The following is a 144,179-nucleotide window of genomic DNA, read 5'->3' as shown; positions in this document are numbered from 1 at the left end:
CCAGTTTCACCAGAGTGTGAGGAGTGGCCTACTAGATAGAACCACTCCCCCTGGTGGCCGGAGTGTGAAGTGTAGTGTGAGTGTTACCTGGTCAGGTGAACTCCTTTAGTGCAATCAGACGTAACATCACTCCCCTTAGTGGCAGAGCGACATTACTGCAACGACCAGGACTCTGGGGCGCTGCACTGCCACCTTTTGCTTTGATGACTGCTTTGCGCACTCTTGGCATTCTCTTGATGAGCTTCAAGAGGTAGTCACCGGGAATGGTCTTCCAACAATCTTGAAGGAGTTCCCAGAGATGCTTAGCACTTGTTGGCCATTTTGCCTTCACTCTGCGGTCCAGCTCACCCCAAACCATCTTGATTGGGTTCAGGTCTGGTGACTGTGGAGGCCAGGTCATCTGGCGTAGCACCCCATCACTCTCCTTCTTGGTCAAATAGCCCTTACACAGCCTGGAGGTGTGTTTGGGGTCATTGTTCTGTTGAAAAGTAAATAATGGTCCAACTAAATGCAAACCGGATGGAATAGCATGCCGCTGCAAGATGCTGTGGTAGCCATGCTGGTTCAGTATGCCTTCAATTTTGAATAAATCCCCAACAGTGTCACCAGCAAAGCACCCCCACACCATCACACCTCCTCCTCCATGCTTCACAGTGGGAACCAGGCATGTAGAGTCCATCCGTTCACCTTCACCAAAGCACAGATTTCCACTGGTCTAATTTCCATTCCTTGTGTTCTTTAGCCCAAACAAGTCTCTTCTGCTTGTTGCCTGTTCTTAGCAGTGGTTTCCTAGCAGCTTTTTTACCATGAAGGCCTGCTGCACACAGTCTCCTCTTAACAGGTGTTGTAGAGAGGTGTCTGCTGCTAGAACTCTGTGTGGCATTGACCTGGTCTGTAATCTGAGCTGCTGTTAACCTGTGATTTCTGAGACTGGTGACTCGGATAAACTTATCCTCAGTAGTAGGGTTGAGCGAAACGGGTCGGCAATTTTCAGAAGTCGCCGACTTTTGGCAAAGTCGGGTTTCATGAAACCCGACCCGACCCCTGTGTGGGGTCGGCCATGAAGTCGGCGATCTTCTGAATCTGGAATCGGAATTCCGATACCGATTCCCGATATGTTTAAGATATCGGGAATTGGTATCGGAATTCAGATTTAAGTGTAAAATAAAGAATTAAAATAAAAAATATCGCTATACTTACCCTCTGACGGGCCCTGGTACTAACCGGGAACCTTCCTTCCTTAGAATCAGCCTTCCAGGACCTTGCGGTGATGTCGCGGCTTGTGATTGGTCGCGCGGCCGCCCATGTGACCGCTGCGCGACCAATCACAAGCCGCGACGTCACCGTGACGTCACCGTAGGTCCTGGAAGGGCTGATTCTTAGGAAGGAAGGCTGCCGGAACGAAGGGTGAGTAGTAGCGATGTTTTTTATTTTAATTCTTTATTTTACACTTAAATATGGATCCCAGGGCCTGAAGGAGAGTTTCCGCTCCTTCAGACCCTGGGAACCATTGGAAACCCAATGCACTGCATTGGGTTTCGAGTTTCGGCCGACCCCGACTTTTTTATAGGATCGGCCGATTTCACTCGACCCGACTTTTGAAAAAGTCGGGTTTCGTGAAACCCGACCCGATCTTATAAAAGTAAAGGTCGCTCAACCCTACTCAGAAGCAGAGGTGACTCTTGGTCTTCCTTTCCTGGGGTGGTCCTCATGTGAGCCAGTTTCTTTGTAGAGCTTGATAGTTTTTGCAACTGCACTTGGGGACACTTTCAAAGTTTTCCCAATTTTTCAGACTGGCTGACCTTCATTTCCTGTTCCAGGCCCGCAAACAGTTCTAAATCATTCTCTGAATGCAGACTTACGGCCACAGCATAATATCCGCGAGGGCCATCCTCCTTGTAAAAATTGACCGAATCTCCCCCCTGCAATGGTCTGCCAAGTTTCACAGAGGCGGCATTTACATAGACTTTTGCTTTGGTCTCCATCTCAGGAATTAAACCGTAGCCCCGGTCCACGTCCATGTACACCAACTTCCCACTGGTGCAACGTCCAGCCATAGCGCCCCCTCCTGGTTGGCGCAGTTCTGCCCACACCTTTTTCCTGTTGTTTTTTGTATTCAATGACCCTCACAATCTAAGCGGCCTGCCCTGGGGATGAAAAAAGGCCCTCTGTGTAAGGTTCTCAGTTTCTTTGCTATATCTGCTGTGATTTTCTGTTATTGTAACCTGGTTTTTCCGTTGGCCATTTTTGCTTTGTCCTGCTGCAGCTTCTTTGCCCTGAGTCAGTATGGAGTTTGTAGCTTCTATGTTTCCGCCCTGTTCTCTGCCTCTTGCCTTTTTAAGCAGCCTCAGCTGTTCAATTAGTGCTTCTGAATCATGTCTGCAGTCAGCCTGTGACCTGCTCCTAAAAGTCTTGGTCTTAGTATTCCTTCCATCTCCTACTGAGGATCTCTGGGACACTTGTGGACACTGGAACTCTGCTGCATGCTAATCTACATTTGCAAGGGAAGTAACAGAGAGAGAAACTCGGAACCAGTTTGTGCTTAATGTTGAACTTAATGTTTACTCTGACCTGCCGTGTCACCTGCCGTGTCTCCTGCCTGTGTACCTGCAATTGTGTAAAGCGTTTTTCCCTGTGGCATACTTGTATGCAGTAATACAAGCAAGTTATAACTAAACCTCTGTCTACTGTGTCTTCCTCGCACCCAAGCACAAGACTCTAAATAGACTGTGTACAATACATTACACTCTGCCTCCTGGTGAAAATGCGACTGGCTGAGGGACGGAATCCCACTACACATGGGCCTGCTCTCCGGGGTTAGGGCCCGAGGCACAGTCCAGCCTTCCTGGGTCAGGGGCCGATGACCACTCACCGCCATCCGCTCCAACATCCTGGCCGCGTCCATACTGTGACTGTCGGATCTGCGCACTTCAACTCGGGCTCCATTTTTGGTGCGGGCTCCTCCATGACAGTCGCTGCTTCCGGTTCACCGGCCTCCAGCTTCCAACATCGATGTTCCGGCTCCTGCAGCCACTGGTCCTGCTCCACTACAGGTAAGGGGAATCGGTGGGTCCAGAACTCATCCGCAACTTCCCTCAGCCTTCCGGGTTTGGTCTCTTCTTCCTCCTGTTGCCACGTCCACTCGAAGCGGCCTATGCCACCGTGGCAATGGGTACAGGAGTGGTCCATCGCAGCTGGTGCCGTGTCTCGCAATGACACCATGCAGCTGCACCAGGGGTTTTCTTCTGGGCCCCATCCATACCAAGGTGGGATCGCTTCTGGCCTCTCCACCCATTTCTCTGTAATCCGTGGGATGGGGCGAAGTCTTCTTTTCAAACACGCTCACCATAGGCGGGCCAGGGGATTCTGCCACATGGATTTTCGTGCCATCTCTTAGTCAATACACCCATGAGGGTCAGGAACAAAGTTGCCATGCTCCATTCTCGGAGCCATCAGGGTCACCTCTGGTCTGTTGCAGGCTCACTTCCGACGATTGCACACAAATAGAGGCAGAATCCAGTACCAACTTTAAACGAGTAACTTTACTGGTTTCCTTCCTAAGCATGTCCAAATCAATTACAGCATCGACAAAGGGTTCCACATAGCTTATATCCTTCACTTTCACTGTGCTCTCCCTCAAGTCCTTAAGCATGTTCCCGGGTCATGTCATCTTGTCCGGGACCACAGCGTCCTCCCTGTCCAGTTTCACGACTTTTAGGTGTTCCCTTGTCCGTTTTGACCCAGACATAAAGGCATCTGCCCACGTAGTAAGCGGCCACATGATAGAGCCACCTGCACTCCTGTACTGCTGCAATTTCTGACCTGCTGGCCTTGGACGTCTGGGCTTCTAGCTTAAATGTTGCGGAGCTGACCACCCTGTCCGGGCTCTAAGGCCTTTCTGCTCTAAGGCTGAATGCTCACCAAAAAATACCAGCAAAGAGGCAGAGATGCTTACCTACCTAGGCCTCCAAACAAATGCACTATCAGGATGCAGTAGACCCATATAGTTAAGATGGCAGCAACACAGGTGCAGAAATACCGTTGAGGCAACCACTCACAACCTACCAATCCCAATGGAGGGAGTGTGTTGTGAATTTGGATTTTGGGCTCCCCCGGTGGCCGCTTGTGGAATTGGACTTGTCATCCTCTTTCCTGTTTCACCTGGTTCCATCAGTAGTGGGTGTCGCTATTTAAGCTCATTTCTCTGGTGGTTTCTTGCCGGTCAACAATGTTATCTGATGCCTCTCAGTGCTTGTTCCTGCTTCTAGACTACTACTAGATAAGTTGGACTTTTGTCCATGTTTTGTTTTGCCTATTTGTTCCAGTTCACAGCTGAAGTTTTGTTACTGTGTCTGGAAAGCTCTCGTTGATCAGGGATTGCTACTCTGGCGTTATGAGTTAATGCCAGAGTTTAAGGTAATCTCTGGATCAACGAGAGCTTTCCAGACACAGTAACAAAACTTCAGCTGTGAACTGGAACAAATAGGCAAAACAAAACATGGACAAAAGTCCAACTTATCTAGTAGTAGTCTAGAAGCAGGAACAAGCACTGAGAGGCATCAGATAACATTGTTGACCGGCAAGAAACCACCAGAGAAATGAGCTTAAATAGCGACACCCACTACTGATGGAACCAGGTGAAACAGGAAAGAGGATGACAAGTCCAATTCCACAAGCGGCCACCGGGGGAGCCCAAAATCCAAATTCACAACAGGAGTGGCTGCTTGGCATATTACTGCACATAAAAGACTTGTATGTGGCACTGTTCACACAATACAATTTCCTCATTCTGCAAATGTTTGATCAAAACAAAGTGGTCTGTTTCAGATATATCTTCAGCTCTTATAAAACTACAATTCCCAAAATGTTGAGACTAGCAGGTTATTAACATTCGAAAGGCCTCTGGTTCTTGTGCATGACTGTCATGATCACATATGTGCCATAGTCTAAAAATATAGAAGTGTAAGGGAAGAGGCAACATTTTTAGAGCAGCTTAGATTCAGTGCACCCTAATATGTGCAGCTCCAAAGGTAACAATTGTAACAGCAACCTAATTGTTTTCCATCCACCTTCAACCTTCTCTGGCTTTATAAAACCTGAGCTGTCAACCAAAATAGAAGGGGACAGAGATAGAGGGAAAATAATTAGTTGGGATGGTGAACTGACCGGTTTGGCCACGCCATGATGCACTGAGCGGCTGTACAGTCATTCTGCGCTGACAGAGTCCCTATAAATTGAAGAATTCCTTAGAATGAAGCAGTAAAGTCATTAAATTTTTGTCTGTCAATTTATTTTATTCTGCAATATCTGTTCCTTCTTTTCAGTAGAAACAAAATAATCACAATCTCCTCAGCGCCTGTCAGCTGTCTAAAATCTGTTTGCACAACTTGACAGCGGTTTAAATTACCAAAAAAGTTGACTAAATTGCTTTTTTTCCAAGGACTCAGGAGAGATGCTCTGAGTTACATCTGACAGTTTTCTACACTTACACCTCAACCCACACAACGATCGGCAAATCTCTACTGATCAAAAAACTAAACCACAAATTTTTTAAGTTTTGGCACAAAACTTGAAATCCTCGCCTCTAATGTAAAGTGTTAAATTTAATATACTACTACTAACTCTTATATACAGAAGAAAATACAGGATATATAAGAAATTATGATGTTGGGAATCGCAAGCTTCTCGCTGTCAAATTAGCTTTTGAAGAATTTTAGACATTTTTGAAGGGAGACGTTCATCAACTCACGGTGGTGACAGATCATAAAAATGTAGGTTGTACTGAATCAGCTGAACGATTAACCCAACGCCAGGCTAGATGGTCCTTATTTTTTCTAGATTCAATTTTTCTATCATGTTCAGGCCAGGGTCCAAAAATGTGAGAGCTGATGCTTTATCACAAAGCCTTGATTCAGATTCTCCTCCAAAAACCTCCATCCTCCATTCTTAATCAGGGCATTGTGGTGTTCATGGTATCCTCACAGTTGGAAGAGGAGATATATAGAGTCCAGTCTTTGGCCTCTTCCACTACTACAGACCCGAGAACAGATCTAAGGTTCCGGCTCGTTCCGTGAAAGCCAATTGTCTGGTTAGGGCCTTCAATCTTAGGTTTCCTGGGAAATGTGGTGGTCCAGTGGCCCCCATTAGAGTTGAGCGACTTTCATTTTTTTAAGATCGAGTCGGGTTTTGTGAAACCCGATTTTGTCCAGAGTCGAGTCGAGTGCAGTCGGCCGATTATCGCTAAAAGTCGGGGATCGACCGAAACACGAAACCCAATGCAAGTCAATGGGGAAGCATAGTCGGCAGTGAGTGGAGGCCAGGAAAACACCTACAGTGCCCATTTTAATGCCAAAAACATCCATTCTTGTTTCTGAAGCTTGTCAATCTTAATTAACTTTATAATAATAGTTGGGCATAGGGAATTGGGGGTCATTTGGCAAAAGTTGTGGGGGGAGTAGGGCCGGCTCAAGTTTTTCGTGGGCCCAGGAAATGCGGACTACGTCACGGCGGTGTTGCAGGGAAAGGTAAGTACTTCAACGTTGCAAGTGCTGTGATCCTGAGCAAGCAGGGGGGGCCCACTCGTTCGCATTGGCACTGGCACAGGGCCCCTCAAAGTACAGCGATGTGTGTTTGCATGGCGGGGGCGCCTCCCACCAGCAGCGACACTTTTGCGTACTCTGAGGGGCCCTGTGCCAGTGACGTCGCCAACGAGTATGCCCCCCCACCTGATGAAGGAACCTGCACTTTCATCTGCACCTTCCTCTCTGTCCCTGTGTAAGGTGGTATAACATGCGGGAAGGGGAACCTTACTTTCAGCAGGGTCAGATTCTGGCTGTGTAGAGTATAAGAGGAATGTAGTGGTCTAGGTCAATGTACCAGCAGACTCATCTAGCAGTGGCTGGGCAATGGGCAGGATGAGGAGGAAACAGATATAGGGCCAAAGAATAAAGTAGGCTAAATGCAGTTCAAAATTGGTAACAGGACTAAACAGGCGGCATTGCTTTGTTCAGTGGAGTAGCAAACCCAAGAGCAGCAGACACTGTTTCAAGGGCATAACCACACTAGTAGGCCAAATGCAGTTTAATATCTGATAGTATAGGGCGAAAGCCAGAATGTGGAAGCTCAGCTTTGTTCAGTTGAGGACAACACCAGGCAGGGGCAGACAGACACCTTTAGTAGGCCGGAACAGCCAATTGCATTTTTAAAAATGGTAATTTGGAACTGAAGGTTGAAGCTCAGCTTTATTCAGTTGAGGACAACACCAGGCAGGGGCAGACAGACACCTTTAGTAGGCCGGAACAGCCAATTGCATTTTTAAAAATGGTAATTTGGAACAGAAGGTAGAAGCTCAGCTTTATTCAGTTGAGGACAACACCAGGCAGGGGCAGACAGACACCTTTAGTAGGCCGGAACAGCCAATTGCATTTTTAAAAATGGTAATTTGGAACAGAAGGTTGAAGCTCAGCTTTATTCAGTTGAGGACAACACCAGGCAGGGGCAGACAGACACCTTTAGTAGGCCGGAACAGCCAATTGCATTTTTAAAAATGGTAATTTGGAACAGAAGGTAGAAGCTCAGCTTTATTCAGTTGAGGACAACACCAGGCAGGGGCAGACAGACACCTTTAGTAGGCCGGAACAGCCAATTTTTTTAAAAAAACAGCAGTTAGTAAGAGGCAGAAGGTAGAAGCTCAGCTTTATTCAGTTGAGGACAACACCAGGCAGGGGCAGACAGACACCTTTAGTAGGCCGGAACAGCCAATTGCATTTTTAAAAATGGTAATTTGGAACAGAAGGTTGAAGCTCAGCTTTATTCAGTTGAGGACAACACCAGGCAGGGGCAGACAGACACCTTTAGTAGGCCGGAACAGCCAATTGCATTTTTAAAAATGGTAATTTGGAACAGAAGGTAGAAGCTCAGCTTTATTCAGTTGAGGACAACACCAGGCAGGGGCAGACAGACACCTTTAGTAGGCCAGAACAGCCAATTTTTTTTAAAAAACAGCAGTTAGTAAGAGGCAGAAGGTAGAAGCTCAGCTTTATTCAGTTGAGGACAACACCAGGCAGGGGCAGACAGACACCTTTAGTAGGCCGGAACAGCCAATTGCATTTTTAAAAATGGTAATTTGGAACAGAAGGTTGAAGCTCAGCTTTATTCAGTTGAGGACAACACCAGGCAGGGGCAGACAGACACCTTTAGTAGGCCGGAACAGCCAATTTTTTAAAAAAACAGCAGTTAGTAAGAGGCAGAAGGTAGAAGCTCAGCTTTATTCAGTTGAGGACAACACCAGGCAGGGGCAGACATTCACCTTTAGTAGGCCGGAACAGCCAATTGCATTTTTAAAAATGGTAATTTGGAACAGAAGGTTGAAGCTCAGCTTTATTCAGTTGAGGACAACACCAGGCAGGGGCAGACAGACACCTTTAGTAGGCCGGAACAGCCAATTGCATTTTTAAAAATGGTAATTTGGAACAGAAGGTAGAAGCTCAGCTTTATTCAGTTGAGGACAACACCAGGCAGGGGCAGACAGACACCTTTAGTAGGCCGGAACAGCCAATTTTTAAAAAAAACAGCAGTTAGTAAGAGGCAGAAGGTAGAAGCTCAGCTTTATTCAGTTGAGGACAACACCAGGCAGGGGCAGACAGACACCTTTAGTAGGCCGGAACAGCCAATTGCATTTTTAAAAATGGTAATTTGGAACAGAAGGTTGAAGCTCAGCTTTATTCAGTTGAGGACAACACCAGGCAGGGGCAGACAGACACCTTTAGTAGGCCGGAACAGCCAATTGCATTTTTAAAAATGGTAATTTGGAACAGAAGGTAGAAGCTCAGCTTTATTCAGTTGAGGACAACACCAGGCAGGGGCAGACAGACACCTTTAGTAGGCCGGAACAGCCAATTGCATTTTTAAAAATGGTAATTTGGAACAGAAGGTTGAAGCTCAGCTTTATTCAGTTGAGGACAACACCAGGCAGGGGCAGACAGACACCTTTAGTAGGCCGGAACAGCCGATTTTTTAAAAAAACAGCAGTTAGTAAGAGGCAGAAGGTAGAAGCTCAGCTTTATTCAGTTGAGGACAACACCAGGCAGGGGCAGACATTCACCTTTAGTAGGCCGGAACAGCCAATTGCATTTTTAAAAATGGTAATTTGGAACAGAAGGTTGAAGCTCAGCTTTATTCAGTTGAGGACAACACCAGGCAGGGGCAGACAGACACCTTTAGTAGGCCGGAACAGCCAATTGCATTTTTAAAAATGGTAATTTGGAACAGAAGGTAGAAGCTCAGCTTTATTCAGTTGAGGACAACACCAGGCAGGGGCAGACAGACACCTTTAGTAGGCCGGAACAGCCAATTTTTTAAAAAAACAGCAGTTAGTAAGAGGCAGAAGGTAGAAGCTCAGCTTTATTCAGTTGAGGACAACACCAGGCAGGGGCAGACAGACACCTTTAGTAGGCCGGAACAGCCAATTGCATTTTTAAAAATGGTAATTTGGAACAGAAGGTTGAAGCTCAGCTTTATTCAGTTGAGGACAACACCAGGCAGGGGCAGACAGACACCTTTAGTAGGCCGGAACAGCCAATTGCATTTTTAAAAATGGTAATTTGGAACAGAAGGTAGAAGCTCAGCTTTATTCAGTTGAGGACAACACCAGGCAGGGGCAGACAGACACCTTTAGTAGGCCGGAACAGCCAATTTTTAAAAAAAACAGCAGTTAGTAAGAGGCAGAAGGTAGAAGCTCAGCTTTATTCAGTTGAGGACAACACCAGGCAGGGGCAGACAGACACCTTTAGTAGGCCGGAACAGCCAATTGCATTTTTAAAAATGGTAATTTGGAACAGAAGGTTGAAGCTCAGCTTTATTCAGTTGAGGACAACACCAGGCAGGGGCAGACAGACACCTTTAGTAGGCCGGAACAGCCAATTTTTAAAAAAAACAGCAGTTAGTAAGAGGCAGAAGGTAGAAGCTCAGCTTTATTCAGTTGAGGACAACACCAGGCAGGGGCAGACATTCACCTTTAGTAGGCCGGAACAGCCAATTGCATTTTTAAAAATGGTAATTTGGAACAGAAGGTTGAAGCTCAGCTTTATTCAGTTGAGGACAACACCAGGCAGGGGCAGACAGACACCTTTAGTAGGCCGGAACAGCCAATTGCATTTTTAAAAATGGTAATTTGGAACTGAAGGTTGAAGCTCAGCTTTATTCAGTTGAGGACAACACCAGGCAGGGGCAGACAGACACCTTTAGTAGGCCGGAACAGCCAATTGCATTTTTAAAAATGGTAATTTGGAACAGAAGGTAGAAGCTCAGCTTTATTCAGTTGAGGACAACACCAGGCAGGGGCAGACAGACACCTTTAGTAGGCCGGAACAGCCAATTTTTTAAAAAAACAGCAGTTAGTAAGAGGCAGAAGGTAGAAGCTCAGCTTTATTCAGTTGAGGACAACACCAGGCAGGGGCAGACAGACACCTTTAGTAGGCCGGAACAGCCAATTGCATTTTTCAAAATGGTAATTTGGAACAGAAGGTAGAAGCTCAGCTTTATTCAGTTGAGGACAACACCAGGCAGGGGCAGACATTCACCTTTAGTAGGCCGGAACAGCCAATGGCATTTTTAAAAATGGTAATTTGGAACAGAAGGTAGAAGCTCAGCTTTATTCAGTTGAGGACAACACCAGGCAGGGGCAGACAGACACCTTTAGTAGGCCGGAACAGCCAATTTTATAAAAAAAAAGCAGTTAATAAGAGGCAGAAGGTAGAAGCTCAGCTTTATTCAGTTGCAGCTTCTTGGCAATAATATAAAGAAGACGCGACAGGACAACACTCGGTGGATGCCATATCTGTGTTTTCAATGGAAAAAAACCTTTCAGTTAACTACTTGCAGGAGCAAGTTTTTGTAGCTGGTGGACAATTTTTTTTAAAAAAAGCAGTTAATAAGAGGCAGAAGGTAGAAGCTCAGCTTTATTCAGTTGCAGCTTCTTGGCAATAATATAAAGAAGACGCGACAGGACAACACTCGGTGGATGCCATATCTGTGTTTTCAATGGAAAAAAACCTTTCAGTTAACTACTTGCAGGAGAAAGTTTTTGTAGCTGGTGGCCAATTTTTGTACTGTACCAGTTTTTTGTTGTATGTGTTTTTGTTTTTAATGTTAAAATGTCTGCATTTGATATCTCTCCAGTATTTTCTTTTTTATAAGCAAAATACTGCAGTTTTACATCGGTTACATGGATACACAGGCAGCTTGGTGGTGAGTGGAGGAGTATTTAAAGTAGGGACCGCAGACAGGCTATCAAAGGCCTAAAATAACAAACAATAGGCTCATGGCAGCTTTACAGCGGTTACATGGATACACGGGCAGGCAGCTTGGTGGTCAGTGGAGGAGTATTTAAAGTAGGGACCGCAGACAGGCTATCAAAGGCCTAAAATAACAAACAATAGGCTCATGGCAGCTTTACAGCGGTTACATGGATACACAGGCAGCTTGGTGGTGAGTGGAGGAGTATTTAAAGTAGGGACCGCAGACAGGCTATCAAAGGCCTAAAATAACAAACAATAGGCTTATGGCAGTTTTACAGCGGTTACATGGATACACGGGCAGGCAGCTTGGTGGTCAGTGGAGGAGTATTTAAAGTAGGGACCGCAGACAGGCTATCAAAGGCCTAAAATAACAAACAATAGGCTCATGGCAGCTTTACAGCGGTTACATGGATACACAGGCAGCTTGGTGGTGAGTGGAGGAGTAGTGCAAGGAGTGTCTGTCCCAGTACTCCCAAAATATAAATAGATGTTAATGTCTCGCAAAACAACCAAAACAAAAAAAAAGGTGGCATACTTAGGTACAGGGGTGGGCTCATCTACTGAGTTTCTGACATAGTAATTTGGCAGTAACTATTTAATGGTGCCAATATAGGACACAGACACAGACTACTTTAAGTTGCATCATAGATGTCTACAAATTTGTATTGTCAGTGCCAGACATTGAATGATGTCAGCGAATAGACTAAAGATTGGTGGAGCTGTGCGACATAATTTTGCACGTGGTAGAGCACATTTTGAGCTGGGGTAGGGGGGAACTCTCTTGAGGCCGGCGGGACCGCCCCAGGGCCCCTCATGTTACAACGGTGTGTCTGACGTTGGGTGCGCACCACCACCGCCAGAGACACTACATTGTACTATGAGGGACCCAGTAGCAATGCCGTCAACCAAAAGCGAGCACACCCACCTCTTCAGACAAACAGCAGTCTCACGGGTGCTTGCGCCAAGTCGCGATACCACGGCCCCGTGTGGGGAGTTTTGCCATTTAGGGAGGTGTAAACATGTCGTATGCTGTACAATCAGCTGCAGCAAATTAGACATTAGAAAAGTAATTCACAGGCAAGAGCTTTTCATAGGAAAGCTAGGTGTCGGCCGGGCAAGGTGGGGCAAAAGATTTCGAAATCCAGTTGTGGTTCATTTTAATGAATGTTAGATCGTCAACATTTTGGGTAGCCAGACGAGTCCTTTTTTCGGTTAATATTGAACCTGCAGCACTGAATACTCTTTCTGATAGGACACTTGCTGCCGGGCAAGCAAGCTCCTGCAATGCATATTCTGCCAATTCTGGCCAGGTGTCTAATTTGGAGGCCCAGTAATCAAATGGGAATGACGGTTGAGGGAGAACATCGATAAGGGATGAAAAATAGTTAGTAACCATACTGGACAAATGTTGTCTCCTGTCACTTTCAATTGATGCAGCAGTACCTGTCCTGTCTGCGGTCATAGCAAAATCACTCCACAACCTGGTCAGAAAACCCCTCTGTCCAACGCCACTTCTGATGTGTGCACCCCTAACACTCCTAGTCTGCTGCCCCCTGGAGCTCGTGTGAGAACGATCACGTGCGCTGTGTGCTGGGAATGCCTGAAGCAAACGGGCAACAAGAGTTGATTGTTTGGTTGCTAATATTAGTTCCAAGTTCTCATGTGGCATAATATTTTGCAATTTGCCTTTATAGCGTGGATCAAGGAGGCAGGCCAACCAGTAATCGTCATCGTTCATCATTTTCGTAATGCGTGTGTCCCTTTTTAGGATACGTAAGGCATAATCCGCCATGTGGGCCAAAGTTCCAGTTGTCAAATCTCCGGTTGTGATTGGTTGAGGGGCAGTTGCAGGCAAATCTACGTCACTTGTGTCCCTCAAAAAACCAGAACCCGGCCGTGACACGCAACCAATTTCCTGTGCCCCCGGGAAAGGTTCGGCATTAAAAATATACTCATCCCCATCATCCTCCTCGTCCTCCACCTCCTCTTCGCCCGCTACCTCGTCCTGTACACTGCCCTGACCAGACAATGGCTGACTGTCATCAAGGCTTTCCTCTTCCTCTGGTGCAGACGCCTGCTCCTTTATGTGCGTCAAACTTTGCATCAGCAGACGCATTAGGGGGATGCTCATGCTTATTACGGCGTTGTCTGCACTAACCAGCCGTGTGCATTCCTCAAAACACTGAAGGACTTGACACATGTCTTGTATCTTAGACCACTGCACACCTGACAGCTCCATGTCTGCCATCCTACTGCCTGCCCGTGTATCCTCCCACAAATAAATAACAGCACGCCTCTGTTCGCACAGTCTCTGAAGCATGTGCAGTGTTGAGTTCCACATTGTTGCAACGTCTATGATTAGGCGATGCTGGGGAAGGTTCAAAGACCGCTGATAGGTCTGCATACGGCTGGCGTGTACAGGCGAACGTCGGATATGTGAGCAAAGTGCACGCACTTTGAGGAGCAGGTCGGAGAACCCAGGATAAGTTTTCAATAAGCACTGCACCACCAGGTTTAAGGTGTGAGCCAGGCAAGGAATGTGTTTCAGTTGGGAAAGGGAGATGGCAGCCATGAAATTCCTTCCGTTATCACTCACTACCTTGCCTGCCTCAAGATCTACTGTGCCCAGCCACGACTGCGTTTCTTGTTGCAAGAACTCGGATAGAACTTCCGCGGTGTGTCTGTTGTCGCCCAAACACTTCATAGCCAATACAGCCTGCTGACGCTTGGCAGTAGCTGGCCCATAATGGGACAACTGGTGTGCAACAGTGTCATCTGCCGATGGAGTGGTTGGCAGACTGCGTTCTGTGGAAGAGCTGTAGCTTCTGCAGGAGGACGAGGAGGAGGAGGAGGAGGGGGTGCGAACGCCTACAGCCAACTGTTTCCTAGACCGTGGGCTAGGCACAACTGTCCCTAAATTGATGTCGCCTGTGGACCCTGCATCCACCACATTCACCCAGTGTGCCGTGATGGACACATAACGTCCCTGGCCATGCCTACTGGTCCATGCATCTGTAGTCAGGTGCACCTTTGTACTCACAGATTGCCTGAGTGCATGGACGATGCGCTGTTTAACATGCTGGTGCAGGGCTGGGATGGCTTTTCTGGAAAAAAAGTGTCGACTGGGTAGCTCGTATCGTGGTTCAGCGTACTCCATCAGGGCTTTGAAAGCTTCGCTTTCAACTAACCGGTAGGGCATCATCTCTAACGAGATTAGTCTAGCTATGTGGGCGTTAAAACCCTGTGTACGCGGATGCGAGGATAAGTACTTCCTTTTTCTAACCAGAGTCTCATGTAGGGTGAGCTGGACTGGAGAGCTGGAGATCGTGGAACTTTCGGGTGTGCCGGTGTACATGGCAGACTGAGAGACGGTTGGAGACGGTATTGTTTCCGCCGGTGCCCTAGATGCAATATTTCCTCCTACAAAACTGGTGGTTCCCTGACCCTGACTGCTTTTGGCTGGCAAAGAAACCTGCACAGATACTGCCGGTGGTGCGGAAAATGGTGGCCTTACAGTGACGGAAGGGATGTTGCGTTGCTGACTAGCTTCATTGGCCGAGGGTGCTACAACCTTAAGGGACGTTTGGTAGTTAGTCCAGGCTTGAAAATGCATGGTGGTTAAGTGTCTATGCATGCAACTAGTATTTAGACTTTTCAGATTCTGACCTCTGCTTAAGCTAGTTGAACATTTTTGACAGATGACTTTGCGCTGATCAGTTGGATGTTGTTTAAAAAAATGCCAGACTGCACTCTTCCTAGACTCGGATCCCTTTTCAGGGATTGCAGACTGAGCTTTAACCGGATGGCCACGCTGTCCTCCAACAGGTTTTGGCTTTGACACGCGTTTTGGGCCAGATACGGGCCCGGCAGATGGAACCTGTTGCGATGTTGATGCCTGCTGCGGCCCCTCCTCCACCTCCGCTTCTGAACTACTGCCGCCTGCACCCTGTTCCCCCAATGGCTGCCAATCGGGGTCAATAACTGGGTCATCTATTACCTCCTCTTCGAGCTCGTGTGCAACTTCGTCTGTGTCACTGTGTCGGTCGGTGGTATAGCGTTCGTGGCGGGGCAACATAGTCTCATCAGGGTCTGATTGTGGATCTGTACCCTGAGAGGGCAATGTGGTGGTCTGAGTCAAAGGAGCAGCATAGTACTCTGGCTGTGGCTGTGCATCAGTGCACTCCATGTCAGAATATACTTGTAATGGGCATGGCCTGTTAAATGTTTCACTTTCTAAGCCAGGGACGGTATGTGTAAAGAGCTCCATGGAGTGACCCGTTGTGTCGCCTGCTGCATCCTTCTCTCTTGTTGTAGTTTTTGCTGAGGAGGACAAGGAAGCGACTTGTCCCTGACCGTGAACATCCACAAGCGACGCGCTGCTTTTACATTTACCAGTTTCGGAAGAGGAGGCAAAAGAGCTAGAGGCTGAGTCTGCAATGTAAGCCAAAACTTGCTGTTGCTGCTCCGCCTTTAAAAGCGGTTTTCCTACTCCCAGAAAAGAGAGCGTTCGAGGCCTTGTGTAGCCTGACGACGAAACTGGCTCCACAGCTCCAGACTTAGGTGGAATATATTTTTATCCCCACGACCACCTGATGCTCCACTACCACTACCATCATTACCAGCTGACAATGAACGCCCACGACGACCTCTTGCACCAGACTTCCTCATTGTTTTAAAATCTTAACCAAAGTAACTTTATTTGTTGCTGTCAAACAACTTACACGGTGAGCTATAACTTCAGTATGATTTCAATATCCCTTAACAGGTTGGTGAGACCACAAGGAAAATCAGGCACAATGTTACACACTCTGTTTTCTGTGGCACAAAATCACAGAGATGACACACACGCAGGACTGTCACTCAAGCACTAATGTCAATATTAATCTCCCACCTAATTTATTTTTTTTTTTTTTTCAGGGAGACTTTAGAAACCAAATAATATTAAAAAAACCAAAAAAATAAATAGCCTTTCTATGGCTCACTGAATGAGAGAGAGGTGGCACACCCAGGAGTCAAGACTGGCACACAAGCTGAAAGGGCAATATTACTCTCCCACTGTTTTTTTTTTTTTTTTTTTCAGGGAGACTTTAGAAACCAAATAATAAGAAAAAAAATAAATAAATAAATAGGCTTTCTATAGCCCACTGAATGAGAGATAGCACACACAGCAGTGGCACACAAGCCCTGACTGAGGCCAATATTTTTCTACCACTGATTGATGTAGTGTTTTTGTGTTGAGGTAGATTTTAGAACACAAATCAAGGAAAAAAAAAAAATGCTTTCTATGGCCCACTGAATGAGAGAGGTGGCACACCCAGGAGTCAAGACTGGCACACAAGCTGAAAGGGCAATATTACTCTCCCACTGTTTTTTTATGTTTTTTTTTTTTTTCAGGGAGACTTTAGAAACCAAATAATATTAAAAAAACCAAAAAAATAAATAGGCTTTCTATGGCCCACTGAATGAAAGAGGTGGCACACCCAGGAGTCAAGACTGGCACACAAGCTGAAAGGGCAATATTACTCTCCCACTGTTTTTTTATGTTTTTTTTTTTTTCAGGGAGACTTTAGAAACCAAATAATATTAAAAAAACCAAAAAAATAAATAGGCTTTCTATGGCCCACTGAATGAGAGAGAGGTGGCACACCCAGGAGTCAAGACTGGCACACAAGCTGAAAGGGCAATATTACTCTCCCACTGTTTTTTTATTTTATTTTTTTTTTCAGGGAGACTTTAGAAACCAAATAATAAGCAAAAAAATAAATAAATAAATAAATAAATAGGCTTTCTATAGCCCACTGAATGAGAGATAGCACACACAGCAGTGGCACACAAGCCCTGACTGAGGCCAATATTTTTCTACCACTGATTGATGTAGTGTTTTTGTGTTGAGGTAGAATTTAGAACACAAATCACGGAAAAAATAAATAGGCTTTCTATGGCCCACTCAGTGAGAGATGGCACACACAGGGATGGCACTGTAGCAGAAATGCCAATCTTAATCTCCCCCCCCCAAAAAAAACAAAAAAAAAACAGGGACTGTCCTACAATTACTATCTCCCTGCAGTAATCTAAGCCAGGTATGGCAGGCAGCAATAGGAGTGGACTGATGCACAAATTAAATAAAAAGTGTGGACAAACAAAAAAGATAGCTGTGCAGAAAGGAACAAGAGGATATGTGCTTTGAAAAAAGCAGTTGGTTTCCACAGTGGCGTACACACAGCAATACAGCTATCACGGAGCCTTCTAGGGCAGCCCAATGAGCTACAGCGCTGAGGAAAAAAAAAAAAAAAAATAGCTTCCACTGTTCCTGCACACCGAAGGTGGTGTTGGACAGTGGAAATCGCTACAGCACAAGCGGTTTGGTGGTTAGTGGACCCTGCCTAATGCTCTCCCTGCTTCTGACGAAGCGGCAGCAACCTCTCCCTAAGCTCAGATCAGCAGCAGTAAGATGGCGGTCGGCGGGAACGCCCCTTTATAGCCCCTGTGACGCCGCAGACAGCAAGCCAATCACTGCAATGCCCTTCTCTAAGATGGTGGGGACCAGGATCTATGTCATCACGCTGCCCACACTCTGCGTTCACCTTCATTGGCTGAGAAATGGCGCTTTTCGCGTCATTGAAACGCGACTTTGGCGCGAAAGTCGCGTACCGCATGGCCGACAAGCACAGGGGTCGGATCGGGTTTCATGAGACGCCGACTTAGCCAAAAGTCGGCGACTTTTGAAAATGATCGACCCGTTTCGCTCAACCCTAGCCCCCATAAAAGAAGGGGTAGTGTCACAATTTCACTACTTATTGTGTATTTGATGCAGTAACTGACAGTTCAGTCATCCAATCAGGGGCAGGGGTGTGCTGAGCTGTCAAAATTGTGATTAATGGCTCAGCTGTCCAATCTGAGGCTGAGGCAATCTGAGCTGTCAGTGTTGTGAGTAAAAGTCCAGCCATCCAATCAGGCCTGGGGCATGCTGGGTTTCCTCCAGGTATCTCCCGTCCTTGGTTATTACCTTGTAAGGCTACAGTTGTAGCCTTAGCTCGATGCAGTTTGTATGCCTTGTTTCTGTGCTCTGATGTATTGCTGCCTGACCTTGGACCTTCCATTTGCCTAGCCCCTTTGTCTTCATCCACTACCTTTCTGGAAATCTGACCTTGGATCGTAACCTGGCTACGACTTTCTCTCACCCCTTAGTTTATGGTTCTTGGTATCTCTCTTGGTATCTGACCCTGGACTTCTTGACTACCCAGCCTCTCGGCTTGTCCGTGAGTAGTGACTAGTGTTACAGTAAATAGAGGGCCTGTCATTTGTGGTGCAGTATATAGAGGATGTGCCCAGCATGGTGCAGTATATAGAAGATGCATCCCGTGTGGTGTAGTATATAGAGGATGTGTCCCAAGTGGTGTAGTATATAGAGGATGTGTCCCGTGTGGTGCAGTATATAGAGGATGTGTCCCGTGTGGTGTCCCGTGAGGTGTAGTATATAGAGGATGTGTCCCAAGTGGTGTAGTATATAGAGGATGTGTCCCGTGTGGTGCAGTATATAGAGGATGTGTCCCGTGTGGTGTAGTATATAGAGGATGTGTCCCGTGTGGTGTAATATATATAGAGGATGTGTCCCGTGTGGTGTAGTATATAGAGGATGTGTCCCGTGTGGTGCAGTATATAGAGGATGTGTCCCGTGTGGTGCAGTATATAGAGGATGTGTCCCGTGTGGTGCAGTATATAGAGGTTGTGTCCAGTGTGGTGTAATATATATAGAGGATGTGTCCCGTGTGGTGTAGTATATAGAGGATGTGTCCAGTGTGGTGTAGTATATAGAGGATGTGTGCCATGTGGTGTAGTATATAGAGGATGTGTCCCGTGTGGTGTAGTATATAGAGGTTGTGTCCCGTGTGATGTAGTATATAGAGGATGTGTCCCGTGTGGTGTAGTATATAGAGGATGTGTCCCGTGTGGTGTAGTATATAGAGGATGTGTCCCGTGTGGTGTAGTATATAGAGGATGTGTCCCGTGTGGTGTAGTATATAGAGGTTGTGTCCCGTGTGGTGTAGTATATAGAGGATGTGTCCCGTGTGGTGTAGTATATAGAGGATGTGTCCCGTGTGGTGTAGTATATAGAGGATGTGTCCCGTGTGGTGTAGTATATAGAGGATGTGTCCAGTGTGGTGTAGTATATAGAGGATATGTCCTGTTATGCTCTGGTGGCCTAAGAGCAGCATGAGACGTACTCTGGAGAAGGTGGTACCTGTACTGACCGCAGACCCTGAACTTAACACCGCAACTAGAAGTAGCCGTGGAATGTACCTAGCACTCCCTGGACATCTCGACACAGCCGGAGGACTAATTACCCCTAGAGATAGAAAAGGGAAAACTATCTTGCCTCAGAGAGTATTCCCAAAGGATAGGAAGCCCACCACAAATATTGACTGTGAGAGGAGAGGGAAATAACATACACAGACTGAAATCAGAATTTAGCAAAGGAGGCCACTTCTAGCTAAATAGAAAGGATAGGACAGAGTACTATGCGGTCAGGATTAAAACACTAGAAAATATCCACCACAGAAAATACAAAAACTCCACAGCTAACTAAAGATATGGAGGGTATATCTGCATCTCCAGAGATACCAGCTTGGCTAAACAAATCCTTAAACAGACCAAGCTGGACAAGACAAAAAAAACATGGGAAAGAACTGAACAATAAGGCCACAGCATGTGGACAGCAAAAAATCAAGGCCAGAACTTATCTTTGATGAAAAGAACTGCAAAGCAGGAGAGACCAGGCAGAGATGTGAATCCTCCAGGAACAATGGACAACTGGCACTGACTAAAGGGTGAAGCAAGACTAAATAGCCCAGTCAGATTTGCAAAAAGTGAACACACCTGACAAATGCTGCGACTTAGAGACAGCAGCGCTACCACTTACAACCACCGGAGGGAGCCCAAGAGCAGAATTCACAACAGTACCCCCCCCCCCTTGAGGAGGGGGTCACCGAACCCTCACCAGAGCCCCCAGGCCGATCCGGATGAGCCAAATGAAAGGCACGAACCAAATCATCAGCATGAACATCGGGGGCAACAACCCAAGAATTATCCTCCTGGCCATAACCCTTCCATTTGACAAGATACTGAAGCTTGAGCCTCGAAAAACGAGAATCCAAAATCTTCTCAACCACATACTCCAACTCCCCATCAATCAACACTGGGGCAGGAGGATCAACAGAGGGAACAACGGGCACCACATATTTCCGCAACAAAGATCTATGAAAAACATTATGGATGAAAAAAGAGTCTGGAAGGGCCAAACGAAAAGACACTGGATTGATAATCTCAGAAATCCTATAAGGGCCAATAAACCGAGGCTTAAACTTAGGGGAAGAAACCTTCATAGGGACATGACGGGAAGACAACCAGACCAAATCCCCAACCCGAAGCCGGGAACCAACACACCGACGACGGTTAGCAAAACGCTGAGCCCCCTCCTGAGACAACACCAAATTGTCAACAACATGAGCCCAAATTTGCTGCAGCCTGTAAACCAGAGTCCAACCCAGGACAATCAGAAGGCTCAACCTGCCCCGAAGAAAAACGAGGATGAAAACCAGGGTTACAAAAGAAGGGTGAAACCAAGGTAGCAGAACTAGCCCGATTATTAAGGGCAAACTCGGCCAATGGCAAGAAAGCCACCCAATCATCCTGATCAGCAGACACAAAGCATCTCAAATAAGTTTCCAAAGTCTGATTAGTTCGCTCAGTTTGGCCATTTGTCTGAGGATGAAATGTGGAAGAAAAAGACAAATCAATGCCCAGCCTAGCACAAAAGGCCCGCCAAAACCTAGAAACAAACTGGGAACCTCTATCGGACACAATATTCTCCGGAATGCCATGCAAACGAACCACATGCTGAAAAAACAACGGAACCAAATCAGAAGAGGAAGGCAACTTAGGTAAAGGTACCAAATGAACCATCTTAGAAAACCGGTCACAAACCACCCAGATAACTGACATCCTCTGGGAAACCGGAAGATCCTAAATAAAATCCATAGAAATATGCGTCCAAGGCCTCTCAGGGACCGGCAAAGGCAAAAGCAACCCACTAGCACGGGAACAGCAAGGCTTGGCCCACGCACAAGTCCCACAGGACTGCACAAAAGAACGCACATCCCGTGACAAAGAAGGCCACCAAAAGGACCTACCAACCAAATCTCTGGTACCAAAAATCCCCGGATGACCAGCTAACACAGAACAATGAACCTCCGAAATCACTTTACTAGTCCATCTGTCAGGAACAAACAATTTCCCCACTGGACAGCGGTCAGGTTTATCAGCCTGAAATTCCTGAAGAACCCGTCATAAATCAGGGGAGATGGCCGAAAGAATCACCCCTTCCTTCAGAATAACGACCGGCTCAAGGACCCCAGAGAATCAGGCAAAAAGCTCCTAGAGAGGGCATCAGCCTTAACATTCTTAGAACCCGGAAGATACGAGACCACAAAATCAAAAAGGGAGAAAAACAAGGACCATCGGGCCTGTCTAGGATTCAGCCGTTTGTCAGACTCGAGAAAAATCAGATTCTTATGATCGGTCAAGACCACAATACGGTGCTTGGCCCCCTCAAGCCAATGTCGCCACTCCTCAAATGCCCACTTCATAGCCAACAACTCACGATTGCCGACATCATAATTGCGTTCCGCAGGCGAAAACTTTCGAGAAAAGAAGGCACACGGTTTCATCAAGGAACCATCAGAATTCCTCTGAGACAAAACGGCCCCTGCCCCAATCTCAGAAGCGTCAACCTCAACCTGAAAAGGAAGAGAAACATCCGGCTGACGCAACACAGGGGCAGAAGTAAATCGGCGTTTAAGCTCCTGAAAGGCAGAAACAGCCACAGAGGACCAATTCGTCACATCAGCGCCTTTCTTCGTCAAATCGGTCAGGGGTTTAACCACACTGGAGAAGTTGGCAATGAAACGGCGATAAAAATTAGCAAAGCCCAAAAATTTCTGAAGGCTCTTCACGGATGTGGGCTGGATCCCATCATGAATGGCCTGAACCTTAACCGGATCCATTTCTATAGATGAGGGAGAAAAAATGAAGCCCAAAAAAGAAATCTTCTGTACTCCAAAGAGGCACTTAGACCCCTTCACAAACAAGGCATTATCACGAAGGATCTGAAATACCATCCTGACTTGATTCACATGAGACTCCCAATCATCTGAAAAAATCAAAATATCATCCAAATATACAATCATGAATTTATCAAGATAATTCCGAAATATATCATGCATGAAGGACTGAAACACAGATGGAGCATTAGAGAGTCCGAATGGCATCACAAGGTATTCAAAATGGCCTTCGGGCGTATTAAACGCAGTTTTCCATTCGTCACCCTGCTTAATACGAACAAGATTATATGCCCCTCGAAGGTCAATCTTAGTAAACCAACTAGCCCCCTTAATCCTAGCAAACAGATCAGAAAGCAAAGGCAAAGGGTATTGGAATTTGACTGTGATCTTATTCAAGAGGCGATAATCAATACAGGGTCTCAAGGAGCCATCTTTTTTGGCAACAAAAAAAAAACCTGCTCCCAATGGTGAAGAAGATGGCCGAATATGCCCCTTCTCCAAGGACTCCTTAACATAGCTCCGCATGGCGGTATGTTCTGGCACAGACAGGTTGAAAAGTCGGCCCTTAGGGAACTTGCAGCCTGGAATCAAGTCAATAGCACAATCACAGTCCCTATGCGGTGGAAGGGAACTGGACTTGGGCTCATTGAATACATCCTGGAAATCTGACAAAAACTCAGGAATTTCAGAAGAGGGGGAGGAGGCAATTGACATCAAAGGAACGTCACCATGAACCCCTTGACAACCCCAACTAGTCACAGACATAGATTTCCAATCTAATACCGGATTATGCACCTGTAACCATGGGAAACTCAGCACAATAGCATCATGCAAATTATGCAACACCAGAAAACGACAATCTTCCTGATAGGCTGGCGCCATGCACATGGTCAGCTGTGTCAAAAACTGAGGTTTATTTTTAGCCAATGGTGTAGCATCAATGCCCCTCAAAGGAATAGGACTCTGCAAAGGCTGCAAGGGGAAACCACAACGTCTGGCAAATTCTAAGTCCATTAACTTTAGAGCGGCGCCTGAATCCACAAATGCCATGACAGAAAATGACGATAATGAGCAGATCAGGGTCACAGATAACAGAAATTTAGGTTGTACAGTACTGATGGTAACAGAACTAGCGATTCTCTTGGTACGCTTAGGGCAATCAGAAATAACATGAGCAGAATCGCCGCAGTAAAAACACAACCTATTCTGATGTCTGAATCCTTGTCGTTCAGCTCTAGACACAATTCTATCACACTGCATAGGCTCAGGACTCCGCTCGGAAGACAATGCCATAGTGTGCACAACTCTGCGCTCGCGCAAGCGCCGATCAATCTGAATGGCCAGAGACATAGAATCACTCAGACCAGCAGGCGTGGGGAACCCCACCATTACACCATTAACGGATTCAGAAAGACCCTTTCTGAAGATTGCCGCCAAGGCATCCTCATTCCATTTAGTCAGTACAGACCATTTTCTAAACCTCTGGCAATATGATTCTGCCGCTTCTTGACCCTGAGACAGGGCCAACAAGGTCTTCTCAGCATGATCCACTGAATTAGGTTCGTCATACAATAACCCAAGCGCCTGAAAAAAGGTGTCTACATTAAGCAACGCCGGATTCCCAGGTTGCAGGGCAAATGCCCAATCCTGGGGGTCACCACGCAGCAGAGATATAACAATTTTAACCTGCTGGATGGGATCACCAGAGGAACGGGGTTTCAGAGCAAAAAACAGTTTACAGTTATTTTTAAAGCTCAGAAATTTGGACCTATCCCCAAAAAACAAATCAGGAGTTGGAATTCTAGGCTCTAAAACCGAAGTCTGAACGATATAATCGGAAATACCCTGTACCCTAGCAGCAAGTTGATCCACACGAGAAGCCAATCCCTGAACATCCATACCAGCGCCGAACTCTTGAGCCACCCAGAGGTAAAGAGGGAAGAAAAAAAAACACAACAGACTACAGAAAAAAATGGCTCAGCACTTTCCTTCCCTTCTTCTGAGAAGAATTGTTGGCCAGTTGTACTGTTATGATCTGGTGGCCTAAGAGCAGCATGAGACGTACTCTGGAGAAGGTGGTACCTGTACTGACCGCAGACCCTGAACTTAACACCGCAACTAGAAGTAGCCGTGGAATGTACCTAGCACTCCCTGGACATCTCGACACAGCCGGAGGACTAATTACCCCTAGAGATAGAAAAGGGAAAACTATCTTGCCTCAGAGAAAATTCCCAAAGGATAGGAAGCCCCCCACAAATATTGACTGTGAGAGGAGAGGGAAAAAACATACACAGACTGAAATCAGAATTTAGCAAAGGAGGCCACTTCTAGCTAAATAGAAAGGATAGGACAGAGTACTATGCGGTCAGTATTAAAACACTAGAAAATATCCACCACAGAAAATACAAAAACTCCACAGCTAACTAAAGATATGGAGGGTATATCTGCATCTCCAGAGATACCAGCTTGGCTAAACAAATCCTTATACAGACCAAGCTGGACAAGACAAAAAAAACATGGGAAAGAACTGAACAATAAGGCCACAGCATGTGGACAGCAAAAAATCAAGGCCAGAACTTATCTTTGATGAAAAGAACTGCAAAGCAGGAGAGACCAGGCAGAGATGTGAATCCTCCAGGAACAATGGACAACTGGCACTGACTAAAGGGTGAAGCAAGACTAAATAGCCCAGTCAGATTTGCAAAAAGTGAACACACCTGACAAATGCTGTGACTCAGAGACAGCAGCGCTACCACTTACAACCATCGGAGGGAGCCCAAGAGTAGAATTCACAACAGTGTCCCGTGTGGTGTAGTATATAGAGGATGTGTCCCGTGTGGTGTAGTATATAGAGGTTGTGTCCCGTGTGGTGTAGTATGTAGAGGATGTGTCCGGTGTGGTGTAGTATATAGAGGATGTGTCCGGTGTGGTGTAGTGTATAGAGGATGTATCCTGTGTGGTGTAGTATATAGAGGATGTGTCCCGTGTGATGTAGTATATACAGGATGTGTCCCGTGTGGTGTAGTATATAGAGGATGTGTCCCGTGTGGTGCAGTATATAGGGGATGTGTCCCGTGTGGTGTAGTATATAGAGGATGTGTCTGGTGTGGTGTAGTGTATAGAGGATGTGTCCCGTGTGATGTATTATATAGAGGATGTGTCCCATGTGGTGTAGTATATAGAGGATGTGTCCCGTGTGGTGTAGTATATAGAGGATGTGTCCCGTGTGGTGTAGTATATAGAGGATGTGTCCCGTGTGGTGTAGTATATAGAGGATGTGTCCCGTGTGGTGTAGTGTACAGAGGATGTGTCCCGTGTGGTGTATATAGAGGATGTGTCCCATCTGGTGTAGTATATGGAGGATGTGTCCCGTGTGGTGTAGTATATAGAGGATGTGTCCCGTGTGGTGTAGTATATAGAGGATGTGTCCCGTGTGGTGTAGTATATAGAGGTGTCCCGTGTGGTGTAGTATATAGAGGATTTGTCCCGTGTGGTGTAGTGTATAGAGGATATTTTGCTTCAGTGACCTGTGGTGATGTCACTGAGGTTACCAATAGTCACAAGCTAAGCTTTTTGTCTCCTGGATTCAAAGGTGAGCAACTGCAATGCCCACACAAAGTATGATGGCCCTCAACTGCCACACACACACAGTATGTTGCCCTTGTAGGAAGGGCCAGGGGGTGCTAGAGTGATAGTCATGGCCGACATTAATCCTTGTATGGCTCCCTGGCCCCTTCCCCATAAAAGTTCACATTTCTCCGCTGCGTTACCTATGTGATGGCTCTCTGCACCATCTGGACTTGCCCGGTATGGGGGTGGTTTCCTCATAGACGGCTCCGGAATAAATGAGACACACTCCAGGTAAACTTCAGCGACAACTTCTTTAGTCAGCACAGCTTGATCAATTACAGGACCTTCGGGTAACGCATACAACATATTCTTCTCTGTCCCTGCTCTGTCCTTTCCTTCTTTATATTCAGCCCCGGGTTGGACCGCTACTTTCGGCCCTGCAAAATCTATTCCATCTGGAATTCTTGCCTCATATGGGGGAGTCCTATACCGTTTCGCCCCGGTTCTAAGTACTGCCACCCAGGCAAAGATCTGCCACATCTTGTGTGTATAGAAGCTGGCGTGTCTGGCAGAAATGCGGAATCCACCGCTAGTCAGTCTGACTAGCAGTGGATTCCGCGTCTCTGCCGGACACGCCGGCACGCTGTCCTTCCTGGGCTTCCATTAGTTACCAGTTACACCGGTCCAGACAGCTCCTTTAGACAGAATCTTTTGCTACTGTGCCGATGATATATATATGCATTCACCTACGCTTTCATGCTTCTCTGATAAGTATTTGTTACTAAAGAAGGCCGTCCATTGTGGTCGAAACTTTTAATTTGATGACTACATTAAATCACAAACAAACTCTGCATAAGTTGAGTGCCTAAGTTTATTTTCTTCTATATTTATGGTGTGGGACCCTACTTAGGCACCACGTCGAGTAGTGCATATGGTGTTTTCCACATCTTGTGTGTAGTGACCGTGCTGACCTGTCTTCTTGCTCTACTGGGACAGACTTCCTTCAGCTGCATCCATAGCACTTCCATTCTCCTTTCCTCCTAGAGGAATTCTTTAGCTAGCTGTACTGTGCTGGGCCCCTTCCTTAACGTTGTGGGGTAGAGAGACTCCTGGCTTGGCAGCCCAGTAAGCTGCACGGGCGCCAGGCCCTGACTGACTAGTACCAGGAAGCTACACTATACTTATGCACTGTGCCCCTCCTACTCTAACTATGTGCTACAGTGCCCCCCTCTAATGGCCAACTAAGGACACTACGCCCCTATCATGATACTAGACCCAGGGACTTACTTTCCCTACAAACTGTATGTGTGTGCAAAACATGTGAACATATATCTATGTATATAGAGCAATATACATGAGGCATAGCAATGCTCTTGTGCATGGTGGTAATACACTTTATGTGTAGCAGTACCACCATGTACTAACACAATAATAATATACGTTACATACACTTAAAGGGGATGGGGAGAAAAGGGAACATCAAACATTTCACATCCCCTACACCCTCACAGTCCCCAGTACACAGTATGATGCCACATGAAATGATTCTCCCACAACTCTTTCTCCCCACTCACAGTATAATGCCTCCACAGTGCCACACATAGTATGATTCCCCACTAGTGCCCACACATGTACTCTTACAGTGCCCAAATACAGTATGATGCCCTCACAGTGCCCGCATATAGTATGATACTCTAACAGCCCCAAACACAGTACGATGCTTCCACAGTGCCCACAAACAATTTGATTCCCCAGTGTCCACATACAGTATGATGCCCTCACAGTGCTCACACATAGTGAAATTCCCCCACAGTGCCCACACACATAGTATGATGCCTCCACAGCTCCCACACACAGTATAGTGCCCCACCCACAGTTCTTATACACATTATGAGGCCCCCAGTGACCTCCCACACTGTATGAGGTCCCCACAGCTACCTAGGCAATAAGATGTCCCTAAAGCCCACACACAGTATGATTTATCCACATTGCCCAAAAACAGTATTGTGGCCTTCACCCACAGTTCCTTCTACACAGTATGATGACCACATATAGCCGACTTATATATAGATAATGACTCACTTTGCCCCATTTCCCTACACAGGTGCAATCTAGTGACGTAATTGCACCTGCTGAATTTAGATTCAGACACAGAAGATGGTTGACTCCCTGTTCCACCACTATATTAATGGTATCTGCATCTCAAGAATACGGATACCGATGAAATTGTGATGATGTCCCATAGCGGCCACGTCATTTGTGGACATTAGTGATACGTCATTGCCTCTACCTCCCTTTTTCCACGTGCAAATGCAGAACTTGACTTCCTGTTGCCCCAACACAAGTTTGTAACAGGACAATGATCTACAGTATGTCATTTAGAATACCGATGCCTTCCTATGTGTCATTGACTCTCTACAGTACCACTACCTGGGTGCTATCGCTGTCTCTGGGCCCCCCATCATTGCCCCCATACCTGTCTACATTCAGGAGGCTCCCAGTAAAATGGAGACCTACTGGATACTGGAAGAAGTGAACACATTTCTTAGGTGCTGCAGAAGTCTCTATGACCCTACCTCCCTGAAGGTTTTTCCATGAAGCTGAACCCCAGCGTCTAAGCCTAAATTTTGGGTAAAGAGAAACTGGGATTGTGGAAGGTATGTGTGTGCATGGGATTATGGAAAAAAATGGCAATTATTTAAAAAAAATTGGCAGCTGTGCCCCTGCTCAGGTGATTTGGGTTGTGGTGGCCTGGTGAATGTAGAAATAGGAGTAAAGTATAGGAAGCTTGTATATTTTTGTAAAAAAAATCATTTTATTTTTGCATTTTAATGGTTTGAGATCCTTTCAATTCTTATCCTACTTCCTTTTCGTAAATTTGTAGATAACTCTCCGAACAAAGCGAAGAACCAACACAATCCAATTTCTTTATTTGGTTTCGAAGAGCAGGAACCCGCAGAAGGTGCAGTAACGTTGATGATCTCCGTGGAGGGCGCCGGTTCCCATCCTCAGCCACACCTCGTCGTCCTTGACCAGTTTTAGCACCGCGCTGTTTCCCGACGTGTCTTGCTTCCCCTTAGACTCATAACTGGAAGTGAAAAAAAAATTCATTACTAGCAACATACATCGGTAAAAGAATCTGCTTCCAATTTTTTTGGAGAAAAGGGAATCTATTTGCTTACGTACTGAATGTCAGACTTTATTTTTACCATGGCGGCTAAAATAGCTCAACGCAAGAAATAAAAGGAAATGTATAGAAATTGTAGAAGCGCATTCTTAAAAGGTCACATATGAAATGTGTGCAGAATATTGTATCTAGATGCAGTGGATCCTGAATATATTGCTTCCGGTGAATTATAATACTTGATAATGACATGGAAAAAGGAAAAAAAGCACAAACTGAGAAAGAATTTATTGGAAATTGTAATATTTTTTCCACTGTAAAAAGTGTAAAAAAAAAAAGTAAAAGATTGTAAGAAATTGTCATAAACATCAGATTGATGGGGCTCTGACTCTGCACCCCCAATGATCAGCCGAATAAAGGGACATTTGCACTTTAACCCCACCACTAGCCACTACCAAAAGTATCACTATGTCGAGCAAACAATGAGGGGGTCCCTGCACTCGGACCACTATTCTGATATTTAAAAAAAATGAATTTGTGATTCACATATCACCATGATATACTGAATTTTAAAAATAAGAATTGGAGACCTTAACGGAAATGCTGATTTAAAAAAAAAAAAAATTCTCGGACAAATATTTTACAAAAATTATTGTATTTTGGGCTGAAAAAAAATAATTTTTACTCTTGAACTTCATCACAAAATTGAACCGTTTTGATTTTTTAAGCACAGTGAGCTTGTCCTTAGGGCTCATTCACACATCAGCATTTGGTCAGTATTTTTTATCAGTGCTTGTATGCCAAAACCAGGAGTGGAACTTACAGAGAAAAACTATAATTGAAAAATTGACACCTTTCCTGTATTTTGGAGACACTCTTGGTTTTGGCATAATTGTGACGCTGAGTCACTTCTTACAGACAAGCTGTGAGACAGGGAAGTAAGGGAGTCCGGGGTCAGATACCAGACGAGCATGTCAAGGGCAAAAGGGTAAGGCGAAAGAATGGTCAAAAGGCAAAGTGAGAGGTCAGGCAACAAATATATGCATAGCTGAACACAGAGCCCAAGACACACAGACGACCGAGCAAAGCTACGACTGGCAATGGTTTGACCATTGTCAGCCATCTAAATAGCCAGGTCATCTCCCAGAATGGAGAAAGTCCCGCCAGCTCGGCCAGATTGGGCAGCCGGACTGTCACTCACAATTATGACAGCCTTACATGCCCCTGATTCTATAGGACCACTGAGCTTTCACTCACTGCACCCCTAGGATACCATGAGTGGTGGAATCATGACAGTAATACTGATCAAAAACACTGATGTGTGAATAAAGCCTAAATGTTACGGTGATACCGCTACAAAAAGGGGCCAGAAGATTGTGACATCTGGATACCTGAACTCCTGCATTGGTTAGAACTGCTTCTCCATCTTATTAAACAGTGCAAATTTTTCCTTGCTGGCAGTGCAAAGGTTAATTAGTTCAGTTGACCTTCTTGAGCTCTCTAACCTGGATTGTCTCAGCTGTTCAGTGTTGGCCACTTTCCTCTGCTATATATGCTTGACACTGGCACTTGGGAATGACCGGTGATCGTTCTTACTGCCTGGTTAGAATTTGGAGGTGAAGTTTGTGTTTGAAGCAAGCATTTGGAGAGTTGTTTAGGAGATAGCTGCTTGGAGTTGGTGTGTACATCCCCATCCTCTCCTATTTGGTTTCTCCTTCCTATAGGTTTCCTGTGTTCCACTCTGTTGTTTGGTGAGTGTATTTTGTATGATTGTAACTTTCATTTATCCCTGTTCGCCTTACCTTGTTTATCAGGTTAGTGTTATCCTATACACTTTGAACTCACACCTCCCTGGGTGGGAGAGGGGACAGATAAGGGTTAATATAGGAGCATTGCAAGGCACATGAACCCAGAGTCTCCACCTTTAGGAGTAATCTGGGGGACAGGGATAGACTACAGTGCCCCTAGTTCAAGGGTTTCCATATGTGCCCACAATCCCTAGTCACTTCATGACACTAAAGGAGAGTTCAAAAAGGGAGTTTATTTTTTTCTTCTGAACTCCACTCTACTGATTTATGATCACAGACCTTATCAAAGTTTTGCTGAACTTTGATGTGGTCATAACAAGCTGACTGGAGCTCAATCTTTATAAAAGTGTAAGTGGTAATACAACTGACTTATCGTCAAAATTGTGTGCCTATCCGTCTACTTTCAGTTGCCTGGAGATAAGACAATTTGAGATTGATGCCCATAGGTGATGAAAAATAGGCGCATGGACTGTGTAAGCGTTCTACAGAAACCTGTCAACATAACATCATCACCAATACTGAGGTGACACGTAGAAAATGGCTCTACACCACTAGACATTTAACCAGGAATATTAACCGCTTAGCCTCCCTTTATACTGTAGATATACCACATGTTGCCACAATATTATATGTCAGCAGTAACATTTGTTTAAATCAAAGATAAAGGAATAATTTGGGTAAAGTTTCCATTCAGTGTTACCCTCTTAGAACACAATGTCACTACATAACAAACCAGCACAGCGGAACTCCGCACAAACAGAAGTAATGCCAGCTTTCCATGACACGTATGAATGCATTCATCCTGTCCCATTGTGGGTATCGGCTCAATAAAATCTAATACCAATATTATATCTGGATCTCATATACTTTGCAGTAGGGGGTAAATAATCACAGATATTTAATCAGCTTTTATATAGAGCAACATTTAGTGCCCTCTGTGACAAGTCATTATGGCAGCATCTTTCTGCTGGAGAATTAAAAAGCTCAAAATAAATCCAGTCTGAGATGAAGAAATGACAGCGGGAGACTCATCTGCAGCTCGATGGGTTATTGATTGATCAACTGAAATGATAAATTAACCCATCACCTGTTGCAAATGAAAGCAACAATGAAACAACAGATTTTCTAGAGCATATAATGTACAGGGGTTGGACACCTAATTGCTATGTTACTTTGCGAGTTTTTGCATCTATTCTTTCCCTGGGCTTTTTACTGAAAATTCACCTGCTGCCCTGGACCTGGGCAGTGGCAGTCATTACGTTTATAGGATGTAGACAATGCTCTGTGAGCTAAACATCCTGGACTCTAGACTGATGCATTGTAATAAACTAGCTGAGGTCTGTGCAGCTGATGATGATGTGTTTAGCTTATAGAGCATTGTCTGAACTGAGAGAAGGAATCATAGAATGTTTCAGTTGGAAGGGACCTCCAGGGTCCTAGTGTCCAACCCTGCTCAATGCAGGAATCGCTAAACCATCTCAGACAGATATCTGTCCAGCCTCTATTTGAAGACTTCCATTGAAGGAGAACTCACCACCTATCGTGGCCGCCTGTTCCACTCATTGATCACCCTCACTGTCAAAAAGTTTTTTCTAATATCTAATCTGTATCTTCTCCCTTTCAGTTTCATCCCATTGCTTCTCGTGTTTCCATGTGCAAATGAGAATAATGATGATCCCTCTACACTGTGACAGCCCTTCAGATATTTGCAGATGGCTATTAAGTCTCCTCTTAGTCTTCTTTTTTTGCAAGCTAAACATTCCCAGATCCTTTAGCCGTTACTCGAAGGACATACTTCGCAGTCCGCTCACCATCGTGGTTGCTCTTCTCTGAACTTGCTCCAGTTTTTCGTTGTATTTTTTAAAATGTGGTGCCTAGAACTGGACATAGATTCCAGGTGAGACCTGACCAAGGAGGAGTAGAGGGGGATAATTACTTCCTGTGATCTAGACTCTATGCTTCTCTTAATACATCCTAGAACTGTGTTTGCCTTTTTTGCTGCTGCATCACACTGTTGACTCATGTGTAGTCTGTGATCTATTAGTATACCCAAGTCTTTTTCACAAGTGCTGTTGCTTAGTGCTATTCCTCCCATTCTGTAAATGTAATTTTTGTTTTTCTTGCCCAGATGTAGAACCTTCTATTTCTCCCTGTTAAATACCATTCTATTAGCCACTGCACATTTTTCAAGCTTACTGTCACGGTCCCACCCCTCAGGGTGTCTGGAATGCAGTTACTGACAGCTTGGCTTTCCAATCTGGTATAGGGGTGTGCTGAAGCTGTCAGTACTGTGATTGACAGCTTATCCATCCAATCTGGTACAGGGGTGTGCTAAGCTGTCAGTGTGTTGATTGACAGCTCAACTATCCAATGTGAGACTGTGAGCCGTCAGCTGTCTATGTGTTCATTATTCCACTTAACGGCCATGCTTCTTAACTGAGCTGAGTTTCCCAGAACACTGCCAGACGTACATTCATCTTACGAGGTTTGTGCTGTGCTCTCTGTGCCTTGAGTTCTATATGTTTGATCTGTTGCCTGACTTTGGACTTTGTTCTGACTACCCGCCTGTTTAACCTTCGTCAGGCTGCATAATTTTACAACGTTAACAGGCTGCAGAGGTACAATTGTACCTTCATATATACCTCCACTGTGGGAATACTTTCTCCTTTACTTGGTTTCAGAAACTAAAGTTCATTCAGCTACAAATGTTATGCTGATATCTATTGGCCAGTGTTGTTACTGCTCACTTATGTTGCTGTCAATTAAGTTGATTCAAACTGGGAGTGGCTTCTACTTCTCTTCCTGCCTCCCTCCTCTCAGTAGCCATTTTGCTGTTCATCTCATTGCTGTGAGCACACACATTTCTAGGCTTGTGAAGTCTTCAATTTCTTGGATACGAAGGTAGGAAAGTCTCACAGCATCTAACAGCCAGTTATACCTTCATTCGCCTTATGTGGGGACAGAACAGTCAGAAATTGTCTTTGAGCCTGGACTTGGCTTACATATATTTTGTATGAAACTTATCACTATAGGTATGATTTTTATACGAAAAATGGATAATAATTAGAATCAACATATTGTTTTACGATGATTTACTTATATTCAGCACAAAATAAAGATGGTGGCTCTGTTACAATTTTCCTATTGGTCGAAAAAACAGTCGAAGATGGAATGAAAATTCTGAAACCGTATACGGTTTACATAATTGTTGTGGACCTGGTGGTTAGGTGCACCAGGAATGACCTGATAGTTAAACACGGAATCGGAACAAGCTCTGGGGAAATGGGAACTCTGCTGACCGCAAACCCTACTCCTATCAACACAACTAGAAATAGCCATGGAGCGTGCCTGACTCTGCCTAGACGCCTCTTCACAGCCTAAGAGCTAACTACCCCTAAAGAAAGGAAACAAAGCCTCACTTGCCTCAGAGAAATTTCCCCAAAGGTAAAAGCAGCCCCCCACAAGTATTGACTGTGAGTTAAGAGGAAATCACAAACACAGAATGAAATAGGTTTTAGCAAAGAGAGGCCAGTCTAACTAAACAGATTGAGGATAGAAAAGGGATCTTTGCGGTCAACACAAAAAGCTACAAAAACCACGCAGAGTGTGCAAAAAATACCCCCGCACCGACTCACGATGCGGTGGTGCCACTCTGCACACCCAAAGCTTCCAGCTAGCCAGGCAGTTTCATGAAAGCAAGCTAGACTAGAACTTAGCAAGAAAAACCATATGAAACAAATGAACAAGCAGGAACTTAGCTTGTGCTGGAGTAGACAGGTCCTCAGAAAGATCCAGGAGAGATCTGAGCCAGTACTAGAACATTGACAGCTGGCATGGAGTAACGATCTGAGTGGAGTTAAATAGAGAATCCAGCCTAGCCCTAAACGAGGGCAGCTGGAGAAGGAATCTCAGAACCAGCAGCTCCACTCACAGCCACCAGAGGGAGTCCACGGACAGAACTCACCGAAGTACCATTCATGACCACAGGAGGGAGTTCGAGAACGGAATTCACAACACATAATATATAAATGACATTTATAAATAATTATCACTAGAAATATTTTACTTTTTTATCTGCACTTTAGAATCGAGTTTCATTCTACTTGCCACGTGTTACTGAACTAAATTACGAAGCCAAAATTCATCTACCAAGTCATCATGAGTGATAGTGATGCTGGATCTAGTTTCCGACATAATCCAAGAAAATGTGTTTGCAGGTTAGTATCATTTTGTGAAAAGCCAATAATGTAGTATTGTGTAGTATTTCGGAAAATTATTTTTTATTTTGCATTTTTTCATATTTACAGATTTACGTCTGACGAAATAATGCGAATGCTAGAAGAATCTGATTCTGAGCATGAGGAAGAACCATATGTTGCATCTGATGATGAAAACTATGTACCACAAGTGGATGTTACTGAAGAAGATTCAGACATTGAACAAGAAATGGTCATAGAGCAGGAAAAAGAATACGGCTCAGACGAAAGTGTTGAGGATGAGTCTGTGCCTCAAAGTGCAGGTGACATTTGGACTGCTAAGGATAAAACTCAATGGTGTATTGATCCACTGCCAAATGCACAAACAAAATCTCGTAATGTCCTACGACAAAGAGGTGGCCCTGCAGCAATCAGCAACCTGTATACAGCAAAAGAGCTATTCAAGTCAATCATGACTCCAGGGCCGGCGTTAGGGGCAGGCAGACTAGGCAGCTGCCTGGGGCCCCCGCTGCCCTAGGGGCCCCCAGCCAGGGGCAGACATACTGTTGATGGCACTGCTCCAGGGCCCAGAGGTGGAGGGGGGCCCCTGCAGGCAGGCCCGGTATCATGCAGGGTCGGGCCCCTCTCACTCCCTCCTGTAATCATGGAACACCGAGTGTCGGGGAGAGAGCGGGGCGCGAAGTGCAGGAGAACAAAAAGGGGGCGTGTCATGCAGGGAGAGACGCTGGCCAATGAACGCTTTCCTTACCTCACAGTGACCAGACTGAGGAGAGCGCTCACTGGCTGCCGTCTGTCCCCCTGCATGGAGCGTCCCAATCGTGAGTACTCGCCTACAGTCAGGGGCCCCGGCTGCACAGCACATAGGGACAGCAGTGGAGGAAGAGCAGGACTTACAGGGGGTCTTCTGCTCCCTCCACTGTTCTGTTCAGAGCAGGCTGCAGCGTCTCCTCACAGAGAAGAGGTGGGGGAGGAGCTCACTGCAGGGGACAGCACGGCAGCAAAATGTATGCTGTGAAGTGACCTGAAAAGTAATGTGCAGTTATAGTGCTCTTTATAACTTATCTCTTTATAATTTTAGTCATGGAACTTTTTGAATTTGAGTCTTTTCCTCCCTTACTGGGAATTTATCATCAGGTGCTGTCTGCTCTGTGCCCCATCCCCCACAGTGGGGTCTGCAGCCTTCTCCAGCTGAACTGACCTGCAGGGCTCATCTGATCACCTATACAAGATTAGTATGTATGTATGTATGTATATGTATGTGTGCATCTGTGTGTATCTATGTGTATGTTTCTATCTGTGTGTATCTGTGTATGTACAGTATATGTGTGTATGTATGGTATAGTTGTATGGCTGTGTGTGTATGCATGTACAGTATGTGTGTATCTGTGTATGTGAAATAAGTTTGTATGGATATATGGTATATATGTATGTTTATGTGCATGTACATACAGTATATGTGTATGTATATGTGTGTACGGTATGTGTATATACTGTATGTGTGTATGTACGGTACGTGTATGTGTATCTGTATGTTCGGTATATGTGTGTATGTACGGTATGTGCATTTGGGTGTATTTTATATGTATGTACGGTATGTTTGTACTATATGTATATAACTGTATCTGTGTATGTACGGTATATGTGTGTGTATCTGTGTGTATGTACGGTATATGTGTGTACGGCATTTGTGTGAATGTACGGTATATGCATGTGTGTATGTACGGTATGTGTATGTATGATGGTATATGTATGTGTATCTGTGTGTATGTATGGTATATGTATGTGTTTGCATATACTGTATTTGTATGTGTATCTGTGTGTACGTACGGTGTATGTATGTGTATTTGTGTGTATGTATGGTATATGTATGTACGGTATGTGTATACTATCTGTGTATATAACTGTATGTGTGTATGCATGTAAGGTGTATGTCTGTGTATGTACGGTATGTGTATCTGTGTGTATGTACGGTGTATGTACAGTATATGCTGGAACAAAAATCATTGTTCTCATCAGCACATCGATGGCCCAGTTAAAACTGCAGATATTCTGCTAAGATGACACTGTATGGGGACAGATTGATTTACTAGTGATCATTCTGTCCCCAGCCAGTGTAAAGAGGTGGGAAACAAGTGGCGAATGACTTCAATATTGTTGATCACGCTCGTTTAGTGGCCTGAAATCAGCGCATGTAGCTACAACCAAAATGTTTCTGTTGGTGCAATATGTTAGCATTTGGGGCCCCATTTTAAACTTTTGCCTAGGGCCCCACTTTGCCTAAAACCGGCCCTGCATGACTCCCGAGATGTGTGACATCATATTACGAGAAACGAATCGAAAGGCCAAGAGAGTTTGTGATGTTTACAACAACGAACTGGTACAACGTTTTCCTGATTCTTATGAACGGCCACCACAAAAAAACATTCAAGCAATTTACTGAAACTGAACTCCATGCATTTTTGGGCATACTGATTGCTGCGGGTGTGCACAGAGACAACAAAGAGAATCTGGAGGAAATGTGGAATGTTGCTGCTCTGCCTCTTTTACGTGCAGCCATGTCTCGTGACCGCTTCAAGATGATACTCAGATTTATCAGATTTGACAATGAAAATACATGCAGAACGTGTGCAAACAGATAAAGCTGCACCAATACGGGACATCTGGACAATGCTGAACAGAAATCTGGAGAGAGCCTACAAGCCATATAATTGTATCACCGTCGACGAGCAATTATTTCCATTTAGAGGCCATACTAAATTTACCCAGTATTATACCTTCAAAACCAGCTAAATATGGCATAAAGATTTTCTGGGCTTGTGACTCGTCAAACGCCTACCCATTACAAGGTCATCTCTACACTGGGAAACCAACTGATGGTCCTCGACAAGTAAGGCTACTTTCAGACATAGCGCATTTTTGAGCGCTATTTTCCGGGCGCTTTTCAAAAATGCGCAATGTCATTTTCGTCTGCCGGCAAAGTGAATGAGAAATTCACTTTGCCGTTCAGACACACCGCAAAAAAACGCGGCGCTTTTGTCTGCAAACACGCCGGCGTAAAAAGAATTGACATGTCAATTCTTTACACAGCGGCGTGTCTGCGTATCCCCATAGGGCCCCATATTAACTTACACACACAGCACCTTTGTCCTGGGTGTCGACGTCTTTGTACGGAGGGGTTGACACCCAGGACCGGACGTGACGTCGGACAGGAAGAGGGAAGCCCCCGCCCCCCAGTGAAGCAGCATGGAGTCCTTCAACAGAATGAGCATAAAAGTGGGGCTGCTAATCGAGACGGTAAGTATCCCCCGTGTGTGTGCCCCCTGTGCGTGTGCCGTGTGTGTCCCCCCTGTGCGTGTGTCCCCCCACTGTGTGTGTGCCGTGTGCGCCCTGTGTGTGTGCCGTGTCCCCCCCCGCCCCCGCGTGTATGTATGTGTGTGTGTGTGTGTCCCCCGTGCACTGTATTTAGTGGCAGCATGTCTGCACTACATACAGAAAGCAAAAAAAATGGATGCTTAAATACGTGGCACGTGGCACTTAAATACGTGGCACGTGGCACTGAAATACGTGGCACGTGGCACTTAAATAAGTGGCATGTGGCACTTAAATACGTGGCATGTGGCACTTAAATACGTGGCACGTGGCACCGAAATACGTGGCACCTAAATACGTGATACGTGGCAATGAAATACGTGGCACTTAAATAAGTGGCACGTGGCACTTAAATACGTGGCACATGGCACTTAAATACGTGGCATGTGGCACTTAAATACGTGGCACGTGGCACCGAAATACGTGGCACGTGGCACCGAAATACGTGGCACGTGGCAATGAAATACGTGGCACTTAAATAAGTGGCACGTGGCACTTAAATACGTGGCACGTGGCACCGAAATACGTGATACGTGGCAATGAAATACGTGGCACTTAAATAAGTGGCACGTGGCACTTAAATACGTGGCACGTGGCACAGAAATACGTGATACGTGGCAATGAAATACGTGGCACTTAAATAAGTGGCACGTGGCACTTAAATACGTGGCACCAAAATACGTGATACGTGGCAATGAAATACGTGGCACTTAAATAAGTGGCACGTGGCACTTAAATACGTGGCACGTAAATACGTGGCACGTGGCACTTAAATACGTGGCACGTGGCACCGAAATACGTGGCACGTGGCACTTAAATACGCAACTTGCTGCGTCCTCTGCGCCCTGCGTTGAATCCCTATTTATTTCCAATTTAGTTTTAAACCTAGCAAAATATTTATTAAAAAAAAAGCTCTTCACCGGATTTTCTGTCCCCTGTGCGTGTGTGTCCCCTGTGCGTGTGTGTCCCGTATGCGTGTGAAGGTAATAACAAGCAGTTGGGGTTGTCATTCCTCAGCAGCCTGTGTTACTTTTTCTGCCTCTATCAAGTTTGTCAAATTTTGTGTGTATAACTAATAGTAGTTAATGTTTTACCTTTTTTAGGTTCAAAACTTCCCATGTCTTTGGAATAAGGGGTGCCGGGAGTTTTCCAACAAATATACAAAAACTGCTTCCTGGCACAAGGTCTGTGTCACCCTCTATCCCCTGTACGAGTCATACCCAAAGGAGCGGCAAAAATAAATTGGTAAATATTTTCCATTTTGGAGGAGTATTTTTGAATTTGTCTGTATGTAGTTGAATAGTATATTAATAGGTTCAATTTTTCACTTTTTAGTTTCAGCCTTGAGAACCCGCTGGAGGTCGGTGAGGGACAGATTTACACGGTCACGGTCAGAAGCACCAAGTGGCTCTGCGGCACCTGCTTCTCAAGGGCGTTTTGAACAGGAACTCCAATTTTTAAACGGCAGTCTACATTACCGACCGTAAGTATCAGTAACGTCTTTAATTTTGAATAGAAAATAAAATGTATTAAAACTATTGTTTTGATGTTTCTCTTTACAGAACCATAGGCAATGTCCAGCCGATGACCGAAATCCCGGCCACAGCAACAACTCCAGTGTATGAACATGCTTCACAGCCTGCTACCATCTCTCTTCCAAATGAGCCAAGGCCTGACCCTTCTACCCAAAATGATGATCTGCCCCTCTCCGAGACTAGTTCATTGGCATCGCCGCCGCCACCACCGCCACCAACACCACCTCCACCTCCAGCCTCAACACAGAGGAAGAGGAAAAGAGGCTCTTCAAAGGAGGATGAGGAGATGGCTGCCTTGGCAAGGGCAATTTCTCTAATTGATCGCCAACCTGAAGAGGATCAATTCTCAGCATATGGAACCACTCTAGCTTCCAGAATGCATACTCTGTCCCCCGAGGTCCAGGACTCCTGCATGGCGTATATTTCAATGGCGGTGACATGTTTTAAGAAGTATCCGCATATAAATCCAACCTTTGAAGAAATGGTTTGTTCACTAAACCACATCTGGCATCCACCGACGCCGACTCCTCTTGCACCTGCAGCAGCATTCAATAGACCTCTGCCATCTGCTCCAAGTGCTGCTGCAGGTGCACCAACATCCAGAGTAGTAGCCCAGTCTGAAGAACACCATCCAGACTGGAGCTACTACTCATATTCACAAAGCCTATATGAGGACCAGTAGGCATAATGTTGCTTTTCATGTTTAAAACGCCATGATGTCCAAGTCCACTCCTCAGTTTCCGCCAAGAGGGCATGTTTCCAGCTCTGATTAGTGTTGCGCAAGTGCCGAATGACTCACCGTCAGTGGTGACGAGGAAAGGGCCTTGCGCAATACTAATGAAAGCTGGAAGCATGCCCTCCTGGCGGCAATTAATGAGTGGACTTGGACATCCACAGGTTTATAATCCCATTTTGGGGATGTTTACAGTGTTTCCGTGTGGAATTTTGTTAATAACAAAAAAAAACAACAAATCATTCTATTCTCAATTTTATTAGAAAAGTTTTTCAATTTTGACAGTTACTACAAATAAATATTTGAACTTTTAACTATGATGTAGTCTGCTTCTTTGATTTGTCGACCATGGCAAAAAATACACATTACATAACACCCACTTGCCATGAATAGAGGACACCCCCTAGAAATCAGATATACTACGAGGGGAACTGCTGAATAGAAGGCACTCTATATCTATGGTAGAAGAACTCACAGGAGTGTCAGGAATAACGTACAGCAAACAATGTGGAGTACCGGAAAAAAAATATTATAGGTTCCCTTACAAAGAAGGAGATTATAGGGATACCCTATTGGGGGATGCAAGGGGAAGATAGTAGGTTGCAATAAAACATGCTTTGGAAGAAAAGGTGCAAGTTTCCGACCAAACATTTTTAGGGGCCAACAGGGTACAAACTTACGTTCTTAAGTCCTGATATAGATTTTGAAAAGTTCCCTTCTCGTCACGTTCTTCCAGAATGGGATGCACCCAAATCCTTTTTGGCTGTTTACGTGCTTAAAAAAAAATTATACCTTAATAAGCGGGCATCACACGTCACGATATTGCTTGCGATATTGTGCGCGAAGAGGCTGACGGGAAGTCGATAGAGATTAGCGATGTCACCACCGATATTGTGCCGTGTGACGGGCGCTTTAGTGATTAAACAACTGAGGTGAATACTTTCCAAACATGCACTGGGGGAGACAGAGACGAGACACACCGCACGGAAACAGCTAGTAGTCACATCCATGGTACCTACCAGTCTGCGGCGAAGGACTTCAGCAATCATAATGAACCCCAGCTGATGTCTGTTCCGCTTGCTGAGGCGTCTTTGGCTCAAGGCCATTGCAGCTGGCAGAATCGACATGATGTTAACTCCAGTGTGTATTGTATTCTGAGTCATAAAGACAGGAAATGACCTCAATGACTCTTTTTTTTTTCCCCTTTTTTTTTTTCAAACAAACTTTATTTTCAGTACACAATGCTGAAAAAAACGCAGCTGCAAAAAACGCAGCAAAAAACGCAGTGTGTGAAAGCAGCTGCGTTTTTTGCCTGCGTAAAAAAACGCAGGTAAAGCAGCAGCAAAATACGCGCGCGTAAAAATACGCAGCAAATATGCTGTGTGTGAAAGTAGCCTAAACATTGGTGAACGAACAGTATTGGACCTAGTGAGCTCGTATAAAGGCTCTGGAAGAAATGTCACCACCGATAACTTCTTTACAACCATGGAACTAGCTAAGGTATTGAACTCCTGGAACATGACACTAGTGGGTACAGTGAGAAAAAACAAAAGGTTCCTACCTAGCAACATGCAGCCTGCCAAAGAAAGGCCTGTAAACTCGACAAATTTTGCCTACACTCATGATGCAACAATCTGTTCATATGTACCAAAGAAGAACAAATCAGTCGTGCTTCTATCATCTATGCACATGACGGGAGAAGTTGAAGAGACACTAGCAGCCAAGCCAGAGATAATAAAATACTACAATTAAGGTACCTTCACACGAAACGACATTATAACGATATCGCTAGCAATCCGTGACGTTGCAGCGTCCTCGCTAGCGATATCGTTTCGTTTGACACGCAGCAGCGATCAGGATCCTGCTGTGATGTCGCTGGTCGCTGAATAAAGTCCAGAACTTTATTTGGTCGTCCGATCGCTGTGTATCGTTGTGTTTGAAAGCAAAAGCAACGATACCAGCGATATTTTACACTGGTAACCAGGGTAAACATCGGGTTACTAAGCGCAGGGCCGCGCTTAGTTACCCGATGTTTACCCTGGTTACTAGCGTAAAATGTAAAAAAAACAAACAGCACATACTCACATTGCGTCCCCTGCAGTCTGCTTCCTCCTCTGACTCAGCGCCGCAAAGTGAAAGTGAAAGCAGCACAGCGGTGACGTCACCGCTCTGCTCTCACTGTACGGCGCTCAGTCAGTCAGGAAGTGGACGCAGGGGGACGTGAATGTAAGTATGTGCTGTTTGTTTTTTTTAGATTTTACGCTGGTAACCAGGGTAAACATCGGGTTACTAAGCGCGGCCCTGCGCTTAGTTACCCGATGTTTACCCTGGTTACCAGGGGACCTCGGCATAGTTGATCGCTGGAGAGCGGTCTGTGTGACAGCTCTCCAGCGACCAAACAGCGACGCTGCAGCGATCGACATCGTTGTCGCTATCGCTGCAGCGTCGCTTCGTGTGAAGGTACCTTAAAACAAAAGGCGGAGTTGATGTTATGGATAAAATGTTGGGAGAGTACACTGTGAAACGACGAACATTGCGTTGGCCTCTGGCATTTTTCTACAATATGATTGATGTCACTGGGTTAGCATCCTACCTCATCTACAGAAAACACAATCCAAGCTTCAGGACAAAGGATCAACGAAGAAAGTTCCTGAAAGATCTCGCAAATCAGCTGTGTATGCCTGCAATTGAAGATCGTAGTACAAACCGAATGATGATGAGAAACCATTTTCTTCGAGGTGCAGTAGAAATGGTGCTTGGACGATGCGTTCTGGTAGCATCGCAAGCAGCAGCTGGCCCTCAAATACCTCATGGTAGTCGTAGACCCTCCCCTGTTGTTGGTAGTTGCTATGTCTGCCAAGACCTGATGCGAAAACAACGTAAGACTAGAAAGTCTTGTGTGGTTTGTGTGAAACCCATTTGCGATGAACACTCGGTAGCAAAGACAACATGCATTACTTGCAAAGAAAATCAATAAAAAAAGTTTCTTACATTTTCTTTTATAATGTAAATGAACAGTTTTTTTACTTGTTTATAATAATAAAATAGCATTATCATTAAAAAAAATATTATTCTTTTTTCCTTGCATTATCTTCATTCAAAATATATGAGGGTACATTTGTACCTTTGCAGCTTGTTATGGATGCAAAAATATCTCGACCCCTTATCTCGGAAGGGGGTGAAGATATTTTATTGAAATTTGGCCAATATATTCTGGACCAAAACTGCAGAGAAATTTCAGCCCTCTACGGCTTTTCAAAAAAAAGTTATTGCAATTTTAAAACGGAATAGTTACAATTGTACATACTCAGCCGGACGAAGGTTAACCCCTTCAACTCTGATCCAATATCCTCCCGGTACTCTGACCTCGGAACGTTACCTGACTACACTTTTGTCTCTTCTTTCTGTTTATGACGTACCCTCCTGGCTTCTGACCTTGGACTTCTTGACCACTTTGACTCACAGCTTGGCGGTGAGCAGTGACTAGCGTCAGACTTACCTAGATCCTTCTGAATCTTTTCTGTCTTCTCTAGTGTTGGCTATCCTTCCAAGCTTAGCATCGTCTGCAAATTTGATTAGTTTACCTTCAGTTTCTGTATCTAGATTATTTATAAAAATGTTGAACAACACTGGGGCCAAGACAGAGGCTTAGGGTACTCCACTTGAAAAATTCTTCCAATTGGATGTGCAACCATTTATCACCACTCGAGTATGATCACTGAATCAGTTATGAATCCAGCTTACCGTAGCCTTGTCAATCTCTTACTTGGTCATTTTTTCAATAAAGATAGTATGAGATACTTTATCAAATACTTTGCTGAAGTCGAGATATACTATATCTACTGCATTTCCCTGATCCACCCAGTCAGTGATTCCATCATAGAAGGAAAATAGATTAGTCTGGCATGATTTGTTTGCTACAAACCCATGCTGGCTCTGGTTAATTACTGTATTGTTATCCAAGTACTTACATACATGCTGTTTAATAGTTTGTTCAAATATCTTTCCTGGTATAGAAGTAAGGCTCACTGTCCTGTAATTTCCTGGCTACATCTTCTTTTTGCTTTTTGGAAGATTGGGACAACATTTGCCCTTTTTGATTATCGAGCAGTGGCGAGCACGCTCACTCATCACTAGCCATGGTCATTTAACGTTTAACTGAAAGAACTTGCTTTGCCATACCAAGTACTGTGCCTCACCAGATAATGATACTTGTAACACCTGTGCCTGCAAGGGGTCCCCGCCGGGGTCACCATTCCCCCGCTGTTACCCTCGTACCCCCGCAGGTTCCCCCTCGGTGTCTCCGTTCTCTGTCTGCTCCCTGTTGCCCTGCCTCAGCTTCCTGGCGCATGGCAAGCACATCCCCGGGTATGAAGCTTAGGTCACATGCGCTCCCCGTCTCTTAAAGAGACAGTGCACATTTTTGAAAAATGTTGTTAACCAATGATATTCTTGTGTGTGTTATTTCTGGCCCCTCTGCCATAGAGAGGGCACTGGAGCAACAAGTGTTTCCTGTTGCTAGTTTCCGGTTCTGTGATCTGACGTTCCTGTGACCTGTTGTGTTTTGCCTGTGTCCTGCCAGTACCCAGCTAATACTGCTTGTCTTCTCAGATTATCTGCAGCTTGCTACTCCATCCTCAGGACGACGCCAGTACTACTTGTGCAAATTCCATCGAGCTCAGACGTCCATCTCTCCGTTACCAACGAAGACATCAGTACTGCCTGCCAGCTCCGTCACGGCCAGCTGCATCACGCCTGTTGAGTTCTATGTTATCTTTTATCCTGTTTGAGCAAAAAGCCGGATTACTCACCGGTAATGCTCTTTTAATGAGTCCACGACAGCACCCCACATGAGAGAGAGGGATCCGCCCATAGGAACAGGAAACCTACAGAATAAAAGGAGGCGGTCCCCTCTCCTCCTCAGTTTAGTTTACAGAGTATAAAAAGGGAACCGCAAAAGCTTTAGTATTAATTCTTATTCAGCAAAATATCTTAAAAACTCTATACAACCATTATTTGTGAATTAAAGAAAGGGCTGTGCATAATCAGGGAGGGTTGTAAATGGGTGCTGTCGTGGACTCATTAAAAGAGCATTACCGGTGAGTAATCCGGCTTTTTACCCTTCGCCACGACAGCACCCCACATGAGAGACTTTCAGAGAGTCATTACTCGGGTGGGATAACTGTACTAAGCACAGCTCTACCAAAGGTCAAATCAGACGATGAAGATAGATCAAGTCTATAATGGTTGTAAAAGGTAGAAGGTGTAGACCAAGTTGCGGCCTTACATATTAGATGGATCGGGACATCCGCTTGTTCCGCCCAGGAGGAAGCCATGGCTCGTGTTGAGTGCGCTTTAATACCCACTGGAGGAATCTCGCCTTTCGATGTATAGGCCAAGCAGATAGCATCTCTGATCCACCGAGATATGGTAGCTCTCGTGACCCCATGTCCTTTCTTGCGGCCCTGAAAGGAGATAAACAGAGCCCTACTCTCCCTCCATGTTTGACACCTTTCTATATAAGTCAGGATGGCTCTTCTGACATCTAAGGTGTGGAACTTCTGTTGTTCAGGGGTTACAGGAGAATCAAAAAAGGAAGGGAGAAATATTTCCTGTGACCTGTGGTAGGTGGATGCTACCTTAGGGAGGTATGAGGGGTCTGGTTTTAGGACTATTCGGTCATGGAATATCAGTAAGAATGGTGGGTCTACTGATAGGGCCTGGATGTCACTAACACGTCTGGCTGAGGTCAGGGCTACCAAGAGGGCTACCTTATATGTGAGGACATTTAGAGGTATAGAATCTAGAGGCTCAAATGGGGAGCTGGTTAAGGCTTCTAGCACTAGATTTAAATCCCACGGAGGTAGACGGGGAATATGTACTGGGTTACTCCGTTCACAAGACTTAATGAATCTGGAGACCCATCTATCAGCGGCTATATTATATCCATATAAGGCTCCTAACGCTGATATCTGGACTCTTAAGGTGTTCACTGATAGTCCTAATTCTCTACCTTTTTGTAGGAACTCTAGAATAGGTGTTATCGGAACCTGTTTAGTGAATGGTACTGTATGAAAGTCTAAGAATTTTTTCCATACCCTGCTATATATCAGGGTGGTAGATCTTTTCCTACTTAGTAGCAGGGTGTTTACTAGTTGTTCTGAGAAACCCCTTGAAGTTAATAATTGCCGCTCAAGTTCCACGCCGTCAAGTGAAGCCCTTTCACTTGCGGGTGGAAAAACGGCCCCTGGAACAGTAGTTCCTTGTCCAATGGAAGAATCCATGGATCGGATAGACACATGCTCTGGAGGCAGGAGAACCACGGTCTTTTTGGCCAGAAGGGTGCAATGAGGATTACCCTTGCTTGCTCCCTCCTGATCTTCCTGATCACTAGCGGAATCAGAGACATTGGAGGAAAGGCGTACGCCAGTTTGAAGTTCCAAGGATGGTGTAGAGAGTCCAGCATGTCTGGGTGATCCATGGAGTTCAGGGAAGCGAATCTTTCTACCTGTTTGTTGCCTCTTGTGGCAAATAGATCTATCTGAGGCACTCCCCATGCTTTTGTTATTAGTCTGAACACGGCTCTGTTTAAGGACCATTCTCCCTGGCGCAGCCTGTTTCGGCTGAGGTAGTCCGCTTTGGTATTCTCTATGCCTCTGATGTGTAGGGCTGTTAGGGACGCAAGATGAGCCTCTGCGAACTGGAAGATCTCTCCTGCGATGGTCATCAGACTTCCTGACCGTGTACCGCCCTGGCGGTTTACATAGGCCACTGTGGTGGAGTTGTCTGAGAAAACTCTTACATCTGCTCCTTGGATCTGTGGAAGAAAATAATTTAAGGCTTTCCCTACTGCTGTTAACTCTTTCCAATTTGATGAACATGATGATTCCGACTGATTCCAGGTATCCTGGACTATATCATCCTCCATATGTGCACCCCATCCCGTAGGGCTGGCGTCTGTAGTAATTATTCTGGATGGATCTATTATCCATGGTACACCCCCTGAAAGGTGTCCCATATCTAGCCACCAGGATAGAGATTCTATGACATCTCTAGAGAGAGTTAGTTTACTCTCTAGGTGTCCTACCCGTCCCTGGGCTGACAGTACTTCGAACTGTAATTGGCGGGTATGAAATTGAGCCCATGGTACAGCCGGGATACATGAGGACAATGATCCTAGTAAGGACATAGCCTTTCTCAGTGTCATGTAGGGGTTTTTTATTGCTTCTGACACCTTTGACTGTATAGTCATTTTCTTTGCATGCGGGAGGAAGCTTTTTTGACTTACTGAGTCTAGCTGGATCCCTAGAAACATTTGAGTAGTGTCTGGATTCAGCCTGGACTTTTCGAAGTTGATAATCCAACCCAACTCCTGCAGGGATGAGATTGTGTTAGATAACCGCAATTTACATTGAGCTACAGAATTCCCTACTACTAGAAAGTCATCCAGGTAGGGTATTATTAAAGTGTCCCGTTGGCGTAGATGAGCCATTACCTCTAACATCACTTTTGTAAAAATGCGGGGGGCCATAGAAAGCCCAAATGGCATTGCCACATATTGGAAGTGACGAACCTGTCCCTCCAGGATGACCGCTACTCTTAGATACTGCTGGTGTTCGGCATGTATTGGAAGATGATAGTATGCATCTTTTAGGTCTATCCCGGCCATGACACACCTAGGGAACAAAAGCTTGATGGTAGAACTAATGGATTCCATTTTGAAAGTGTGGTTACGTAAAAAGGAATTTAGTTTTTTGAGGTTTATGATGGTTCTGAATGAACCATCCGGTTTATTGATCAAGAATAAAGGGGAATAGAACCCCCTCCCTTCTTGATCCCGGGGAACTTCTATCAATACTTTTTTAGATAGAAGCGATAGGATCTCTGATTCCAGAGCTTCTTGTTGTTGTTGACCTCTCGGAGATGTTACAATAAAAGAATCCCAAGGGATTCTATCAAATTCTAACTTTAATCCATTCCCAATAATGTCCAGAATCCAAGGACTAGATGTTATTAATTTCCATTTAGAAGAGAAATACTTCAATCTACCGCCCACTTCATAATTAACGGTACTTGTTGCGTTTTTGGTTATAGGATCCGGAAAACAGAGCACCTTTTTGTTTTGGATCCTTTGCCTCCCAGCGCTCCCTTTGCTCAGTAGGTTTATTCCTGGTGAAGGGGCGTCTCCTGAAAGCTCTCCTGTAAGAGGGAAGGTACTGGTTAGGGAAGCCTTTCTTCCGCTCTCCTGCTTTATTTAAGAGCTCGTCCAGAGCTTTCCCAAATAGGAACTCACCCTGGCAGGGGATCGCGCAAAGTTTTGCTTTGGCCTGTGCGTCCCCTTTCCAATTCTTCAACCAGAGTGCTCGCCGTGCTGTGTTTACTAGGCCGGCTGACCTGGCTGTTAGGCGTAGTGAATCTACCGACGCATCTGCTAGAAATGCTACTGCGTCTTTCATTAGAGGGATTTTCGACAGAATTGTATTCCTCGAAGCTCCCCCTCTAATTTGTTCCTCCAGCTGCTCTGTCCATACTAGCAGTGACCTTGCAGTGCAGGTGCTAGCAATGGCTGGCCTGAATGCCCCCGTATTTGCCTCCCATGACCTCTTAAGTAAGGCTTCTGCCTTTCGGTCTAACGGATCCGTTAGAGTCCCTGAGTCCTCCACAGGCAAGACCGACTGTTTAGAAGTTGAAGCCACTGCCGCATCAACTTTTGGAATTTTTTGCCAGGAACTAAGTTCTTCGTCACTGAAGGGGTAGCGTCTTTTAGCAGAGGATGGCAAGAATCCTCTTGTATGTTGTTTTTCCCACTCTTTCTTAACCAGCTCCTTAATTGTGGGTATGGTGGGGAAGGACCTTCGTTTTCTTTGTCCTAATCCCGCGAACATGATGTCCTGCGCTGACTTCTTTCCCTTCTCATCTGGGCACCCCATCGTGCTCCTGACGGCTTTAATTAAACTGTCTACGCTACTATTTGGTAGACAAAGCCCTCCTTCATATTCTGATGAACTTTGCTGGGACTCCTCTTCATCAGAGGATTTTTGCACTACCTCTGACTCCGAGCTTACTGGAGATCGGGACCTGCTGGGCTGGCGGGTACTGGTGCTACTTGTATGGCCCAGACCTTGCATCTCTTCACGAATTATGGCTCTAACGTCAGACGGGGTCATTACGTTTTCTTGCCGTAAGGTCAGTACGATGCACTCTGCACATAACCTCTTAGTATATGAGTCCGGGAGGGGTTGCAAGCATAAGGCACATTCTTTGTGTTTGGTTTTATGTGTCCTTTTCTTAGTCTAGAGGAAGGGGATATAGGAGGAACATATATCAGCATATGGGAAGAGATTCTTTTAAAACTCACCCAGTGAAGCTGACAGGTACCGGTTCTGGAGGCGGATTCTTGGCTGAAAGACCTTTCTGTCTGGTGGCAGATCGCTTTTCCTGGGATCGATCTCCACTTTTGGTGCTGCTCCTGGCGCTTGTCTCCTTACTGGGAGACTGCTCTGTTGCAGACAAGTGCGCTACATCGGCCGGTGAAGCCATACTTACACACACCGGCCGACGCTAGTGCTGCACTTTTAAATCTGGCGCCGAATCTCCTGCCTCCCCGGACCCAACCCGGAAGTGCTCCAGCGACTTCCGGGTTAGACGCGCCGCTCCTCCTTACCATGCGGCGGCTGCTGGATAAGAAGCCGGCCGCTGAGCGCGCGCGTCCTCATGGATCCGGGCGGCCCAGCGGTACCGAACCCGGACCATGGAGACGATCAGACGAGGGGGGAGGCTGCAAACAGTGGCTCCCCCGCCGCTGCTTCTGGCACCGCAGCCCCTGCCGTTCCACCAGAGACTGACGCAGGCGGGTGCATGGCCCAGGAATCCTTTTTGGACTGCAGGTACTTCGGGGTTCCCATAGAAACAGGAAACCTAAACTGAGGAGGAGAGGGGACCGCCTCCTTTTATTCTGTAGGTTTCCTGTTCCTATGGGCGGATCCCTCTCTCTCATGTGGGGTGCTGTCGTGGCGAAGGGTAAATGTTTTGCTTCCACGTGTCCGGTGTCTAACTGGAGGTAGCACTTATGTCCCTCTGACATCCTACTCTGATCCTGATCAAGGGGTCTTACTACAGGTGTGAGTGGTTCACTTAGTCATGCCCCCTTCAGAGCCCCCCGGACCGTGGTCCAGTGGTTCCACCAAAATAGCAATAAACGAATGCGCACTTCATCTGTGCCTCTGCTTCCATTCGTTACAATACTGAATAGAGACAATCTGAGTCATTGCCATGATGGCTTGGTTTTCTTTGAAATAAGGCAGAGGGGTCAGAGTGTAACTCCCATATGCAGTGGCAGTATAAATCTGTATGTATAAACCTATATGCAGTGAGCTTCTCCAAGTGGTGGCTATATAAACCTGCATGTAGTGAGCTCCTCCTAGTGGTGTCTGTATAAATCTGTATGTAGTGAGCTCCCCTAGTGGTTGCTGTATAAACCTGTATGCAGTGAGCTCCCCCTAGTGGTGGCTGTATAAATCTGTATGTAGTGAGCTCCCTCTAGTGGTGGCTGCATAAATCTGTAAATAGTAAGCTCCCCCTAATCATGGTAGTATAAATATGTATGTAGTGAGTTACCCCTAGTGGTGACTGTGTAAATATGTATGTAGTGAGCTCCCCCTAGTGGTGGCTGCATTCATCTATATGCAGTGTGCTCCATCTAGTGGTGCCTGTACAAATCGGTATATAATGAGCTCCCCCTATTGGTGACTGTGAAGATACATATGTAGTATGATCTTCCTAGTAATGGCTGTATAAATCCTTCTGAATGAGCTCTCCCTAGTGTTAGCTGAATATATCCATATGAGGTAAACTCCCCCTAGTGGTGGCTATATTAATCTGTATGTAGTGATCTACTCCTAGTGAAAGCTGTAGTGAGCGCCACCTATTGGTGGCTGTATAAATCCATCTGCAGTGTGCTCCCTCCAGTGGTAGCTGAATATATCTACATGTAGTAAGCTCCACCTAGTGGTGGATGCAGGTGGAAAGAACATTATCATTTAATTCAGTGATATAAAACTGCAGGATAAGTTATTGAACTATAGATGTGAAATAAATATAAAATTATTCAAACTACTTACAGAGATATAAATATTAGCCTATAACCACCCTGGAATATAATAGACATTGGCATTAATTCTGCACCTTCACTAGACCACATTTAGTCTCTAGACAACAATAAATACATTTCTTGGGGGAGATTTTGCCATCTTCTCTGTGGGCACCTTTGTATTATGACATCCATCGTTAAGAGTCCTGTTTTTGCTCTTGCTCATGACCTTAGCACAATCAGCCGTTTTAGTGGCCCTTCGGGCTCTTGTGTAATGGGGGTATTATCCTGTCTTGGCGTTACCCTTTTTATAACATTAGGCTGGGGAATACCATGTCAGCAAATATCTACAAACCATATATTCTCTACGGTACCTAATATATTATTTTCTGTTCTTGTTTGCACCTTCCGAAAGCCTGTGGGATTGGATTTGTCTTCCAGGTGGCCGGTGCTGTGCGGGATTAGACATCCGCTCGGCTTCCTGAGACAAATTGATTCCCGCCTGTGAGTGTTTGTAATTGACATCTGTCCATAACTATATTTGCGGAGTGGAGATAAGCAGCGACGCACTTCTCTGTGCGCTGGCGATAAGGCTCCATAGGGGAACTCCGTGCTGACTGTCTAGTAATATGAGCAAACGCTACGGGAATTTTACAGGAAAACATAAAGATGGAGGGAACTGCTCTCAATCTCTTGGAAAACAGGGACTGTAAGAAACGTAAAGTAACATTCTAGGTATGAACGTTCCTCACCTATTCATTATATAGGTTGGAACCCCCGAATTTAGAAAACTGGGGACCCATCATTCCCCACCATCAGAGGATCATACTTAATGCCATTCCATACAAATCTATTGGTGCGCCATCCTGTAGATGGATCTCTACCTTTTGTTTCTTGGGTGCCTGATAAATGTTCTTGGTGAGAATACCACTTTAAAGAAATATGGTTTTGGCTCTGACTTCATCCCTTCATTCTTCAAACATGCCAACCCTAATTTTTAGGGGTTTTTTTCCGTAAATAATGTCAACTATATGCAACTGAGCTCCAAAAACCAGAATCACTCTGCAAAGAAGAATGGTGCTTTCTACTGGGGTAAAAAGTATACGCCTTGTGCAACGTCAATGACCATCTCTCCAATGACTTCAGAGTTGTTGTAGTTATTGAGGTGGACCCATTAATCGATGTCCGGATCACTTACCTGAACATGCTGACTATGGTATTTCCATTATGCATAAGGTACACATAGACGTCCTCCACCTCTTCATGCTTCAACATGCTGAAAGTAAAAAAGTATACACCTGAAAGAAAGGATCATAATTATGGTTAATACCTAAGGAAAAACAAAGCAAATCTCAGTATTTTCCACTATGGCCAGACTGCGATATAATGGGCACGTAAAATCACAATTGTGCTCCTACATCAGTAAAGGGAATCCGTCATGTTGAAAATGGTCTCTGATCTGCAGGGAGGATGGTGTAGAGCAGGAGGAGCTGAGCAGACTGATGTACATGTGAGATAGCGCTACCTGAGTGGGTTGGGGGACACTCGCTTGGCAACGGGATTAAAGAACTCAGGCACATTTTCTCACAAAAACAATCTATTCCGGTTTATTTAGACTCATAAACCGCATCACAAACAGTTCATTATATACATCAATGGAACACATTAACCACTGACAGTCTGTTCCAATGGCAGATACCTCTCTGCCCATAACCCCTTTATCTGGAGTTACCTTACAGGAGCTCTTGCTCCACACACTGACTCCTGTCAGTCCTGGTTCCCAGGGAAGCTGCCTAGCTGGGATCACCGTCCTTGTGACCAGGGCACCTCAGATAATCCAGACCCGCAGATGGACCTGTAGCTTCCCCAACACAGTAGCCATCACAGGCTCTGCAGATACGGCCTCTCCGTGCACTATTCAGAAAGTCCAGTCCCAGGCACTTCCAACCTCACCATGTGCTTCCTGGAATCCAGTCCACACCACGACATTCCAATACACAGGACATACAGGACCTCACACTCTGACCATTCAGGTCTATACACTCTGAACCATGTGACAAAACCCTGGTCACATTATGTAGCTGTAACCACCCCCAGAGGGTGAAGAGTTAGTTGGAGAGTTGGGCGGGACTGACTAACCACGCACAACTCTCCAACTAACTCTTCAAGCCTCCCTTTTAACTATACAAATACTTGTGGGACTACAGGTCCCAGAACAATACTACAGGCTTACAGACTCCCTCTGCGACACATACCGGCCATTTACAATCAAGCCGGACACTGTTTCATTATCACCATTACAGATACGCCTCCATGCGTATCCCGAGGAGCACATACAGCGCCCCTTGGCTGTAACATGGGTCACTGCATCACAACATTATTGTAGGAAAGTTTCAGTAAAACTTGGAAAACTTGCTTCCCTGGTGTTTGTATGCAGATGAGACCAGTGGGAGGTCCTATTCAGTGATTGACAGTTTCCCTTGTATGACTATGCAAATGCAGAGACAGCTGTCAATCACTAGTAGGACCGCCCACTGGAGTCATATATACAAACACATGGGATTCCAACAGACCTATCTATAATTCTGCTCATCTTCTACTATATAATTGTCTAAGAGTCACTTCCGTCTTTCTGTCTGTCCTTCTGTCACGGTTATTCATACTCTGATTGGTCTCGCCAGCTGCCTGTCATGGCTGCCGCGACCAATCAGCGACGGCCACAGTCCGATTAGTCCCTCCCTACTCCCCTGCAGTCAGTGCCCGCTCCATACTCCCCGCAGTCACCGCTCACACAGCGTTAATGCCAGCGGTAACGGACCGCGTTATGCCGCGGGTAACTCACTCAGTTACCGCCGCTATTAACCCTGTGTGACCAAGTTTTTACTATTGACGCTGCCTATGCAGCGTTAATAGTAAAAGGATCTAATGTTAAAAATAATTTAAAAAAATAAAAAAATCATTATATACTCACCTTTACCGCTCCTCGTGACCCTCCGGTAACCGCTCCGTGCAAGCGGCAGGTTCCGGTAGCAAGGATCGTATGGGAGAAGGACCTGCCATGACGTCACGGTCATGTGACCGCGACGTCATCACACCCTGGGACCGGAAGCTGCAGCCTGTACCGCGCACAGGCGACAGAACTACAAGTATGGTGAGTATGTAAGAACTACAAGGGGCCCTCGGATCGGAAGGTGAGTACGGTATGTTTATTTTTTATTTTTTAACCTGTGACATACGTGGCTGGGCAATATACTACGTAGCTGGGCAATATACTACGTGGCTGGGCAATATACTACGTGGCTGGGCAATATACTACATAGCTGGGCAATATACTACGTTGCTGTGCAATATACTACGTGGCTCTGTGCTGTATACTATGTCACTGGGCAATATACTACGTCAGTGGGCAATATACTACGTGGCTGGGCAATATACTACTTCACTGGGCAATATACTACATAGCTGGGCAATATACTACGTTGCTGTGCAATATACTACGTGGCTCTGTGCTGTATACTATGTCACTGGGCAATATACTACGTCAGTGGGCAATATACTACGTGGCTGGGCAATATACTACGTGGCTGGGCTATATACTACCTGGCTGGGCAATATACTACGTCGCTGGGCAATATACTACGTGTCTGGCCAATATACTATGTGGCTGTGCAATATACTACGTGGCTGGGCAATATACTACGTGGCTGGGCAATATACTACTTCACTGGGCAATATACTACATAGCTGGGCAATATACTACGTTGCTGTGCAATATACTACGTGGCTCTGTGCTGTATACTACGTCACTGGGCAATATACTACGTCAGTGGGCAATATACTACGTGGCTGGGCAATATACTACGTGGCTGGGCTATATACTACCTGGCTGGGCAATATACTACGTCGCTGGGCAATATACTACGTGTCTGGCCAATATACTATGTGGCTGGGCAATATACTAGGTGGCTGGGCAATATACTAAGTGGACATGCATATTCTAGAATACCCGATGCGTTAGAATCGGGCCACCATCTAGTTCTTTATACTTTGCTGCATGATCACACTGCATGTGTTTTTTATCTAGAGGAGGAAAAGTAGCAAATGATAATTGAATATTCCCCAAAAATCTCACAAGTAACATTCACTGAACGCTGGTTGACCAAGCTGCGTAAAACCTCCACCATTGAGCTCTAGATGATCAGCGTCTACTGAATACTTGATGATCAATCTTCATTGAACTTTAATCTAGCTTCTATGAACCTTGATTGATGAAGTTTCGTAAACTCTGAATGATCAAGCCCCTTGAAACTTGGTTGACCTAGTTCCATAAAACCTTGGTTGATAAAGCTCCACTGAATCATCGTTGATCAAGCCCCATTGAACTGAGGATGATCAAGTTCCATTAAACCAGGTTGAATCAAGTATCTTTGAACCTTGCTTGAACAAGAGCCATTGAAACCTGGTTACTGGAGGTCCTCTGAAACCTGGTTGATCAAACTCCATTCAACCTTTGTCATAGAAAATATTAAAATCTCTCCAGACACTTGTGAGGGGGCATTCACTCCCCTCCCTCATCCCCTCTCACACAGATTTCCAGTAAGGAAACAATAGCTGACATCCTGAGTCTCTTAGAAATAGACTGATACAATGGACATAAAGAAATAGGAAATTGGGTATAGTTGGGAAGTGACAAACTTAATGAACATGCAGGCGGCTCTTGCAATGTACCCTCTTCAGTGCAGGGTAGACACATAGCCCTCCAAATAGTATAATGGCCCACACATAGCCCTCAAAATGGCCTGCACATAGCCTATGAAAATGTATAAGGGCCCAAACAAAGCCCTCCAAAAACTATAATGTGCCCCACATAGCCCTCACAACATTAGAATGGCCCCCACATGGCCCTCCAAACATTATAATGGGCCCACACATAACCTGTCCAAAAGAATAATAAGGGCCCCCGCATAACTCTCTAAATACACTGCTCAAAAAAATAAAGAGAACACTCAAATGACACATCCTAGATCTGAATGAATGAAATATTCTCATTGAATACTTTGTTCTGTACAAAGTTGAATGTGCTGACAACAAAATCACACAAAAATCATCAATGGAAATCAAATTTATTAACTAGTGATGAGCGAGTGTTCTCGTTGCTCGAGTTTTCCAGAGCACGCTCGGGTGGTCTCCGAGCATTTGTAACTGCTCGGAGATTAAGTATTCATTGCCTCAGCAGCATGATTTGCGGCTACTAGACAGCTTGAACATATGTGGGGATTCCCTAGCAACCAGGCAACCCCCACATGTACTCAGACTGGGTAGTAGCTGTAAATCATTCAGCTGCGCCGATGAAAACTAAATCTCCGAACTCTAACAAATACTCGGAGACTACCCGAGCGTGCTCGGGAAAACCCGAGCAACGAGTATACTCGCTCATCACTATTATTAACTAATGGAGGCCTGAATTTGGAGTCACACACAAAATTAAAGTGGAATGTAATGTCCGTAAAACAAGTCAAAATGATGCTCAGTATTGTGTGTGGCCTCCACTTGCCTATATGACCTCCCTACTGTACAACGCCTGGGCATGCTCCTGATGAGGCGGCGGATGGTCTCCTGAGGGATCTCCTTCCAGAGCTGGACTAAAGCATCTCCTGGACAGTCTGTGGTGCAACGTGACGTTGGTGGATGGAGCGAGACATGATGTCCTACATGTGCTCAATCGGATTCAGGTCTTGGGAACGGGTGGGCCAGTCCATAACTTCAATGCCTTCATCTTGCAGGAACTGCTGATACACTCCAGCCACATGAGGTCTGGCATTGTTCTGCATTAGGAGGAACCCAGGGCCAACCGCACCAGCATATGGTCTCACAAGGGGTCTGAGGATCTCATTTCGGTACCTAATGGCAGTCAGGCTACCTCTGGCGAGCACATGGAGGGCTGTGTGGCCCTCCAAAGAAATGCCACCCTGTTGTGAATTCCGTTCTCGGGCTCCCTCCTGTGGTCATGAGCGGTATTGTGTGAGTTTGTTCTGGGGCTCCCTCTGGTGGCCTTTAGCGATATGGCTGGTCTTGGCTGGGCTCAGCTTCTTCATTTCCTGCTATGCTGGGCCTATTTAATTCACCTGGCCCTTCATTTGTTGCCTGCTGTCGGTGTGTTCAGTCCTGATATTGAGATCTCCTGAATATTCCTTGTGACCAGTCTCCTGCTGGAGAAGCTAAGTTTGTTTGTTCATTTTGCTCATTATTTCCTTGAAAACGTTTCTCTGTATATGATGAGTTCAGTCCAGCTTGCTTATATGTGATTTTTAGCTTGCTGGTTAGTTCTGGGGTGCAGAGTGCGCCCCTCACATCGTGAGTCGGTGTGGGGGTTCTTGTATTCTCTGCGTGGTTTATTTTTAATAGTTTTTGTACTGACCCCACAGACTCCTATCTATTTTCAGTCTATCCAGTGTTAGTGGGCCTCATTTGCTGAACCTGTTTCATTTCTACGTTTGTCTTTTCCCCTTAACTCACCGTTATTATTTGTGGGGGGCTGACTAAAACTTTGGGGTTATTTCTCTGAGGCAAGTGAGGTCTTTGCTTTCTCTCTAGGGGTAGTCAGTTTCTCAGGCTGTGAACGAGGCATCTAGGATTTTAGGAACGCTCCACAGCTGCCTTTAGTGTTTGTGGATAGGATCAGGATTGCGGTCAGTATAGCTTCCACATCCCCAGAACTTGTCCTATATTCTGGTCATATGTGTCAGGTCAGTTTTGAGATCCTACCACCGGATCATAACACCACCCCACACCATTACTGACCCACTGTCAAACCGGTAATGCTGAAGGATGTTGCAGGCAGCAGATCGCTCTCCACGGCGTCTCCAGACTCTGCTTTCTGTCACATGTGCTCAGTGTGAACCTGCTTTCATCTGTGAAGAGCACAGGGCGCCAGTGGCAAATTTGCCAATCCTGGTGTTCTGTGGCAAATGCCAAGCATCCTGCACGGTGTTGTGCTGTGAGCACAACCCCCATCTGTGGACGTCGGGCACTCAGACCATCCTCATGGAGTCGGTTTCTAACCATTCGTGCAGACACATGCACATTTGTGGCCTTCTGGAGGTCATTTTGCAGGACTCTGGCAGTGCTCCTCCTGTTCCTCCTTGCAAAAAAGCTGTGTAGCGGTCCTGCTGCTGGGGTTTTGCCCTTCTACGGCCCCCTCCATGTCTCCTGGTGTAAGCAAACCTTCTTTCCACAGCTTGCATTGATGTGCCATCCTGGATGAGCTGCACTACCTGAGCCACTTGTGTGGGTTGTAGAGTCCGTCTCATGCTACCACGAGTGTGAAAGCACAACCAACATTCAAAAGTGACCAAAACATCAGCCAGAAAGCATTGGTACTGAGATGTGGTCTGTGGTCCCCACCTGCAGAGCCACTCCTTTATTGAGTGTGTCTTGATAATTGCCAATAATTTCCATCTGTTGTCTATTCCATTTCCACAACAGCATGTGACATTGATTGTCAAACAGTGCTGTTTCCTAAGTGGACAGTTTGATTTCACAGAAGTTTGATTTACTTGGAGTTATATTCTGTTGTTTAAGTGTTCCCTTTATTTTTTTGAGCAGTGTATTATAAAGGCCTCCACTTAGACCTGCAAAACTGTATAAGGACACCCACATAACCCTGCGCACTGTATAAGGGCCCACACATAACCCTGCGCACTGTATAAGGGCCCACACATAGACCTGCGCACTGAATAAGGGCCCACACTTAGCCCTGCACATTGTATAAGGGCCCACACATAGCCCTGCACACTGTATAAGGGCCCACACATAGCCCTGCTCACTGAATAAGGGCCCACACATAGCCCTGTGTACTGTATAAGGGCCCACACATAGCCCTGTGCACTGTATAAGGGCCCACACATATACAGTGTGCAGGGCTAAGGGCCCACACATAGACCTGCGCACTGAATAAGGGTCCACACATAGCCCTGCACACTGAATAGGGGCACACACATAGCCCTGTGCACTGTATAAGGGCCCACACATATACAGTGTGCAGGGCTAAGGGCCCACACATAGACCTGCGCACTGAATAAGGGCCCACACATAGACCTGCGCACTGAATAGGGGCCCACACATAGCCCTGCACACTGTATAAGGGCCCACACATAGCCCTGTGCACTGTATAAGGGCCCACACATAGCCCTGCAGACTGTATAAGGGCCCACACTTAGCCCTGCGCACTGAATAAGGGCCCACACATAGCCCTGTGCACTGTATAAGGGCCCACACATAGCCCTGCACACTGTATAAGGGCCCACACTTAGCCCTGCACACTGTATAAGGGCCCACACATAACCCTTTACACAGTATAAGGGCCCACATATAGCCCTGCACACTGTATAAGGGCCCACACATAGCCCTGCGCACTATATAAGGGCCCACACATAGCCCTGCACAGTGTAAAAGGACCCACACATAGCCCTGCACACTGTATAAGGGCCCACACATAGCCCTGCGCACTGTATAAGGGCCCACACATAGCCCTGCACACTGTATAAGGGCCCACACATTGCCCTGCTCACTGGCAAAGGGCCCACACATAGCCCTGCGCACTGTATAAGGGCCCACACATAGCCCTGCGCACTGTATAAGGACCCACACATAGCCCTGCACAGAGTATAAGGGCCCACACATAGCCCTGCGCACTGTATAAGGGCCCACACATAACCCTTTACACAGTATAAGGGCCCACACATAGCCCTGCATTCTGTATAAGGACCCACACATAGCCCTGCACACTGTATAAGGGCTCACACATAACCCTTTACACAGTATAAGGGCCCACACATAGCCCTGCACACTGTATAAGGGCCCACACATAGCCCTGCACACTGTATAAGGGCCCGCACATAGCCCTGCATACTGTATAAGGGCCCACATATAGCCCTGCACACTGTATAAGGGCCCACACATAGCCCTGCACACTGTATAAGGGCCCACACATAGCCCTGCGCACTGTATAAGGGCCCACACATAGCCCTGCGCACTGTATAAGGGCCCACACATAGCCCTGCGCACTGTATAAGGGCCCACACATAGCCCTGCACACTGTATAAGGGCCCACACATAGCCCTGCACACTGTATAAGGGCCCACACATAGCCCTGCACACTGTATAAGGGCCCACATGAAGCCCTGCTCACTGGCAAAGGGCCCACACATAGCCCTGCGCACTGTATAAGGGCCCACACATAGCCCTGCACAGAGTATAAGGGCCCAAACATAGCCCTGCGCACTGTATAAGGGCCCACACATATCCCTGCACACTGTATAAGGACCCACACATAGCCCTGTGCACTGTATAAGGGCCCACATATAGCCCTGCGCACTGTATAAGGGCCCACACATAGCCCTGCACAGAGTATAAGGGCCCACACATAGCCCTGCGCACTGTATAAGGGCCCACACATAGCCCTGCTCACTGGCAAAGGGCCCACACATAGCCCTGCGCACTGTACAAGGGCCCACACATAGCCCTGCGCACTGTATAAGGGCCCACACATAGCCCTGCTCACTGGCAAAGGGCCCACACATAGCCCTGCGCACTGTATAAGGGCCCACACATAGCCCTGCACACTGTATAAGGGCCCACACATAGCCCTGTGCACTGTATAAGGGCCCACACATAGCCCTGCACACTGTATAAGGCCCACACATAGCCCTGCACACTGTATAAGGGCCCACACATAGCCCTGCACACTGTATAAGGGCCCACACATAGCCCTGCACACTGTATAAGGGCCCACACATAGCCCTGCGCACTGCATAAGGGCCCACACATAGCCCTGCGCACTGCATAAGGGCCCACACATAGCCCTGCGCACTGTATAAGGGCCCACACATAGCCCTGCACACTGTATAAGGGCCCACACATAGCCCTGCGCACTGCATAAGGGCCCACACATAGCCCTGCGCACTGCATAAGGGCCCACACATAGCCCTGCACACTGTATAAGGGCCCACACATAGCCCTGCACACTGTATAAGGGCCCACACATAGCCCTGCGCACTGTATAAGGGCCCACACATAGCCCTGCGCACTGTATAAGGGCCCACACATAGCCCTGCGCACTGTATAAGGGCCCACACTTAGCCCTGCGCACTGTATAAGGGCCCACACTTAGCCCTGCACAGAGTATAAGGGCCCACACATAGCCCTTTACACTGTATAAGAAAAATTGAAAAGTTTAATTACATTTCAAAAAATTATTGCTTTCTCCAAAAAAGTCCAAGCAATAAAAATAAGAAAAACATTTTATTATTTTAAGAGAAAAAAAATTGTAACATCAGAACTGGCATTTTTCTGTCACTGTATCTACCCAAAAATTGAAATAAAAAGCAATTAAAACATTGTTTGTGCCCCAATATGGCATCAATAAAAAAAAGTCCTAAACTGGCTCCATTTATGTAAAAATAAAAAGGTTCTGAAAATTTTGACACAAACCAACTTTTTTTTTTACAAAGTTCTGAATTTTGTAAACAGTAAGATATAAAAAAAATACAAGTACACAAGTGCAGTATGACTGTAATCGCACTGACCTGAAGCATTACGTTACCAGGTCATTTTTACAGCACAATGAACGCTATAAAAACAAAATACAAATAGAAGTAATAGCTGAATTGTAGGGTTTTTATCACCATATTTGGAATTTTGCACACCAAACTGCATCTGATTCCACAAATAAATGGCCGTATCAACGGGAAAGTAAAAAAAAAAGTTATGGCTCTTGGAAGAAAAAAGGGAAAATTGTGCATTAAAATTTAAAAAAAATGCAGTGGAGGGAAGGGGTTAAGTGATACAAATCTGTGGATGAATATTTTACAACTCAAAATAAAAATAATTCTAAAAACTATTTAATGGCATAAAGCACGACCAATGTCAAGCCATTAATGAGTTTTAGCTTTTCAGCAGCATTTTTATTTTACGTTTTAAAAAGATTTGGTGAATCGCGGACTGTGAAACCTACGAGACCTGGGAGGAGGTGACGGCCCCAGATGTTCCTATTGCTGTGCGAATCGTGTGGGTCAACCAATTAGCGCGAGGTTAAGCAAACTGAAAAAGCCCAAAGTGCTAAAGTAATGCTCCAAAAATAAACAGGAAATAAATAATTACAGCAAATGTTCGTTCTGGAATAAATACTATAATATTATACGGAAATAAGTGCCTAATGGAAAACAGAAATTATCAAACCATCTACCAATTATTCCCCCGAGACTGTAAGTTCTCCTAACTTTGTGCTAAGCTAAGAGCATGGGGGAGCATTGGTAGCAGTCGCATCACTGCATAAATGACACTTGGTTGGAGAGTTTCACAAGACTTCGGAATCTGCCCCAAAATTGGGACTGGAAAGTACATGACCACTATGGCTGCCCATATTTTGGAGGGGGATGTTATAGCGGTTGCTTCTACCAGATTGTAGTGCAAGGCGAAGACGAAGTCCTAATGTAACCTTCAAAAGGAGGAGGGCTGGTTTTCCCCCAGGAGTGTCTTAGGAAGAAGAATCTGAAAAGATGGCAGATGGATGGTTCTGTTCCTCCAATGAGTAGTCAAAAGTTGGGGCAGCAAAGAAAGCCTTAGGGTAACAGAGCAGAGACAACTAATGGCCAAACCAGCGAAAAAGACAGAATGAGTGAAAGGCAGAGATGTACTCTTTGTCCATACTTTATGTTGAGGAAGATACCCATAAGAGACACCTTTAAGATGGACAGAACCCTTTATTGTCCCCTGAGAGTTTGGGTTGAACAAAACAACAAAAAGTGGTGAAGTCAAGTTATGACAGGAAAACCTTATGGCATTGAGGGCACCTGGTGAACCGACAACACCGTTGTTAGTAAGATCAGGCGGACAGGTTCCCTCAATATCCGCTCTTCATCTACTATGACCAGTTTATCACTTACCATTAATTTGTGAACTGTGTTCGTTCTTCGTAAATTTTGCATCATTTGTTAACAGTTTAGTAAAATTGCATCAACGCATTCAATATTTTCATTCAACCATTACACTGATATCTCTACCTTGTGCCAGCAATTGCACTGGTTACCCATCCACTCCAGAGTTCAATATAAACTTATCACTTAGCGCTCCACGGTTCAGCACCACCCTACATCTCCTCTCTCATCTCAGTTTACCACCCTTCCCATGCTCTTCGTTCTGCTAATGACCTAAGACTTGATCCTCAATAATCAGAATCTCCCACTCCCGTCTCCAAGACTTCTCGCGTGCTGCGGCAATTCTTTGGAATGCACTACTCTGGACAATTTAATTAATCCCCAATACCCATAGTTTTAAGCAAGCCCTAAATATGTTTTTCTTCAGACTGGCCTACTGCCTCAACATACTTATCTAACTATCCCTGTGTTGCCCATAACACATTGTCTTCGAAACCAGGACCCTCGTATCATCTGTTCTCACACCCTTTATGCACTTAATACCCCTCTGTGTCTGTACATATTCTGGTTGGTATGGATTTCTAACAACTTTCTAGGTAAAATCTTGACTTTGGTTCCTTAGATAAGCTACTTTGCATCTTGTTTTGGCCTTTAGTAAGAAGTGGTCTAAAGTGAATGTCCCTTTTGGCTCGGTGGATCTATGACACCATCTTCTTCTTGTCCATCTTGCTTTCTTCTCACAAAGTGCCAAAATATCAGACTTTCCATAAAATGTAAAAACCCCTAGTTCAGTCCATATCGGCCTTTCCTTAATTTTACAGCACGAAGTATGTAAAGACCAAAGATTCCAGAAGGCCCAATAACGATCATCACAGAGTAAACACTATTATCCCATTACCGATAATTGCATACCTGCTACGGGGGCTGAAAACCTTCCAGTCATGACGTCGAAAAAGTTACCGACATTTGTCTCCACGCTGCTGAAGATGATCCCACTGTTAATGTTGCTGAAGTGAGTGGCCATGGAGGCCATGAAGGCGACCTAGGAAAGAAGAGGCCATGTCTGAAGTTATATTTAGGATGGAATGGATAACATGTACAATGTCTAGGCATGGCTGTGATTCTGCTACAGAGGCGTAAGGTAGTGGAGGTGAGAAGAGCACATGGATCTGCGGAGCGCCCCCACACCGCCGCAGGGCCGAGGGGTACCCGGAGCCGGGCCTCTGGGGTCTCAGTCCTGGGGTTGTCACGGTGGCTAGACCCGGTCCGTGGCCCTGTCTGTCAGTGGGGGACGTCCGTTGCAAATAGGTGCTGTTAACGGTGGTGTAGCGGTGCAGTTGTGGGGTGCAGGTCGCGGTAAATAACGAGGACACCAGGTTGCAGTCTCTTTACCTCTTTACTGGAGATCTCTCGGTCCTCAGTCCAGAATCCGGTCCACCAGGCTGCGCAAGTCCGGCCGGTCCAATGGCACTTCCAGAGTTCTCCTCACAGGTGGAAATCAGTGCCTTCCTTCTTAGCGCTTTGTGTTGTAGTCCTTCCCTGCTGTGCTTACGGAAAGTACCCCACAACTGTTGTGTCTGTTTCTTAAGTTCCCTCACAACTCGATTAACTGATCTTCTGCTAATCTTCCGTCCCTTCCTGATGTTACAGTAAGAACGGCACCCGTTTGTCAGGTAGGCCTGGAGTTCTTCCGGGACCCTAGAGACGCCCCTCTCCCGCAATTGCCCCCCAAGACTTCATAGGTGATATGTGGTAGACAGCCCGCCTGAGACTGACTGTCCTGCCGCTGTTTGGAGTATGGCTTAAAGCTGTATATTATTCCACTCCCTCGGCGTTCCGGCCACCGGTAATGCGCCTCAGCAAGGTGCTGCCTCTTTCAACAAAACCCCTGCTGGTATTCTCCTTCTGCTTGATTTCGTTTCTCACTCAGCACAATCTATCTCGCTTCTAATCCTTTCTTAGGGCACCGCCGCTATTCTGAGCAGGCACGGTCCCGTTACGTTCTTTCAATGCCAAGCCTCTGCCAGGATCCCACCCCTGGCAGAGACCCTTCTGTCTCTTCCTCCACAACACCCTCTCTCACTAGGTGTTGCTTCGTTCGATCCAGTCAGCTTTCTCTACTAACTTCCTGCCTGACCCCCAGTTTACCCACTATGGTGGGGAGTGGCCTAATGAATAGCACCCTTAGCTCCCCCCGGAGGCCCAGCTGTGAAACATATTGGTGTCTGTGATACCTGATTGGAGGAACTCCTTCAGTGCCATCGAACGCACCATGGCTCCCCTTAGTGGCGGAGCCACAGTACTGCAACGACCAGGACTCTGGGGCGCTGCACTCCCCCCTGGTTAAACACAGTACTCCGGGACTGGGAAGAAAACAACAATACAGGTTAGCAAAAAGACATACAAATTTGTTGAGTGCAAAACAATAAGCATACTTGAACAGGCTTCCCTTTATGGGAGGTGAGGACACTTTAACGTTACAAAACATAATCAAATATCATAGCAACAGGCTACAATTAACTCTCATTACCCAACCGGGTAGTCTACTAAGTGCAAATGCTGGAACAATAAATTAACATTGCCTTTAAGAAACATACACTCTTAGTTTATCAAAGGCCTTCCTATAATCACATTACAGGGCAAGGTAACTTCACATTCTCCTACTTTGAACCTGCAGGACCGCCTGTCCCTATGGCACCAGACCTACTGCCTCTCCTTTCTTTTACAGGACCGCCCCGTTCAGCCAGGGCCTACTGCCTTTCTCTACTATACATAGTATAGACATAACATTCCTTTCAATTTGAGAGCATGGAGCACACTCTGCTTGGCTCCTATAAGGACTCACTCACTAACCCCTACGGGTCTACTTTCTGTCCTTAGTAACGAACTAACTTTCTATGGGGACGCAGGGTTTACCTTCTATCCTCACCTTCGTTATTACTTCTTTACTTTCAGTTAAACGGAACTCTACATCTACCCCTACGGGCTTTCTGCATCTTTCTCTTCAAAGAACATTATCTAGGTTTCACATTTTAAACAAATTAAACACACATAACTTTTCCATGAAAAACAGTTACATTTTCTTCAAAGCATTATCTCGACATTACTGTTCTAAAACAGTATCACTTTCAAGTTCAATTCTAACCTCCCCTTTAAGAGGAGATCAAGTCTTTCTGAGGTAGCTCTTCTTCTCAGCCTACCAGTCCATGCAAAGGCTCCGGAATGGTATCTTCGCAAAATGTCTTTAAACAAAACCAGTAGGAAGCACCTTTAAGAAGGTGCAAACTATTTACAAGAAAGTTCAAATCATGCACAGTCCATGATTTCGCAGTTTGTGTAACTTTGTGCAAAACTTCAAGAAAACAACAATAGTGACCCCGGGTCAACAAAGGGGTCACCTTTTTAAAGTTTACCCTGGACGGGTTTAGCAGCAACTTAAAGAACAAACAGTAACTATTTTACAAATAAGAAAGTACAGTAGAATCTTACTGTGGTGAAGCGGAAGGTGGCCTCTTATCCGGTCTCACCAGGCCAACAGATCGCGCTGGTAAGCCAGGACGCCGTTCCGGTCCCAGCAGTGATAAAATCCCTCGCCGGGAGGTCCTCCTTACTGGCAGACGCACACGTCCCTCCGGGGCACGGCAAGGCTGGGCTTCTCGGGGTTCCGCGGGGCCGGGCTCTGCTGCTTTCCCCACTGAATCAGCTCCTTCTGGTGTTCCGGCAGCAGCCTGGAGGGCAATGCATCGCTGCACGCCCCGCGCCATCCAGCCAGCCTCTCCCGTAGCCCTCCTCCAACGAGTGTAGGTGACGGCATCACCTGGCTCCAGATCGCGAGCGATCCTCCCGCTGCAAGGCTCCACCTCCTCCCGGTCTACGCGGACCTGTATCGGCTCCCCGATCTCTTGGATTACTCCCCTTCCGCACTGGGGATTAAAGGCCACCACCACACCCCAGTGTGATGGCGGGATCTCCGGAGCACTAACTAGGTCGACCGGTTCTGTAGGATGGGGCCGGCTCCGCCATGCTGCTATCAGACGCCGTAAGTGCTCAGCATCCGGCATGATTTTCAGGCCCGGTGCGGGTAGCGTACCTTCCGCCGCGGCCGGGTAAGCAGCAACAGGAGACAACTTGATCTCGGTGGGCTGGCCCACCCGGGTGAGGGCACGGGCATCAGCCTTCAGGCGGCGGGCCAGCTGTCGGGCCTCGGCTGCAGCCACACATTCTTCGGACAGTGGCACAGGGGGTCGGCCCAACAGTGGCTCGGTGAGGGTCAGACCCCGCAGCGTTGGCGTTTTGGAGCCTGTCCCAGCTTGTGCGGCCTCGGACTGGGCCGGGTCAGCTCCGCGCTGTGCTCCTGGTGCCGCCATTTCTTGTTCTTTTCCCGCGTCTTCTTCCCGCGGTCTCTTCCGTGGGCGGCCCCGTCCCCATGGTCTCCACCCTCCGGCCAGGATCAGGAGGCGGACCTCGGCTGTTGACGGGCACGTCCTCAACACACAGAAATATTTAGACTGGGCGGCCATTGCTGTTCGCGCTCTCCAACTTGTCTACGCCCACTCCACGCCCCTCTTCTCTTCCTGCGCTCTCCTCAGCGCTGCAATGGCGGCAGATTTTGGCGGCAAATGGCACAACACACAGTCTTTTCAATAAAGTACGGTTCAAGTACAGTAAATCACAGTCTCTAGGCACACATGACCTGATTCTTCAGGCTTAAGTAGATCCTGTTCGTGACGCCAAGTTGCGGAGCGCCCCCACACCGCCGCAGGGCCGAGGGGTACCCGGAGCCGGGCCTCTGGGGTCTCAGTCCTGGGGTTGTCACGGTGGCTAGACCCGGTCCGTGGCCCTGTCTGTCAGTGGGGGACGTCCGTTGCAAATAGGTGCTGTTAACGGTGGTGTAGCGGTGCAGTTGTGGGGTGCAGGTCGCGGTAAATAACGAGGACACCAGGTTGCAGTCTCTTTACCTCTTTACTGGAGATCTCTCGGTCCTCAGTCCAGAATCCGGTCCACCAGGCTGCGCAAATCCGGCCGGTCCAATGGCACTTCCAGAGTTCTCCTCACAGGTGGAAATCAGTGCCTTCCTTCTTAGCGCTTTGTGTTGTAGTCCTTCCCTGCTGTGCTTACGGAAAGTACCCCACAACTGTTGTGTCTGTTTCTTAAGTTCCCTCACAACTCGATTAACTGATCTTCTGCTAATCTTCCGTCCCTTCCTGATGTTACAGTAAGAACGGCACCCGTTTGTCAGGTAGGCCTGGAGTTCTTCCGGGTCCCTAGAGACGCCCCTCTCCCGCAATTGCCCCCCAAGACTTCATAGGTGATATGTGGTAGACAGCCCGCCTGAGACTGACTGTCCTGCCGCTGTTTGGAGTATGGCTTAAAGCTGTATATTATTCCACTCCCTCGGCGTTCCGGCCACCGGTAATGCGCCTCAGCAAGGTGCTGCCTCTTTCAACAAAACCCCTGCTGGTATTCTCCTTCTGCTTGATTTCGTTTCTCACTCAGCACAATCTATCTCGCTTCTAATCCTTTCTTAGGGCACCGCCGCTATTCTGAGCAGGCACGGTCCCGTTACGTTCTTTCAATGCCAAGCCTCTGCCAGGATCCCACCCCTGGCAGAGACCCTTCTGTCTCTTCCTCCACAACACCCTCTCTCACTAGGTGTTGCTTCGTTCGATCCAGTCAGCTTTCTCTACTAACTTCCTGCCTGACCCCCAGTTTACCCACTATGGTGGGGAGTGGCCTAATGAATAGCACCCTTAGCTCCCCCCGGAGGCCCAGCTGTGAAACATATTGGTGTCTGTGATACCTGATTGGAGGAACTCCTTCAGTGCCATCGAACGCACCATGGCTCCCCTTAGTGGCGGAGCCACAGTACTGCAATGACCAGGACTCTGGGGCGCTGCACTCCCCCCTGGTTAAACACAGTACTCCGGGACTGGGAAGAAAACAACAATACAGGTTAGCAAAAAGACATACAAATTTGTTGAGTGCAAAACAATAAGCATACTTGAACAGGCTTCCCTTTATGGGAGGTGAGGACACTTTAACGTTACAAAACATAATCAAATATCATAGCAACAGGCTACAATTAACTCTCATTACCCAACCGGGTAGTCTACTAAGTGCAAATGCTGGAACAATAAATTAACATTGCCTTTAAGAAACATACACTCTTAGTTTATCAAAGGCCTTCCTATAATCACATTACAGGGCAAGGTAACTTCACATTCTCCTACTTTGAACCTGCAGGACCGCCTGTCCCTATGGCACCAGACCTACTGCCTCTCCTTTCTTTTACAGGACCGCCCCGTTCAGCCAGGGCCTACTGCCTTTCTCTACTATACATAGTATAGACATAACATTCCTTTCAATTTGAGAGCATGGAGCACACTCTGCTTGGCTCCTATAAGGACTCACTCACTAACCCCTACGGGTCTACTTTCTGTCCTTAGTAACGAACTAACTTTCTATGGGGACGCAGGGTTTACCTTCTATCCTCACCTTCGTTATTACTTCTTTACTTTCAGTTAAACGGAACTCTACATCTACCCCTACGGGCTTTCTGCATCTTTCTCTTCAAAGAACATTATCTAGGTTTCACATTTTAAACAAATTAAACACACATAACTTTTCCATGAAAAACAGTTACATTTTCTTCAAAGCATTATCTCGACATTACTGTTCTAAAACAGTATCACTTTCAAGTTCAATTCTAACCTCCCCTTTAAGAGGAGATCAAGTCTTTCTGAGGTAGCTCTTCTTCTCAGCCTACCAGTCCATGCAAAGGCTCCGGAATGGTATCTTCGCAAAATGTCTTTAAACAAAACCAGTAGGAAGCACCTTTAAGAAGGTGCAAACTATTTACAAGAAAGTTCAAATCATGCACAGTCCATGATTTCGCAGTTTGTGTAACTTTGTGCAAAACTTCAAGAAAACAACAATAGTGACCCCGGGTCAACAAAGGGGTCACCTTTTTAAAGTTTACCCTGGACGGGTTTAGCAGCAACTTAAAGAACAAACAGTAACTATTTTACAAATAAGAAAGTACAGTAGAATCTTACTGTGGTGAAGCGGAAGGTGGCCTCTTATCCGGTCTCACCAGGCCAACAGATCGCGCTGGTGAGCCAGGACGCCGTTCCGGTCCCAGCAGTGATAAAATCCCTCGCCGGGAGGTCCTCCTTACTGGCAGACGCACACGTCCCTCCGGGGCACGGCAAGGCTGGGCTTCTCGGGGTTCCGCGGGGCCGGGCTCTGCTGCTTTCCCCACTGAATCAGCTCCTTCTGGTGTTCCGGCAGCAGCCTGGAGGGCAATGCATCGCTGCACGCCCCGCGCCATCCAGCCAGCCTCTCCCGTAGCCCTCCTCCAACGAGTGTAGGTGACGGCATCACCTGGCTCCAGATCGCGAGCGATCCTCCCGCTGCAAGGCTCCACCTCCTCCCGGTCTACGCGGACCTGTATCGGCTCCCCGATCTCTTGGATTACTCCCCTTCCGCACTGGGGATTAAAGGCCACCACCACACCCCAGTGTGATGGCGGGATCTCCGGAGCACTAACTAGGTCGACCGGTTCTGTAGGATGGGGCCGGCTCCGCCATGCTGCTATCAGACGCCGTAAGTGCTCAGCATCCGGCATGATTTTCAGGCCCGGTGCGGGTAGCGTACCTTCCGCCGCGGCCGGGTAAGCAGCAACAGGAGACAACTTGATCTCGGTGGGCTGGCCCACCCGGGTGAGGGCACGGGCATCAGCCTTCAGGCGGCGGGCCAGCTGTCGGGCCTCGGCTGCAGCCACACATTCTTCGGACAGTGGCACAGGGGGTCGGCCCAACAGTGGCTCGGTGAGGGTCAGACCCCGCAGCGTTGGCGTTTCGGAGCCTGTCCCAGCTTGTGCGGCCTCGGACTGGGCCGGGTCAGCTCCGCGCTGTGCTCCTGGTGCCGCCATTTCTTGTTCTTTTCCCGCGTCTTCTTCCCGCGGTCTCTTCCGTGGGCGGCCCCGTCCCCATGGTCTCCACCCTCCGGCCAGGATCAGGAGGCGGACCTCGGCTGTTGACGGGCACGTCCTCAACACACAGAAATATTTAGACTGGGCGGCCATTGCTGTTCGCGCTCTCCAACTTGTCTACGCCCACTCCACGCCCCTCTTCTCTTCCTGCGCTCTCCTCAGCGCTGCAATGGCGGCAGATTTTGGCGGCAAATGGCACAACACACAGTCTTTTCAATAAAGTACGGTTCAAGTACAGTAAATCACAGTCTCTAGGCACACATGACCTGATTCTTCAGGCTTAAGTAGATCCTGTTCGTGACGCCAAGTTGCGGAGCGCCCCCACACCGCCGCAGGGCCGAGGGGTACCCGGAGCCGGGCCTCTGGGGTCTCAGTCCTGGGGTTGTCACGGTGGCTAGACCCGGTCCGTGGCCCTGTCTGTCAGTGGGGGACGTCCGTTGCAAATAGGTGCTGTTAACGGTGGTGTAGCGGTGCAGTTGTGGGGTGCAGGTCGCGGTAAATAACGAGGACACCAGGTTGCAGTCTCTTTACCTCTTTACTGGAGATCTCTCGGTCCTCAGTCCAGAATCCGGTCCACCAGGCTGCGCAAGTCCGGCCGGTCCAATGGCACTTCCAGAGTTCTCCTCACAGGTGGAAATCAGTGCCTTCCTTCTTAGCGCTTTGTGTTGTAGTCCTTCCCTGCTGTGCTTACGGAAAGTACCCCACAACTGTTGTGTCTGTTTCTTAAGTTCCCTCACAACTCGATTAACTGATCTTCTGCTAATCTTCCGTCCCTTCCTGATGTTACAGTAAGAACGGCACCCGTTTGTCAGGTAGGCCTGGAGTTCTTCCGGGACCCTAGAGATGCCCCTCTCCCGCAATTGCCCCCCAAGACTTCATAGGTGATATGTGGTAGACAGCCCGCCTGAGACTGACTGTCCTGCCGCTGTTTGGAGTATGGCTTAAAGCTGTATATTATTCCACTCCCTCGGCGTTCCGGCCACCGGTAATGCGCCTCAGCAAGGTGCTGCCTCTTTCAACAAAACCCCTGCTGGTATTCTCCTTCTGCTTGATTTCGTTTCTCACTCAGCACAATCTATCTCGCTTCTAATCCTTTCTTAGGGCACCGCCGCTATTCTGAGCAGGCACGGTCCCGTTACGTTCTTTCAATGCCAAGCCTCTGCCAGGATCCCACCCCTGGCAGAGACCCTTCTGTCTCTTCCTCCACAACACCCTCTCTCACTAGGTGTTGCTTCGTTCGATCCAGTCAGCTTTCTCTACTAACTTCCTGCCTGACCCCCAGTTTACCCACTATGGTGGGGAGTGGCCTAATGAATAGCACCCTTAGCTCCCCCCGGAGGCCCAGCTGTGAAACATATTGGTGTCTGTGATACCTGATTGGAGGAACTCCTTCAGTGCCATCGAACGCACCATGGCTCCCCTTAGTGGCGGAGCCACAGTACTGCAACGACCAGGACTCTGGGGCGCTGCAGATCCGGTTGTCTAAGGAGACATAAGGGCGCCTCTGCTACAAGAGGAGGTGTCAGTATTATAGAGTGCAGATCGTACTTGGGGCCCCCAGCACAAATTTTGAAGTGGGACTCAGGAGCTACAAGTTACCCTTCTGTCTTTTACAGTGTTTGACTGGTCCGACCTGACATAAGGTGGATGACAGTATACTTAGAAGATCAGGTTCTTCCTCCAGCCTTATTGCCCTTGGTGCATAACATCCAGCCCCTCGCCTCCCAGTGTATAACATCCGGCCCCTCGCCCTGGTGTATAACATCCGACCCCTCACCCTGGTGTATAACATCCAGCCCCTCGCCTCCCAGTGTATAACATCCGGCCCCTCACCCTGGTGTATAACATCCGGCCCCTCGCCTCCCAGTGAATAACATCCGGCCCCTCTCCCTGGTGTATAACATCCGGCCCCTCGCCTCCCAGTGAATAACATCCGGCCCCTCTCCCTGGTGTATAACATCCGGCCCCTCGTCTCCCAGTGAATAACATCCGGCCCCTCGCCCTGGTGTATAAGATCCGGCCCCCCGCCTCCCAGTGTATAACATTCGGCCCCTCACCCTGGTGTATAACATCCGGCTCCTCACCCTGGTGTATAACATCTGGCCTTTCACCCTGGTGTATAACATCTGGCCCCTCGCCTCCCAGTGTATAAGATCCGGCCCCTCACCCTAGTGTATAACATCCGGCCTCTCGCTCCCCGTGTATATCTTCCAGCCCCCTGCCATGCCGTTTGCCTTTACTACCATATGACAGGATGGCTAGTAGTGCAGAGCTCACTAATACCAGCGCGGTCCTGTAATAGGAGCCCCCGGGGTAACAAGTCCGTTCATGACATTTCTTCCTCCTAAATCTTCCCCCATCACCTGTGACTGATACTAATGAGAAGTGGAAGGAAGCGCAGCAACTCAGCCACATTACAGAGCAAGGGCCGAGTGCTGAGGAGCAGAGGGCAGAAAAGTCACCACCACTCTGCTGACCCCATAACTGAAAAGTCCAGACCTCCTCTTGTATTAACATCACCACAAACACTGCGCCCCCGCCGGAAGTTTCATGGCCGAGCAGCTGCATGCAGCCGTATATCACCAAGCACAATGCTGAGCGTCAGATGGAGTGATGTAAAGCCGCCACCACTGGACTCTGGAGGAGACGTTCTGTGCAGTGACGGATCACACTTCTCTATCTGCGTACGCTGAAAGTCTGCGAGTTTTGTTTTATTTTTTTTCTTATTTTAACACTATAAAATATGTTAGTTTGCAGTAGAAACTGATTTATTCAGAGAATTAATTTTTGACAGCCACAGGGTTAAATATTTGCTTTAGCCGAGCCTGCGCTTCCATAATTTGGCGTCCTTTCATTCACATTAATTATTGGTGAATTATTCCAACATTCATTTATTCTACAATTTAGTCAAAGATTTTAAAAAAAAAAAAGCAAAAATAAAAACAAAACACAAAAATGCGATAAACTTCTTACAAGAATTAAGAAACCAATCTCCTTGACAACATGGAACCGAGAAGACACAGAACAGATAAATGAAAGAAGAAAGAAATGCGGACACATCGCTATGGAAACCTTCCTTTTTCTCCCGGACTCAATTATTGGGATGTAGGATATAGTCAGATATTCAGAGAACTCGGAGCGCGTTATTAAAGTACTGGCAACTACAGAGATAACAGCAAGGGTCAATGACTTCTTGGGAAAAACAAACACCTTTAATAGTTTTCTGACGAAAAAATAAATTAATTAGTTAAAATATATATATACAGTATATACACAGTGGGGGGAAAATAAGTATTGGATATGCTGTCGATTTTGCAGTTTTCACACCTACAAAGAATGGAGAGGCCTATGATTTTTATCGTTGGTACACTTCACCTGTGAGAGACAGAATGTAAAAATAAGAAACAGAAAATCACAGTGTAGGATTTTTACATAATTAATTTGCATTTTATTGCATGAAATAAGTATTTGATCACCTGTAAGGGGATACAAAGGCGCCAGTATGTCTTATTGTGAATATTGTTTTCACGTCTTATTTACCTAGACGTCTTATGGTATCTTGGACGTGTCAATAAGGAGCCTTACATTGTTCTATTCTTTTGCCTACCTCATTATCAGTCCTCTAAATGGCAATCCCTATACAGTCCTTTCATGTTTGTATAAATGGGTGTCCATATGACTCAGCAATACAGGGACATCTAGGAGACTGAGGGATAGCCGTCGAGGAGCGAGGGCGCCATTCTCGTATCTTTGTGTTTAGGGTGCCAACCTCCGCTGTCAGGTAGGCATTTGTTTATTAGGTGACAAACGATAGGGTGTTGGTAGCCAGCACGGTTGTTTGGTTTATGTATGCTTTTAGATAGAATAAAAGTTATGTTTTATCTTAAAAATCTTTGATATATAAGGCTAATTATTGACAAGATTGACTTTTTGACCTTATAAGTATATTCATATATTTATATTTTTCTCTATATTGGACGTGCCATTGTATTTAACTATTAATGCTGCAATGTACATATTTTCTATTGTATATATTTAGTAAAGAGGGTAAGTGCAGTTATAATATTGGCCACTACATGGGGGCGTTATAGTATATGTAATATAAAGTAGTGAAACCAGTTAGTAAACAGTTAAACATGAGGGGTTTACTGGGATAAGGCAGGTGTAGCTTCCTGGAGAGAGTCAGTTGGGGCCGGGGCGCCCTTACAGCTTAGGTGGGCGTCTGAGCCCAGGTTGGTTCCCCAGTAGCCCCACAGCGTTGCACAAGTGGGAGCCCAGCCATTCATAGAAGCAGGCCAGGACTGCATTAGGCTGCAGCGGCTTTGCAACGCAGATTCGGAACAGAGACAGGACAAAGTGGACATAAAGGTCACTCCAGTATGTGGCAGCTCATCGCATGGGCCGACATCTTCAGATCTGGGGCGAAACGGCTGAGAGGGACCCCATACGCAGTGAGTGTGAATAAAGAGAACGCTGTGTTACTGCAAGGGACAGTGCAGCCGGGCAGGTCGCTCACCTTGTGGCAGCTGACTCAGAAGGTTGAATGTTATGGTTCTCAATGGCAAGAGAACATAGCCCAGCAAACATACGAACTAGCTCTTGGAAGGATGGAAACTAAACTGACCATGAACTAAACCTGCCGCACAACTAACAGTAGCCGGGTAGCGTAGCCTGCGTTTTATCCCTAGACGCCCAGCGCCGGCCGGAGGACTAACTAATCCTGGCAGAGGAAAATATAGTCCTGGCTCACCTCTAGAGAAATTTCCCCGAAAGGCAGACAGAGGCCCCCACAAATATTGGCGGTGATTTTAGATGAAATGACAAACGTAGTATGAAAATAGGTTTAGCAAAATTGAGGTCCGCTTATTAGATAGCAGGAAGACAGAAAGGGCACTTTCATGGTCAGCTGAAAACCCTATCAAAATACCATCCTGAAATTACTTTAAGACTCTAGTATTAACTCATAACATCAGAGTGGCAATTTCAGATCACAAGAGCTTTCCAGACACAGAAACGAAACTACAGCTGTGAACTGGAACAAAATGCAAAAACAAACAAGGACTAAGTCCAACTTAGCTGGGAGTTGTCTAGCAGCAGGAACATGCACAGAAAGGCTTCTGATTACAATGTTGACCGGCATGGAAGTGACAGAGGAGCAAGGCTAAATAGCGACTCCCACATCCTGATGGAAACAGGTGAACAGAGAGGATGATGCACACCAGTTCAATTCCACCAGTGGCCACCGGGGGAGCCCAAAATCCAATTTCACAACAGTACCCCCCCCTCAAGGAGGGGGCACCGAACCCTCACCAGAACCACCAGGGCGATCAGGATGAGCCCTATGAAAGGCACGGACCAAATCGGAGGCATGAACATCAGAGGCAGTCACCCAAGAATTATCCTCCTGACCGTATCCCTTCCATTTGACCAGATACTGGAGTTTCCGTCTGGAAACACGGGAGTCCAAGATTTTTTCCACAACGTACTCCAACTCGCCCTCAACCAACACCGGAGCAGGAGGCTCAACGGAAGGCACAACCGGTACCTCATACCTGCGCAATAATGACCGATGAAAAACATTATGAATAGAAAAAGATGCAGGGAGGTCCAAACGGAAGGACACAGGGTTAAGAATCTCCAATATCTTGTACGGGCCGATGAACCGAGGCTTAAACTTGGGAGAAGAAACCCTCATAGGGACAAAACGAGAAGACAACCACACCAAGTCCCCAACACAAAGCCGAGGACCAACCCGACGCCGGCGGTTGGCAAAAAGCTGAGTCTTCTCCTGGGACAACTTCAAATTGTCCACTACCTGCCCCCAAATCTGATGCAACCTCTCCACCACAGCATCCACTCCAGGACAATCCGAAGATTCCACCTGACCAGAAGAAAATCGAGGATGAAACCCCGAATTACAGAAAAAGGGAGACACCAAGGTGGCAGAACTGGCCCGATTATTGAGGGCAAACTCCGCTAAAGGCAAAAAAGCAACCCAATCATCCTGATCTGCAGACACAAAACACCTCAAATATGTCTCCAAGGTCTGATTCGTCCGCTCGGTCTGGCCATTAGTCTGAGGATGGAAAGCAGACGAGAAAGACAAATCTATGCCCATCCTAGCACAAAATGCTCGCCAAAATCTAGACACGAATTGGGTACCTCTGTCAGAAACGATATTCTCCGGAATACCATGCAAACGGACCACATTTTGAAAAAACAGAGGAACCAACTCGGAAGAAGAAGGCAACTTAGGCAGGGGAACCAAATGGACCATCTTAGAGAAACGATCACACACCACCCAGATGACAGACATCTTCTGAGAAACAGGAAGATCCGAAATAAAATCCATCGAGATGTGCGTCCAGGGCCTCTTCGGGATAGGCAAGGGCAACAACAATCCACTAGCCCGAGAACAACAAGGCTTGGCCCGAGCACAAACGTCACAAGACTGCACGAAGCCTCGCACATCTCGAGACAGGGAAGGCCACCAGAAGGACCTTGCCACCAAATCCCTGGTACCAAAGATTCCAGGATGACCTGCCAACGCAGAAGAATGAACCTCAGAAATGACTTTACTGGTCCAATCATCAGGAACAAACAGTCTACCAGGTGGGCAACGATCAGGTCTATCCGCCTGAAACTCCTGCAAGGCCCGCCGCAGGTCTGGAGAAACGGCAGACAATATCACTCCATCCTTAAGGATACCTGTAGGTTCAGAATTACCAGGGGAGTCAGGCTCAAAACTCCTAGAAAGGGCATCCGCCTTAACATTCTTAGAACCCGGCAGGTAGGACACCACAAAATTAAACCGAGAGAAAAACAACGACCAGCGCGCCTGTCTAGGATTCAGGCGTCTGGCGGACTCAAGATAAATTAGATTTTTGTGGTCAGTCAATACCACCACCTGATGTCTAGCCCCCTCAAGCCAATGACGCCACTCCTCAAAAGCCCACTTCATGGCCAAAAGCTCCCGATTCCCAACATCATAATTCCGCTCGGCGGGCGAAAATTTACGCGAGAAAAAAGCACAAGGTCTCATCACGGAGCAATCGGAACTTCTCTGCGACAAAACCGCCCCAGCTCCGATTTCAGAAGCGTCGACCTCAACCTGAAAAGGAAGAGCAACATCAGGCTGACGCAACACAGGGGCGGAAGAAAAGCGGCGCTTAAGCTCCCGAAAGGCCTCCACAGCAGCAGGGGACCAATCAGCAACATCAGCACCCTTCTTAGTCAAATCAGTCAATGGTTTAACAACATCAGAAAAACCAGCAATAAATCGACGATAAAAGTTAGCAAAGCCCAAAAATTTCTGAAGACTCTTAAGAGAAGAGGGTTGCGTCCAATCACAAATAGCCTGAACCTTGACAGGATCCATCTCGATGGAAGAGGGGGAAAAAATATATCCCAAAAAGGAAATCTTTTGAACCCCAAAAACGCACTTAGAACCCTTCACACACAAGGAATTAGCCCGCAAAACCTGAAAAACCCTCCTGACCTGCTGGACATGAGAGTCCCAGTCATCCGAAAAAATCAAAATATCATCCAGATACACAATCATAAATTTATCCAAATAATCACGGAAAATGTCATGCATAAAGGACTGAAAGACTGAAGGGGCATTTGAAAGACCAAAAGGCATCACCAAATACTCAAAGTGGCCCTCGGGCGTATTAAATGCGGTTTTCCACTCATCCCCCTGCTTAATTCGCACCAAATTATACGCCCCACGAAGATCTATCTTAGAGAACCACTTGGCCCCCTTTATGCGAGCAAACAAATCAGTCAGCAGTGGCAACGGATATTGATATTTAACCGTGATTTTATTCAAAAGCCGATAATCAATGCACGGCCTCAAAGAGCCATCTTTCTTAGCCACAAAGAAAAAACCGGCTCCTAAGGGAGATGACGAAGGACGAATATGTCCCTTTTCCAAGGACTCCTTTATATATTCTCGCATAGCAGCATGTTCAGGCACAGACAGATTAAATAAACGACCCTTAGGGTATTTACTACCCGGAATCAAATCTATGGCACAATCGCACTCCCGGTGCGGAGGTAATGAACCAAGCTTAGGTTCTTCAAAAACGTCACGATATTCAGTCAAGAATTCAGGAATCTCAGAGGGAATAGATGATAAAATGGAAACCACAGGTACGTCCCCATGCGTCCCCTTACATCCCCAGCTTAACACAGACATAGCTTTCCAGTCAAGGACTGGGTTATGAGATTGCAGCCATGGCAATCCAAGCACCAACACATCATGTAGGTTATACAGCACAAGAAAGCGAATAATCTCCTGGTGATCCGGATTAATCCGCATAGTTACTTGTGTCCAGTATTGTGGTTTATTGCTAGCCAATGGGGTGGAGTCAATCCCCTTCAGGGGTATAGGAGTTTCAAGAGGCTCCAAATCATACCCACAGCGTTTGGCAAAGGACCAATCCATAAGACTCAAAGCGGCGCCAGAGTCGACATAGGCATCCGCGGTAATAGATGATAAAGAACAAATCAGGGTCACAGATAGAATAAACTTAGACTGTAAAGTGCCAATTGAAACAGACTTATCAAGCTTCTTAGTACGCTTAGAGCATGCTGATATAACATGAGTTGAATCACCGCAATAGAAGCACAACCCATTTTTTCGTCTAAAATTCTGCCGTTCACTTCTGGACAGAATTCTATCACATTGCATATTCTCTGGCGTCTTCTCAGTAGACACCGCCAAATGGTGCACAGGTTTGCGCTCCCGCAGACGCCTATCGATCTGGATAGCCATTGTCATGGACTCATTCAGACCCGCAGGCACAGGGAACCCCACCATAACATCCTTAATGGCATCAGAGAGACCCTCTCTGAAATTCGCCGCCAGGGCGCACTCATTCCACTGAGTAAGCACAGCCCATTTACGGAATTTCTGGCAGTATATTTAAGCTTCGTCTTGCCCCTGAGATAGGGACATCAAGGCCTTTTCCGCCTGAAGTTCTAACTGAGGTTCCTCATAAAGCAACCCCAAGGCCAGAAAAAACGCATCCACATTGAGCAACGCAGGATCCCCTGGAGCCAATGCAAAAGCCCAATCCTGAGGGTCGCCCCGGAGCAAAGAAATCACAATCCTGACCTGCTGAGCAGGATCTCCAGCAGAGCGAGATTTCAGGGACAAAAACAACTTGCAATTATTTTTGAAATTTTGAAAGCAAGATCTATTCCCCGAGAAAAATTCAGGCAAAGGAATTCTAGGTTCAGATATAGGAACATGAACAACAAAATCTTGTAAGTTTTGAACTTTCGTGGTGAGATTATTCAAACCTGCAGCTAAACTCTGAATATCCATTTTAAACAGGTGAACACAGAGCCATTCCAGGATTAGAAGGAGAGAGAGAGAGAAAGGCTGCAATATAGGCAGACTTGCAAGAGATTCAATTACAAGCACACTCAGAACTGAGAAAAATAAAAAATAAAAAAAATCTTCAGCAGACTTCTCTTTTCTCTCCTTTCTCTGTCAATTAATTTAACCCTTTTAGGCCGGTCAAACTGTTATGGTTCTCAATGGCAAGAGAACATAGCCCAGCAAACATACGAACTAGCTCTTGGAAGGATGGAAACTAAACTGACCATGAACTAAACCTGCCGCACAACTAACAGTAGCCGGGTAGCGTAGCCTGCGTTTTATCCCTAGACGCCCAGCGCCGGCCGGAGGACTAACTAATCCTGGCAGAGGAAAATATAGTCCTGGCTCACCTCTAGAGAAATTTCCCCGAAAGGCAGACAGAGGCCCCCACAAATATTGGCGGTGATTTTAGATGAAATGACAAACGTAGTATGAAAATAGGTTTAGCAAAATTGAGGTCCGCTTATTAGATAGCAGGAAGACAGAAAGGGCACTTTCATGGTCAGCTGAAAACCCTATCAAAATACCATCCTGAAATTACTTTAAGACGCTAGTATTAACTCATAACATCAGAGTGGCAATTTCAGATCACAAGAGCTTTCCAGACACAGAAACGAAACTACAGCTGTGAACTGGAACAAAATGCAAAAACAAACAAGGACTAAGTCCAACTTAGCTGGGAGTTGTCTAGCAGCAGGAACATGCACAGAAAGGCTTCTGATTACAATGTTGACCGGCATGGAAGTGACAGAGGAGCAAGGCTAAATAGCGACTCCCACATCCTGATGGAAACAGGTGAACAGAGAGGATGATGCACACCAGTTCAATTCCACCAGTGGCCACCGGGGGAGCCCAAAATCCAATTTCACAACAGTTGAAGAACCTAGGTCTGTTGCGAAACAGACGAGGGTATGCCAAATCGAAGCAAAGCTGGACAGAGATGACGCTGAGGATCTGTGTGATATGGTTCATCCCAGTAACAAGCTGTGTGGCAGAGAAAGGAGTACAGAGAAAAGGAAAGGAACGTGCATTGTGAAATCTGCTGTAAATGCTATGGTAACTACGGATGTGGTGTGTAATGAAGTTATTAAAAATGTTCTTATAAAACTTGAAGTGGACTGTGTGTCATTCTGTGCAAAACCGTGTGGAGAGAAGGGAACAGATACATCGCAATACTCGGTCATGACTACAGCCCTGATCCTGCTCCTTACAAACTGTCCACCCAGAAAAAATTCTGGCTCTAACAGACCTGTTAGTTTTTCTTTAAGAAGCCTCCTACTCTGCACTCATTACCTGTATTAATTGCACCTGTTTGAACTCGTTACCTGTATAAAAGACACCTGTCCACATACTCAATCACACTCCAATCTCTCCACCATGGCCAAGACCAAAGAGCTGTCTAGGGACAAAATTATAGACCTGCACAAGGTTGGGATGGGCTACAGGACAATAGGCAAGCAGCTTGGTGAGAAGGCATCAACTGTTGGCACAATTATTAGAAAATGGAAGAAACACAAGATGAATGTCAATCTTCCTCAGTCTCGGGCTCCATGAAAGATCTCACCTCGTGGGGTAAAGATGATTCTGAGAATGGTCAGGCATCAGCGCAGAACTACATGGAAGGACCTGGTCAATTACCTGAAGAGAGTTGGGACCACAGTCTCAAATATTACCGTTAGTAACAAACTACGCCGTCTCGAATTAAATTCCGGCAGGACACGCAAGGTCCCCTTCTCACTCCAGCACAAGTCCAGGCCCATTTGAAGTTCACCAATGACCATCCAGATGAGACCAAACTAGAACTTTTTGGTATCAACTCCACCTGCCATGTTTGGAGGAAGAAGAAGGATGAGTACAACCCCAAGAACACCATCCCAACCGTGAAACATGGTGGGGTAACATCATACTTTGGATGTGCTTTCTGCAAAGGGGACAGAACGATTGCACTGTATTGAAGGGAGGATGGATGGGGCATGTTTTGCAAGATTTTGGACAACAACCTCCTTCCCACAGTAAGAGCATCGAAGATGGGTTGTGGCTGGGTCTTCCAGCATGACAATGACCTGAAACACAAACCCAGGGCAACTAAGGAGTGGCTCCGTAAGAATCATCTCAAGGTCCAGGAGTGGCCTAGCCAGTCTCCAGACCTGAACCCAATAGAAAATCTTTGGAGGGAGCTTAGACTTAATGTTGCCAGCGACAGCCCTGATACCTGAAAGATCTGGAGAAGATTGTATGGAGGAGGGGGTCAAAATCCTTGCTGTAGTGTGAGCAAACTTGGTCAAGAACTACAGGAAATGTTTGACCTCTGTAATTGCAAACAAAGGTTTCTCTACCAAATATTAAGTTCTATATTTTTTTGTATGAAATACTTCATTCAATAAAATGCTAATTAATTACTGTATATACTCGAGTATAAGCCGAGTTTTTTCAGCATATTTTTTTGTGCTGAGAACACCCCCCTCGACTTATACTCAAGTCATTGTTCCAGGACATGGAGGGGGAGCAGAAGTGGCGGAGAAGCGGGTCACAGGAGGCAGGAGCCATCTGCTGTGGCTAACGTCTGTGCCCATTGCTAAAGAGAAATGAATATTCACTGCGCTGTAACAGTGTCAGTCGCAGCTGCCGACTTCCAGCAGCCGCCGGGTGGTAACTTATCCCCACTTCTTAAGAGAATTGAATATTCACCTCTCTCCACTCCCATAGTTGTGGAGAGAGGTGAATATTCATTCCCTTGAGTAGTGGGAACACATAACCGCATGGCGGTTGCGGCTGATACTTTGCGCGCTACTTAATAGCAATGAATACTCATTGCCCTCCACGCACATAGTCCTGGCGTAGGGAGCAGTGAGTATTCCAGCAGCTGTGCTCTGCTTGTAAGCAGTGCATGATGTCCTTGCCGGGCGCTGCTTACAAGAATAAAGCAGCTGCTGGCACCGGAACAAGGCGCAGCGAAGGAGCGCAGGGAGGGTAAGTAGGATTTTTTTATGCTTTTTTGATGGGAGCCATGCATACCAGGATAGGGATGAGGCTGCCATGCATACAAGGATATGGATGAGGGTGCAATGCATATCATGTTAGGGGTGAGGGGACCATGCATACCAGGATAGGGATGAGGAGCCATGCACACCAGGATAGGGATGAGGAGAACATGCATACCAGGATAGGGATGAGGGTGCCGTGCATACAAGGATATGGATGAGGGTGTCATGCATATCATGTTAGGGGTGAGGGGACCATGCATACCAGGATAGGGATGAGGAGCCATGCACACCAGGATAGGGATGAGGAGAACATGCATACCGGGATAGGGATGAGGAGTCATGCATACCAGGATGGGGATGATGGGACCATGCATTCTAGTTTCTAATTATTACACATAATTTATGGACAGCTATGGTGATTTGTTTGCCTGTTTGGATTAGATGAGTTGTTACCGACATCTGGTGAGAATTTCATGTCAATAGAACCTTTAGAAATAGATTTAGTTCGAAAATAGGTGATGTCTTCAATACTTATTTTACCCGCATTACAGTATGTGGTATTGCCACATCCAAAAAGTAAAATCTATCAAAATATAAAAACAATTAACCCGATCGTTTAATGCCATAAACAGAAAACCCAAATTGCAGGGTTTTTTTTTGCCACACGGCAATACCGCAAATATGCTGCTAAAAGTGATTGAATTGTCTTATCTATCCCAAAATGGTATCAATAGAAACGTCTTCTCACCCCTCAAAAAATAAGCCCTCAAACAGCTCCATCGACTGAAAAGTCCCAGAAAATGGTAACACGAGCAAAAACATTTTTTTTTAATATTTTTTATTTTATTTTTCATCACTAAAATAAATTTAAAAACTGTACATGTTTGGTATCGCTGCAATCATTATGATGAGGAGAATTATATTGTGAAGTAGTTCTAACTACATAACGTGTGACAAAAAAGAAATTCTCAAAAAACAATATCAGAATTGCTGTTTTCGTCGCACTTGGATTTTTTGTCCCAGTTTCCCAGTACACTGTGTGGTAAAATGAATGGTGTCATTCAAAAGTACAAGTCATCCTGCAAAAAACAAGCCCTCATATGTCTATGTGGACAGAAAAATAAGAGTTATCGCTCTGAAAAGAAGGGGAGTAAAAAGACAAAAGCACAAAAATGGAAATTGGCCAAAAAAAAAAGCATTTAAAGAGAATGCCTGGATCCAAAGGTGAATTACATGTTAAATCATTATTTAATTTAATAATCTAATCTCATTCATAATATACTTCAATTAAAAATTCCCATTGTCCCCTCTCCCCTTTCTACTCTAATTCTCTACTTCTTTTTTTTTAAATTCCAATGACGTTTTCTTTGAGAATTCCCAGTGTATGTGGTGATACCCAAACAGGACATCATCATGGGGCTGGGGCTGCAGTCTCTGCTGCTTTTCCCACCCTGAAGCTTCATCTGTGACCTCCATTTCAGGGGCTGGGCTAATCCCTGTTCTACTGAGCATGCTCAGTAAGAGCTTCCTGCTCACAGTGCTATTATTCTTTTGAATACATAGTGACAGTGCGCTCCATCGTCGGCTCTAAAGGGAAGTTACGAGCCGACGAGAGCGCACTGTCAGTGTGAATTGGAAATAACAAGACACAGGGAGCAGAGATCTGCCTACAAAACAGATGTCCTTGATGATGCTTCATTTGAAGGCGAGGACAGCAGCTATAGCAGTGACTGCAACCCCAGATCTCTGATAATGTAAATGGAAAGTAATAAAAAAAAGCAGACAGGAAGTTATAGCAGAGCAGGAATGGTAGGAAATGTTTAATTCTAGTTCATTATAAAAGTGAGCTGATTATTAAGTTAAATACATAGACATTTAGTATGAAAATCACGTTTGGGGAAAAGAAAAAAGTGGACAAACCCCTTTAAGTGATGTCATACTCTTACCTGAAGCTCTGGAGGAACGCCTGGGTAGCCTTTTTCTCCTCTGAGGCCTGAGTTCCCCCTTTCTCCTCTTGGACCTATGTCTCCTTTGTCCCCTTTATCACCCTTTGTTCCTTCTTGCCCAGTTGCTCCATTGTTGCCATTATTTCCATGATTTCCTAAACATTACATGCAAAAGGAAAGATTTATAAGAAATTGAAACTTTTATATATAGTTAGTAAAATGAAGCTACTAGGGTGGAGTAACATGCCAAGACCAGACATGTTTTATTTTGATGTACATTGCAGCAGTGGGAATAATAACTACCGCTGCAGTTGACTGTGTTGTGCAGCAGAGGTTGCCCAAGCCACACCCCTTTCTCTGACATCACTTCCTATTCAGTAACTATTGACTGAAGCTGCGCCTTACTGATTTCCTATATTTACCACCTCCTTTATGACAATAATACTGGCAATTCTGGAGCTCATCATTGCAGTAGAGTATTGACAATTCCTCCTTAGTGTCATCCTGTCAAAATGTATTGTTTGTGACCCAAATCAAAATCCTCTGTTCCCTTTTAAATGCCCATAGTCAAGGGATAACATTATATCTCCCTACAACCACCACTAGTGGGAGCTCACTGAAGGGATATTTATATAACTGTCATTCAGCGCCCTCTAGTGGTGACTGCAGGAGGACAAAATATTATAATTTGTTGTATATAGAAAAAAACAAACTATATTTTTAATCCTGTACAACAGATTTACCATCTCAGGCAGGAATACAAATAAACTGCCTAACAACACTGGTGAATAAATGGATTCTTTTCATGCTCAGCATCTAGGGAAATCACTGCACACGTCACATGTAGGAAGCATATGCTGTAGGTGATTGACACTTCTGTTACATATATGGATGCCCTCACATTACGGCATTATCATTTCCTCCAGAAATGTTTGCGTTCTGTAGTTTTCATGCAAATGCCTATTTGTTGATTCTGCATGCAATATATATATATATATCTCTCATTTTCCCCCTCACATCTCTCATTTTCTCCCTCACTCCTCTTATTCTCCCCCTCACTCCACTCATTCCCCCCTAACACTTGTCATTTTGACCTCACATCTGTCATTTTCCAATCACTCCACTATTTTCCCTCACTCCTCTCATTTTGCACTCACACCTTTTCATTTTCACCCCACACCTCTCATTTTCACCTCAAACCTCTCATTTTCCCCTCAGTAAATACATGTTTGTAATCTCCCTTATATATAGTATACACCTGTATATCATCTCCTGTATATAGTATATACCTGTATGTCATCTCCCCTGTATATAGTATATACCTGTATGTCATCTCTTCCTGTATATTGTATGTACCTATGTGTCATCTCCTCCTGTATATAGTATATACCTGTATGTCATCTCTTCTGTATATAGTATATACCTGTATGTCATCTCCTCCTGTATATAGTATATACCTGTATGTCATCTCCTGTATATAGTATATACCTGTATGTCATCTCCCCTGTATATAGTATATACCTGTATGTCATCTCTCCTGTATATAGTATATACCTGCTGTATGTCATCTCCTCCTCTATATACCTATGTGTCATCTCCTCTTTTATATAGTATATACCTGTATGTCATCTCCGTGTCATCTCCCCTGTATATAGTATATACATGTGTGTCATCTCCTCCTGTATATAGTATATACCTGTGTGTCATCTCCCATGTATATAGTATATACTTGTGTGTCATCTCTCCTGTATATAGTATATACCTGTGTGTCATCTTCCCTGTATATAGTATATATCTATGTGTCATCTCCTCCTCTATATAGTATATACCTGTGTTTCATCTCCTGTATATAGTATATACCTGTGTGTCATCTCCCCTTTATATAGTATATACCTGTGTGTCATGTTCCCTGTATATAGTATATACCTGTGTGTCATCTCCCCTGTATATACTATATACCTGTGTGTCATCTCCCCTGTATATAGTATATACCTGTGTGTCATCTCTCCTGTATATAGTATATATCTGTGTGTCATCTCCTCCTGTATATAGTATATACCTGTATGTCATCTCCCCTGTAAATAGTATATACCTGTGTGTCATCTCCCCTGTATATAGTATATACCTGTGTGTCATCTCCCCTGTATATAGTATGTACCTGTATGTCATCTCCCCTGTATATAGTATATACCTGTATGTCATCTCCTCCTCTATATAGTATATACCTGTGTGTCATCTCTCCTGTATATAGTATATATCTGTGTGTCATCTCCCCTGTAAATAGTATATACCTGTGTGTCATCTCCTGTATATAGTATATAGCTGTATGCCATCTCCTCCTGTATTAGCCCTCATTCGCACGTTATTTGGTCAGTATTTTTACCTCAGTATTTGTAAGCTAAATTGGCAGCCTGATAAATCCCCAGCCAACAGTAAGCCCACCCCCTGGCAGTATATATTAGCTCACACATACACATTGGTCATGTGACTGACAGTTGCCGTATTTCCTATATGGTACATTTGTTGCTCTTGTAGTTTTTCTGCTTATTAATTTGATTTTTTATTTTTAAAGGATAATACCAGACTTGTGTGTGTTTTAGGGCGAGTTTCATGTGTCATATGTTGAGTTGCTTGTGGCGACATGCATGTAGCGACTTTTGTGAGATGAGTTTTGTGTGGCGACATGTGTGTAGAGACTTTTTGTGTGTCGAGTTCCATGTGACAGGCTTATTTTTTGCAGTAGGGCTTATATTTCAAACCTGCTCTAAAAATAATGTAAAATCATGCTTGGGCTTATTTTCGGGGAAGATCTTATTTTCGGGGAAACTAAGGGAACTTTTATCATGGTGTTACGCCCAACAGTGGCGCATGTGGATTTGTAAACCCACTGTGCTACAGGGCCACGCCTGCCTTGGAAGGGATGTAGCTAAGTGGCTACCAGGTGTTCACTGGAGCTCCTGATGGTGGAGACAGACTGGGCTGCAGTTATCTACCACTCCTAGGCAGATCTCAGTACTGCAGCTCAGGTTCGCTAACACGAATTAGGGCTATGTTCAGACACACCAGTCTAGGATACTGGAAAAGGGACTGGCCACACACAGCCCAGGGGACAATATTCAGGCACTGCCGCACTGGGACGAGGTAACTTTGGGAACTGAGCTATTGAACGGGAATCTGACACCGGCTCTTCACAGCTTGCTGCAAGAACTGTCATGCTGAACCGAAGCCTCCGCTTGCCATGGATACAGTCACAGTCATCTTTGGAGAGGGCAGCCTCCCCACTGGCCCAAGGTTTTGAAGTGTTTTAGACTTCACTGGACAAAGACTGTCAGGATGTTCCACACAACCGCAGCGATACTGCAATCCTATCTCACGACTGAGTTCCAGCATCTGCTCAGCCTTCCAAACACGGTAGACCTTCAATGATTCTGCAGGGGTAACTGCCTCAACAGGCTAGGGAACGAGTAGTGTTTGAAAGGACAAGGCCAGACATGACAATTTCCTCACATGTGGCACCTGTCTGGTCTGTTCTTGGAAACTGGGAAGGGAAGTTTTTGTGTAAGATTCTGGGTTCGGTTTGTGAAAGACCTTTTGGAAGGCCACCAGGAAGGTCTTCAGGTCTGAGGTGATAGGAGCTCCTTTTTTCACATAGGGGGTTGAGCCATGTCAGGGCATCTCTTACTAGTTAGGACATCAGGAATCCTACCTTGTCCTGGTAAGAGAAAAATGGCTGACTGAAAATGTCATAGTGTTGCATGCACTGCTCCAGGAGGAACCCATGGTACTGCTTCGGATCCCCATAGTATCAGTCAGACAGGACAGGTTCCACTCCAGAGAAATATGTTTCGGGTTGCATAAGCACAGCCATAGGTACTGCAACTTGGGCTGGCGCAACCGATGTCAGGGCTTCCAATCGACCATTTAGTGTCTGCAGATGGTACAAAAAATTTTCATGGCTCTCTCGCTGGTACCTCAGCTGCAGACACCGCTCTGAGCACCGAGAGGACTGGAGATTAGCAGGGCCCATGGACAAGTCAACTGATACTACCAACAGTGGCACAAGTGGATTTGTAGACTCACTATACCACAGGACCGGGCCTGCCATGGAAGGGGCGTACCTAAACAGCTTCCAGGTGTTCACTGGAGTTCCTGATGGTGGAGACAGACTGGGCTGCAGGTAGCCGCCAAGTACCACTTCTAGGAAGGTCTCGGTACTGCAGCTGCTGACCCCAGAGGTCAGGTTCACTGACACAGACTAGGGTTATGTTCAGACACAGGTTTAGGATACTGGCTAAGTGACTGGCCGCACATGAACCGGGGGACATTGTTCAGGCACTGGCAGCACTGGGACATGGGGACCTCAGGAACAGGACTGGTCGCACCGGAACCAGGGGACTTCAGATAACGGACTGGCCCCACCAGGACCAGGGGACAACGTTCAGGAACTGGCTGCACCAGGATCAAGGGAGTTTGGATTCAGGACACTAGCCACACCAGGTCCAGGGATTCTGGTTAAGAGCCTGGGCCACACCGGGACCAGGTATTCGGGTTCAGGACGCTGACCACACCGGGACCAGGGATTCGCATGGAGGGGTAAGGGGACACCATACATGGGCACCAACCATAGCATTACACACCATATCACCCATCTTACCAATAACTGCCTGTGATGCCTATCTTTTACCTGTATAGGAACTTCCATCATGGTATCATCTATCTTACCAATTACAGTTTGTTATATATATATATATCTCCCCTGTATATGAACTTCTATAAAGGTATCACTCACCTACCCATTACAGCCTGTTATACCTATCTGTCCTCTGTACAGGAACTTTCATCATGGTATCAGCCATTTTACCCATGTAGAGTTTCAACTCGCTTGGTTGCTTTTGAGGGTTGCAGCGGTTTTTAATAAAATGTCCAGGCTGGTTTATTAGAACCCTATAAACCTCTCAAGAAAACAAAACAATAACAGTGTTTTCCAGCATAAAGTGAAAACACAAAGCAAATAGTTCGTACAGTAGTGCGGGTTCGCCCACTTGGGTTAGCGTCCAGCTCTTTAGTCCTGAAAGAGACAACTGGTCTCCTTTTTATCTGCCGTACCAAGCGCCAGGATTGGGAGATGTGAGCAGCCAGTTTCATCTATTTCTCTGACTACTCCCAGCATTGACTTGTCCTATTAACTCTCTCAGCACTATAAGTGCTGGTGCTTGCTTTTCCGAGCTTATATTATCGAGGCTACTAAAAACCCTGATGATGCAGATCTCCTCTCAAGGACCTGTCCAGTAGCCATCTTACACCAATTACAGCCTGTTATGTCTATTCATCGTGGTATCAACTGTATTAGTCATTACAGTCTGTTATACATATCTATCCCTGGTGAAGGAACTGTCATCATGCATCACTCCTCTTAGGAATTACAGCCTGTTAAAACGTCTCTACACATTAAATGAATATTGACCGATGAACGATTGGTATTGATGGTGCAAAATACATTTCAGATTACATTACCAATATTGATTCTTTTTTCTGTCGATAATGTATCTAGTTCTGATTACCAGTCGAAAAATCCAACATGCCCAATTAGTGCTTTCGTACAATTATGAACATTTATTAGGTTGCTGCTTCTGTGCAGCCTGCAGTAACCCAAAGGGCAGATTCAGGAGCTTTACTTCATGATTTGCCAGATGACAGTCTTTTATTCTCTCACCTACATAGCCGTCAGTCATGGGGCCCCATAGCAGACGTTCTAATTGCCCCTCTCCCCCACCATAAAATAATATATATCTTTGGCCAGGGTCACATAAGAGCATATCTCACAATTTTGCAGCATTTACAAAGTAATTCTCCTCCTACTGAAGCCCTAGATTCCTTTTTCATTGCACCCATAAAGTATGATGCCAACAAAAGTGAACCCCAAACACATATGACATCCCCATAGCAAATTTCACTGTACCCTCCACATGCACAGTATGATGACCCTGCTGTACCCCATTTCAACTCCCCTGGCAAAGTATGGTGACCCCAACACAATATGATCCCTCAACTGTGACCTTCCACACAGCCCTCCATGCAGTATAATGGGCCTACATACAGTATAACGGCCCCACACCTCACCACACTGCATAATGGCTCCCACTAGCCCTCCAAACCGTATAATGGCCAGACGCAGCCCTCCATTCAGTATAATGGGCTTCTATACAGTATAATGGCCATACACCTCACAACACTGTATAGTAGTGTCGTAATTAGTGATGAGCGAGTATACTCATTGCTCGGGTTTTCCAGAGCACGCTCGGGTGGTCTCCGAGTATTTGTGACTGCTTGGAGATTTCGTTTTTGTTGACTCAGCTGCATGATTTGCGGCTACTAGACAGCTTGATTACATGTGAGGATTCCCTAGCAATCAGGCAACCCCCACATGTACTAAGGCTGGCTAGCAGCCATAAATCGTGCAGCAGAGTCAGCAAAAACTAAACCTCCAAGCAGTCACAAATACTCGGAGACCACCTGAGCGTGCTCTGGATAACCCGAGCAATGAGTATACTCGCTCATCACTAGTCATAATCCTTGACTGATCTCTTCTTCAAACCACATATCCAAGCCACTTACACCTCCTACCGACACCAACTAAAAATATCTTACGGATCCGCACATTCCTCAACCAAGACTCTACAAAAACCCTAGTCCATGCCCTCATCATCTCCCGCCTTGACTACTGCAACCTCCTGCTTTTTGGCCTCCCCTCTAACACTCTTGCACCCCTCCAATCTGTCCTCAACTCCGCTGCCTGACTAATCCACCTATCCCCCGCTATTCCCCAGCCTCTCCGCTCTGTCAATCTCTACACTTGCTCCCCATTACCCAGAGACTCCAGTTCAAAACCCTAACCTTGGCATACAAAGCCATCCACAACCTGTCTCCTCCATACATCTGTGACCTCGTCTCCCGGTACTTTCCTGCACGCAACCTCCGATCCTCACAAGATCTCCTTCTCTACTCCCATCTTATCTCCTCTTCCCACAATCGCATACAAGACTTCTCCCGTATATCTTCTCTACTCTGGAACTCTCTACCTCAACATATCAAACTCTCACCTATCATGGACCTTCAAAACCTTCATAACCTTCAAAAAGTACTTGGAGACTCACCTCTTCTGACAAGCCTACAACCTACAGTAACCGCCGAACCACCATATCGCTGCACAACCCTAACCTTCAATATCCTCAACCATCCTTTGTAGATTGTGAACCCTCACGGGCAGAGTTCTCTCTCTTCCTGTACCAGTTGATGACTCACTTTGTTGAAAATCATTTTATTTGTTTTTGTCATGTATATCCCCTTACGCATGTAAAGTGTCATGGAATAAATGGTACTATAACAATAAATAATAATAATAGCCCTCATTAACCCTCCAAACAGTATAATGGCCCCCATACAGTATGATGGATCCCGCACAAATCTTCAAACTGTATAATTGTTTGCATACAGTTAAGTGGCCCCCACATAGCCCTCCATAATGGATGAAGCCTCCCACATATCCATCCAAATTGTCAGGACTCTGAACATTTTTTACCTTTTGTGCATTACTGCCCTTTTCCAACATGGTGTCTTTGGTCTCATGTGCACTTGTCTTCCTGCTATAAAACTCCACCCCAGCCTTCAGTCTGTGCTAGATTATTCTGCTTTGCATCCAGCTCCTGATTACTCCCTGGCCTTGCACCTGCACCTGCTCCTGTGAACCTGTGTTGGAGATCCTGCCACTCTGCTCTGAGTTCCTGCTGCATACACCAGTGTTCAGTGATCCTCCTTCATCTGCTGCTCGTGTTACTTCCATCGCATTTGCTGGACATGTAAGCTGTTTCTGCTCTGCAAAACCTGAGACTATTAACCAGGCCTGCCTGGTTGAGCTAAGATATGATTTGAACTGCCTAATAGCATATCTATCTGTGTCTGGACTAAGTCAAGGATCTATTCATGTCAAGTTTCCTCCAGAATAACTGTGCTTCATAGACTTTCGGTTTGTTTGCATCTACCTCTGAAGTTTCCTTTTGACTGCTAAGCTGCTTTTATTATTTGCACCAAGTGTTGTGGACTTGAGTTTCTCTCTGCACCTGCTTGAATCACCGTGTGATAATATAAACTTTACCACTTATAAAACTGTGTCCTGTTGTCTTGTTCCACGCAAAGAGTCTCCTGAATTATCCCCTATAATTATTACAGGATAATCTAGCCATATAAAAAAGGAGACTGCTGGAACAATGACTGCAGAGAGCAGATTAGAGCAGGTGTTTTCCATAATTAGATCACTGCAGAAAGATGTGGAAGGTCTGCAAAAGAAGTTTGGAAGCTTTGAACACAATCAACAAGTGTTTGGACAAACTTTGCAGGACTTAAGCAATCGCATGGCAGCCCAGGAAAACAAACTTGCTGGCATAGAGTTCCAGTATGGACGGGCTTTTCAGGACATAAGCAGGCAAATAGCTGCACAAGTGACTTTACCCTCTGGGTAGTGTTGAGCATTCCGATACCGCAAGTATCGGGTATCGGCCGATACTTGCGGTATCGGAATTCCGATACCGGGATTCCGATACTTGCCGCGTATCGGATACCGGAATCGGAAGTTCCCAGATTCAAACTGCACAAATTCAGCCAATGACAATGATTCCAAGTGTGGGCACATCCTGTTCAGCATGGAGGGCATGAAACTACTGGCATGGCTGTGATTGGCTGCTGAAATGATGTCATGATGCAGTTTAAAAGTCGCTGGCGCCATTTTGCGCTCACTCTGCTGTGAATTCAGTTAGTGACAGGACGCTGTTTGCTGACTGAGGGCCAGTTTAGAGATAGCGATTTGCTTTTTTGTGCTTTTCAAAGGCTAATTTAGCAACCGCTGTGTTCACCTACTATTCACCTTGCTTTTGCCTTGTAGCGCTGTTTTCACAGCGATCTGCAAGGTCTATGTGTGTGTGTGTGTGTGAGTGCAGCCCACTCTCTAGTCTGAGTGCAGCCACATAGGCCATCCATAGCTGGTTGTATTCAGTTCAGGGAGGGTGGTTCATTGCCTCATACTGTTTTGTTTTTGTTTTTTTTCCAAGTAGTGTAGTCTGCTGCTCATTTTTTCAAAAAAATCCTATTAGTGTCTTTCCACCCGTCTCCAGCTAATTTGTGGAAAAACACTACATAGGATAACGTAGAGGAGGGTTTTTGGGCCTTGCAGCGCCGTTTACGGCTGTCTGCACGGTCTCCGTGTGACTGCAGCTCGCCCTGTAGTCTGTGAGCAGCCATAGCCTGGTTGTCTCCAGCTCAGGGTTCTTCACTGCGTCATACTGTAAAATCAATTTTCCTTTTCTTTTAAGTAGTGCAGGCTGCTGCACATTTTTTCAAAAAAATCCTATTAGTGTCTTTCCACCCGTCTCCAGCTAATTTGTGGAAAAACACTACATAGGATAACGTAGAGGAGGGTTTTTGGGCCTTGCAGCGCCGTTTACGGCTGTCTGCACGGTCTCCGTGTGACTGCAGCTCGCCCTGTAGTCTGTGAGCAGCCATAGCCTGGTTGTCTCCAGCTCAGGGTTCTTCACTGCGTCATACCGTAAAATCAATTTTCCTTTTCTTTTAAGTAGTGCAGGCTGCTGCACATTTTTTCAAAAAAATCCTATTAGTGTCTTTCCACCCGTCTCCAGCTAATTTGTGGAAAAACACTACATAGGATAACGTAGAGGAGGGTTTTTGGGCCTTGCAGCGCCGTTTACGGCTGTCTGCACGGTCTCCGTGTGACTGCAGCTCGCCCTGTAGTCTGTGAGCAGCCATAGCCTGGTTGTCTCCAGCTCAGGGTTCTTCACTGCGTCATACCGTAAAATCAATTTTCCTTTTCTTTTAAGTAGTGCAGGCTGCTGCACATTTTTTCAAAAAAATCCTATTAGTGTCTTTCCACCCGTCTCCAGCTAATTTGTGGAAAAACACTACATAGGATAACGTAGAGGAGGGTTTTCTGGCCTTGCAGCGCCGTTTACGGCTGTCTGCACGGTCTCCGTGTGACTGCAGCTCTCTCTGTTGTCAGTTCAGCCCCCCCAAAAAAAATAAATAATAAAGTTCACCAAACACACCAGTGACACCACTTTACATTTGTGTAGGCCACATTAGCTCATATTAAAGTCTAGTCCACACTTTAGAAAATTAGTGTTTCTTATACCTGTTAGGAGTTGTTCAGGAATAAGCACACAAAGCCGTTAGTACTTTTCTGCTTATCTTTATCAGTCAACCAAGATGAAGAAGGCAGTGAGTAAGGCACGTGGGCGTGGGCGCGGAGCAGGGAGGGGACGTGGGGATTCTGTGCCTACTGCGGGCACCGGTGACTCATCAGCACCCACTTTCACCAGGGAACAGTCATTCATGCGCAGCTTTGTCGCAGAGCGCCGTACACCGCTGCTGCGTGAAGAACAAATTGAAGCCGTTGTCGGATGGATGGCAGCTAATGCATCAACTTCAATTAGTGCCACATCCTCTCAGACACAGAGCACTGGAGAGCAGCCATCTGTCTCTTCACCACCTGCCAAATTGCCCAGGCAGACAGAGAGCCCAGGACAGGAGCCGTCTCTACTTTTGTTCTCTGAATCTCTTGGCTTGGAAACAGGGGGCCAGCCAAGCAGCATTGGAGAAATGGAAGAAGAGGCAGGGTGCAGTGATGCCCAACAGCTTTTTCTCTCTGAGTCTGAAGAGGCGGGTGGGCCAGTGCCTCCGGTCACCACATCGCAGGCCGCATCCGCTGATGATGACACTCAGGTGCCACTTACTGGTGCGTGCTCTGCTGCTGAGACTACCCAGGAGGAGCAGTTGGGGGCAGAGGGTAGTGTAGATGATGAGGTCCTTGACCCATCTTGGCATGAGGGACAGGAAGGTGGTGGGAGCAGCTCTGAGGAAGAGATTCCCCGTACGGCCCAAAGAGGGAGAGGGAGGGGGAAGACTGCGGATCCTGCAGCCTCCGCTTTGGCACCCGTTAGGAGCATGTCTCTTCCAAAAGCCAAAAAGGGCGCTCCCAAGACTTGCAGTGCCTGGGCCTTTTTTGACCCAGTTGCAGATGACATTTGCTATGTCAAATGCAAGGTGTGTCATCACAAAGTAGAAAGAGGTCGAAATGTCAGCAACCTCAATACCTCCAACATGTGGAAACATGTGCGCAACAGGCACTCGGCGGAGTTACAAAAACACACTGAAGAGCTAGGCCAAACAACAGCGGCAGCTACCACCTCTTCAGCTCGTGTTGCCTCTTCCTCCAGCTCACACGCAGCTGGTTCGGCTTCCTCCCAGGATCGCCGTGGAAGAACCTCTGGCCCTGTTGTCCAGAGACCCGCTGTAATTCCACCCGCAGCACCACTTCCCCAGTCATCCACACACTCCCAGCCCAGTCTACAGCCATCGGTAGTACAGGCATGGGAGAAAAGGCGGCCTTTCTCGTCAAACCACCCACGAGCACAGGCTCTGACTGCAGGCATTGCCAAACTTCTGTCACTGGAAATGCTGTCATTCAGGCTGGTGGAGACTGACAGCTTCCGTGACTTGATGTCATTGGCAGTCCCCCAGTACAATGTGCCCAGCCGCTTTTACTTCAGCAGGCAAGCCGTCCCTGCCCTGCACAAGCATGTGGAGGGACACATAAAACACGCGCTACTGAATGCCGTCAGTAGCAAGGTCCACCTCACCACCGATGCGTGGACCAGTCAACATGGACAGGGGCGATACCTTTCCCTCACTGCCCATTGGGTTAATGTCATTGAGCCGGATACAGATCGTGCGAGTGGTGCAGGACGTGTCCTGCCCACTCCAAGGATTGCAGGAATCCATTCTGTACGCATTGACTCCTCCTCTTACACCAGTTCCTCAGAATCATTGCTGCAGGAGCCGTCACAGTCCACCTCCACATGGACCCGTGATGAACGTTTACCTGTTACGACCGACATGAGCACAGCCGTGGCCAAACGTCAACAGGCCGTCTTGAAATTAATTTCTTTGGGGAATCGAAGCCACACAGCGCAGGAGCTCTGGAATGCCATCAAGCAGGAGAGCGATGTGTGGTTTGTGCCAGCGAATCTCCAACCAGGCATGGTAGTGTGTGATAATGGCCGAAATCTGGTGGCAGCTCTGGGCCTCGGCAACCTCACTCACATCCCATGTCTGGCACATGTGCTCAATTTGGTCGTGCAGAGTTTTTTGAGGGACTATCCGGATCTTGATGCGCTGCTGCACAAGGTCCGCCTAGAGTGTGCTCACTTGCGGCGTTCCAGCACGGCAAAAGCGCGCATTGCGGCTCTGCAGCGCCGACACCACCTGCCGGAACATCGCATCATATGTGACCTACCTACCAGGTGGAATTCCACGTTACATATGTTGGAGCGGTTGTGTGAGCAGCAGCAAGCTGTAATGGAGTACCAGCTGTATCAGGCGCAAAGAAGTCGCACTCCGCGCCGTACAGACTTCACAACCACAGAGTGGGCCACTATGAATGACGTCTGCCAGGTTTTGCGTCCCTTTGATTATTCCACGCGGATGGCGAGTGCAGATGATGCACTAGTCAGCATGACTGTCCCCCTTATCTGCCTGCTTGAAAAATCACTGCAAGCGCTAAGGGATGATGTTGTGGAAGAGGTGGAGGATGAGGATTCACCACTTCCATCATCTTCTGGACAGTCAGCGCCACGTGGTTCCTCACAAACGCGTAGGCAGGGGACAGTTTGTGAGGAGGATGAGGAGGAGTCAATGGAGGAGGAAGACATCCGTCCAGAGGAGGGAGTTACACAATTGTCCAGTACTCAGTGTGTACAGCGAGGGTGGGGTGATGACGAGCGGGCAGAGATCACGCCTCCAGCAGGGGACAGCGTTTCTTGGGCAGTTGGCAGTCTGCAGCACATGGTGGATTACATGCTGCAGTGCCTGAGAAACGACCGCCGCATCGCCCACATTCTCAACATGTCTGATTATTGGGTGTTCACCCTCCTCGATCCTCGCTACCGGGACAACGTAGAAAGCCTCATCACACCGTTGAACCGGGAGCGAAAAATGCGGGAGTACCAAGACACACTGGTGAATTCCATCATCTTCTCCATTCCAAGTGAGAGAAGTGCTGCTAGTGCATTACAAAGCAGCTCAGTGCGTCCAGGCAGTGGTGGAGGCTCTGCACAAAGAGGGAGCAGAAGCAGTGCCTCTGCCCAAGGCAAGACCAGTATGGCCCAACTGTGGCACAGTTTTCTGTGCCCGCCACAAAAGTCTACACCATCACAGACGGCTCCAGTCAGCAGGAGGCAACGGTTCCGTCAGATGGTGACAGACTACATGTCTTGCCCTCTTGCTGTACTCCCAGACGGCTCTTCCCCTTTCAAGTTTTGGGACTCAAAGCTGGATACATGGCCAGAGCTAAGCCAGTATGCATTGGAGGTGCTGGCTTGCCCTGCGGCTAGTGTATTATCGGAACGCGTCTTTAGTGCTGCAGGTGGTGTACTAACTGACCGTCGCATGCGACTATCCTCCGATAACTTTGACCGGCTTACTTTCCTGAAAATGAACAAGGCCTGGATCTCGAAGGAATTTGCCACTCCTCTTCCTGATTAAATAATTAGGTGACTGTCTACGTTATCCAGGTCTCCTGTTGTGTTCATCTTTCTACCACCTGAACTTAAATTCCTGGGCTCCAACACCGCCAGTTGAGGCTCAGAAGTGCCGTCTGCACAGTCAAAACATACGACCCAGTGTTATTGGGTTTCAGTAACGTCAGCTGATCCCCAGCTGTGTAGCCGGCAATGTGTCCTGCGACCGCCACGCTGACACAACAACTGAAATGTAAGGGAATCTGTCCCCCCCCCCCAAGGCGTTTGTTACTGAAAGAGCCACCTTGTGCAGCAGTAATGCTGCACAAGGAAAAGGTAGCTATTTTCATTATGCTCCTTGCACACGCAGAACTTAACACTTATAAAATGTGTCCACTGATACCGTAAAACCGTCCCGGAGGTGGGACTTTCCTTCGTAATATGACGCAGCACAGCTGTCATTCCTACCCCCTCGGCGCCGTGCCCCGGCTCCTCAGCGTTGTTTGATTCCGTCACGGAGCCTGCGCTGTTATGTTATCCCTTGGCCAGGCACACTTAGCGCTGCCCATCTTCTGACATCATTTGGTGTCAGGCTGGCTGCGCCTGTGCGGCCGCGCTGGCCGAGAGCCCGCCTCGCATTGTCTTCTGATTTAATCCCACTGGGGGCCTGAGATCCATGGACATGCGCAGTGCATATCTGAACCTCCGGCTCTCACTCATCTCCCTACGCCTTCTTCAGACTGTGCGCCGTCAGCTGATCCCTAATAGCATGCCACGGCCGTGACGCCACACAGTCTGAAGAAGCCGTAGGGAGGGGAGTGAGAGGCGAGGATATGCACTGCGCATGGCCACGGATCCCAGGCCCGCGGTGGGATTACATTAGACGACACTGCGAGGCGGGATCTCGTCCAGCGCGGCCGCACAGGCGCAGCCAGCCTGACACCAAATGATGTCAGAAGATGGGCAGCGCTAAGTGTGCCTGGCCAAGGGATAACATAACATAACAGCGCAGGCTCCGTGACAGATTCAAACAACGCTGAGGAGCCGGGGCACGGCGCCAAGGGTGTAGGAATGACAGCTGTGCTGCGTCATATTACGAAGGAAAGTCCCACCTCCAGGACGGTCTCACGGTTTCAGGGGACACATTTTATAAGTGTTTAGTTCTGTGTTTGCAAGGAGCATAATGAAAAGAGCCACCTTTTCCTTTTGCATCTTTTGTGCTGCACAAGCTGGCTCTTTCAGCTACAAACGCCTTGGGGGGGGAGTTAAAGATTCCCTTTCGACTTTCTCCAATCAGGCTTCGGCCTACATTGTGTTCCTCTGCTTCTCCTCCTGTCCCTGGGCTCCAACACCGCTAGTTGCTGTCCAGAAGTGCTGTACGCACAGAGCCAAACACCTCGCCAATGTGTTAGTGGGGTTCAGTAACGCCTGCTGCTCCCCTGCTGTGTGTGTGGCAATCCCTCCTATCTCCTCCACCTCCTCCTCCCCCTGTCCCTGGGCTCCAACACCGCTAGTTGTTGCCTGGTAGTGCTGTACGCACAGTCCCAACAGTCGCTTCTCTGTTATTGGGGTTCAGTAACGTCAGCTGTTCCCCAGCTGTGTGTGTGGCAATCCCTCCTATCTCCTCCACCTCCTCCTCCTCCTGTCCCTGGGCTCCAACACCGCTAGTTGTTGCCTGGTAGTGCTGTACGCACAGTCCCAACAGTCGCTCCTCTGTTATTGGGGTTCAGTAACGTCAGCTGTTCCCCAGCTGTGTGTGTGGCAATCCCTCCTATCTCCTCCACCTCCTCCTCCTCCTGTCCCTGGGCTCCAACACCGCTAGTTGTTGCCTGGTAGTGCTGTACGCACAGTCCCAACAGTCGCTCCTCTGTTATTGGGGTTCAGTAACGTCAGCTGTTCCCCAGCTGTGTGTGTGGCAATCCCTCCTATCTCCTCCACCTCCTCCTCCTCCTGTCCCTGGGCTCCAACACCGCTAGTTGTTGCCTGGTAGTGCTGTACGCACAGTCCCAACAGTCGCTCCTCTGTTATTGGGGTTCAGTAACGTCAGCTGTTCCCCAGCTGTGTGTGTGGCAATCCCTCCTATCTCCTCCACCTCCTGTCCCTGGGCTCCAACACCGCTAGTTGTTGCCTGGTAGTGCTGTACGCACAGTCCCAACAGTCGCTCCTCTGTTATTGGGGTTCAGTAACGTCAGCTGTTCCCCAGCTGTGTGTGTGGCAATCCCTCCTATCTCCTCCACCTCCTCCTCCTCCTGTCCCTGGGCTCCAACACCGCTAGTTGTTGCCTGGTAGTGCTGTACGCACAGTCCCAACAGTCGCTCCTCTGTTATTGGGGTTCAGTAACGTCAGCTGCTCCCCTGCTGTGTGTGTGGCAATCCCTCCTAACTCCTCCACCTCCTCCTCCCCCTGTCCCTGGGCTCCAACACCGCTAGTTGTTGTCTGATAGTGCTGTACGCACAGTCCCAACAGTCGCTCCTCTGTTATTGGGGTTCAGTAACGTCAGCTGTTCCCCAGCTGTGTGTGTGGCAATCCCTCCTATCTCCTCCACCTCCTCCTCCTCCTGTCCCTGGGCTCCAACACCGCTAGTTGTTGCCTGGTAGTGCTGTACGCACAGTCCCAACAGTCGCTCCTCTGTTATTGGGGTTCAGTAACGTCAGCTGTTCCCCAGCTGTGTGTGTGGCAATCCCTCCTATCTCCTCCACCTCCTCCTCCTCCTGTCCCTGGGCTCCAACACCGCTAGTTGTTGCCTGGTAGTGCTGTACGCACAGTCCCAACAGTCGCTCCTCTGTTATTGGGGTTCAGTAACGTCAGCTGTTCCCCAGCTGTGTGTGTGGCAATCCCTCCTATCTCCTCCACCTCCTCCTCCTCCTGTCCCTGGGCTCCAACACCGCTAGTTGTTGCCTGGTAGTGCTGTACGCACAGTCCCAACAGTCGCTCCTCTGTTATTGGGGTTCAGTAACGTCAGCTGTTCCCCAGCTGTGTGTGTGGCAATCCCTCCTATCTCCTCCACCTCCTCCTCCTCCTGTCCCTGGGCTCCAACACCGCTAGTTGTTGCCTGGTAGTGCTGTACGCACAGTCCCAACAGTCGCTCCTCTGTTATTGGGGTTCAGTAACGTCAGCTGTTCCCCAGCTGTGTGTGTGGCAATCCCTCCTATCTCCTCCACCTCCTCCTCCTCCTGTCCCTGGGCTCCAACACCGCTAGTTGTTGCCTGGTAGTGCTGTACGCACAGTCCCAACAGTCGCTCCTCTGTTATTGGGGTTCAGTAACGTCAGCTGTTCCCCAGCTGTGTGTGTGGCAATCCCTCCTATCTCCTCCACCTCCTCCTCCTCCTGTCCCTGGGCTCCAACACCGCTAGTTGCCGTCCAGAAGTGCTGTCCGCACAGTCCCAACAGTCCCTCCTCTGTTATTGGGGTTCAGTAAAGCCTGCTGCTCCCCTGCTGTGTATACGGCAACGTGTCCTGCGACCGCCACGCAGGCACAACAAGTTAAATTTAAGGGAACCTGTCCGTCCCCCCCAGGCGTTTGTTACTGAAGGAGACACCTTGTGCAGCAGTAATGATGCAAAGGGAAAAAGTGCCTCTTTTCGTGGTGCTCCTTGCACATGCTGAACCTAACACTTATGAAATGTGTCCCCTCACACGGTTAAACCGTCCGGTCGGTGGAACTTTCCTTTGTCATGTGACGCAGCACAGCCGTCATTCTTACCCCCTTGGCGCCGTGCGCCTCCTCCTCAGCGTTGTTTGAATCTGTCCCGGAGTCTGCGCTGTTATGTTATCCCTTGGCCAGGCACACTTAGCGCTGCCCGTCTTCTGACATCATTTGGTGTCAGGATGGCTGCGCCTGTGTGGCCGCGCTGGACGAGATCCCGCCTCATAGTGTCTTCTGATTTAATCCCACTGCGGACCTGTGATCCATGGACATTAGCAGTGCAAATCTTAACCTCCGCCTCTCACTCATCTCCCTACGCCTTCTTCAGACTGTGCGCTGTTAGCTGATCCCTAATAGCATGCCACGGCCGTGACGCCGCACAGTCTGAAGAAGCCGTAGGGAGGGGAGTGAGAGGCGAGGATATGCACTGCTCATGCCCATGGATCACAGGTCCGCAGAGTGATTACATTAGATGACACGGCGAGGCGGGATCTCGTCCAACGCGGCCGCACAGGCGCAGCCATCCTGACACCAAATGATGTCAGAAGACGGGCAGCGCTAAGTGTGCCTGGCCAAGGGATAACATAACAGCGCAGACTCCGGGACAGATTCAAACAACGCTGAGGAGGAGGCGCACGGCGCCAAGGGGGTAAGAATGACAGCTGTGCTGCGTCACATGACAAAGGAAAGTTCCACCGACCGGACGGTTTAACCGTGTGAGGGGACACATTTCAAAAGTGTTAGGTTCAGCATGTGCAAGGACCATAATTAAAAGAGCTAAGTTTACCTTTTCCAGCATTAGTGCTGTACAAGATGGCTCTTTCAGCTACAAACGCCTGGGGGGGGTTAAAGGTTCCCTTTCAACTTGCTCCAGTGCAGGCTGCGGCCTACACTCTGCTCCACCTGCAGAGCCCGGGCTCAAACACCGCTAGTTGCTGTCCGGAAGTGCTGGCTGCACAGAGAAAAACACCCGCCAATGTGTCAGTGGGGTTCAGCACCGCCAGCTGTTCCCCTGCTGTGTAGCCGGCAACGTGTCCTGCAACAGCCACGCAGACACAAGAACTGAAATTGAAGGGATCCTGTCGCCCCACCCCCAGGTGTTTGTATGTTTTACAGCCACCTTGTACAGCAGTAATGCTGCATGTGTGCAAGGTGGCTCATAAACATATTCTCCTTGCACCCGTGGAACAGAACACGTCTACAATGTGTCCCCTGAGACCATTAAAACGTCCCTGAGGTGTGACTTTCCTTTGTAATGACACGCAACGACCCCCTTGGTAGCACAGCCCTTCTTCTGACATCATTGTTTGGCTGGCTGCGCCTCTGCGGCCGCCCTGCCCGACACAACGCCCCTCGGTGTCTTATTTATTTTGACTGCGAGGGTGTGATTGACGGGCATGAGCAGTGCATATCTTCGCCAGGCTGTCACTCAGCTCCTTCCGCCTTCTTCAGACTGTGCGGCTTCATGGCCGCGGCATGCGATAAGGGATCAGCTGACGCCGCACAGTCTGTAGCAGGTGTAAGGACACGAGCGAGAGGCGAACATATGTACTGCGCCAGGCCATGAATCCCAGCCCCGCAGTGTCAAACACTGTAAAGACACTGCGGGGCTGGGATTCATGGGCATCGCGAACCGCACCAGCCGACATGAAATGATGTCAGAAGACGGGCAGCGCATGGCCAAGGGATAACGCAACAACGCAGACTCCTGTACAGCAAAAGGCGATGCTCAGGAGGCCGCGCCAAGCACCAAGGTGGTATTTTTGCCAGCTGTGCTGCGTCTCATTACGAAGGGAACTCTCGCCTCCAACACAGTTTGACTGTATAAAGGGCTAAATGTTATACGTGTTTCATTCAGCGTGTGCAAGGAGAAAAATTAAAAGAGCAACCTTTGACTTGTGCAGCACTACTGCTGCATAAGCTGTGGCTCTTCTAGTTTGTAACCCCTGAGGGGGGGTTAAAGGTTACTTTTGAAATCGGTTCAATTAGGCTTCGGCCTACACTCTGCTCCACCTGCAGAGCCCGGGCTCCAACACCGCTAGTTGCTGTCCGGAAGTGCTGGCTGCACAGAGCCAAACACCTCGCCAATGTGTCAGTGGGGTCCAGCACCGCCAGCTGTTCCCCTGCTGTGTAGCCGGCAACGTGTCCTGCGACCGCCATGCAGACACAACAGACCCAAAGCTGCCGCCAGTGCAGGCTTCGGCCTACACTCCCCTCCCCCTGCTCCTCCTCCTGCTCCTCCTCCTGCTGACCCTGGGCTCTAACACCGCCAGTTGGGGCCCAGATGTGCTAGCTGCACAGAGAAAAACACCAGCCAATGTGTCAGTGGGGTCCAGCACCGCCAGCTGTTCCCCTGCTGTGTAGCCGGCAACGTGTCCTGCGACCGCCACGCAGACACAAGAACTGAAATTGAAGGGAACCTGTCCCCCCTCCCCCAGGTGTTTCTATGTTTTACAGCCACCTTGTACAGCAGTAATGCTGCATGTGTGCAAGGTGGCTCGGAAACTCATTCTCCTTGCCCATGGGGAACCGAACACGTCTAAAATGTGTCCTCTGTGACCATTTAACCTTCCCGGAGGTGTGACTTTCCTTTGTAATGACACGCTGCAACCCCCTTGGTAGCGCTGCCCGTCTTCTGGAATCACTGTTTGGCTGGCTGCGCCTCTGCGGCCGCCCTGACCCACACAACGCCCCTCGGTGTCTTATTTATTTGGACTGCAAGGGTGTGATTGATGGGCATGAGCAGTGCCTATGTTCGCCTGTCCCTCATCTCCTTCCGCCTTCTTCAGACTGTGCGGCTTCATGGCCGCGGCATGCGATAAGGGATCAGCTGACGCCGCACAGTCTGAAGCGGGTGTAAGGACCCGAGTGTGAGAGGCGAACATATGTACTGCGCCAGGCCATGAATCCCAGCCCCGCAGTGTTTTAACAATGTTAAGACACTGCGGGGCTGGGATTCATGGTCATCGCAAAGCGCAACGGCCGACATTAAATGATGTCAGAAGATGGGCAGCGCTAATGCAGCGCCCCAGAGTCCTGGTCGTTGCAGTGCTGTGGCTTCGCCGCTAAGGGGAGCCATGGTACGTTCGATGGCACCGAAGGAGTTCCTCCAATCAGGTATCACAGACACCAATATGTTTCACAGCTGGGCCTCCGGGGGGAGCTAAGGGTGCTATTCATTAGGCCACTCCCCACCATAGTGGGTAAACTGGGGGTCAGGCAGGAAGTTAGAGAGAACGCTGACGGGATTGAACGGAGCAACACCCTGTGGCAGGGGGTGTTGTGAAGGGAGAGACTGTAGGGTCTCTGCCAGGGGTGGGATCCTGGCAGAGGCTTGGCATTGAAAGAACGTAACGGGTCCGCGCAGGCTCCTGGAAGCGGCGGGACTCAAGAAAGGACTAGAAGCGAGATAGATTGTGCTGAGTGAGAAACGAAATCAAGCAGAAGGAGAATACCAGCAGGGGTTTTGTTGAAAGAGGCAGCACCCTGCTGAGGCGCAATACCGGTGGCCGGAACGCCGAGGGAGTGGATTAGAACAGCGGCAGGACAGTCGGTCTCAGGCGGGCTGTCTACCACATATCACCTATGAAGTCTTGGGGGGCAATTGCGGGAGAGGGGCGACTCTAGGGTCCCGGAAGAACTCCAGGCCTACCTGACAAACGGGTGCCATTCCAACCTGAATACAGGGAAGGGGTGGATTACAGAGGAACATCAAATCGAGTTGTGAGGGAACTTAAGAAACAGACACAACCGTTGTGGGGTTACTTTCCGTGAGCACAGCAGGGAAGGACTACAACACATAGCGCTAGAAGGAAGGCACAGATTTCCACCTGAGAGGAGGACTCTGGAGGTGCCATTGGACCAGCCGGACTTGCGTAGCCTGGTGAACCGTGTTCTGGACTGAGGACTCAGAGATCTCCAGTAAAGAGGTAAAGAGACTGCAACCTGGTGTCCTCGTTATTTACCGCGACTTACACCCCACAACCGCACCGCTACCATTACTACCACCTATTTCACCGGACGTCCCCCACTGATGGACAGGGCCACGGACCGGGTCTAGCCACCGTGACAACCCCGAGACTGAGAACTAGAGGCCCGGCTCCGGGTACCCCTCGGCCCTGCGGCGGTGTGGGGGCGCGCCGCAGACTTGGCGTCACGAACAGGATCTACTTAAGCCTGAAGAATCAGGTCATGTGTGCCTAGAGACTGTGATTTGTTGTGCTTGGACTGTACTTTATTACAAAGACTGTGCTGCGCCAGTTGCCGCCAAAATCCGCCGCCATTGCAGCGCTGAGGAAAGCGCAGGAAGAGAAGAGGGGCGTGGAGTGGGCGTAGACGAGCTGGAGAGCGCGAAGAATAATGGCCGCCCAGTCTAAGTATTTTTGTGTCCTGAGGACGTGCCCGTCAACTGCTGAGGTCCGCCTCCTGATTCTGGCCGGAGGGTGGAGACCATGGGGACGGGGCCGCCCACGGAAGAGACCGCGGGAAGACGACGCGGAAGAGGAGAAAAAGATGGCGACATTCAGAGTACCACGCGGAGCTGACTCGGCTCGGCCTGAGGATACGCAGCCTGAGGTAGCCTCAGGGGCGCCCACATTGCGGGGTTCGGCCTTGGCAGGGCCACCGATGGGACGACCCCCTCCGCCGATGTCCGCGGAGTGTGCGGCTGCAGCCGAGACCCGACAGCTGGCACGCCGCCTAAAGAATGACACCCGTCTGCTAGCTCGGATGGGGCAGCCAACAGAAATCCGCCTGTCCCCAGTGTCCCCTGCTCCTTCCCACCTGGCCGCGTCCGAAGATACACCACCGACGCCGGACTTGAAAATAATTCCGGATGCGGAACACTTCCGGCGTCTGATGGCAGCCTGGCGGAGCCGGCCCCAGCCCGCCGAGCAGATTGACCTGGTAAGCCCCCCAGAGATCCCACCGATGCACTGGGGTGTAGTGGTGGCCTTCAATCCCCAGTCTGGACGGGGAATAATCCAGGAGATTGGGGAGCCACTACAGGTCCGTGTGGATTGGATAGAGGTGGAACCAAGCAGCGGGAGGTTCGATTGCAACTTAGAGCCAGGTGATGCTGTCACCTACACGCGGTGGAGGAGGGCCGCGGGTGAGACGGGCTGGATAGCCCGAGGCGTGCAGCGATGCGTTGCCCTCCAGGCTGCTGCAGGGGCACCGGAAGACGATACTCCGGCGAGGAAAGCTGCAGAGCCCGGTCCCGCGGAACCATCAGAAGCTCGACCTCACCGTGCCCCGGGGGAACGTGTACGGTTGCCGACAACGAGGATCTCCCAGCGGGGGATTCTGGCAATGCTGGGACCGGAACGACGCCCTGGCTCACCGGAACGATCTGTTGGTTTGGTGAGGCCGGAGAGAAGACCCCCGGCCACATCTCAACGGTAAAGTAATATTACTGCTAAATGTACATAGTTACTGTTCTTCCAAGTTGCTGCTAGACCCGTTCAGGGTTAAAGGTGACCCCTTTGTTGACCCGGGGTCACTGTTGTTTTCCTGAAGGTTATACAAGTTTTAAAGTTACACAAACTGCAGAAATCATGGACTGTGCATGATTCGAACTTTCTTTTGTAAATAGTTTGCACCTTCTTAAAGGTGCTCCCTACTGGTTTTAGCCAAAGACACTTTACGAAGATATTTGCCCTATTGGTTTGAGCCAAAGACACTTTGTGAAGATACCTTTCCTACCGGTTCTAGTTAAAGACACTTTGCGAAGATACCATACCGGAACCTTTGCGTGGGCTGGTAGGCTGAGAAGACGAGCTACCTCAGAAAGACTTGGTCCCCTCTTAAAGGGGATGTGTGAAATTGAACTTGAGAAAGATACTGTTGCAGAACAGTAATGTGATAATGAAGCTTGAAAAAGAAATGTAACTGTTTTACATGCTAAGTTATATGTGTTGAATTTGTTGAAATGTGAAATCTAAATAATGTTTTGCAGAAAGAAAAGATGCAGAGAGCCCGTAGGGGTAGAGATAGAGATCTGCATAGCTGAAAGTAAGGAAGTAATGATGAAGGTGAGGATAGAAGGTCAACCCTGCGTCCCCATAGAAAGTTACTTTGTTACTAAGGACAGAAGGCGAACCCGTAGGGGTTAGAGAGTGAGTCCTTAAAGGAGCCGAGTAGAGCGGGCTCAGAGTTCTTTAAACGAAAGGAATGTTATGTCTATACCATGTATAGTAGAGAAAGGCAGTAGGCCCTGGCTGAACGGGGCGGTCCTGTAAAAGAAAGGAGAGGCAGTAGGTCTGGTGCCATAGGGACAGGCGGTCCTGCAGGTTCAAAGTAGGAGAATGTGAAGTTACCTTACCCTGTAATGTGATTATAGGAAGGCCTTTGGTAAACTAAGAGTGTATGTTTCTTAAAGGCAATGTTAATTTATTGTTCCAGAATTTGCACTAAGTAGAATACCCGGTTGGGTAACAGGAGTTATGCATAGCCTGTAATTTATAATGTTGACCATGTTTGTAACGTTAAAAGTGTCCTCACCTCCCATAAAGGGAAGCCTGTTCAAGTATACTTATCGTTTTACACTCAACAAAATTGTATGTCTTTTTGCTAATCTGTATTGTTGTTTTTCTTCCCAGTCCCGGAGTACTGTGTTTAACCAGGGGGGAGTGCAGCGCCCCAGAGTCCTGGTCGTTGCAGTGCTGTGGCTTCGCCGCTAAGGGGAGCCATGGTACGTTCGATGGCACCGAAGGAGTTCCTCCAATCAGGTATCACAGACACCAATATGTTTCACAGCTGGGCCTCCGGGGGGAGCTAAGGGTGCTATTCATTAGGCCACTCCCCACCATAGTGGGTAAACTGGGGGTCAGGCAGGAAGTTAGAGAGAACGCTGACGGGATTGAACGGAGCAACACCCTGTGGCAGGGGGTGTTGTGAAGGGAGAGACTGTAGGGTCTCTGCCAGGGGTGGGATCCTGGCAGAGGCTTGGCATTGAAAGAACGTAACGGGTCCGCGCAGGCTCCTGGAAGCGGCGGGACTCAAGAAAGGACTAGAAGCGAGATAGATTGTGCTGAGTGAGAAACGAAATCAAGCAGAAGGAGAATACCAGCAGGGGTTTTGTTGAAAGAGGCAGCACCCTGCTGAGGCGCAATACCGGTGGCCGGAACGCCGAGGGAGTGGATTAGAATACAGCTTCAAGCCATACTCCAAACAGCGGCAGGACAGTCGGTCTCAGGCGGGCTGTCTACCACATATCACCTATGAAGTCTTGGGGGGCAATTGCGGGAGAGGGGCGACTCTAGGGTCCCGGAAGAACTCCAGGCCTACCTGACAAACGGGTGCCATTCCAACCTGAATACAGGGAAGGGGTGGATTACAGAGGAACATCAAATCGAGTTGTGAGGGAACTTAAGAAACAGACACAACCGTTGTGGGGTTACTTTCCGTGAGCACAGCAGGGAAGGACTACAACACATAGCGCTAGAAGGAAGGCACAGATTTCCACCTGAGAGGAGAACTCTGGAGGTGCCATTGGACCGGCCGGACTTGCGTAGCCTGGTGAACCGTGTTCTGGACTGAGGACTCAGAGATCTCCAGTAAAGAGGTAAAGAGACTGCAACCTGGTGTCCTCGTTATTTACCGCGACTTACACCCCACAACCGCACCGCTACCATTACTACCACCTATTTCACCGGACGTCCCCCACTGACGGACAGGGCCTCGGACCGGGTCTAGCCACCGTGACAACCCCGAGACTGAGAACTAGAGGCCCGGCTCCGGGTACCCCTCGGCCCTGCAGCGGTGTGGGGGCGCGCCGCACTAACAGTGCAAGGCCAAGGGATAACACGACAGCGCAGACTCCTGTACAGCAAATAACGACGCTCAGGAGGCTGCGCCCAGCACCAAGGTGGGATTCTTGACATCTGTGCTGCGTCTCATTACGAAGGGAACTCTCGCCTCCAACACAGTTTGAGTGTATAAAGGGCTAAATGTTATACGTGTTTCATTCAGCGTGTGCAAGGAGAAAAATTAAAAGAGCAATCTTTGACTTGTGCAGCACTACTGCTGCATAAGCTGTGGCTCTTCTAGTTTGTAACCCCTGAGGGGGGGTTAAAGGTTACTTTTGAAATCGGTTCAATTAGGCTTCGGCCTACACTCTGCTCCACCTGCAGAGCCCGGGCTCCAACACCGCTAGTTGCTGTCCGGAAGTGCTGGCTGCACAGAGCCAAACACCTCGCCAATGTGTCAGTGGGGTCCAGCACCGCCAGCTGTTCCCCTGCTGTGTAGCCGGCAACGTGTCCTGCGACCGCCACGCAGACACAACAGACCCAAAGCTGCCGCCAGTGCAGGCTTCGGCCTACACTCCCCTCCCCCTGCTCCTCCTCCTGCTCCTCCTCCTGCTGACCCTGGGCTCTAACACCGCCAGTTGGGGCTCTAGGAAGACAAGCTTGAATAGGTCCCCATCCTGGTTCCAGTACCGTCAGCTGGTTCTGGGCAGAGCCTTTGGCTTAGGTGCCTCCCTCTGGGTATCCGAGTTCCACCAACGTCAGGTGGTCCTTGGTAGTGCTTTCAGGCACGGGTACCTCCTGCTTAGTAACCGGGTTCCAGTAATGTCAGCTGGTCCTCGGTAGTTCCATTGGCTCTTGGACCTTCGGCTACTCATCCGGGTTCCAGTACCGTCAGCTGGTTCTCGGCAGTGTCTTTTGCTCTTGTACCTTCTGCTCCCCATCCTGGTTCCAGTACCGTCAGCTGGTTCCGGGCAGAGCCTTTGGCTTACGTGCCTCCCTCTGGGTATCCGAGTTCCACCAACGTCAGGTGGTCCTTGGTAGTGCTTTCAGGCACGGGTACCTCCTGCTTAGTAACCGGGTTCCAGTAACGTCAGCTGGTCCTCGGTAGTTCCATTGGCTCTTGGACCTTCGGCTACCCATCCGGGTTCCAGTACCGTCAGCTGGTTCTCGGCAGTGTCTTTTGCTCTTGTACCTTCTGCTCCCCATCCTGGTTCCAGTACCGTCAGCTGGTTCCGGGCAGAGCCTTTGGCTTAGGTGCCTCCCTCTGGGTATCCGAGTTCCACCAACGTCAGGTGGTCCTTGGTAGTGCTTTCAGGCACGGGTACCTCCTGCTTAGTAACCGGGTTCCAGTAACGTCAGCTGGTCCACGGTAGTTCCATTGGCTCTTGGACCTTCGGGTAGCCATCCGAGTTCCAGTTCCATCAGCTGGTCCCTCGGCATTTTCTCAGCCTTCTTGTACCTTCTGCTACATTTCCAAGTTCAAGACCCTAAAGACGATGACCTGGAAGACCACCCCTAAGATGATGACGACACCAGAGACGACAACCACCGAGATGACGACGACCCTGGAGACGATGACCCTGAAGACGACCCTGATGACGACGACCACGATGACGACGACCCCGGAGACGACGACCCTGGAGACAACGACGACAACCTGGAAGACCGAGAAGCAGAAGAACAAGAGGCTGCAGAACAAAGAGCAGAAGAACATTAAGCATAAGACTAAATATAAGAGCAAAAGATATTATCTAAATTATAAGCAGAAGACGACTAAGCAGTGTATGGGGGTGAGTCCGTTCCTCCTCGTGGTGCCCCTGGATAAAGCCTGATGCTGCAGGCCAAACTGAACGCGGACAAATGTAACTCTTTTGTGACAGGCAGAACGGAAGGTGTAATCTTCAAACTTTTATAGATAACAACTACGGGAATGCCTATCACAAATAAGAATATGATGAAGAAGTTGAATATGAAGAAGATAATAGTTAAATAAAAAGAATATGAACAATGTAACAAAAAAAAAAAAATAGGTAGAAGATGAAGAAGAAGATGAATAAGGTGAAGAAGTTGATGTCAAAGAAGCTGATGATGAGGATAATGAAGAAGAAAGTGTGGGAGAAGTAAAAAAGAAGGTGAAGGACTTGGAAGTAGTGAAACATCAATATCTGACAAAATAAAAAAAAAAAATAGTCAAAATCTTTCTAACGCCAAACGTCATAAAAAAAAAAAAAAAAAAACCTGCTATTCTATTTGTTTGGGCTAAACCTCTGTGCCTTTAATGTCTCCGCCACCTCCCCCAATACATCCTACATTATTCTTAGTTGTTTTCCTTCATGTAGAATTAACCTACAAGGAAAGAAAGGGTTTATTTTAATTCCGATATTTTCGTCCCATTGACTTGCATTGGGATCGGGTATCGGTATCGGATTAGATCCGATACTTTGACGGTATCGGCCGATACTTTCCGATACCGATACTTTCCGATATCGGAAGGTATCGCTCAACACTACCTCTGGGCAACCGCCACCAGCTAGCCCACCTAAGTTGCCCCCATTCAGATTTAATGGCGATCGCGACAAATTTCGTGGCTTTGTGGATCAATGTATGCTATATTTTGATGTGCATGCTGACCGTTTTCCTACTGATAGATCCAAAGTATTGTGTGTAATAATGCTACTGACCTCACGAGTAGGGTTGAGCGACCTTTAGTTTTTTAGGGTCGAGTCGGGTTTTGTGAAACCCGACTGTCTTAAAAGTCGAGTCGAGTGTAATCGGCCGACCACCGTGAAAAGTCGGGTTTCGGCCGAAACACGAAACCCAATGAAGAAATTTTTTTAATATTATTTTTTTAAATCTCTCTCTCTCTCTCTCTTTCTCTCTCTCCTAAACGCTGATTTTCCACATCGCTCCCAGAACGCTCATTTTACACTTTGCACATCGCTGTAATGCACGCGAAAAAAAATGCCTGTTGTTGTGTACGCCCCCTAACACCTACGTCAGCACTCTAATGCTCCTTCATTGGCTGCAAAAAATGGCGCTAAACGCGTCATACGAAACGCAACTTTCGCGCCTAGATCGCGTACCGCATGGCCGACCCCACACAGGGATCGGGTCGGGTTTCATGAGACGCCGACTTTGCCAAAAGTCGGCGACTTATGAAAATGAACGACCCGTTTCGCTCAGCCCTACTCACAAGCGCTCGCCTGGGAGAATCCGATGATTGAGTCTCGTGACCCACGGTTAAATGACTTGGATGATTTCTTGGCCGCTATGGCATTAATGTTTGATGACCCTAATCGCTGTGCAACCGCCGAATCTGCTTTGTTGTCTTTACGCCAGGCTAAACGTTCTGTTATTGAGTATGCCACTGAATTCAGGAGATTGGCGGTAGATACCAATTGGGACAGTTATGCACAATTGCCTATTTTTAAAAGGGGTCTGTCTAGTTCTGTCTATTATAAAAGATGAACTAGCTCGCTCTGAGTCACCACAAGAACTAGAGACATTTATACAGCATTGTGTGCGCATAGACATTCGCCTTACTGAGCGTAGGCAGGAGAAATTTGCTGCATATAACCGTATTTCTAACTTTTCCCTTCCTTCCACAGAGTCTGCAGGTAAAACATCTCGGGAAGTGGAGGAGGTGCCCATGCAAATTGATTCCGTTCAGAGACGCGAGATCAATGAGCGCCGGGAGCATCACCTTCGTGAAAGTCTATGTTTCTACTGCGGCCAGTCTGATCACTTCTTGATCAATTGTCCTAAGTGTCCTAGACGGCCTAACAAGGTGCTAGCAGCAATAGGGGAGTATGACAACTGTGATGATGAATCTGACATCTCTGATTGTAGCCTGCCTTTAAACGCTGTATTCCATTCACTTTCTATGACTTCACCCCCCAAGGAGCTGAAGGAAAAGAACTCTCACTGTTCTCTCCCTATTAAGATCCTGTGTTCAGGAAAGTGGATTTCCAGTTCAGCTATGATTGACTCTGGCGCAGGTGGCAATTTCATGGATATCGCATTTGCCAAGGAACATGGTATTAAAATTCAGCAAAGAGCCTCTCCAATTACCATGGAAACAGTGGATGGGTCACCTTTAATCTCTGGGCCTGTGGATCAGGAGACCGTACCCCTTGAAATTTTGTTGGAGCCTAATCATCAGGAGCAACTTTCTTTCTTGCTAATTTCTTCTCCTCATTTTCCTGTGATTTTAGGCATTCCTTGGTTGCGTTCTCAGAACCCAATTATCAACTGGGAGACAAAGGAGATTATCTTTCCAACAAGGAGCAACTCAGCTTTAACAGAAGCTGTCCCTGAGTCCACGGCTACAGAACCACATGTACAGGAATCTTCTTTACCTCCAGCATATAAAGAGTTCTCTGACCTCTGTGACAAGAAGAATGCAGATCAACTTCCTCCACACAGGCATTATGACTGTTCCATTGAGTTGCTTCCTGGGGCAGATATTCCTTTTGGTCACGTATACCCTTTGGCGGCACCTGAGCTTCAAGCCTTAAAGGAGTATATTGATGAAAATCTGGCCAAAGGCTTCATACGTCCTTCTTCCTCACCAGCATGGGCACCCATTTTTTTTTTTGTAAAGGAGAAGGATGGGACCCTGAGACCCTGTGTTGACTATCGGGAACTCAATAAGGTAACCGTACGAAACCGTTACCCTTTGCCTCTGATTCACGAATTACTGGAAAGAGTCCGCCATGCTAAGGTGTTCTCTAAGCTGGATCTTCGTGGGGCTTATAATTTGGTGCGTATTCGTCCAGGGGATGAGTGGAAGACAGCATTCAGATGCCGGGTATGGACACTTTGAATCTCTTGTGATGCCCTTCGGGCTTTGTAACGCCCCTGCAGCATTTCAACACCTTGTTAATGACATCTTCAGAGATTTGTTGGACCAGTTTGTGGTGATCTATTTGGACGATATACTAATCTTTTCTGACTCTCTACAGGAACATGAAGAACATGTCAAAACTGTTTTAAGATGTCTGAAAGAGAACCAACTGTATATCAAGCCGGAGAAATGCGAGTTCCATCGTTCTGAGATACAGTTCTTGGGTTATATCATCTCTCCCCAGGGGCTGAACATGGAATCTGGTAAGATTCAGGCTATCCTTGACTGGCCGGTACCCAAGAACGTTAAGGAGGTCCAACGTTTTATTGGTTTTGCAAATTTCTACAGACACTTCATTCAAAATTTTTCTGATATTGTCCGTCCCATTACTTCCTTGACAAAGAACGAAAAGCCCTTTAAGTGGTCATCACAGGCTCAGGAAGCTTTTGATCGGCTGAAGATCTGTTTCACATCAGCACCGCTGTTGATACACCCAGATCCAACACATCCTTTCATTGTGGAGGTGGACGCTTCTGATAATGCTTTGGGGGCTATTCTCTCCCAAAGAACTGGAGAGAAGGGTCTGCTACATCCTTTTGCTTTCTTTTCCCGTAGACTAACCTCAGCAGAGAAGAATTACGACGTGGGAGACAAGGAATTGCTGGCTATTATTGCTGCTTTCAAAGAATGGAAGCATCATCTGCAAGGAGCTGCACAACAGATCATAGTGCTAACTGACCATCGCAATCTAGAGTTCCTTAGATCCGCTAGAGGTCTTTCTCCTCGTCAGGCTCGTTGGAACTTATTCTTAAATCAATTTAACTTTGTTATCTCGTACCATCCAGGTTCTCGTAATGGGAAGGCTGATGCTTTATCCCGAATCCATGCTGCGGATTCCGTACCTGGAGCCCCGTCCAAGACCATTCTATCTGATGCCAATTTCATCTGAGTTATCCACGATCAGGACTTATGGAAGGAGTGCAGGGAGGCCTATGAAGGTGATGTATTTCTGGCCAACCCACCTGTGGATATTAATCTTATCTTTAAGGGTGGCATGTGGTTCAGAGATCGACGTATCTACGTCCCGGAGGTCATCCGTCTGCAGATCCTCAAATTGGTACATGTCTCCAAGTTGGCTGGTCACAGGGGGGTACAGAAGACACAAGAGTTCCTGAGCCGATTCTTCTGGTGGCCAACTTGCCTGAAGGATACCAAGGACTATGTTCTCTCTTGCGAGGTATGTGCCCATTACAAGACTCCTCATGTGGCACCTACGGGTCTTCTACAACCATTACCTGTTCCATCCCACCCTTGGGGGTCTATATCAATGGACTTTATTGTGGAGCTGCCTACATCGGGGGGCATGAATACAATCATGGTGGTAGTTGATCGCCTGACTAAGGCTGCTCATTTTGTTCCGTGCACCGGCCTCCCCTCTGCTAAAGATACAGTGAACTTGGTTATACAGAATGTCTTTCGGTTGCATGGGGTGCCGGATGAGATCATCTCTGACTGTGGAGTACAGTTCACTTCAAGATTCTGGAAGGGGTTTTGCTCTGCACTCAATATTAATGTCTGTCACTCTTCTGCTTACCATCCCCAGGCAAATGGTCAGACCGAGCGCACCAACCAGACGCTGGAACAATATCTAAGATGCTATGTCAGCCATCTCCAGGATGATTGGTTGGAGTTGTTGCCGTTAGACGAATTTTCATATAATAATTCTCAGAGCGCCTCCACTAAATTTACACCTTTCTTTGCCAATCTGGGTTATCATCCGTGTATCTTACCTAGGTCTCCAATTAATTCTCCGCTTCCGGCAGTGGAGGAAAGGCTGACTGCGATGAGACAAAATCTGGAGGTTCTGAAGGAATCCCTGACCACAGCTCAACAACGTTATAAGAGATTGGCTGATAGATTCCGTTAACCTGCACCCATGTTCAAGGTAGGAGATTCCGTGTGGTTAGCAACTAAGAATCTGAAGTTAAATGTTGCTTCACAAAAGCTTGGACAGAAATTCATTGGCCCTTTCAAGATCAACGGTATTGTGAGCTCTGTGGCCTGCCGGCTGAAGCTACCTAGGACAATGAAGGTACACCCAGTTTTTCATGTATCTTTACTAAAGCCTGTATCTCCTAATACCTTCCAGGGACGTGTTGTGCCACCTCCGCAGCCTGTGGTGATTGATGGGCAAGAACAATTCGTGGTGGAGGAAATTATTGATTCCAGGATTCGCAGGAATCGGCTCCAATATCTGATAAGATGGCAGGGATATCCGCCTGAGGAAGACTCTTGGGAACCTGTGGAAAACATCAATGCCCAACAGAAGATTTCTCGTTTTCATCAGAGATTCCCTGAGAAACCAGGTCCAGGATCGTCCTGAGGCCGCTTCTAAGGACGGAGTAATGTCAGGACTCTGAACATTTTTTACCTTTTGTGCATTACTGCCCTTTTCCAACATGGCGTCTTTGGTCTCATGTGCACTTGTCTTCCTGCTATAAAACTCCACCCCAGCCTTCAGTCTGTGCTAGATTATTCTGCTTTGCATCCAGCTCCTGATTACTCCCTGGCCTTGCACCTGCACCTGCTCCTGTGAACCTGTGTTGGAGATCCTGCCACTCTGCTCTAGTTTCTGCTGCATACACCAGGGTTCAGTAATCCTCCTTCATCTGCTGCTCGTGTTACTTCCATCTGCATTTGCTGGACATGTAAGCTGTTTCTGCTCTGCAAAACCTGAGACTATTAACCAGGCCTGCCTGGTTGAGCTAAGATATGATTTGAACTGCCTTATAGCATATCTATCTGTGTCTGGACTAAGTCAAGGATCTATTCGTGTCAAGTTTCCTCCAGAATAACTGTGCTTCATAGACTTTCGGTTTGTTTGCATCTACCTCTGAAGTTTCCTATAGACTGCTAAGCTGCTTTTATTATTTGCACCAAGTGTTGTGGACTTGAGTTTCTCTCTGCACCTGCTTGAATCACCGTGTGATAATATAAACTTTACCACTTATAAAACTGTGTCCTGTTGTCTTGTTCCACGCAAAGAGTCTCCTGAATTATCCCCTATAATTATTACACAAATATTAGAATGGCCTCAACATACCTCGCCACATAGTATAAAATGCCCCATAGGACTCCATATAGTATACTGCTATTCATAGATCTCCATACAGTGAAATTTATCACATAGTCCTCCAAATAGTATAAATCGCTCCCCATAGTCCATACAGTATAATGCTCCCCATAGTTCGCCATACAGAATAATGCAGCCCCATAGTCATCCATAGTCCTCCATACAGTTAATACACTCCCTATAGTCCAAACAGTATAATGCACTCCCTGTAGACGTCAATACAGTATATTGAACTCCCCATAGTTGTCCATGTAGTATAATGTACTCTCCATAGCCCATACAGTATAATGCACTCCCCATAGTTGTCCATGTAGTATAATGCTCTCCCCATAGTTCATACAGTATAATGCACTCCCCATAGTCCTTAAAGTATAATGCACTCCCTGATATAGTTGAACTTGTGGTGGCGGTTGAGGGGCTCGAACCACGGGCCATATAGCAGCTGCACGGTGTGGTGCCTACATTGGTGGTACGCCACTGCCTTCAGTGACATCTACGGGGCATACAGAAAGGATAAATGCTATGTGAATGCTATATTTCGGCAGGGGAAGGTATTTTTTTTCTACATCAGGGACAAAGCATGAGCGGATATTCTGAGCTGCATCAATTTATTGACTCAGATATTTTCTGGCATCTGGATAGGGGGGTTTTGTCTATTCAGTTTAGATTACCATGTGAACATATGTGAAAATAGACACAGACATAAATCTTATGAATTTGCATAGTTTATATAACTGTACATTTTAATGCAAAACCGGCTGAAAGCATTTATGAGTGTAAAGTGCCGACTGGCATTCTCAAACACACAGGAGACACATGGGGACATGGCGGAATATGATTTATTTCGTTAGAATTCGGATCTTTTTTTTTGTGGGTCAAAGATGTAAAAATTGTCCCAGCAACATCAGGGTTAAATGGGATATTCTTGGGAAAATATATCGCCTGAAATTGAGATTTTATATCATCAAGAATCAAGACGTGATCTTATCTGCAGAGAATGGGAGATAATTTCTCTTTCAGGCTTCATGTAACATTTATTATGTCTCCAGCAGTTCTTTTAGTGTTATGGCCTTTACTGTCAGCGTTCTTACAGAATTCGATAAATTCCGCTATAATTACAGTACCTGGCATACCCGGTGGTCCCGGCAGACCGGGTGGTCCTGCAATTGGTTGCTGAAATCTATAACCAAATTCTCCTCGACAGCAGCTGCTGCAATCTGGTTGCTGAGGAGTCTAAAAAATATAAATATTGTTACACACCGAGCCTAAAACATCAGAAGAATTTCATCATTGACAACTGTGTCCAGAGTACGACTACAGCACAAACTACAGCGTAAAGTCAACATGTAGATTTCAATATTTGTGTATTACATAAAAAAGCATGCAATCTGTACATACATTACATTACTGATCCTGAGTTACACCCTGTATTATACTCCAGAGCTGAACTCACTATTCTGCTGGTGCAGTCACTGTGTACATACATTACATTACTGATCCTGAGTTACGTCCTGTATTATACTCCAGAGCTGCTCTCACTATTCTGCTGGTGGAGTCACTGTGTACATACATTACATTACTGATCCTGAGTTACATCCTGTATTATCTTCCAGAGCTGCACTCACTATTCTGCTGGTGCCGTCACTGTGTACATACATTACATTACTGATCCTGAGTTACATTTTGTATTATACCCCAGAGCTGCACTCACTATTCTGCTGGTGTAGTCACTGTGTACATTCTTTACATTACTGATCCTGAGTTACATCCTGTACTATACCCCAGAGCTGCACTCACTATTCTGCTGGTGCAGTCACTGTGTACATACATTACATTACTGCTCCTGAGTTACATCCTGTATTATACCCCAGAGCTGCACTCACTATTCTGCTGGTGCAGTCACTGTGTACATACATTACATTACTGATCCTGAGTTACCTCCTGTATTATACCCCAGAGCTGCGCTCACTATTCTGCTGGTGCAGTCACTGTGTACATACATTACATTACTGATCCTGAGTTACCTCCTGTATTATACTCCAGAGCTGCACTCACTATTCTGCTGGTGCAGTCACTGTGTACATACATTACATTACTGACCCTGAGTTACCTCCTGTATTATACCCCAGAGCTGCGCTCACTATTCTGCTGGTGCAGTCACTGTGTACATACATTACATTACTGATCCTGAGTTACATCCTGTATTATACTCCAGAGCTGCACTCACTATTCTGCTGGTGCAGTCACTGTGTACATTCATTACATTACTGATCCTGAGTTACATCCTGTATTATACTCCAGAGCTGCACTCACTATTCTGCTGGTGCAGTCACTGTGTACATACATTACATTACTGATCCTGAGTTACCTCCTGTATTATACTCCAGAGCTGCACTCACTATTCTGCTGGTGCAGTTACTGTGTACATACATTACATTACTGATCCTGAGTTACATCCTGTAGTATACCCCAGAGCAGCACTCACTATTCTGCTGGTACAGTCACTGTCTACATACATTACATTACTGATCCTGAGTTACATCCTGTATTATACTCCAGAGCTGCACTCATGATTCTCCTGCTGGAGTCAATAATACCAGACTCAAAACTGTAATCTGCTAACCCTACATAGTCTGCCTCCCAGTGACCCTATATCTCCATCTACAGTAATAGTTATATATAATAATGTCGGGCTACGAATAATATCTTATAAAAATAAGTTAAAAAAAAGTGAGAAAAACTCCAAAATGGAACAAAACAGTAAAAGCCGTGTTCCAAGCGCACAAATTAATCCATCGTCACCACAAATAAATAAATATGAGAAATTTCCATCTTCATAACCAGGACTGTCCAAGAAAAAAAGTGACATCCGTCAGAACATCCTAATAAAGAGACATCAAGAAACAGAGCAAGACAATGACAATGGAACGAATTACTGATGTAGCAGAGCTGAGTTTGTCAGAGTCTGACAATTGGCATTGCTGGTAAAGAATTAATAGGGGGTTCCAATAATGCAGCCCACCAAACACAGTCAGCTCTGCTACATCTTGGAAACAGGAGTTGTAACCAGTGTTCTCGTAAGAAATAATCTAGAAAAGCCAAGACAGGTAGAGGTGAAGAAGATGAATGCAGAGTACCTGGACTCTGTGTGAGGGTTGCTCTAGCTCATCTACCTCGGGGGTCCCCAACTCTTTTTGAGTAGCAGAATTAAAGGAAAATGTCTCAATGTGGAGATTCCGCTCTCCCACTACTTCCCTGCCGGATACAACGCCCGTCCGTTGATGATGACTCCCAACTACTTTGGCCAGTGGATTATTAGATCTTCTCCTCACCTCCATGTTTTCATCCTGACCAAGGCTACACGGCAAAGCAAATACAGCCAGAAGCCACCAGAGGCTAAGACGCTTTGGAGCCATTCAGGTAGAGAATCCAGGCAAGAGACATAAAGCTTGGGTCAAAAAAGTTCCCGAAAAATCTGCTCCTACCAAGTTATATACTGGAGGCAGCTGGAGAGGGGGAAAAAAAAGAGGACTGCAAAATCTACCGAGCCTAAAGGAAAGTATTAGTCATCCTTCTACTGTGACCAGAGAAATGGATTTCCCTGCGGCTTTCGCTTAGTATCATGAATGGTCGTAATTCGGGACGTGTATGGGAGTCACACCTCTCCGGAAATGTCGCGTCTCTGTATACAAATAAGATGGGAAATTGTGACCATGGAACAATTGGGATTTTGCCCTTCGTTAGACACGGAGATTGTATGGCTTCTTCATTTGTACAAGGACAAGTTGGAACAAGGACAAGTTTTATGGTGGCCAAGAATTTCTCTAAAGCGTTTTTTCAAGTGTGAAAATTTCTCAAAATAACCAGAACCACGAGGAAGTTTTCTTTTCTTGAGTAATTATTCTCAAACTTTTTAAAAAATTTTTTTTAATTTTCATCATGATAGCAAACTATTGTTTTTTTACGTTTACTCAGACAAGTCATTTATTTGGTTATTGTGGTCCTTGGAGATCATCTTCTGCCATAGGGACTAGTGATGATCATGCACTAAAATGCTTGAGTGCTCGGTACTCAAATCAAGCAGATCGGACTCTCGGATGGGCTCACCTTGAGTACCGAGTGTAATGGAAGTCAATGGGAAACGAGAATTTTTCCTGCAGATCCTACCCAGAGGGATGGTGAGGCATGAAAATCACTTAAATGGATGGAAACAGTGCTCAGCCGCACCAGTCAAGCAAATGTAAATTCAAAATGGATATTCCCTGCTCCCCGCAATTATAATCTCGCCAACCTCTCGGCGCCTGTGAAGATTTTTACTGTCACTGACCCAACGCTGAGAGGTGGCCATAGGGAGCAATGAATATTCATTTTGAATTTACATCTGCTTAATTGGTCAGCGCATGGCTCTCATTTCTCCAGTGCTGACAACAAGAAATCCAGACAATGAGAGCTATAAACGTTATATATCCTGAAAGAGTTGCCCAAGCCCTATTTCAGGATACTACTGCTTTAGTCCAAAATAATCACCTGATAGATTCTCTTTAACATGTTAAATAAGTTAAAAAAAAAACTACTTGTGGTCCCCTCTATTTTAATAACCAGCTAGGGTAAAGCAGAATATTGTAGGCTTATATTGTCAGGCTGGGAAGGTCCATGGTTATTTCACCCTTCTTAGCTTAAAAATACCAGCCCGCAGCCGCCCCAGAAGTGGTGCATGATATTAGATACCCTGTTGTGGTGGCAATTGGGGTAGTGTTTATTGGGGATGATGTCAACAGCTGGCAAACATCAAAGCCCTGATCTTAGTAACGAGAGGTGTCCGTCAGATACCCCCATTACTAACCCAGTAACAAACACACACGCAAAAATCTTTAACTGAAAAATTCTCTCAATAGCAATTTCCCTCTTTCACCAATCTATTAAAATAAAAAACCCGCCAGTCTACCGTAGTCCACATGGAGGTCCCATAACGATCTCCAGCTCTGTTGTCTAAAATATATTGAGCTTTGTTTTGATAATTTAAGCCCAAAACTGTCTGCTTTACGTTAGCTGGCAATTAACCCTCTCCCCCTCTTAGTTTTTTTTTAAATGTATATAATATGTATGGCACGTGAGCACTCGTGATACTGAATCAAGTAATGAGCGTGTCCGAGCAACCCGATGCTCGATCGAGTAACAAGCAGTTGTAGGGATGTGGACTGTCTTACCCTGTTCCTTCCTCTGAAGACAGCAATCACATAGTTCACATAGTTAAGTGGTATGGGATATAAGAAAGGACAATAGGTTTAGTCTATAGGATAGGATATAGTTAATGATAGAACTAGCCCAGTGGGTGGGAACTAGTGTTTCTAAAAGGGGGGTACTTCCTGATAGTGTGTGGTTAGAGACGTGCAGTGTGCGGGTCAAGTTCAGGTGCAGTGGGCTGCTAGGGGCAACGTGGACCAATTGTTTGAGGCAGTGGGAGGCCATATTGAATTCCCTGATGGAGTCTTGCTGCACCGACGATCAAGAATGACACTCTGCTGCCTCCAACCATCAAGACAATTATGCAATTGTCCAATGAGTGACGGATGAGGTTGCAGCTGTTTTTACTGTTAGGCCAGTTATTGAAGAACTCACAGTGAGTGTATGGTATATACACCTCCAATTTCAACACATGGAATATACAGTATATATACACCTCACTATGGTCACTGCCAACCTTCACAATAATAAAAGTAACTAGCTGCCACTACAAATGGTTTATACACACCGATTGGACACCCGTTGAGATAGCATATGGCTTTAGGGGTGCGGTTTATAGAACAAGAGGAACAGAACTATATTATATATTTAATCTGATAAAATATATACAGTGTTTATAAGAATAAACAAAGTGGTAACAAAATGGATAAAACTGTACAGTATAAATAATGACATAAAATAAAAAGGATAAACAGGAGAAATGTACTAATCCTGTTGTCGCAGGGTTGGCTCTGGCTTTAAGGAAGGTGAGCTTTTCATTTCTGGGGGTTATCGGACAGAAGTACAGTAAACTGCATCTCCCAGGACTGACAAAGATTATAATTAGGCTTTCACTCCCACATACCTCCTTCTCTGGTGACTTAGAACAGGGCTGGTCTTCAGAAAAAATATTTATTGGTAGACCTCTTGAAATAAATGCCTTTCACAGTTTTAAGGTGCCGGAGTACAGATGTTCACCAAAACTGTCTCATTTCAAACTACAAAAAAGACAGCACGAAAAAACGTATTTTTAGTTATTTTCTTTCATTCTGAATGTGAATTTCATATTCATACATTCAGTTGTTAAATACTTCGCAATAATATAGATAATAATCACCACTGTGGATATACTATCCCACTGCGATGTGAGCTCCAGCAGACTTCTGGGCAACAGCAGGAACAACACTGTAGACAAACCGAGCGCACACAAGCACTATGGATAAAGCAGCAGGACAGAGACACTTGTTTAAAAATACAGGGAAACACCCGCGATGACGTTTCCGGGGACCTCACCATGCAATCCTCCTTCAATTCCATCATCACCTTGCGATTTTCCGTTTTTGCGCTTTGTATTTTTGCTCCCCTTGTTTGCAGAGCCATAACTTTTTTTTCATTTTTCTGTCTACGTATATGGCCATGTGAGGGCTTGTTTTTTGCAGGACGAGTTGTAATTTTGAATGACGCCATTGATTTTATCATATAGTGCACTGGAAAATTGGAAACAAAATTCCAAGTTCAGTGAAATTAAAAAAAAAACACTATTTTCTGAGACCCGTAGTGTCTCCATTTTTCGGGATCAGGGGCTGGGTGAGGGCTAAGGCTGGTTTCACATTTGCGGATGGAGGTGCTGCTGATGCGTTGTTTTGACGGTGCGGCGTCGGCACCAAAATGCAACTCGTTACATTCGGCACAGGTAAAGATAGGCATACCCTATCTTTACCTAATTGTAAAGATAGGGTATGCACGCCGCATGCCGAGGTAGATGGAGCTGACCGGAGGATATGCGGCGGTGTGCGCAGCTTCACGGCGGATGTACGCAGCCCTCCACAGCACCTCCTTCATCAAATGTGAAACCAGCCTTATTTATTGCATGATGAGCTGATTTTTTTTATACCATTTTGGGGTAGGTACAATGTTTTGAGCTATCGTAATTGCATTTTTTTTTATTGTATAACCAATAAAACGTAATTCTGTCATTTTGATTTTTTTTCTCGTTATGCCGTTTACCGATCAGATAAATTTATTTTATATTTTGATAAATGGGATATTTCTGAACACAGCGGTACAAAATATGTGTATTTTTTTACGGTCTTATTTTGAATGGGGGCAAAAATGGGGGTGATTTGAACTTTTAATATTTTTTTTATTTTTTTATATTTTTTTTATATTTTTCTCAACTTTTTACTTGCTTCAATAGTCTCCTGAAGAGACTTGAAGCTGCGATGATCTGATCGCTTATAGTACACATAGCGGTGATTCAGCCTGTGTGTAACTGTCACTTACAGGGTGGGAAAGTCCGGTGGATGGCACAACACACACAAACAGGATGGAAAAAGGGAGAGGAAAGCCCTAACAGTAGTAAGCGAGGGATGAGGCACCTCCTATCCACAACCTGTGCCTTTCCCTAAACTCCCCTAATGTCCTATGCAGGTCCTTCCCCCCACTGCCGTCATGTGCATTGTCCCTAGCTGTCACTTCACTATATCCTGGCTAGTGCACTGGCCAGCAAGGACGCTAGCCTCACCACTGCAGATGGTATTAACACAGGGGGTAGTGACAAGCACGCAACAGTCAAGGAAAGAAACAACAAAACTTAGCTCCATACTCTGCTGCCAAGCTCCAAACAGCAGAGGATGCGGCATCAGGACTCCGAACTCCACAGAAGCAGCAGATACACCGCTGGCACCAGAGAGAAACAAACTCCTAGGATGGTCTTCAGAAACAAACTCTATTACCAACGGTCAACTGATGCGTCATGTGACTATTTAAAGGATGGTGGTAGTGGTCACCACCCACATCAGCTGACCAGCAACAAAGCAGCAGCCAGCAAGGAAACTGACATTAACACTGGCTGACCATTTAAATTAAAGCAGAACCAGAGCTTTCACGAATCAAAAAATGAATTGTGACAGTAGCATAAATCATCATCTCCTATGAATAGGCCCAGCGTTCATAGATTTACAATAACAGGAATGGGAGTATTCTGTCATGACAACTCATCAGTGCCCCGCAATTACGTCACAGGTGCGCCGATGGGCGGTACTTACGACGCGCTTACAGTTCTGTGTGACTTAAATGCCGCTGTCAGAGATTGACAGCGCGATTTAGCATATTAACAGCCACGATTGGATCATGGATACACCCGCGGCTGTTAGAGGCACATGACACCTGATCAGGTCAGCTGTCATATGCAGAGAAAGATGCAGGCTCAGCACTGGAGCCTGCATCAAAGGGTGGTAGACGACCTTGGAAGTACTTATTCATAGTAAAGGGGTTAAATATAAGCAATTATTACACAAAATGCACAAAAAACACACACAACCCAACCGATCCATCTTATAAAAAAATCATTAAAGCTACATTTTTCATTCATCCCTTTAGGTGAGACTGTATCAAGAGAGTACATCCAGTATACTGCACGTCTCTTTGTAATAGTTCCTTTTTGATCTGATTTACATCTGTCTTGGAAATTTCTAACCAAACCATCCATTTTAATTCAGACACCATGCGTTTACACTCCCAAAAATGTATGGCTACCATTGTTTCCCCCAATTTATTTATTATCCATCAAAATTTGTTTTTATTCAACAAATAACCTAATAGCTGAACGATGATCTGTCTGTTAGACGAGTCGTAATACTACGCGATGTTTGACCAAGTATCCCAACCCACATCGGTAATTTAAAAAATAAACAATATTAGTTACAGGTTAAAAAAAAACTTTCAAAATTATTGTTGGCACCACGAATAATCGCACTACAAATATGGCAATTCATACGGGTATGTACCTTTATTACGGGACCTATCTGTAAACGTTTGCGGAGAGATCAACATGGAAGGCACCATTGGCAAATGAAGGTCAACGGTTTCCAGATCACTCCAAACAGGGAGTCTTGGGTAGAGATCCCACCTATAGGATATATATGGAATGATTATACTGTAGTTTGTGATATCCAGGTTCAATTAATTGCTTTTCCTGCAATAGTTTCTCTTATGTCACTTCAGTCATTTTCCAGACTTCTTGGCATCATTTCCTCCATGCTACAGCTATTGTGATGCCAACAATTCCTGTGGTCTTACTATTTGGCAATTATCTTCGGAACGATTTGGCTTCATCTTGCAGAACTAATGTTCCTTCAGTGTAGATTATCTTATGTCTCCAAGCTCCTGGTGGATATGCTTTTTCTAAGGGCTAATGCAGTGCATGAAGCCTCTAATGGAGTGAATACAGCCTCTAATGCAGTGCATGGAGCCTCTAATGGAGTGAATACAGCCTCTAATGCAGTGCATGGAGCCTCTAATGGAGTGAATACAGCCTCTAATGCAGTGCATGAAGCCTCTAATGGAGTGAATATGCAGCGCCCCAGAGTCCTGGTCGTTGCAGTACTGTCGCTCTGCCACTAAGGGGAGTGCTGGTACGTCTGATGGCACTAAAGGAGTTCACCTGACCAGGTATCACAGTCACACATTACACTTCACACTCCGGCCACCAGGGGGAGCAAAGGGTTCTATGTATTAGGCCACTCCTCACACTCTGGTAAAACTGGGGGTTGGATAGGAAGTTAGAGAGAAGCTGACTGGGTTTTGCCGAGGCAACACCTAGTGAGAGAAGAGGTTGCTGGGAAGATTCAGGGGGGTCCCTGTCTGGGGTGGGATCCTGATAGAGGCCTAGTGAAAAGGACAGATTGTTACGGAGCCGCGCCTGCACTTCATTGCGGCGGTATCTTAAGAAAGGATAAGAAGCGAGGTTTATTGTGGAGAAGTGAGAAACGAGATCACAGCACAAAGGCGAGAGAACCAGTAGGAGTCGTGCCCCGAGATCGGCAACATTCTACTGAGGCGCGTAGCCGGTGGTCGGAATGCCGAGGAAGTATTGGGCTCCACGCATTACTTCAAACCAACGGCAGGGCAGTTAATTATAGGTTGGCTGTCTCACCTAAATCACCTAATGAAGACAACAGAGGCAATTGTGGGAGAGGGGCGTCTCTAGGGTCCCTATAAAATAACTATAGGCCTACCCCGTCATACGGGTGCGTCCCATCCATATCATCTGGGGGACGGAGAGAAAGAACAGAAACATACACGACAGTTGTGAGGACTATCCCGTGGTGCTCAGCAGGGAAGTACTACAACACCCAGGCGCTAATAGGTAGGCCCTGATTTCTACCTGCAAAGGGAACTCTGGATGTGCCTTCGGACCGGCCGGTCTCAGCCAGCCCTGTTAACAGTGCTCTGGATTGTGGATCCCGAAGCCTTCAGTAAAGAGGTAAAGAGACTGCAACCCTGTGTCCTCGTTATTTACTGCGACCTACACCACCACCTACACCTTTTATTGGGCGCCCCTTAGCAGGACCACGGACCGGGTCAGGCCACCGTGACATCCTCAGCACCGATAGACCCGGTACCGAGTACCCCGCCGTCCTGCGTTTGGGGGCCGCTCCAACTTGGCGTCACGAACAGGATCTACTTAAGCCTGAAGAATCAAGTCATGTGTGCCTTGGAACTGTGACTGAATTGTGTTTGAACCGTGATTTATTGCAAAGACTGTGTATTGCTATTTCCCGCCCAAACCACCGCCATTACAGCGCAACGCGGAGTACAGGAGAAGAAGAAGGGCGTGGACTTGTGGGCGTGAACAAGCTGAAGAGCGCGAAGAACCATGGCCCCCAGTCTAAATATTGCTGTATCCTGAGGACATGTCCGTCAGCAGCCGAAGTCCGCCTCCTCATTCTCTATGGAGGGTGGAGACCATGGAGACGGGGCCGCCCCCAAAAGAGAATGCGGGAAGACGACCCAGAAGAGGGGACAGACATGGCGACTTCCAGGCAGCCATGTGGGGACACCCCGGCCTGGCGCAGGGCCTCACCATCAGAAGCGAGCCTGGATCCACCGTCGCTGCGGGGATTGACCGTTGCAGAGCTGCCCCCGGGGAGGCCCAGCCGCCAGTCGCCAGAAGACTGGGTGGCCGCGGCTGAAGCCCAACAGCTGGCACGCTGCCAGGACGCCCACACTCGTGTGGGTTCCCGGCTTGTCCACTCTGCGGAGATCCGCCTGTCCCCTGTATTTCCCTCTTCACCTGTTCCGACCACGGAGGACCTGCAGACCCTGTCACTGGGTCGTGAGCCGCGGGAGCGGGACCTGAAGATCCTGCCATGGATGGAGCACCGGCGGCGCCTAGTGGCTGCGTGGAGGAAGGAGAGAGGGAGAGAGACCCGACCTGCGGTTATGGTTGATCTGAAGGACGATGTGGACGACCCTCCGCCGAAGTGGGGTGTCGTGGTAACCTTCAACCCTCAGGAAGGAAGGGGAGTCATCCAGGAGATCGGGGAGCCGCTGAAGGTGCACGTCACCCGGAACGAGGTGGAGCCTTGCTACGGAGAGGTCGATGCGGATCGCGACTTGCAACCCGGGGATGCCGTGGTCTACAAGCAAAGGGGGACTGACTGGAGGGGTCCCTGTCAGGGGTGGGATCCTGACAGAGGCCTAGTGAAAAGGACAGATCGTTATGGAGCCGCGCCTGCACTTCATTGCGGCGGTATCTTAAGAAAGGATAAGAAGCGAGGTTTATTGTGGAGAAGTGAGAAACGAGATCACAGCACAAAGGCGAGAGAACCAGTACCGTGACATCCTCAGCACCGATAGACCCGGTACCGAGTACCCCGCCGTCCTGCGTTTGGGGGCCGCTCCAACTATAGCCTCTAATGCAGTTCAGGGAGTCTCTAATGCAGTGCATGTAGCCCCTAACACAGTGCAGTGCATGGAGCCTATGTTGCTCTGCATTATGTCACGTTTTGTTAGATTTGAGCGAGTCAAATCTGGAAAAAATTAATTGTATTCTGACAAATTGTATTCTGGGGAGATTTGCAATGAATTTGATTTATTTTCAAATCCATTCACTACTTTCTAAAGCCAACATATAGAATTATAGAATGGTAGAGTTGGAAGGGACTGTTATGATTCCTGGAGTGGACCCACTGGATTGCGGTGACGACAGTTCCCAGGCGAGCTGACCAGGTGGAACCGACCCCTAAACAGGGACCATTAGGGGCAAGCCTAGGCAGGAGATACACCACGATAGCTTGTGCCAGAGGGCCGGCTCAAGGACAACGAGGAGAATCAGGGTACTCACCGAGGACCAGACGGGCGGAGCAGCCACAGAGAAAACCCGGGACTCAGGACGCAGCAGGGTTCATACAGAGGGTACCGGATTCTGGACGGAGCAGAGCACACACTGAAAGTGTACAGGGACAGAGCAGAGCACGCACTGGAAGCATACAGGGACTGAGCAGAGCATGCACTGAAAGTGTACAGGGACAGAGCAGAGTGTGGCGCCCCAGGGTCCTGGTCATCACAGTGGTATTGCTTTCCTACCGGGGAGAGTGATGCTACGTTTGGAGGCAAGGAAGGATATCTGCATCCAGGTATCAAAAACATGCAACACATTTCATACTCCAGGCCACCAGGGGAGCTTCTGATCCTATTTATTAGGTGACTCCCCATATATATATAACTGGTAGTCTGTAGGGAAAGTTAGTTAGTTCCAGACATCCCTCTGAGGAGGACAGAGGGTCCACGGAGCTGTGCATGCCCTCAGAGCTGCAGCTCCCAGAAAGAGACATTTTGAAGGCAGAATTGTATTGCAGCGAACATGAAGGAAGGCAAAGCAAGGGAGAGGATACGAGAAGGGGACCAGCCCCGAACAGGCTGCCTCCTTCTGAGGCGCAGAACACCGGTAGCCGGAACACCGAGGTAGTAAGGACCTCTACGCCTTACTTCAGAGACCGGCAGGACAGCTACTTGCATGTTACCTGTCTGTTATGACCCCAGTGGACAGGGTCTCAGAGGAACGTGTAAGTCTGCAAGATACAAAAATCCAGCTCATAGGGCTGTGGTAACTGGGTTGACCAAATAGCTACTCCTAACGCCAACACTAGAAGTAGCCGGGGATCATGCCTACGGTGATCGCTAGATGACTCGCGCCAGCCGGAGAATCTAACTACCCCTAGGAGAAGAAAACAAAGACCTCTCTTGCCTCCAGAGAAAGGGACCCCAAAGCAAGATACAAGCCCCCCACAAATAATAACGGTGAGGTAAGAGGAAATGACAAACACAGAAATGAACCAGGTTCAGCAAAGAGAGGCCAGCTTACTAATAGCAGAATATAGCAAGATAACTTATCTGGTCAACAAAAACCCTATAAAAATCCACGCTGGAGATTCAAGAACCCCCGAACCGTCTAACGGTCCGGGGGGAGAACACCAGCCCCCTAGAGCTTCCAGCAAAGGTCAGGATACAGATAGGAACAAGCTGGACAAAAATACCAAACAAAACAAAAGCAAAAAGCAAAGAAGCAGACTTAGCTTGAAAAACAGGAACCAGGATCAGAGGACAAGAGCACAACAGATTAGCTCTGATTTCAACGATGCCAGGCATTGAACTGAAGGTCCAGGGAGCTTATATAGCAACGCCCCTGAACTAACGGCCCAGGTGAGGATATAGGAAAAGACAGACGCTCCAGAGTCAAATCACTAATGACCACTAGAGGGAGCAAAAAGCAAAATCACAACACCTGTCCGCACCTACACCCAGGAGGCACGGTGACACCCCACAGAGCCGGGGTATCTAAGAGACCCTATAAACAGGCTCAAGTCACCAGTCATACGGGTTTTGTCCTATCCTATACGGGGGACAGAGAGAGGGTAAAACTACATCTGTGAGGACCTTATTTGAAGCTTATGCAGTAAGGGACTACACCACTACATCGCGAGGGAAGGCTATTGATTTCCACCTGGACAAGGGGACTCTGGACTTGCCTCTGAACCGGCCAGACTTTGCCTGCCCTGTGGTCTGGTGCCCTGGAATGTGGGTGCTGAAGTCTTCAGTAAAGGTAAAGAGGCTGCAACCCTGTGTCCTCGTTCTTCACTGCACCATTCACCATTCACCATCTACATACTGGGAAGCCCTGGGGATACACTTCATCTGTGGGAAGGTATACCATCTAGCTGCCATAACATAACCCCAGCGGACCCCTTAAAGCAGCATCGGTCACCCTGACCGAATACCACAGGTGGCGTCACGAACATAAACTTTATCCCTTTAAAGACCTTTCCCTTTTATACGGAAGTCCCAGGGCCACGGACCGGGTCAGCCACCGTGACATCCCCCTGTGAACCGCAGGACCTGGTACCGAGTAACCCCTTGCCCTGACGGGGCGCTCCAAGAGCACGCACTGAAAGTGTACAGAGACAGAGCAGAGCACGCACTGGAAGCGTACAGGGACAGAGCAGAGCGTGCACACACTGGTAGCGTACAGGGACAGAGCAGAGCACGTACGCACTGGAAGTGTACAGGGACAGAGCAGAGCATGCACTGGAGGTATACATGGACAGAGCAGAGCACACGCACTGGAGGCGTACAGGGACAGAGCAGAGCACGCACACATTGGAAGCATACAGGGACAGAGCAGAGCATGCACGCACTGGAAGTATACAGGGACAGAGCAGAGCAAGCACTGGAAGCGTACAGGGACTGAGCAGAGCATGCACTAGAAGCGTACAGGGACAGAGCAGAGCACGCACGCACTGGAAGTATACAGGGACCGAGCAGAGCACGCACTGGAAGCGTACAGGGACTGAGCAGAGCACGCACTGGAAGCGTACAGGGACTGAGCAGAGCACACACTGGAAGCATACAGGGACAGAGCAGAACACGCACGCACTGGAAGTATACAGGGACAGAGCAGAGCACGCACTGGAAGTGTACAGGGACTGAGCAGAGCACGCACTGGAAGCGTACAGGGACAGAGTAGAGCAGGCACTGGAAGCGTATAGGGACCTGATGCACTGAAACCAAAGTGGACCTGGAGGGAGCACAGAAAGGCACAATAATAATCAGGCGCTTCCTCTAGCAGGAAGCGACCTCATATACCCGGAGGCCGCTGCCCAGGCAGGACAGCGCTTCCAGGTCAGTACAACCAGGTATCATAAAGAAGCCGGGAGTGCACGGGACCACGACCTAAGCAGCCTAGCATGCATGTGTGGGGAACGGGATCCCCACCATGGCCGAGGACCCATGAGAGGAGGGACGCGGCGAGGGACCCGGGACGCAAGGCGAGTATCGGAGCGCGCCGTAATAGTAACCTCCAGGGTCATCGTGTCCAACCCCCGGCTCAATGCAGGATTCACTAAATCATCCCAGACAGATGTCTGTCCAGCCTCTGTTTAAAGACTTCCATTGAAGGAGAATTCACCACCACCTCTCGTGGCCCCCTGTTCCACTCATTGATCAGCCTCACTGTCAAAAAGTTTTTTCTAATATCTAATCTGTATCTTCTCCATTTCAGTTTCATGCCATACCACATCATCCACACCATTCCACAACATCCAGATGGTGTTGTCCTAGTTGAACAATATTGGCATGTTGCCCAACTGACAGAACTGTCTATTTCCAAAACAGACTCTTCCCCAGAACAGCGGAGTACGCCGATTATAAACCACGGCACGGTCAGAAGACAAGTGGAAAACACATAAGAGTTTTTATTGTAGATTATTTGACTATATTCCAGAAGAAAAATGCACCAAACTCTAAAACAAAGCACTAAAAGGAATCTTTACTGTATTCAGAGACAGTTGCAGAGTTTACAGAATCCTAAACCTCAGAACAGTGTTGAGAAGACCTGAAAGATTGACTGGAAATAAGAAAAGAAGAGAAAACTGACAGGGAACAGGCAACTTCTGCACAGTCAGGGCAGATCAAAACTTTACAAGTTAGCAGGTACAAACAAACACAGACGCAGAGCCAAGGTGATCAACAGAAGAAAACAAAGGTAAACCACCTGTACGTCTCTCATATAAGGCACAGGCAAAGACTTATCTCAGTTCTCGGAAAGTGAAGCCAATAAATGGATAAGTGTGCCAGATGAGAAAATGAAATCCCCACTTCACCACCAAGGATGTCTTGAAGTCGTATAGATGGAAAAAGACTACCCAAGGGCCAAACAGCTGCAGACTTGTGTTGGGGGGAGATTGTGCTGTTTTTTTATACTGTGCTGTATGACCTCTTTGGCTTGTGTGTGTTAGTTATCATCATGTCATCATTTTTTGCTGTGATAATGAAAATAATGGTTGTTGTATGTTCCCAGAAAAACAGTTCATTCTTCCACAATGTCTGAGTGCAGATAATTGCGCTGACAGCTGAAATCTACAAGTGCATCCTATGTGATGTATCTTTATTCTGCACAGCATATCCTATGTGATTCAGATGATATCCTCGAAGATCTCTCAACAGGATGAAACTCAAATCAGGCGTTGTGACCAAAAGGTGAAACTACTTGAAAGGAAAAATCTTTTCTGAAAAATGTGCAATCGAGTCCCACGCCTGCAAGTCTCAGTCACATACCAGGTGAACCAGAAAAAAATCTCCAGATGAAATCTCAAGAAATCTGGATGAGTTGATAGCTTTGTACCATGTTTATAATTGGCACTCCTCACCACCATATCCATTATTTAGCCCTCAGGAGTCCTCTCCTTACCACCATATCCATTATTTGGCCCTCAGGAGTCCTCTTCTCACCACCATATCCATCATTTTGTCCATCAGAAGCCCCTCCTCACCACAATATACATTATTTGGCCCACGGAAGCCCCTCCTCACCACAATATACATTATTTGACCCTCAGAAGCCCCTCCTCAACACAATATACATTATTTGGCCCACGGAAGCCCCTCCTCACCACAATATCCATTATATGACCTCAGGAGCCTCTCCTCACCACAATATCCATTATTTGGCCCTTAGAAGCCCTATTCTCACCACAATATGCATCATTTTGTGATAAACACCTCTCCATTACTAACCCCTGGGCTTGATGTCAGCAGTGATAAAACAGCTGACATCAACCAGAAAACTATTACCCCACTTGCAATACACCATGGCAAGTGAGAAAAGCTGAGGCTAAGTGGCAGAATTGGCGAATCTAATGGATGCACCATTTCTGGAGCAGCTGAGGACCAGTGTTTTTAGTCTTGGAAGGGGCCAATATCCATAATTATATAGAGGCGACTCCACATCATTATTTTTGAGGCCCTTCCATTTTAATAACAAGTAAAGGCTACAAAGACAGCTGTGAGCTGATATTAATAGGCTGGGAACCTTTATGGATATTGGCCCTTCCCAGAATAATAACACCAGCCCTCAACTGTCTGCTTTTTCTCAGCTGGTTAATAAAAAATAAGGGGGACCCCACACCATTTTTTTAATTTATTTATTCAGAAATTCAAGCACAGAAAAATACACACACAAAGCACTGACTCTATATATCTCAATGACATATTTCTTAATATCATCTATATCTTTATGTAAGATTGTTCTACAAGTTAGAAAACTAGATTGAAATGACACTTCACAGTACCACTCCACCTACCCTGTATATATACACTGCACAGTACCACTCCTATCCTGTATATATACACTGCACAGTACCACTCCTCCTGTCCTGCATGTATACACTGCACAGTACCACTCCACCTGTCCTGTATATATATTGTAGCGTGGCTAAAGGTTGGATAGTCGACGGGAGGTATGTATCACAGAGAAGGCTTGTCGCTGTGATGTAACCCAGAGTGTTTTCTTTAATGCACATAAAGTAATAAGGCATTGTTTGGTATATTTGGGTCCGGGTTACGGGTAGCTATGAGAGAGGGGAGGGTCTGGCTACCCATATACCTCACCCCTGGGTAAGGGGCATAACCATGCCTATCTATGTTTGTTTCAGGACCTGTGCTGATGTCAGAACCACATGTCTAATCATGTGACAGGTACCTGGGTGTGGTTTCAGGCTACATAATGGAGGTGTGTTTGGCACATGCTGGTGAGTGTTTGGAAGTCTGTCAGGGTGGACAGATTTCCACGTGTCCAGGCGGGACACTACAGACAGGAGTCTGTGTATTGAGAGGAAGAAGCCCTTCTGTGTCTGTGGCTTCAGATAGAGCCTGAGTGCTGGACATTGCACAGCCTGTGTGCCATCAGGCCTGATGTACGGACTGTTTTCCTTTTTTGTTGCTGCCTTGCTGGTTTATGGAGCAAATAAACCTGTAAACTTTTAAAGAGAATGTGCCTCCTGTTTCCTCCTACGCATCTGAGCGAGTGAATCCCTACAATTGGTGGAGAATGCGGGCAAAGATCCAAGGAACACAGGTTGCAGCGCTGGCTGGTCTGAGCCAGAAGAGTGGACGGTCTTGAAAACCGTGAGTAAATACTGACCGGGGTCAGTGAGAATTGTTATTGGTGGGATACCTTCGAGGAGAAGAGGGTCCCAGGAATCTGTGAGGCAAAGACTGGTAACAGTCTTGAAAACCGTGTGTAAATACTGACCGGGGTCAGTGAGAAAACTGTTGTGTCTGGGCACCTCTGAGGCCGAGGGGTGTCCAGGAACCCGTGAAGTTGCCAACGGGTGACGGTCTGAAAACCGTGTATTGTACTGACCGGGGTCAGTGAAAAACTATGTTTGGGCTGTGTGTAAAGCCGAGTGCGTAACAGATTGGAGTCTGTGGTGTTCTGACTGGGGTCAGTGAGAGACTGAGTTTTTTTTCCTGAGAGTCAGCTTGCTGTGGCTCGGTGGGGTCACGAAGGTGACAAGCGGCTTGCAGTGGATCGGCGGGTCCATGAAGGTGACAAGCGGCTTGCTGTGGATCGGCGGGTCTACGAAGTCTGCGGTTGAGCTGTGCAGCGTGGTTGCAGCAAAGAGAGAAAAGAGGAAAAAAAAAAAAAAGACATTGCTGGTTTAGTGTGCAGACTCTTAAAGGGCCAGAGTCACATTGGTGTGCTGGGCGAACTGGGGCCTGAGAGTACTGTGGGAAGTCCACAGGGTGTGCCCCAGAGTGGGGTGATGTCCCTAAAAAGTGGGTGGAGTCCCAAAAACGGAGCAGTGACCCCAAATAATTATGGTTGGCCGAAAAGGGGCTGCGTCTCAAAAGGGGGTGGAGTCCCTAAAAGGGCTGGTGGCCCTAAAGGAGAAAATGGTCCACAAGGAGGCGGTAGCCCAAAAGGGGGTGGAGTCTAAAAAGGGGGCGGCGACCCAAATAGGGGTTGTGGCCCAAAAAGGGGTGGCAGTGAATGCGCTGATGGACTGTTGCCGGGTTCAGTGTTCGAACAGCGCATGTTCAGAATATTGTACTGACTTTTCATCTGGCAAGATAGTTACATAGTTATTAAGGTTGAAGGAAGACTGTAAGTCCATCTAGTTCAACCCATAGCCTAACCTAACATGCCCTAACATGTTGATCCAGAAGAAGGCAAAAAAAAACCATGTGGCAAAGCGTAACTCCACATTGGGGAAAAAAATTCCTTCCCAACTCCACATACGGCAATCAGACTAGTTCCCTGGATCAACGCCTTATCAAGAAATCTAGTGTATATACCCTGTAACATTATACTTTTCCAGAAAGGTATCCAGTCCCCTCTTAAATTTAATTAATGAATCACTCATTACAACATCATACGGCAGAGAGTTCCATAGTCTCACTGCTCTTACAGTAAAGAATCCCCGTCTGTTATTATGCTTAAACCTTCTTTCCTCCAGACGTAGAGGATGCCCCCTTGTCCCTGTCTCAGGTCTATGATTAAAAAGATCATCAGAAAGGTCTTTGTACTGTCCCCTCATATATTTATACATTAACATAAGATCACCCCTTAGTCTTCGTTTTTCCAAACTAAATAGCCCCAAGTGTAATAACCTATCTTGGTATTGCAGACCCCCCAGTCCTCTAATAACCTTGGTCGCTCTTCTCTGCACCCGCTCTAGTTCAGCTATGTCTTTCTTATACACCGGAGACCAGAACTGTACACAGTATTCTAAGTGTGGTTGAACTAGTGACTTGTATAGAGGTAAAATTATGTTCTCCTTATGAGCATCTATGCCTCTTTTAATGCATCCCATTATTTTATTTGCCTTTGTAGCAGCTGCCTGACACTGGCCACTGAACATGAGTTTGTCATCCACCCATACTCCCAGGTCTTTTTCATTGACGGTTTTGCCCAGAGTTTTAGAATTAAGCACATAGTTATACATCTTATTACTTCTACCCAAGTGCATGACCTTACATTTATCCCCATTAAAGCTCATTTGCCATTTATCAGCCCAAGCTTCTAGTTTACATAAATCACCCTGTAATATAAAATTGTCCTCCCCTGTATTGATTACCCTGCAGAGTTTAGTGTCATCTGCAAATATTGAAATTCTACTCTGAATGCCCCCTACAAGGTCATTAATAAATATGTTAAAAAGAAGAGGGCCCAATACTGACCACTGTGGTACCCCACTGCTAACCGCGACCCAGTCCGAGTGTGCTCCATTAATAACCACCCTTTGTTTCCTATCCCTGAGCCAGCTCTCAACCCACTTACACATATTTTCCCCTATCCCCATTACTCTCATTTTATGTAACAACCTTTTGTGTGGCACCGTATCAAAAGCTTTTGAAAAGTCCATATACACTACGTCCACTGGGTTCCCTTGGTCCAGTCCGGAACTTACCTCTTCATAGAAGCTGATCAAATTAGTCTGACATGAACGGTCCCTAGTAAACCCGTGCTGATACTGGGTCATGAGGTTATTCCTCTTCAGATACTCCAGCATAGCATCCCTTAGAATGCCCTCCAGGATTTTACCCACAGTAGAGGTTAAGCTTACTGGCCTATAATTACCGAGTTCAGTTTTTGTCCACTTTTTGAATATTGGCACCACATTTGCTATACGCCAGTCCTGTGGTACAGACCCTGTTATTATGGAGTCTTTAAAGATTAAAAATAATGGTCTATCAATGACTGTACTTAATTCCTGCAGTACTCGGGGGTGTATCCCATCCGGGCCCGGAGATTTGTCAATTTTAGTTATTTTTAGACGCCGCCGTACTTCCTGCTGGGTTAAGCAGGTGACATTTAATGGGGAATTTTTATCGCTAGTCATTTTGTCTGCCATGGGATTTTCTTGTGTAAATGCTGATGAAAAAAAGTCATTTAGCATATTGGCTTTTTCCTCATCCTCATCCACCATTTCACCCAGACTATTTTTAAGGGGGCCAACACTGTCATTTTTTAGTTTCTTACTATATATGTAGTTAAAGAATATTTTGGGGTTATTTTTGCTCTCTCTGGCAATGAGTCTCTCTGTCTCAATCTTTGCTGTCTTGATTTGCTTTTTACAGAATTTATTTAATTTTCTGTATTTATTTAATGCCTCATCACTACCTACTTCCTTTAATTCTCTAAATGCTTTCTTTTTGTCCCTTATTGCGCCCCTTACAGCTCTATTTAGCCATATTGGTTTCCTCCTATTTCTAGTATGTTTATTCCCATACGGTATATACTGTGCACAGGTCCTATCCAGGATGCTAATAAATGTCTCCCATTTTCTTTGTGTATTTTTGTGTCTCAGGATATCGTCCCAGTTAATTGCACCAAGATCCTCTCTCATCCGTTGGAAATTTGCCCTCCTGAAGTTTAGTGTCCTTGTCACCCCCCTACTACCCATCTTATTAAAGGTTACATGAAAACTTATTATTTTGTGATCACTATTCCCCAAGTGACCCCCAACCCTTATATTTGAGATGCGGTCTGGCCTGTTGGTTAATATTAGGTCTAGCAGTGCCCCCCTCCTTGTTGGGTCCTGAACCAGTTGTGAAAGGTAATTGTCTCTCATAGTTGTCAAAAACCGATTACCTTTGCTGGAACTGCAGGTTTCTGTTCCCCAATCTATTTCAGGGTAGTTGAAGTCCCCCATAATAATGACTTCTCCTTGAGTCGCAGCTTCATCTATTTGCTTTACGAGGATATTCTCCATTGCTTCCATTAGTTTTGGAGATTTATAACAAACCCCTATAAGTAATTTATTATTTTTTCCCCCTCCCCTTATCTCCACCCACAGGGACTCTACATTTTCATTAAATTCACCTATATTATCACGCAGGATGGGTTTTAAGGAAGATTTTACATATAGACACACCCCACCCCCTCGCTTATCTGTACGGTCATTTCTGAAAAGGCTATAGCCCTGCAAGTTAACAGCCCAGTCATGGCTCTCATCCAGCCACGTCTCAGATATCCCCACCATGTCATAATTATGCTCCAACAACATTAGTTCTAATTCATCCATTTTGTTGGCGAGGCTTCTGGCATTAGTATACATGCACTTGATGTTACTCTCTGTACCTCTATTCTTTCTCAAATTATTAACTGTTCTTACCCCACCCCCCATGCCACCGCCACCCCCAACTTCCTTATTTGTGCCCAGGTCTCTATCTGCACTATCTTCCCCTCCTATAAAATGAATACCCTCCCCCCCAATCCCCAATGACACAGAGCTGTTCTGTAGAAGTCAATGGAGTGTGCGTGACTGGACTTCTGGACTCAGGGAGCCTGGTGATGCTGGTGAGCACCACACTCCCTGTCTATCTGATTCCCGGAAGGAAGATGGAAGCCCACTGCGTTCATGGGGTCGCTAGGGATTATCCGATGTCCAGGGTAATCATTGAGACGCCCACTATTATTACCAGCCATGATGTACCTGTAGTCTCAGATTTGCCATTCCCTGTTGTAATAGGCCAGGACTTTGAAAGGTTTTGGGACTTGTGGGAGGAAAGGGGAGTGTCTGATTGCTCAGAACGGACTCAGAATGACCCTAAGGGAGCCCCACCACAACAGGCGGCTGTAGTGATTCCGAGTGGTGTGATGTGTGAAAAGGAGATAGCGACACCTAAGGTCGATAATCCAGAGTTCCAGGTGACTGGAAGAAGGTGTGGATTTGACACTTGTGTAAATGGGGAATTGCTGTTCCAGGATGACAGAGTGAGAGGGGGTGACTCCTATCCAGACTGTGTCTTGAGCGCAAAGGGAAAAGAGTGCAGTAGGGAGGAGCCGAGTAAAAATCACAGATCTTCATCTCGTACTGGGGGACGGAAAAAGGCGGGACAGGTTACACCCTCTGAGAAGAGAGATGATGAGGAAGAGACAGGGTCAGGTGCAGATAACGTTATTGTCCTTGATGAGGAGGTCACTTTATCTCTGACAAACCCTAGCACTGAGATAGTTAGTGACGGGCTGGGGTTAGAACAGATCTGTAGTAGACCCACATCTGCAATACCCGGAAAGAGTGAAGTGGCTCAGTATGAAGGCTCCAGAGTACCTGATGCTGAAGAAATGGAGAACTCTGAAGTTACCAAGAGTCCAGAGGTACCTAAGAGTAAACAGAGAGCCTAGGAGAGACCATAGAGGTGGATGCAGAAACAGGTGGAACTCTGAAGAGGCAGAGTGTGGGTGAGCAAGAGACCCCGTCTGAAAGTTTAATGAAAGAACTGGTGGTGCGACATGTGCTAGCCAAAAGAGAGCAGGACCATGAGATAGAGCTGCTTAAAGAGACAGTCGAGCAAGAAAGGATCCTGAGACTGGCGATTGAGCACAGAGTGGAAGAGCTGGAGAAGGAAGTCTCTGAGCTCAGAGGTCACTTATCAGCGTGTCAAACCAGTGGCTCAAGAAAAGCATCAGCAGGAGCTTTTCCAGAGAGAGGAGGAGCGTCGCTGCCTGGTAGAGGAGTTGCCAATGCCCATCTTGGCGAAGGCTAAAGCAGAAGACAAGACTGAGGAAGAGTTCGTGCTAAAAGCGGAACAAGACAGTCACCCGGTCATGGCAGATGTCCGTGAAGATGAGACCCCGCTTTTCAAAAGCATAATAGAAGTACCCGAAGACATGCGAGAAGCGTGCGCCAGGAAGGGTGTGCATGAGGCATTTAGAAAGGCAGTAGAGGTGTGTAGTGTGCACTGGGCACCTGAAACTCAGCAATTGGTCATACTGTCGACTAGGGAAGTCACAGTGAAGCGGGTGGCTGTCCTGAGGGATATGCAACTACACTGCCTCCGTACAAAGCAGAAGATCATTTTGAAGAATGATGAAGCCGTTCGACGTTTGGAGCGTGAAAGGAAAGCTCTTAGTCGGCTTGGCTTAGTAGAAGACACAGTCCAAGTACCCAAAGTTCTGGTGGCGAAAGTCATTGGGAAACTTGGGAGAGTGATGCAGGAGATGGTGGAGAAATCCGGTCTGAAGAGACTGAGGATACTGGCTGATGAAGAGGTCCAGGTCATGGGTGAAGATGGGATGGTTCCGTTCCTGGTTGTCCGATCCAGAGAGAGTCTTAGGAATATCAGCATGCTCCTGGAATATCGCATGGCATACCTAAGGGAGGTAGAACAGCTGAGACTTGAGAGACAGCTGCCAGAGAGGCAAAGAGGTGCTGTAAAGCCTGGAAGTCCTCAAGCTAAAGTTAACAGAGGATATAGACGTAAAGAGAAGAGCTGCTCTCCGAAGAAAGACAATAGGAGAGATCAACGACTGAGAGAGAACCGAAGGTGGTCAGATGGAAGAGCTAGAAATAGTGACTCCTCAGTTAGCTCAGGGCTCAGTGACTTAAGCGGGAGATCCTGTATCAGACGAGATGACAAGGGGTCATCATTATCAAAGGATGTGATGGAAAGGGATGACGAATGCCGACGAAAGGGTTCAATAACAGGCCCTGACTTAGACAGACGGTTTGGCTGTCAGGGACGACTGAGAGGGGTCTCTAGTCAGTTTAGGACAAGTGCCAAGCCCCACGGCTTTAGGCAGAGGGGGGAGGTATGTAGCGTGGCTAAAGGTTGGATAGTCGATGGGAGGTATGTATCACAGAGAAGGCTTGTCGCTGTGATGTAACCCGGAGTGTTTTCTTTAATGCACATAAAGTAATAAGGCATTGTTTGGTATATTTGGGTCTGGGTTACGGGTAGCTATGAGAGATGGGAGGGTCTGGCTACCCATATACCTCACCCCTGGGTAAGGGGCATAACCGTGCCTATCTATGTTTGTTTC

At 46.9% G+C, this 144,179-nt stretch overlaps 2 protein-coding genes across 5 annotated transcripts; both read right to left on the bottom strand.

Annotated features, from left to right (window-relative positions):
- Positions 1 to 28,781: 28,781 nt before the first annotated feature.
- Positions 28,782 to 122,650, bottom strand: C1QTNF3 (C1q and TNF related 3). 3 transcript variants are annotated; one of them, XM_077280715.1, is made up of 6 exons: positions 122,203 to 122,650; positions 120,190 to 120,298; positions 86,113 to 86,267; positions 64,711 to 64,840; positions 53,061 to 53,160; positions 28,782 to 29,075 (listed from the first exon to the last, which is right to left on the bottom strand). In XM_077280715.1, the coding sequence occupies exons 1-6, from the start codon at positions 122,479 to 122,481 to the stop codon at positions 28,916 to 28,918; spliced, it is 933 nt and encodes a 310-aa protein (XP_077136830.1). In that variant the 5' UTR covers positions 122,482 to 122,650; the 3' UTR covers positions 28,782 to 28,915. The 3 variants fall into 3 exon arrangements, with proteins under 3 accessions (XP_077136830.1, XP_077136832.1, XP_077136831.1); XM_077280717.1 differs by having other exon boundaries at positions 120,199 to 120,298; positions 122,398 to 122,649; XM_077280716.1 differs by having other exon boundaries at positions 122,398 to 122,647.
- Positions 46,649 to 50,771, bottom strand: LOC143803993 (uncharacterized). 2 transcript variants are annotated; one of them, XM_077281746.1, is made up of 3 exons: positions 49,067 to 50,770; positions 48,062 to 48,972; positions 46,649 to 47,590 (listed from the first exon to the last, which is right to left on the bottom strand). In XM_077281746.1, exons 1-3 carry the CDS (start codon positions 49,938 to 49,940, stop codon positions 46,952 to 46,954), a joined length of 2,424 nt encoding a protein of 807 aa, XP_077137861.1. In that variant the 5' UTR covers positions 49,941 to 50,770; the 3' UTR covers positions 46,649 to 46,951. The 2 variants fall into 2 exon arrangements, with proteins under 2 accessions (XP_077137861.1, XP_077137858.1); XM_077281743.1 differs by having other exon boundaries at positions 46,649 to 48,972; positions 49,067 to 50,771.
- Positions 122,651 to 144,179: the final 21,529 nt, after the last annotated feature.

Source organism: Ranitomeya variabilis, chromosome 1 (genome assembly GCF_051348905.1).
Source record: "Ranitomeya variabilis isolate aRanVar5 chromosome 1, aRanVar5.hap1, whole genome shotgun sequence".
In the NCBI taxonomy this organism is placed as follows: domain Eukaryota; kingdom Metazoa; phylum Chordata; class Amphibia; order Anura; family Dendrobatidae; genus Ranitomeya; species Ranitomeya variabilis.
This window is presented reverse-complemented; position numbering and strand designations above follow the sequence as displayed.

Excerpts from the sequence above, each read along its gene's own strand:
- C1QTNF3 (XM_077280715.1), bottom strand. The coding sequence starts at position 122,481 with ATGGCTCCAAAGCGTCTTAGCCTCTGGTGGCTTCTGGCTGTATTTGCT. Across the intron at positions 120,299-122,202 it reads AACCCTCACACAGAGTCCAG|ACTCCTCAGCAACCAGATTG; the intron begins GTACTCTGCATT and ends TATATTTTTTAG. Across the intron at positions 86,268-120,189 it reads GGGACCACCGGGTATGCCAG|GAAATCATGGAAATAATGGC; the intron begins GTACTGTAATTA and ends TGTAATGTTTAG.
- LOC143803993 (XM_077281743.1), bottom strand. The coding sequence starts at position 49,940 with ATGACCCCGTCTGACGTTAGAGCCATAATTCGTGAAGAGATGCAAGGT. Across the intron at positions 48,973-49,066 it reads TTGCGCGATCCCCTGCCAGG|GAGAGCTTTCAGGAGACGCC; the intron begins GTGAGTTCCTAT and ends TCCCTCTTACAG.